General features: G+C 35.9%; 6 protein-coding genes and 3 pseudogenes across 12 annotated transcripts in view; 2 read left to right on the forward strand and 7 right to left on the reverse strand.

Moving 5' to 3' along the window:
* Positions 1–15,148, reverse strand: part of LOC142636155 (putative starch synthase 4, chloroplastic/amyloplastic) — a 25,244-nt gene extending 10,096 nt beyond the window's left edge. Inside the window, exons 1-12 of one of the 2 annotated variants that reach the window (XM_075810261.1) lie at positions 14,707–15,148; positions 11,753–12,167; positions 9,978–10,059; positions 8,775–9,867; positions 8,651–8,702; positions 7,059–7,181; positions 6,906–6,981; positions 6,615–6,799; positions 6,317–6,511; positions 6,123–6,194; positions 5,106–5,315; positions 3,079–3,204 (exon numbers count right to left, since the gene is read on the reverse strand). In XM_075810261.1, coding sequence (XP_075666376.1) covers positions 3,079–3,204; positions 5,106–5,315; positions 6,123–6,194; positions 6,317–6,511; positions 6,615–6,799; positions 6,906–6,981; positions 7,059–7,181; positions 8,651–8,702; positions 8,775–9,867; positions 9,978–10,059; positions 11,753–12,167; positions 14,707–14,852 — 2,775 coding nt within the window. In that variant the 5' untranslated portion in view covers positions 14,853–15,148. Of the gene's footprint in view, positions 1–3,078; positions 3,205–3,238; positions 3,457–5,105; positions 5,316–6,122; positions 6,195–6,316; positions 6,512–6,614; positions 6,800–6,905; positions 6,982–7,058; positions 7,182–8,650; positions 8,703–8,774; positions 9,868–9,977; positions 10,060–11,752; positions 12,168–14,706 lie in introns of those variants that run through there. The other variant, XM_075810262.1, reaches the window with a different exon arrangement.
* A 13,144-nt stretch (positions 15,149–28,292) lies between these two features.
* Positions 28,293–34,102, forward strand: LOC142635403 (uncharacterized). Its single transcript, XM_075809562.1, has 2 exons — positions 28,293–28,547; positions 33,232–34,102. Exons 1-2 carry the CDS (start codon positions 28,293–28,295, stop codon positions 33,865–33,867), a joined length of 891 nt encoding a protein of 296 aa, XP_075665677.1. The 3' UTR covers positions 33,868–34,102.
* Positions 34,103–35,143: 1,041 nt separating this feature from the next.
* On the reverse strand, positions 35,144–38,356 carry LOC142635404 (putative galactinol--sucrose galactosyltransferase 2; annotated as a pseudogene).
* A 15,751-nt stretch (positions 38,357–54,107) lies between these two features.
* LOC142635405 (uncharacterized) lies at positions 54,108–73,322 on the reverse strand (annotated as a pseudogene).
* A 1,920-nt stretch (positions 73,323–75,242) lies between these two features.
* LOC142636280 (uncharacterized) lies at positions 75,243–77,447 on the reverse strand. Its single transcript, XM_075810442.1, has 3 exons — positions 77,122–77,447; positions 76,920–76,987; positions 75,243–76,179 (listed from the first exon to the last, which is right to left on the reverse strand). The coding sequence occupies exons 1-3, from the start codon at positions 77,184–77,186 to the stop codon at positions 75,386–75,388; spliced, it is 927 nt and encodes a 308-aa protein (XP_075666557.1). The 5' UTR covers positions 77,187–77,447; the 3' UTR covers positions 75,243–75,385.
* A 3,336-nt stretch (positions 77,448–80,783) lies between these two features.
* Positions 80,784–93,586, reverse strand: LOC142634398 (uncharacterized; annotated as a pseudogene).
* Positions 93,587–95,312: 1,726 nt separating this feature from the next.
* On the forward strand, positions 95,313–105,485 carry LOC142636299 (mitochondrial ATP-independent inner membrane protease subunit 1a-like). 6 transcript variants are annotated; one of them, XM_075810475.1, is made up of 8 exons: positions 95,313–95,579; positions 95,671–95,885; positions 96,792–96,842; positions 99,164–99,477; positions 99,551–99,775; positions 99,889–99,999; positions 101,714–101,777; positions 105,123–105,485. In XM_075810475.1, exons 4-7 carry the CDS (start codon positions 99,340–99,342, stop codon positions 101,774–101,776), a joined length of 537 nt encoding a protein of 178 aa, XP_075666590.1. In that variant the 5' UTR covers positions 95,313–95,579; positions 95,671–95,885; positions 96,792–96,842; positions 99,164–99,339; the 3' UTR covers position 101,777; positions 105,123–105,485. The 6 variants fall into 6 exon arrangements, with proteins under 6 accessions (XP_075666590.1, XP_075666589.1, XP_075666585.1 ...); XM_075810474.1 differs by having other exon boundaries at positions 105,126–105,484; XM_075810470.1 differs by lacking the exon at positions 105,123–105,485 and adding an exon at positions 104,556–104,897.
* Positions 105,486–117,405: 11,920 nt separating this feature from the next.
* LOC142636266 (tobamovirus multiplication protein 1-like) lies at positions 117,406–132,921 on the reverse strand. Its single transcript, XM_075810416.1, has 13 exons — positions 132,619–132,921; positions 131,509–131,559; positions 130,448–130,481; positions 129,581–129,667; positions 129,442–129,493; positions 127,583–127,760; positions 127,338–127,433; positions 126,428–126,488; positions 122,901–122,965; positions 122,608–122,682; positions 122,432–122,507; positions 118,848–119,011; positions 117,406–117,738 (listed from the first exon to the last, which is right to left on the reverse strand). The coding sequence occupies exons 1-13, from the start codon at positions 132,730–132,732 to the stop codon at positions 117,715–117,717; spliced, it is 1,077 nt and encodes a 358-aa protein (XP_075666531.1). The 5' UTR covers positions 132,733–132,921; the 3' UTR covers positions 117,406–117,714.
* Positions 132,922–135,918: 2,997 nt separating this feature from the next.
* Positions 135,919–136,383, reverse strand: LOC142635406 (uncharacterized). The gene has a single exon (XM_075809563.1). The coding sequence runs from the start codon at positions 136,381–136,383 to the stop codon at positions 135,919–135,921; it is 465 nt and encodes a 154-aa protein (XP_075665678.1).
* Between the last annotated feature and the right edge of the window lie 7,796 nt (positions 136,384–144,179).

Raw genomic sequence — 144,179 nt, forward strand, 5'->3', positions numbered from 1 at the left:
TTAATCTTTGTATCGATACTTTCTCCTTTGTTAATATGTGGATTTATCTGGTCTTTGTTTGCTCAGGCAGGCTCTTTATGGGTTGCTTGGGTGAAAGCTATGCTTTTGGAGGGTAGGAGCTTTTGGATTGTCAAAATCCCTCAGGCTTGTACATGGAGCTAGAGGAAGATTCCAAAACTCTGAAATGAAGTTAGACCTCTTATTTGATTTGATGTTGGGCATGGATCTATTATCTATCTTTGGCATGGTGGTGGCATCATGATGGTGTCTTTTAAGAAAGATATGGTCATAAAACAGTCTACGACTTTGCTAGCTTGTTGACTGATTTGGTCTCTAGTGTTTTGCAGAATCAGAAGTGGCACTGGGCTCCACAAGATCTGATAATCTAGTGGCCATTCAGGAACTAAATTCTCATTGGTAAAATTTGTAGATGAGGATAGGCCTTTCTGGATTCCTTCTAAATCTGACTTTTATTCTTGTTCTAGTACCTGGTCCGGCATATTAGAAGGAAAAATCCAGAGGTCAAGTGGTATCAATTGATCTGGTTTTTAGGTTCAATTACTAAACACACTTTCATTGGTTGGCAAGTCAGAATAGGCTGTTGACAAAGGATAGGCTTCTACCATGGGGAGTAGTAACTGATGCTATTTGTGTTTTCTGCAAAAATAGAATTGAGAATAGGGAGCACCTCTTCTTTGAGTGCTCCATATCCAGAAGAGTGTGGAAAACCATTATGGGCTGGTGTTTTATTATAAATCTTAAATTCCATTGAAAGGACATCATGTTGTGGGGTGAAGACCAGTTGAGGGGATTGAGTGTTTGAAAGCTGTCCTTTGCAAAATAGCTCTATGGTCTGCTGCAAATCATCTGTGGAAGCTAAGAGATAGCACGACTTGTCAAGGCAGAATCAAGTCTGAAGAGACTATTATTAGAACTATCAAATAGGAAGTTAAAAATAGGGTAGAAAGCAAGGACTGTTTCTGCAATTTTGTTTTGAATAGAGTGCTGTGCTGCTCTCGGGGCATATCTTCTCCAAGCAGGGGCGGCTTAAGGTACCTTAAGGCCAGGCCCTGACCTGGCCAATTTTTTATTATTATTATTATTATTATTATTATTATTATTATTATTATTATTATGTAATTTCTAATAATTTTTTTTAAGCACCTAAAATAAAATATTGAACCCCCTAACCCTAAATTTTGTTTAAACCCAGCTGATATAAGTTTGAATATGATCATATTAACCCTACTTTCACAATATTCTTACTATAATTTAACAATAAAGGTTAAGTGGCAACTTGTAACTAGTTTTTATCGAGACCCACAACTAACATCACATTTTTCCCACCTTTAACAACTTGTCATCTAGGTTTTATTGTGACAGTGTTGTGTCAATAACACTACTCTTAAAATATTTAATTTTATAAGAAAGAAAAAAAAAATGTTTCAAATTTTTGCTCATTTGTTAAAAAAAAAAACCTTTTTTTTCTAGGACTTTGGCTTACTTTTCCATTGACAGCAAAATAAAGTTGTTTTTTCCTACACGTTTCTTTTTCATCAACAAAAAAGTACACCACTGTTACAACCAACAGATTTGTATCTATATCTATGATTATTTCCTCGTTCTCTCTATCTTTCTTTTTCCCTTTTATGTTTTCTTAGTTTTTATCTCTTTTTAATCAAGTAGTTTGATAAATGCTCTATAAATTTCCAAATCTAGGAAGTCTTTTAGTGCTTGCTTCAATTTCAAGAGACTAACCATGTGTATGGTTAGGAAATCATACACTCTAAAATTAAAAGCTTATATCATTTACTATATTTTTTTTCTTAGTTTCACATTTACTATTAGTTCAGCTTCAAGAGACTGACCACGTGTATGATTAGTTATTTAATTATATTTATTTATGCATTCAATGGTTGTTGTCTTACTGATATCTATACTAAATTATATTTAGAATACTATTTTAGATTATTGTATAATGTATATAATATGAAAGTTGTACATATAAAAAAAAAAAATTAATTTTTTTACTTGTGCCCATGACAAATTCCTAGCTTTACCACTGTTGACCCCCTAGGAAAAAAAAAAGTCCTGGAGCCACCATTGCCTCCAAGCCTTAGAAATTCTCCTTGCTGCTAGCACTTTGCTTAGGTTTTTATTTTTCCCCTGCTGTATTAATCTTTGTCTTTGTGCAGCTGGCTGTCCCAGCAAGATTTGTGAAGTTTTTCCTGTCCTAACTTGCTGTAATATTTTCTTTAAAATATAATTGCTCATTCATTAAGAAAAAAGGGGTAAGCCATATCGTGAGGGTTATATTATCATGTTAGAAAGAATATTTGGTGAAAGAACAAATGGTGACAAACGGCAGAGTATTCTGTATGTTTAACGTAGTGCACAGGGAGATATAGGTATGCACATCATTTCAAGGGAAGGAGTTTCTTCTTACAAAGTTGAAGTTCTCTCTCTCTCTCTCTCTTAGTTTCTTCTTCTTCTTTTTCTTCTTTTTTATTTATTTATTATTATTATTCTTTTTTCTATGAATGGATTTTGGCCTACTATTTCATTCTTTACTTCAACTTGCTGGAGTTCCTGGATAACTTGAATTTTAGATAATATTTTCTGTACTTGTTTACTTTCATTTCCTTTTGCCTCTTCCTTTGTCAATTCCCCATTTACTAGGGCTGTGCCCCTTTCTCACACTTTTTCTCGATATAGCTATTTCTTAAAAGAAGAAGAAGAGAAAGATCTTTAGAATTTTAAAAAAGAAGTTTCACATGCAAATTTGGGTCAGAAAGAAGTTTTCAAACTTTGTAGAATAACACTACTGAATTTTCCATTCTCAATTTTTTTTATGCTGCTGATATTGATTCTCCACATAGTAGTATTGATGTTAGAAGAATGAATAAGAAATTAATAGGATTAGACCTTCAAAATAAAAGTCAAACATTTGATTAAGGTGAGGTTATCCTTTTACTGCCTATCTTCTTTCTTTTTGTGAGTGTGTGTGTGTGTGTGTGTGTGTGGGGTGGGGGGGAGTCTACTTGTAAAGAATTTAATAAAGAAAAAGTAAAACATTACCTGAATATGTGGAACTGGACTTGAGCCAAGAAGTACAAACTGTCCTCCCAGCTCCAACGTTCGATATATCGCATGTCTAATAAGATGTACACCTTTCTGAGGCACCAATCTTGTTATGCAGCCTAACTATTGAATAAAAGATCAAACAAAATCAAGTAAGATTTCAAGCAGATTCACCAACTATAATCAGGATTAAAATATATATATATATAGAAAATGGCAATTATGTTCTTTTTCTTTTCCTTTTTATCAAGTGGAAATGTTAGGCTACACAGTCAGAGGTAGCCTTCTCCCTCCCACATCCTTCTCTCATGTGATGAACCCAAGAACTTTCTTACAAGGCCAGTGACAATGTCGTTTCTTCAAAACACAATGGTCCTACATGGGAGTATATCACCAAAAAAATTATGACATACAAACCAAACAATTAAAAGGTCCCTTTTAAGAACATTATTATGATATCTCAAATGCTCCCAACAATAAAAGAAGAATTTAAGTGCCCTAATATTTATCCAAAAAAGACTTCTCTATCTATTGAATCCTTAACATGGATTTTATAAAAACAACAAAAAGGATCCTAAAACACAGTAACTTAGCTGCAAAGATTCTGGCAGTGGAATCACATTTTGTTGCCAGGTATATTGTTAAAGGATGCATTAACATGAGCTCAGTACAAAAACTTGAAAAAAGGAGGGCAGGGAGGCTGTTTAGTGTTTATAAAGCAATTAAAGAGAACAAAAATAAAATGGGAGAAATTTTCGAATCTAAGTTCTCCCAATTGTATACATTCCTGTATTTTAGCTGTAAGTTCAAATGGAAGTTTCAGTCCTGATACCAGTATGAACTAAAAGCAGGGCATATATGAGACAGTTGCATGTCTTAAGCCTCCATGCTAACAATTTCTCATGTTTGTTTGCCTGCTCAGCCGATAGGAAAGCCTCCATCTTTGATTCCTTGGATTACAGGCTGGATGGGGGGAGGTTATGAGCTGGGATGTAAGTTTTCAAAGGGACTTCCATGATTGGGAGTTGGGGTCTGTTAATTTCTTTTCAAATCATATCTTATTCATAGGTGCCTAGGGGGGAGAGGGGTGATAAGATGAAATTGTGCTTGCGGGGAGATGCAAGTTTCATGTTTGTTCTTAATACAAAGCTATCTGTGGCACAAATGGCAATTTTTTCCCTTAGAAGAGTATATGGTGTGTCTAGGCCCCAAAGAGGGTTTTTTTATTTTTATGGCCAGAAGCTTGGGATAAAATTCTTACTATTGATAACCTTATTAAGAAGGATAGGATGGTGCTGCTTGTGTCAATATAGCAGGGAAATAGTGGACCATTTATTACTTCATTGTGACGTTACTCATATCATATGCTGTGGAGTAAAGTTCTTAGCATGTTTGGAATTTAGTGGGTGATGCCTTTGACAGTAAAGGCCCTATTGTTTGGGTGCAGGAATTGGTTTAGAAGCATTCTTCAGACATTTGGAATTTAGTGCCACCATGTTTGATGTGGTTAGTGGGAAGGAACGCAACTCTCATATGTTTAATGACATTGAGAGATCCCTCGATCAATAGAAATCCTTATTGATTCAGACCTTGTTTGATTGGTCTATAATTAGGGGTTTCACTCATTTTACTTCTATTTTTGAGTTTCTTAATTCTCTTAAGAGTTTCAGTTTGATTCTTTGTAATTTGTTAAGATACTTTGTGTTCATTATCGTGAACATGAAGTAATCCCCCATTTCAATAGAAATTCTTATTCACTTATAATAAAAATTAACAAAAAAAAAACTTTTTCCCATGTATGCATGATAATACAAAGCTTAAAGTACAGCTCCTAGGATCCCAAATGTAATTTCCATAGCTGGTGACAGTATATTGTAAAACCACAAATGTGGTGAGTCAAAATATAACTTTTTCAAAAGGGGTAGCATATTATACTACTATATCAGTGCTACATATTAAAATGTCAACAAATATGAAAACTTAATGTGATATGATGATGTCACCATTTGATAAACTAAAATTACCAGTGGCTTCCTGACATCTGCAGAAGAAAGCCCTAGATGCCTTCTCATAGCTTCCTTATTTTCTGCTTTCCCTTGAAGATCATTTGCAGTGTACTGGACTTCGAGAAATGTATCAGTGGCAGGATTCCATGCATCAGTATCAATTCCATTTAAAATCCCAATGAACTTTTTTGAGTGAAAATTAAGTGTTGAATGGAGACCTTTTCCTCCCTGTAAATCAAAAAATAACAACATATAAGGCCTTCATGAAAGCAATGAGACTGATATGAATACTCCCTTACACATCTGAGCTGATTTTTGTAAGACATGGTAGACACCCCACCCTAATCATCTTGGATCAATTTGAAGCCAGGAATAATGTTATTCCATCATGTCATGTAATGTCAGTACATAGAGGTTACATGATATTTAATTACCTGATGTGAATGAAAAAGAGGGACTTTTTCGAGGAAATTTGCCATTTAACATTATTTTTGGAACAATTTAGTTGTCAAGTTTGCAAAACTATTTTGCAAACTAGCACCTCAAGGCTTTGAAACTCGAGTCTCTAAGCCTCGAGTTTCAAGTGGTGGCTTCGTCTGGGTTCTTCTTCTTCTTCAAATCTGCCATGGGTTTTTCTTCTTCTTCTTCTTCTTCTGGGTTCTTCTTCTACAGATCTTCCGTGTGGGTTTTCTTCTTCTGGGTTGTTCTTCTTTTTCTTCTTCTTCTCATCTGCCATTGGTTCTTCAGATCTTCTTCTTTTTTCACTGTACTCGAGTCTCTAATACTTGAGTTTTTTTGCTGAGCTCGAGTCTCTAAAGCTTGAGATGCTAGTTTACTAATATGTTAAAAAAAAACATACCAACTAACAAAATAGTTGCTAAAATCATGTTAAAAGGAAAATTTCCCCAAAATTTTCCCCCTAATCTTCTCAACTGGAAGCCCAATTATAATAATGACTATAGAAGCAACCTCAAAGCATTCTTGTGAATTTTTAAGGTAAATGCAACAAAACCAATGTAAAGGCAAACCTCATACCTCAGCAGTCCGCACCTCTTGTGCATAAGTAGGCGAAACAGTAGTCACAATATTAGAAAATACAACTCCACCCTGAAAATAGGGAATCCATAAGACATAATGAAATATTTGCATGTCTTTATGATATCAGTAATAAATGTGATTCTCAACAAAAAAAAAATATATTAGTAAATATGTATCAATAATTACTATACCTTAACAGGATTGACCCTGTCATGTGCAGAGTTGTCCTGCATTCTATCTGGTCTGTTTAGCTGATGGACATCAAGACCACAAGATGCCAATTCTGCAGCAGGAGCAGTCCCTTGGTACTCAAAGTTGTGGCACGTGAAACATATTCTAGCTGAATTCAATCCTTTAGGGGCATATAAATCCCAGTAAAGTGGTGCCTAAGAAGGCAAAAAAATTTCATTTAAAAGAATAAATATATAAAAATAAATGCCAGACATCAAATATAGCACAAGTCAACAATGAAGATTATATGGTCCATACAACAAAAGCTGTCTGCCAATCATGGCAATGTATTATGTCTGGTTTCTTGCCAGCTTGAAGAAGCAACTCAAGTGCCGCACGGCTAAAAAATGAAAAACGTTTGAAATCATCATGCTCGCCATAAAATTCTCCTCTCCAGAAGAATTTGTTAGGATGATGAGGTTCAATAAAATAAACAGGAAGACCTGCATAATTAAATTTATAATCAGTATTTGACTCTAAAACATAGAATTTTTGTAAAGTCCAGGTTCTAAAGTATACAATGCAAGCAAAAACTATAAAATTCTTAACCTTCAACGGTGCCAACCCAGATTTTATTTTTGAATAGTTGACCATCAAAATATGACTCTACCACCACATCCAGGACCTGTATGAGTTAATCAGATCATTGAGATATTCTTGAAATTCAGGTACTTCAAAAAATTATCACCAATAATAACTCACCCTTAAGTCACGAATACGATCGTATTGCATGCAATCATATTTTGGAAGAACAATTTCCACAAGGTGTCCTCTTTTTTGCAAAGCTTTACCAAGACCAGCTACAACATCCCCCAAACCACCAACCTACAGAAGCAATGTAGAATCTTGAAGAAATCATAGAACTAACACTAAAAACTAAGCAAGAATAGAATAAATAAAATTTTAAATCATAGTTCATGATTCATGATTATAGCACATTAGCACCTATCCTTTCTCTTGTCCCAATAATGTTAAAAAATTTTAGCATCCGAGTAAATGGTTCAATGCTGAAAACTAGATAAAGGCCAAAAAAAAATCATACGCTACTTTCATTCATGCAAAATATAGCGTAGTAAACATGCTGAAGAAACATTTTAATAGCTGGGTAATTTGAGATATGTGTGGCAGATAAGATCCAACAAAGAGCATTTGTGGAGCATTTTGACTTGAGTGTTAAGCCATTATATAGTCTTCTGTATAATCTAAAAAAACTTGTGAAGGAAAACTTGAAATACCAAATTGAGCACAAGCCAAGATAAAGCCAGCTTCAAACTACCTAAAAAAAGCTTAACCAACTTTGGTGCACTGAAAAAGGAAAAATAAATGTGTTTAATAATCTAAGGCACAAAGATAAGGTACTATCAGTGGGAGACATACATTTCCATCTCAAAAATTTGGTGGAAGTTCAACTTTTGTCCTTTTAACAATTTTAAAGGTATCAATTTCATCCTTCTATCCATCTGCTATTAAATTTATGCCATGCTATACAACTTTTTAACATATGTGCCATGCTCAATCTACCATGTATGCAATTTCTTTAATGGCAAATGTTCAAAGGATAAAATTGATACATTTTAAATTTGATGGACAAAATCTAACTCCGACAAAATTTCAAGGACAATAAGGTATGTTAGTCATAATTTAATAATGATAATAATAATAACTTTAAGGTTATGGTTTGGTAACCTTTTATTTTGGAGTTGTTATGTTGTTATTGAAAAGGTAGTAAGGGGACTGGGGACCACTTCCTTGTTGGAGCCATATGCCATTTTCCATAAGAAAGGATATACCATACATAGTTCAACCAAAGAGTAGAAAATAACTGTTAGTGCTGCAGCAACTTGTCTACAGTACACAAGCACCATTACAAAATTCAGCAAGGAAAAAGAAATTGCATTCTGAACCCAGAAGCTATACTACAGCTGACATTATAAATTTATATGTGCAATCAAGCATCTTATCAAAGAGGCTTAAGTGAAATAACAGGTTCTGTATACACTAATATAATTTGACATAAGATATTTCCAACCAAGACACAAGTTCCTTGATTGGTCCTTCTCACTTATATTTCCATAAAATAAATGATACACTACAACGTAGGAGAGAATTTTCAATAACATCAACATGGACATTTTGAGTGTCACAGACTCCTCTAGCAATATTTGACCGTCTATTCAGCAGTATGTAATGTAATTCTAAATCAACATAAAAAGACCTTCAGGTCCTTCACTGAATTTTTCACAAAGATCGAGTAAAGAAAGAAAGGAAAGACCATAGTGCATAGTTGAGCACACCTTAGCAACTGGTGCCATCTCTGCTGCGATATGAATTACATATAATCCTGGACTGATCAACAAAGGGTACAAATTAATGAACAGCATATATATTCACCACAATTTACTATTAAATAATTAATACCGTGTTGGTGATGATGTCAGCCTGAGAAATGTAGTTACAGCCTCACTTTCATTCATTTCCTTGCATGCCATGTATGCATCACAAATTTGTTTATCTTTCTTCCAAACCATTTCTCTCAACAATTTTGCATCATGGGTTGATATTTTTTTCTCAAGCAACCAACCATCAATTATGAGCAATAAACGACTCCAAAATTCTGAAGGCATGTCATCCACAGGTTCATCTAGTGCCCTTTTCTTGCTTTCTTCTTTCAGATTATTAAGTGTTTCTTGAAATTCGTTCACTGATTCTTGATATAATTGAATGTAAGAATGTATCTCTTCATCAGACTTTTGAAGACGATCCTCCAAAAGCTTGATCTTTTGTTGCATTAATTCATTGTATTGTTGCAATTTTTCTGATGAGAGCTTATAGACATTAACTTCTTCAAGGGATTCTTCCAATTTATCAACCTTCTTTCGGAGCTCCTGATTTTGCTGCAACACTGTAATAGCTTGATCTGCTGGTTTGGTTGCCTTATCTAGCAATTCTTGTAAATTCTCCACCTTCTCCCATAAGTACTTGTATTCAACTTTCAGAGAAGAAAGTTTGGAAACATCTTCCTGCGAAGCAGAAAGTTTAGACTCCAAGTCTTTTAGGGAAGATTCTAACAATGAGCGTTGTCTTTCCAGCATAAGCACACGTTCATCAGTGTTCTTGACATAAATAAGCTCAGACTTAAGTGCTTGTATATCATTCTTCAGGAAGACATTTTCTTCCCTCAATGAGCTAAGCTCCTTGGTAAGAGGATGAAAACTATTATTATGTATTATAGAGTCTTCACTACTCAAAAGTTTTTCATAATTCTCATACATATCAAGCTCAATTCTTTCAGTACCACCCCTTTGAGCGAATTCATTTCGCAACTTCTCTAACTGGTCTTCAAGGAGTTCCACACGTATCTTTTTTTGGGCGGCAACTTGAATCCGGGCATCAGTTTCTGCAAGTCTCATCTCCAAAGCATTGATCTCTCCTTGCAGTGTCTCCTTCTCAGTGAGAATCTTTTCAACATCTTCAAGCGCACGAACCCGAGCTTGATTGAGAAGCAGGATATCTATAGCAAGAATGGAAACATAGGTATGTATTTCACTGTAAATTGATATAAATATGCTAAACCAAAGAGACAGATACCGATGGATTATAAAAGTACAGAAAATATCCTACTTTTCTCCGCATATCTTATCATGCCAACCAAATCCTCAGATTGTACACTTGATAGTTGCTCTGCCCCACCAACGTTTATAGCCTGTGAGACAAGCAATGAATATAATAATTTTATTTAAGTTTACAACGATTATCCTTAGCTTTTCTAGCCAATAAGAGGAAATGAAAACAGTTTTGTTGTAAAAATCAACCGAGGACTTTTTTTATGAGTTTATCAATTGATGATTTAATGCAAACTATAAGAAATGAGACTGCTAATTTATTATCCAAATACTATTAGGACACATCACAACCTTATCAGTTATCCCAACAATTTAGGGACATTTACAAGATCAATATTTTAGTTTATAGGCCATAACTTGCAGTGCATGTGCTTTTCCTAATTGGTTATCTCAATATACCAGCAGAATATTCTAGAGAGTAAATGCAAACAGGACAATCATATCTGCTCCTATATTACTTAATCACCTGTTTGACTATTGTGTTTCCTTTCCATTTGTTTCAGAAAATATATTTGATCACTCCAACTCTTTTTTTGGATTGCAATTATGGTAAGATAATTGGGGAACACTAGATATTAACGCTGAAAGAACATTTTAAAATTTACCCTTTTACATACAATCATATCATATAACTTCAGATATTGAACCCATAACAGTGCAACATAAATTTACTGTTTTAGAAATATAAAGTTGTGCACTGAAAATTAAACTTAGAGGTAGTACACATCAAAAGACTCAATCAGAAAAATGTGAAGAAAGACAAACATAGCTGGCCTTTCACTATATTGATAATTTGATATATCCAAAGTACCTGAATTTAAACTAAAGAACTGTCAAATTTTGAAATATTATGGAAACTAAAGAGTAGATGAGAAAGGAAAAATGGAAGGGATTAACAAGGTTTGGTCATTAAGACCTATGTCAATAACACCAAAAGCATAAGGGCTACATCTTTCAATTGCTTGACTGATTACACATTACAATAGAACCCATTTTTGTAATAGAATTTACAGAATTTGAAAATAGATCAACAATGAACTTATTACATGAATATTTTGAATTTGAATGCCATATCAATATAAGTGATTGCATCAATTTACTCAAAGTAATCAATCCCATCATGTTATCAATCCAAAAAAAAGTAATCAATCTCATGGTGAAGTCTTCAAGGTGTGGAAAGTAAAACATGCTTTCCTAGCATCCCCACTGAAGTTGTGTATAAAATCTTGATGAAATGCACAACTTATAGAAATTGAATCTGAAGCTTGAAACCATGCCTTCCAAAGTTTTGTACTTTATTTGGAGTACAAAAATATCAGCCAACAAAGGGGGAACTTGGTATCAACCAATTTAGGTGCTTCAATGGCGCATAAGCATAACAACACTATTAGAATGACGACTCCCCCTCAATGATAAAAAAAAAATCCACCCATGAAGATCTCAGTACAAAATTGACATGACGAAATGCTTTTCTGCTATGTACTAAAATAATTTTATTTTAATGGAATATAGGAGGAATCAAATCCCTTGTATGAGTAGAAAGAATTACAGTATCGAATGTTTTGCTTATATGAAACAAGTTACTAGGAGCAAAAATTATGTAAAATTACCAATATGAATAAAGAAGCAATAATATTTTTCTACAAAAATAGAAAGAGAAGAAAAATGAGATAGATAATAACATGAAATATAGATAGAAAGAAAAAAATAGAGTGGTATAGTGTAAACACAGATTATTGGTTTTGTTGTAGATGTCTTGGTGAAGGACCATACCAAAGTTTTTTCTTCATTAGTTATAGTTGGACTACTCAACTCCTTTGCACTGGTATGCTCCAGAGCTATGCTTGTGTCAACATCATCATTAGATATGAGTTCCTGACTCAAAATTGGGACATTAATAATTGAAGCATTTTCAGATTCTGACCCCTCATCGCCATTTGGCTGGAAATCTTCATTTCTGGGAGGCTGTTCATGAGAGGCTATCTTCAATTGTTTTGCACTGGTATGCTCCAGAGCTATGCTTGTGTCAACATCATCATTTGAAATGAGTTCCTGACTCAAAATTGGGACATTAATAATTGAAGCATTTTCGGATTCTAACTCCTCATCCCCATTTGGCTGGAAATCTGCATTTGTTGGAGGCTGTTCATGAGAGCCTTTCTTCAATTGTTGCTTTTTATGTTGGGAACTGTATGTAATTTTTGTATGATCAAGTTAGTGCATACTAATAATCTAATTTAAGGTACAGAATTTTTTAATCCGAGATAAGATAAATTATGTAAGTTACACAAATTAAAAAATAAAAAAACTCCATAAAAGAAATTTGGTCAAATTTCAAAAATTTGCTTCTAGAGCTGGTAACTTGGGTGAGAATTTATGATTGCTTAAGAAAATTACACGTCTATAATATAAGAAAATTTATTGAAGATAGCTTTTCAAGGAATTTGAATCTGGAAAGTAGGGCACATGGTACATGCTTAATCAGACCACTCTACCTAATTTTTGTTTTCACCTCAAACAAGCAGAGAAATGTTCATATTAGAAGACATGATTTTCAAGTGAATACTCACCATTGCCACCACAATTCACAGACAATGGACGCCAAAAGGCATTAAGTTCATTAAGTGCTATAATGTGCTCTAAAGTGTGCATTTAAATTTGTATGTAAGATCAGATGCGAAAAAGTTATAAATTTATAATTTTCTAGGAATTGGAATCCTAAAAAAAAAAAAGTCAGCAATGAGATTTTGTCCTATTTTACTTGGTAAAAAAGGGGTCAACCTAAGGGAAATAAGAGGGTGAAAATTGGGGAGTGGAACGAGTCTGTAGCTCAGGACCTAGTCCATCATACCTTAAGTGGTGTCTTTGTATAGAAAGAAATAACAAGGATTCTGAAATTCCAGCAAAGTCCTCAGGGGAAATAAAGTCAACCTTTCTAATATTTCTGTTCTACTAGGTATCAGTCAGTTTTTGATTCTTTTCTATGATCCTGTTTTTAGATTTTCTTGATGACCTTAGATTTTGGCAATGAGATTTTTATTTTTATTAAGTTAGGTGGTGTCTGTGTATAGAAAGAAATAGCAAGGATTCTGAAATTCCAGCAAAGTCGTTGGGGGAAATAAAGTCAACCTTTCGTATCTTTATGTTCCACTAGGTATCAGTCTGTTCTTGATTCTTTTCTATGATACAGTTTTTAGATTTTCCTGATGACCTTATCTTTTGGCAGTGAGATTTTTTTTTTTTTTTGGGTGATTATATTTTTACACTACCCATGTGCTTCAGCTATTGCCCCTCCCCCCCCCCCCTTTCTTTTTTCCCTTTCTTTTTATTTTTATTTTTATAGGTAATAAAAGTTTTATTGATAACAGAAATGCAATGTGTTTACGATTGTAAACACATGGCAAAGAAAGAATACAAACAAATCAAACAGTAGATCCCAAAGAAATAAGGAAATCAGACAAAGAAATACAATGCATGAGGCCCCAAATACGAGACCACTCAAACAAAGTCCTAGCTAGTGATGTCTTCAACAATTCAATAGGTCTCTCAATGTCCTCAAAAGTTCGGGCATTACGTTCCTTCTGTTAGTATTTTGGATCTTGAAGTATATGAGCTAACAAGTCTTTTTTCCCTTTCTAATACTAACTTATTACAAAAAATAAAAAAATAAGGGTCAACCTAAGGGCAATTAAGCCTCTATAAGCTCAAGATATAAAATACATCAATGTGCACAATAATATAGAGAAAAATTAAATCTTTAAGAAACAAAAATTCAGCATTAATTTGTGTAAATATTGTAACAAGGAAAACAATTTCAATTCAATGAATCAAATTGGTCCAATGCTAAAGACAATAGAGTGATAGACCAGCTGTGACCAAGTACTGTGAAATTAACATTTCAAGGAAGCCACAAGTAACTCAAATTAATTTTTTTGATAAGTAAATCAAATTAACTTATCTAAGCAATATCCTTAAGTTTTGGATCAGCTGTTCCTCCTGGCAGCATATGTGATATGTCTATCTCAGTCAGCATTCTCTCTTCTCATTCCCATTCCAAGCAACCTCTAACATCTTTCAGTTCTATTTCTTCCTAGCCTTGCCACTCATTTACCTCAACCTGTTGAACTAACGACACTCATTTTAACTTAGGTTCCACAAGCTTAGAGGCACAATATTTATATTTTTTTTAAAAGGACAGACACATGGCTTTCTAGATTAGATCTTTTTGGATTATATATAATCAAATATGTTGCCAATGAGCTCTAGCTAAAACCAAACCTCCTCCCCACATAAGAAAGGGTGGAGGGTAAGGCCGTGGGTTTGAAACTCCCTAGGCAATAGCTCTATCTATCAGTGGCACATCAGCTCCAAGAAGGTTGTGGACTAGTGGTGATGGTAAATGATAATAATTCGATTGCATTAATCGATTCAAATATAATCCGAACCAATTCACAATACAATCAAGAAGGCCAATTTAAAAGGGTATTGTATGAATTTTCAAACTCCCACCACCCAAAAAAGAAAATTTATCAATCATCATCCTACAAGTCAATCAACATCAAGAAAAAGCACCCAGTTTCCAAACCCATGAAATAAATCAATTTATAGAACGATACCCATAAAACAAAATCTCAATCAAATGATCAAAACTGTGATGACAAAGAACTAAAAACTCAAAATACAGCTCCAATTAATAAAAGAATGAGATTGAGCAAGAAGAGAGGAACCTGAGATTACGGTGACGCATTTTACAGGAAGCAGGAAGTAAGCGATAGGAAGGTGAGAAAAAACGAACAGTTGAGTGGTTGCTGCTGGAGTTCAGTCCACTCATCATCCCTTGGCTCAAAAACCATGTAGATAGCTTCACAGCCATTTTCGATCAAATCCAATAACACTCTCTCTCTTTCTCAATCTATATCAGCATGTAATAAAAGAGAGAAACACTAAGCAATCAAGTAAAAGATAAATAGATAGATAGATAGATGGAACAACCGGTTTCTTGGCCACAACGATTATATATTTATACGAGAATCTAGAGAAAAGTTGACATATTAACAGTACTGTACACACAACACAGTAGTACAGTACTATTAATATACGTTTCTGACTCAACACTCTTTCTCTTTGTCTGGATTTTGAGTCTTGGTGTTGGTGTGGCATCTTTGATTCGAGAAATGAATGTGTGATGGTACGTGCGGGTTTTACATGTGACAAAGACAACGTTACTACCTTATCTGAAACGAATGAACCAACGGTTGATTCCACATGGGTCCGAGTCCGACGTAATGAATGGTGATGGGTTTGTGTTAAGGAAAAGGGCTTAGGTGAGGTCGACTGCAGCTTGTTTTTACTTGCTCCGGGGCTTGACTTGCCATGTTTACTTTGAACTTGAAGCGACCTCTTAAAATAATTGTCCTTTTGACTTGAGATTTGTGATGAGTGATGCAATTTACCGTATATTTAAATGGAGTAAATTTTATTATTTATTTATTAGAATTATGAGCGGAGAACTTAAGGTATTATATTTAAGAATAAAACTGAGGTCTGTTTCTTAAGTTCTCTTCTTAAAATTTTACTGTATGAATTTTTTCTTATAAAATAGAAATATATGTTTTAGTTAAATAGCTACATGGTTGAATTTTATGAGAGAAACTCAAAGAACAGCACATACAGTACTATATCTAAATTTTGTCATATATTTAAGAAAATATATATATATATTTATGTTCTTATATTTAGGCCTAACAAAATGATATTGATTTAACTATCCAACTTGATAGGATTCCTAAGTCTAACAGCTAGTTCAGGGAAATGAATGAAATAAAAATGAATTAAAACAAGATTTAGAATATTCTTTCTTTCTTTTATTTGGGAGTTTTAATAAAGAGAATGAAAAAAAATTTCATTTGTTTGTAAGTTTAAGTGAAAGTGAATGGAATAAGCAAGATGGAACACTCATTACTCTCTATCTCCTCAAATTTCAAATTTTCATTCCTTCTAAAATTGAGAGAAGTTGGAAAATTTTCAATTAAATTTAATGATTTTTTTTTTCTAAAACTCTCAAAATACCCCTACATATTCAATCATTTATTTTAATGAACTTTTTTTTATGAGATTTATTTTAATGAACTTTTTTTATGAGATTTATTTTAATGAACTTGATTTCTCCTTCTCTGAGTTTTGGGTTCAGGTTTAATTATGGCTTTGCCTCTCAATAGACAATTTGGGAGTCATCTTAAGATTGAAGTAGAATTTGATGTTACGTGTCCCTAGTCACTGGATTTCCTCTTGAACAAGATAATTTAACATACTTTTGGGTTCCTTTTAAATATGAAAAAAAAAAAAAAAAATTTGGGAAACTTTTGCCGTGCATGTGATATGAGTGGCCATATATGAACAGAAAGTATTGCAGTGAGACAGGTGTTCAACTTATGATGAAGAAAGATGTAACATGTGGGATATATACTAAATGACCAAAAGTTGATAAATGAGAAACTCAAATCGGCAGTGACTGGAGAAATTTGGGGAATTTACATAGATTAGATTTGGTTGCAACTTACCAAATAACCAGAATTATGTCAATCTAATTTAGTACCCAGACAAGAGTTGAACCCACCTATCCCCATAAAGCAGGCCCATTTAACCAACAACCCAACCCACCAAACACTAACCATTCAAATGGCTTTAGCTGAGCCCAATAACTCAAATACAATCTCAACAACTAAGAATTACTTGGAAGAAGAGAGAGATGGGAGGGGCTGGTGGCTGAATAAAATGAAATGGGGAACCCAATGTGCAATTTGTATCACTATCTTCCTTTGATGTGGTATAGTCCTGCATGAAAAATGTCATAATCTTAGAAAAGCAATAAACAAAAGCATACAATAAAATTTAACTTAAAAAAAAAATTGTGATTTCATTGTATCATTAAGATGCTTTCCTAAATCATATTCTTATAGAGCTAAGCATAGGATAAACGCAAAACATCTTAAGTGGAAAAATCGATGCTTCAACATCTCCTAAGAAAGGGGGAATGGAAGCAAAGAGTTAAACTCAACAAGTAAAACTAAGAAAAAAAATTATTGAAATAATGGAATTGAATTTAGCCATAACCACCCAGACTCAACTAGGCTTCAAGCCATTACCAAAATATTATAATTTCCGCAATAACTCAATTAGTAACAGTATATTTACAAAATTTCCTAAAAAAATATAATATATAAAAGCAATGGACACAATAAACAAAAAATCACAAAAATTTGAGCTAAGGTAACAAAAATATAAAGATAAATTGAAAGGGAAAATTTTTACCTGCCATTGGAATCCCAAAGTGAAAGAGAAGGGGATAGGCGATTGAAGTTTTCATGGGTAAAATGGTATATTCAAAATATGAGATGTCTCCCATTTTAATTGGTTGGTCTCATCAAATGTGGTGTTGATGTGGAGAGTGTCTCATAAGATACTTTCTTTCTTTTTAAAGATTCCCCCCACAACACTTGATTGAAGAGGCATCGAGGTATGGGAATGTGATTTGGGGTTAATTGGCAAAATCACTTAAAAACTAGAGAATTCATTTGGGTTTGGGTGTGGTGGAATAACTTTAGTTTTCACATCTACCCTCCACTAGAGGAGATGGTAGACTTGTCATCTGGAAAGCATGGACATAGCATTTTGCTTGCCATTTTTGTGTCAAAGACGTTCAAGACACGAAGTACGCATGGGACATGGCTGCACATGTATCCCATCTGTTTTTTTATTTCAAACTAGTAAGTTTCCCGTGCGATGCACATATACTGTTATAATGTTTTATGTAAATTTATTTTTGGAAAATATTATACATATATTATAGCATAATTATTATAAAACTTTGTTAGTAATGAGTTCATCATAAAAAGTAACAATTATAAATTGCACACATATATCTATTACAATTATTTTGTTCAAGTAATGAGCAATAATTAAAAAAACTTGGAATAATATTGTATAATAAAAGTTGATAAAAGCATATTAATTCATTCTATATTATTAATTTTTATTATATGATGTAATAAAAAGCTTCATTGTGATTTTTTTTTTTTTTGTTTCTTCAATCTTTGTTATTGCGGTATGGTGATACTTGTTATCATCATCAGTTTCTCCATCTTCAACGTTTGAAGTTTAGTTCATCCATATTTGTTCAATTTTTGAGCTTTCATCATTTTTCCCTTTTGTTGCATCATTTGTGTTAATCACTAATGAATTGACATCGAGAGACTCTTGATTGGATCTTACAAAGTTTGGACTTTGTCGCTAAGATTTTTCATATTATTTACTTTTATATAAAATTTCAATGATGTTACGTTTTTTTGTAAAAATATATATATATATATATATATATATATTGTTAATTTTGGAATAGTGTAGCAAAAAGAATTAATATAGCATATTAAATTGTGTATTTTTTTTTCTACCATACCTTTTTATCATTTGAAAGTACATAAAAAATCTTAGCAACTATATAATTTTCAAAATTATCCTTTAGATTGAATTCATTCAAATGAAGTAGAGAAATCCATTTTTTTTCCTAATTTTTTTTTCAAATCATGTGGGATTCGTTCTTCAATATCAATATTTTTACAATAATTTAAATAAGTAGTACCTCAGTGTATTTTTCAACAAGATCTCTTGTAGATTCATTTAGGATTTTCTCGACATCTCGATCAAATATCACAAAATTTGTTTTGTTAGTTGCATCAAAAACTTCAATTTGAATCATGTATCTGAAGTAGTTTGCAATTGTATATATATAATAGTTATAGTGAGATAAATATATTATAAATATCTGGAGAGTATGTAGTTAATGTGAGTGCCTCTAACTTTGGGATAGAAAGATTTATTTTTGTTTCACATTTTGCACACCAAAATGATTTTGCTTGTGATTTGACAGTCCTTTCATAAAGTACGCACATAATGTAATACCAACCTATTGTTGTATTAATGTTACTTATTATTGCAATACCTTAGCAGTTCACATCTTGCAAAAAACTTTGAAATTAATATGCATTATTTTTTTTTAATGTAAATAATATGATGTATTATTATTTTTTTACGTAAATGATGAGTATAATTTGAAATGATTAACAAACCTGTTTCTTAGGATCTCATTCAATATATTTTATCTTTATTGTTGTCTTCATATTATTTAAGAATCAATCCTCCTATGAAAATTGTTTTGCATGTATTTTTGGTTTTTCTTGTATAGAATCATGTTTTTTACCAGTCCTATCATTAAATTTTTTTTAAAGAAAATATTAAGTTAATGGCATTTTGTGAGATAGTAGATGATATTTATTAGACTTTTTTGTTATTATAAATTTTAGAAATATGCACTTGTCAATTATTTCAGCAACCTCAGGAATCTTAAGATTTTTTTTTTTTTTTTTTTTTGCACTGGTCAATGACAAATGACAGAAATTTGTCTGCATAAATTGCATAGAACATTATTAATAGACAAAAGCATATTGAATTGAAATTGGGAAAAAATGAAGACATGATTTCATGAGAATGAGATTTTCTAGAAGTATCATCTATATGTGGGAGAGGAAGAAGAGAGTTTGTTTTTGCTTTGATTTACATGTGGTAAGGGTCAAACTTGGGTCATAATATGTAAGGTAAGAACTGTGCTTGAGTTTTTCATAAAGTTTGATCTACTTTTAAAAGCTAGTCCATTTTATAGTGAACAAATTTTGGTCTAATGGGTCTAATTGTCAAGAACAGCTTATATTTTATATAATAGTAAAAAGAAGTTATTATGATCTATTGGGTAACAGTAAAAAAAACTTAATAGAAAGAGGTAAAAAATGATAATTTTATATAATAGTAAAAATAAGTTACTATGATCTATTGGGTAATGGTTAAAAAAACTTAATGAAAAATGGTAAAAAAAATGTTAAATGCAATTTTAGAGTGCCACGTGGCAGAACCTCATGCACTCTCACATGAGATCTCTGTTTTTATATATATATTGATTGATTGATTATCAAACAAGGCTGGAACATGACAAAGACATAGCCAGGACATAGGGTATGTCGAAAAAATAAAGAAAAAAATGGAAAAAAATTGTAAGTATTAGTGTCCTTTCTTTTTATTATTATTATTATTATTATTATTATTATTATTATTGAATTCAATGAAAAGAAGCAACGGTAAAATTCTGAGAGGGTGTTAGTACATGCACTTAAAAACTGAAAACATGTGTTTGAAAACATATGTGGAAATATGTGTGGATGAAAAAGTGTGTGGAAATACATGTAATGTTTAAAAACTGAAAACATGTGTTTGAAAACATATGTGGAAATATGTGTGGATGAAAAAGTGTGTGGAAATACATGTAATGTTTAAAAACTGAAAACATGTGTTTGAGTGAGTGTACCAAACAGAGCCTGAGTCCCTCTAATTAAAGATGAAAGCCAAATCAACCTACTCCAGCAGTTAGTAAACCAAGATTTATTAGTGTTGAAAGGACAAAGAAAATTTATCTTTCTTTGTTTTTTCCAGATCCAACTTTTTTTGAGATAAGATTGAATTTTTTTTTCTACCAAAAAAAAAAATCTTCCTTCAAAGTTTAAAATTTTATTTTCTCCTTGTGTGTTTATGGTATAAAGATAGGAATTTTTCTTATTCCAAATCATTATATTGACTTAGAATGGTATTCTAACTATCTTGATTTACATATTGTAGCCATGGCTGACTCAATATAATCTGGGGATTAAAAATTCAAAACAATAGATATAAGTAAAATTTTTAATATTGATTACATATTTTTTATTTAGCTTTTTTAGACAAATTCTTGACTCTGCCCTTGATTCTTAGACACCATCTGCGCCAATAATAAAATTTGACATATTTTATTAGAGAAATGATAGTTGAATAATATATTTCTTTTTTGTTTTTTTATATCATTTGACATCATAAGTTTTTCACATGATAAAATCTACAAGAACATATTATTATATCTTATATGATTATGCGATTCATACGAAATGACTAGAGACAGAGAAATAGTGATCAAAAGATACTGATTTTATACATGTTCACAACTCACAAGATCTTAAACCATGTTCAAATAGATGATTCAAACTTGTTTTACTTATTTTCTTCTTGTGAACATTATCAAAATAAACGTAATTCATCATTTGTCTCTAAATTAATATTTGTTTACTTAATTTTATACTTCAAGCAAATAGGTTTCTATTTGTCTCTTAAATTTCATGACAACATCAATTATAATTAACTAGTTTGTAACTCTATACATATGCATGGATACATTTAAAATAAGATGTATGATATGATTCCTATATATATAATTTAAATACTATTAATAGTCATTTTTATATTTTGTTAACTCTTTAAATTTTTTTGTAAAGATAGTATTAAGTATAAAATGTAAATTGTCCATTTTTATTTATTTATTGTGAAGCACTTTTTTTTTTTTTTTACGATTTACTTATTCTAGACTCTTTTGGTTTTTGTACTTAATAACTTACTTGGATAAATATTTATAATGTGGTCCAACATTTGATTCTAAAATTAAGAAATAAAACTCTTTAAGAATAAATAATTTAGGACACATTGCGCAAAATTGGAACTCTAATTTGGAATTTTAATTTGAGTTTCTCTCAACTTCACCTATTATTATTATATATAAATTATTACAACTACATCAACCAAACAAAAATAATGCCAATGAACTTTTGGGTCAAGTGGCACCTTCACACTCATAAGCATGAGATGATAAATGCATTCCAAATTTCAAATCCCCTTGCCGTGCATGAGGGTAACCTACCCAAAAAAACAAGTAGAAAACCAAAATAATAATAATAATAATAATAATAATAATTAAAAAAAAAACCACTATCTAAGGAACGTTGTCAAATTGTCAATACTCCACACATATCAACTAAAAATTAGAAGAGAAATATGTGACAATTAGAAGAAAAAAAAATTAAAAGCAGTTTATAAAATGTTAACCCAAAAGGCAGACAAAAAAAAAAAAGAAAAAAAGCACCCCTTATGTACAATTATTTTTTGGGACTTACAATATAAAAAGTGGGCAGTTTTAGAATCTTCAGATGGCTAAACAAGAAGTGATTCAGCATTGAAAAAAAGAAGAAGATAAATTAGAACTTATCCACGCGTGGTTAGACTAAAATTTAAGTTGCTTACTCATAGTTTGAAATTTGACATTTTATCCATCTGAGGTTTGACTGAAATTTAAGTTACCTACCAGTGGTTTGAAATCCTATGATGCAAGTGTCCTGCTGGATTACTTTTGATATTGTATTTTTATGTTTTTGGAAGAGAGAGACATAAAAATTAAGCAAAAATACATATTTAGTCCTGCTTTTAATAAGGTGGGTTACATAATTCTAATCGAACTAACCTCAGGTGGGTAAAGTATCAAATTTCAAATCACAAGTATGCAACTTTTAAATTTTGGTCAAACCTCATATGCGTAAGTTGTAATTTTCCTAAAAAAAGAAGTAATTCAACAAGTTTTTATTTGAATAATATTGCGTCTACAACATTTTCACAATAAAATCTGTGGGTACCCAAATGGGTTTTAACCAAGATGGGCCAATATTTAGGCTCACAACTTATTTCTATGGTAGGCTCAAGAGTTTCCTACCATGGGTGGTTCTTTGCCGGGCGACCCAATAGTACCCTTTAGTTTTAGTGAACTCTTCTCTCTCTTCAGGTTACTCTCATTCCCACTGATACTATCGCTCTTTCCCTTTCTTCTCTTTCTCTCCACTTGCAAACCCCCACTTCTCCTTTTGTTCTTCTATTTATAGCACCAAGTGGGTGGAAGGGCTATGATTGCTTCTAGACCTCACTTGTGTGGGTGGGGTTTGGTATCATCGTTTTTGCTAAGAAAACACTTTGTTGGGAATAGTGGTAGTGGCATTGGAACTGGTTCCAGCCTCCAAAATACTGCTCAGCAGCAATATTCCCCAAGGCAATACCAAGCAACCAAGAACATAGGATGTTCTCAGCATGCGCATTTCCTGTTGAACGCACAGATGATCGGCGCGAGCTCTATACGGAGGTTCAAGAAGAGAGGGACCGATTTCAATACTTGGGCCCTTATTGGGCCTAAAAGGGTAATCAGATTGAGACCAAAGGCCCAACGGGCTAGTTATCGTGCATCGCGTCTTAAGATCTGGGCTCAGTGTTCAATGGGCCTAAGCGCATACTCCGTACAATAGCCTCTCCTGAATTCTTGTTCGGCTACTAGGAACGAATCAAGGACAATGTGGCTGGCGCTGGGGAATTCTCGGGAAGCCTAACTGCCAGCTTCTAAGCGAATAAGATGGCCATTAATGCTTCCTCAAAAGAAGCATTACACCAGGCTGTCGTGTCTAACCGTAATTAATCTTGACAGTTCGTGAACCGAGGCCACACGTGTGGGGGTTAAAAAAAGAATTCAGAAAGGTTTTCCCGCCTTTCTTTTCATTAAATGTCTTAGCTCTATAAATAGTTTTTCCTAAGTACTCACTCCACTTTTTGCTTCCTTTCTCGTCCAACTTACTCTCTGCCGAGCATCATTTTCCCGTGCATACATTTTTCAGTCAAGATCACCTATTCCTAGAGCCCACGGTAAGTTTCCTTACTCCTTTCAATTTTTCCTTTACTTTAGAGTTTAAGAATGGGGTATTCTCATCTTCTGTCTTCTAAGACGTCTTTGGCTAACTTTAGAGCGGTTTTTGACATACCTGGAGATGTGGATGTAGCTTACCATCACGAGGGCGACATCGCTCTCCACCATCGTTCTGGGTCCAACACCGTGTTTTTTCCATTGATGTCTATTTTAAAAGGGGGGGGGGGGGGGGATTAGGTTTCCCATAGACCTTCTCATACTTGGTACCCTTAGATTTTATGGTTTATACCCCGACCAACTTCCTCCCAATTTTTACCGAGTCATAAGTTGGTTAGTAGATTAAATCGTATATACAGGTTGCAATTAAACCACCATGACATAAACTTTATGTTTAGTTTGTGTGGCAATATTAGGTCTAATTATTATTTAAAGGCTAAGGATTTACGGGTACGGCTTATATCTTACCTTCTCGATTCTAATAGAAATTCAGCGAAGGAATATGTTCGAGTGAGCAGCAACTGGCTTGCCGATGAGCTCCCCTGCCCACTTTTGCCTCGTGAAGTTGGTCGGTACCGAGCACCTTTAACTCTTTGATCATATTTCTCCCGTGATTGTTTTGCTTAAATGGGTACTAACCAATTTTGTGTTATTTTGATGCAGACGGTAAAAGGTTTAAGCCGGACCTTAGAGTAGTGCACGTGAGGGACCTAAATTCCATGCTTCGGTCTGAAATATTTATGAACTCCGATGGGCAACTCCGGGCATCACACCTTATACTCAGTTGCACTCCTGTTTACACGACTTGGCAGCCTTTCGAGCCAGCCCTTTTGGTGGACAGCCCTTTGCTGTCATATATAGACGTTCAACATTCCAGCCTCCTTCCTCCCCAGTTAACCGTCAGTGAAGCTCGGGACCTCAGCCCTTGGTATACAATTGCGGACTCTCTTGCTCCTGTAAGGGACGCCTCGACGAACCTAGTATCTCAAAGTCGTAAAGTCCATGTACTTGTTGAAGAGCCCGAGGCTCCAGTTCGGGTAGCCGAGCCAACAGCGGCCGAATCAGTAAATTCCTCAGTAGCAGGATCCAATCTTGGTGACGACGAAATGGTGACAAGACGAGGGATGACCATTGACCGTTTTCTGCCCGACGCTCGTCCACCAGCGCATCAACAGGAATAAGGAAGAAGCCCAACTCCCCCCTTTCTGCTTCTAGCCGTTCTCGGAAGAGGCAACGCACCGATGAGCAAACTCCTGCGGGCCAGGGGGATGCGCCTTCAAAAAATCCCCCCTCGAGCATCTGGGGGAACCGTCATCCGAGAGCCCACTGGCGATGTTCGGCCCACTGCCTAGGTGGGGTCTCACGCCGCATCTTCTTCTTGACAAGAGGTGGGCTAGCAAACCATGTTCAGGCTCTACAATGACCCCCTTTCTTGTGACAGCCAGCGTCAGAACTTGGGCACAGGGTGAGGGCAGAAGAGTTGCTAGAAGTTTGGTGCAGGGCCTTCTTTTGCCTAAGAATGTGCATTACTTTTCAGGCGACACTAATGAGTTACTAGCTGCTCGACTACAATGGCACACTATCGCAGTAACACACTTTATCCCCATCTACAAGTGTTAATGTGCACATACTTCTTTTTATATATGTCACTGTTATACCACAGACCATTCAACTAGCCTTTGTGATGAATGACCGGCTAAAGGAAGCTGTCAAAGATGCTGACCGGGAGAAAGCCCTTAAAGACGTCAATGTGGCCATTGCGAAAGAGAAGGACAAAGTTGTGGAGGCTGCAGAAAAGAAGGCTCAGGCATTCGAGAAGGCTAGAATGCCAACAGAGCAGAAGTTGACGGAGATGGAGGTGAAGTTGGGTAGAACCGAGCTAAAACTGGCGGAGGTTGAAAGCTTGAACCTCGCATAAGCCGATGAAATTGCCGATTTTGAAGGTGGCTCTAGAAGCGTGTGAAGAGAAATTATATAATGAAGGCTTCGCGGACGCCGAAAACTTCGTGGAGCCCATCATTTACCAAGCACGGAAGCATGGGTTTGGGGAAGGGTGGATGGCCACCCTGCAGGCTATGGGGGTTCCTGATGACTCTCCTTTAAGGAATCCTGACCAGGTTCCTTTCCCGAACTTCCCTCCTCCCGTCCATAATCCTTCTGGTGCTGCCAATGAGGAGGAGACTCCCAGCATGAGGGAGTTGGTACGGGCAATTGACTCCCGTGTGGAGTTGGTTGACCTAGAAGTCACTAGCAACCTTCCTACTGGCGCCTAGTCTACCGGGGACATTAAAACTCGACAACATCCAACTGCCCAACTAGTCGGGGATGCCTTAAAAAAGCTTGAGGAGAGCGCAGCCCAACTTCCGCCTACTGACCTTGCAGTTTGATATTTAATGTTCTGACTTATCTTAGTCATTTACTTTTCTTCAATTTGCTTTTTACTCTTATATGCTTGGTTTGCCTATGATCACCAGGTTGTGGTGACAGAACAATGGTTTGAATTTTAATTTTGTTGGATTGGTCATCCCAAGATGGTGACTGGACATTTATTTCATCCATATGATAGCTAAATTTGAGAATGATTGTTGTTGCTAAATTACTCATCATACCTTACTTTCTCATTTATAATGGTCGGGTATTTAAATTGAAAACTTGCCTTAGGTCGATAAAAAGAAATTGCTCATATTTGAAAAGGATAGATTACGTTAATACCCGTTCAGGGGCTGGAAACGAACCAAAGATGTGTTTCTATGCTTAGGAATAAATGTTAGGTTCGCGCCTCCTCGGTAACTGGGATTAAACCGAGCGATCGGTTGTGTTCTAGTTGGAAAACAAATTGTTCTTGACAAAAACAAATGCCCGAATATAAGGTGATTAGGATCGAACCGGTAACATGCTTCTGTTTTTAAAATAATTTGATATAAGGTTTCTACCTGCTCGGTGATTAGGATCGAACTGGGAACATGTTTCTGTCCTTAGAATAATTTGATATAAGGGTTCCACCTGTTCAGTGATTAAGATCGAACCGGGAACAGGTTTCTGTCCTTAAAATAATTTGATATAAGATTTTCACATATTCGGTGATTAGGATCGAACCGCGAACAAGTTTCTGTCCTTAGAATAATTTGAAATAAGGTTTTCACCTGTTCAGTGATTAGGATCGAACCAGGAACAAGTTTCTGTTCTTAGAATAATTAGACTTCGTTTTCTTCACGTTTGCTAACCAGAAGATATAAATTAACAATGACAGAACCACAACTATAAATACACTAGCATGGATAAACCTTCCTTTCATATTACTTAATATTATATACACATAATGTCATGCTCACCCATATTTTTGTGCACTGACATTCAATGGTAAAACTTCTTCAAATTGTGGGCATTCCATGGCCGGGGGATGGGTCTTTCATCTAAGTCTTCCAAATAGTATGCTCCCGCGCCGGGGATGGCAGTAACTCTATAAGGACCCTCCCAGGTCAGCGCTAACTTTCCTGCATTGAGGTCCTGTGTGTTCCCTTCTACCTTGTGAAGTACCAAATTGCCGGCACTAAACTCCCTTCTACTCACATCCCTATTGTATCTCCGGGCAAGATTTTGTTGATATTCTGCCAGCCGTATGGTCACTAACTCCTATAGTTCCTCCAACAAGTTCAACTATTTCATCATTAATTCTGAATTCTCAGCAAGGGTGAACCCTAAAACCCGGGCACTACACAAATTTATCTCAGCTGGTATGACTGCTTCTGCTCCGTACGTTAGAGAAAATAGAGTCTCTCCCGTGGACCTCCTCGTCTGGTATGCCCACAGAACATTAGGCAACTCTTTGTCTCATCTACCCTTAGCACCCTTTAATTTTTTCTTCAACCCGTTCACAATGGCTTTATTGGTGGCCTCAGCTTGGCCATTACTTTACAAATATGCTAGGGTAGAGTATCGGTTCTTGATGCCAAGGCCGCTACAAAACTCACGAAAAGCTTCGCTATCAAACTGCAACCCATTATCTGACACTAGAAAACTTTGGTACCCCGAACCTTGTCACTATGTTTCTCCATACAAACTTCTTAACATCCACATCCCGGATGTTGGCCAATGCCTCTGCATCTGCCCATTTGGTAAAATAGTCCACGGCTACCAAACAAACCTTCGGTTTCCTGTAGCCCGAGGGAATGACCCAACAATATCTAGCCCTAATTACAATTCCAGCCCCAGCTCCTCACGCATTGGACACGTCGTCCACAAATACCTTCCACGAGATGATTTCTACATGGCAGACCATCTCTATCTCCCCTTTCGGGGGAAACTCTGCGACGAAGTCAGCGAGAACCTGACCCTTCACCGAGCTTCTAGGTCTATACCTAATGTCAAAAGAGCCTAGCTGAGTTCCCCACTTGCCGATCCTACCTGTGAAATCAGATATCTTCAACAACGATTGCAGAGGATACTCGATTAGTACATAGACGGTATGAGCTTGAAAATAATGGGGTAGCTTCCTGGTAGCATGAAGTAGGGCTAATACCAGCTTCTCTAAAGGCAAATACCTCGTCTCATCATCGACGAAGGTCTTGCTAACATAGTATATTGGCTATTGTACGCCTTGATCCCTCAGTAGCACGGCACTCACAACATGTTTAGACACCGAGAGATACATGAATAAGTCTTCACCAGATTCTGATGATGGATGTCATGTCTCAAACCCCAAAGGGTCCAAAGCATGAGAAAATTGAACAAAGACATGCATTTAGAGATCAATCTATAGAAAATGCCTCCAAAATAAATGAAAGTGAGGAAGAAACACAAGGAAAAGGAAATGAAGAGAAAGAGGATGAGGCCAAGAAGGGAGAAGACTACAATAAAAAGAGAGGAGATGAAGAAAGGGGGAGAGATGTAGAAACTATTCCAACCACTACACCAGCCACCGGCCTTGTATCTGTAAGAAACCCTTCTCTTTTCTCTTTCTTTCCTTTTAACTTATCTTTTTTATTTTCACTAACCCCGCTTTTTTAAAACTTAGGAGTGTTGAGGATCCTCTGCCATAATCTAAGGCTTACCATATGTGCAACCATTGACCATCAATTATAGGAGCTTGTTTAGCCAATTATTTCCATTTATTTTGTCATCAATATTTATGTGTAATTATGCTATACAATCTGTAAATGACTATATATATGTACAGCTCTCACCACTCTTGAGTGTGTGGTGATTTTCTTAAATATTCTCATGGTATTAGAGCCTTACCTGGATTAGCATCCCACGATCCACAATGGCCTCTGATTCTTCTTTCGATTCTTCTTCCACCCTTCTTCCCTTCAACACCATGATTCACATGGTTACCATCAAGCTTTCCTCCTCCAACTATCTTCTATGGAATAGTCAACTTCTTCCCCTCCTTGAGAGTCAAGGTTTGCTGGGTCATGTGGATGGAACCCTTGTGCCGCCACCCCTATTCGACCCCCCACCTCTCAGACACCAAACAACAAACACCTGGCGTGGAAAGCAGCTGACCAACGCCTCCTTAGTCTTCTCCTCTCCTCCCTCACAGAAGAAGCCATGGCTGAAGCCGTTGTCCTCTCCACATCTCGTGAGGTATGGACCGCCCTCGAAAACACCTTCGGCCACCGCTCCAAGGCCCGCGAAAATCCGTCTCAAAGATGACCTCCAATTGATGAAACGTGGCACCCGGCTCGGGCCACCGCCTATGCCCGTGACTTCAAGGCGTCTTATGTGATCAGCTTCACGCCATTGGTCGCCCCGTTGATGGAACCGACAAAGTCCACCGGGTTTCTCCGTGGTCTTGGGCCCGATTTCTCCAGCTTTTCTACCGCCAAATGGCTCAAACCCCTCTCTCCCCGCTTCTCGACCTTGTGTCTAAAGCCGAGAGTTTTGAACTCTTTCAAAAATCTCTAGAGCCTCCGCGCACGAGCTCGTGCCGTTCACCGCCGGCCGGACCTCTTCTCATCGTGGAGGTGGCTTCTCCGCCTCAAACGTGGCCGCGGAAATGGTTTCAGCAGTGACTCTTCCAGTCATGGACAGGGCCGTGCCAACACCAACCCAAGTCGCCGTCCACCTCGCTGTCAGATCTGCCGCTTGGAAGGACATTACGCAGATCGGTGTAGGCAACGCTATGACAGGCATGAACCCACAGCGCACCTTGCAAAAGCCTTCACCTCTTCGTGCTCTCTGTCTGGGAATGATGCCTCTGATTGGTTTTTGGACACAGGGGCTTCGGCCCACATGACTCCAGCCCACTCAAATTTGGATCACTCCACCACCTACACGGGTAAGGATTGTGTAGTTGTAGGGAATGGTGCATCTCTACCCATAACCCACACTGGTAAACATTCCCCTTCCCCAAATCTTCAATTGCTAGATGTTTTGGTTGTTCCCCACCTCACTAAAAATCTTTTGTCCATTAGCAAATTACCAAATGATTTTCCTTTATCCGTTACCTTTACTAATAATTTTTTCACTATTCAGAATCTTCAAACGGGAAAGGTGGTGGCAACCGGTCAACGTGATGGAGGCTTATATGTGCTAGAGCGCGGAAATTCCGCCTTTATTTCTGTCCTTAAAAATAAATCTCTTCATGCTTCGTATGATTTATGGCATGCTCGCCTTGGCCATGTAAATCATTCTGTTATTTCTTTATTAAATAAAAAAGGACAGCTTTTTCTTACCTCCTTATTTCCATCTCCTACATTATGTGATACATGTCAACTTGCGAAAAGTCATCGTTTGCCCTATTCTCGCACTGAACATAGGTCATCCAATGTGTTAGATCTTATTCATTGCGATATATGGGGTCCCTCACCTGTAAAATCAAATTTGGGTTTTGTCTACTATGTTTTGTTTATTGATGATTATTCTCGCTTTACTTGGCTTTATCCCTTAAAATTGAAATCTGACTTCTATGATATCTTTATTCAATTTCAAAAATTTGTAGAAAATCAATTTTCTTCTCATATCAAAATTTTTCAAAGTGACGGTGGTGCAGAATTTACTAGCAATAGCTTTAAAACTCATCTTCTTACCTCTGGCATTCATCATCAATTGTCTTGTCCATATACTCCTGCCCAAAATGGTCATGCTGAAAGAAAACACCGTCATGTGACTGAGACTGGTTTGGCCTTGCTTTTCCATTCACACACTTCTCCTCGCTTTTGGGTTGACGCCTTTAGCACTGCAGCTTACATCATCAACCGCTTGCCCACACCACTTCTCGGAGGTAAGTCCCCTTTTGAGCTTCTCTATGGTTCTCCGCCAAATTATGAAAATTTTCATCCTTTTGGTTGTCGGGTTTATCCTTGTTTACGTGATTATATGCCTAATAAATTTTCCCCCCGTAGTATTCCTTGCATTTTTATGGGATACAGCCCCTCTTATAAGGGGTTCCGTTGTCTTGACCCCACTACCTCTAGGCTATATATCACCCGACACGCTCAATTTGATGAAAATTGTTTTCCCTCCCTCAATACCTCACACGCTCAACCCATATCCTCCCTCCAATTTTCAAATTTTTTGGAACCCAGTCTTCCCCATTCAGACATGCCCCCATCCTCCCCTGTGCCCTATTCCCCGCACATTACTCAATCCGAATCTAGCCCATGTGTTCTTTGTACTGATCCCGTGGATGAGTCTTTGCAGGTCGATGATTCTCTTGCAGGTCCCTCTTTGTCACACTCGGACCCTAGCCTAGCTTCTCTTGTACCCACTGAGCTGCCCCCTGCTGCTCCTGTTGCTGCCCCTCCAGTGAGTTCTCACCCTATGCTCACACGAGCCAAAGCTGGTATTTTCAAAACTCGACATCCGGCAAATCTTGCTTTTTTGGGATCCTCTGGTCTTCTCTCTGCTCTCCTGGCTTCCAATGAGCCCAAAGGGTTTAAAAATGCTGCTAAGAATCCTGCTTGGCTTGCCGCCATGGATGAAGAGGTTCAAGCCTTGCAAAATAATCATACCTGGATTTTGGTTCCTCGACCTGCCAACACCAACATTGTGGGTTCCAAATGGGTGTTTCGGACCAAGTATTTGCCCGATGGATCTATCGAGCGTCTCAAAGCCCGCCTTATTGCCAAAGGCTATACACAGGTACCTGGTCTTGACTACACTGACACTTTCAGCTCTGTCATCAAGGCTACCATTGTCTGTGTTGTCCTTTCACTTGCTGTGACCAACCACTGGCCTCTCCGCCAACTTGATGTCAAAAATGCATTCCTCAATGGTCATCTTACTAAACAAGTCTATATGGAACAGCCTCCTGGGTATATTGATCCTCGCTTTCCTAATCATGTTTGTCTGTTGAAGAAAGCTCTTTATGGCCTCAAACAAGCACCTCGTGCCTGGTTTCAGCGATTCAGCTCTTTCCTCATTCACCTTAGTTTTTATTGCAGTCGTGTAGATACATCACTCTTTGTCTTTCACAGGCAGTCTGACATTATTTATTTGCTTCTTTATGTTGATGACATCATTCTTACAGGAAACAACTCCTCTCTTCTTGACCACTTCACTTGTAAGCTTCATTCTGAGTTTGCTACTAAGGATTTGGGTTCTCTCAGTTACTTCCTTGGTCTTGAGTCTACACCAACCACTGATGGTCTTTTTCTCAGTCGGCTGAAATATGCGCGTGACATTCTCACTCGCGCTCAGTTACTTGATAGCAAGCGTTCACACCCCTGCATATGGTTGTTTCTAACACACGTCTTCGATGGTCCTTTGTTTCGGATCCCACTCTTTACAGATCTCTTGTAGGTGCCCTTCGCATTTGACTATCACGCGTCCCGATATTACTCATGCAGATCCAACTCGTCGCCGGCCTCTCCACTCTCCGACTGAAGACCACTTTCTTGCTGTAAAGCGCATTCTTCGCTATGTCAAAGGTACACTACATTTTGGCCTCAATTTTCGTTCATCCACTGCTCCTAGTGCTTTAGTTGCTTACTCTGATGCCGACTGGGCCGGATGTCCAGACACTCGTCGCTCTACCTCTGGTTATTCCATTTACCTTGGCAACAATTTGGTTTCCTGGAGTGCCAAGAAGCAACCTACAGTTTCTCGTTCAAGCTGTGAGTCTGAGTATCGTGCCCTTGCTCTCACTGCTGCTGAACTTCTTTGGCTCATGCATCTCCTTCGTGACCTCAAAGTTTCTCTTTCACAGCAGCCTCTTCTATTATGCGACAACAAAAGTGCCATTTTTTTGAGCTCCAACCCTGTTTCTCACAAGCGGGCCAAGCATGTTGAGTTAGACTACCACTTTCTTCGCGAACTTGTTGTCGCTGGCAAACTTCGCACCCAATATGTGCCCTCTCACTTACAGGTTGCCGATCTTTTCACTAAAAGTTTGCCTCGGCCTCTCTTTCAATTTTTTCGCTCCAAGCTTCACGTTTGTCCTAATCCAACGCCTAGCTTGCGGGGGGTGTTGAGGATCCTCTGCCATAATCTAAGGCTTACCATATGTGCAACCATTGACCCTCAATTATAGGAGCTTGTTTAGCCAATTATTTCCATTTATTTTGTCATCAATATTTATGTGTAATTATGCTATACAATCTGTAAATGACTATATATATGTACAGCTCTCACCACTCTTGAGTGTGTGGTGATTTTCTTAAATATTCTCAAGGAGATCCCTATTCTCCAACTTTTTGAGAATGTGGATAAAATGATCAAAAACTGGGACAACATTGTTGAGAGATCTGCTTCTGTGAGATCTGCTTGTGCTTCTGCTTCGACCAGTGCTATATCTTCGGACCAATTGATGCGGTCTTTTAGGAGTTTACAGGAAATATTATCTCTTCCGTTTACTCAAGTGATCAACAATTCAAGCACCAAAGAGGATTTTGTAAGTTTATGTAATTTGCTTCTTCCTTGCATGGTTCAGAAGGATAGAAACAAATGGGAAACGCTCCAGCTATTTTCCAAAGGCTTTGACACCACAGCTTCTAAGTTCTCTACAGCAGAGGCAACCTTGGAGCAAGTAAAGCAGTTACTTAAAGATCATAAAGTGAAGTTTCCAAGTTCTGATAAGTTCAATTATCAACTTAAAGCTGCCAAGTTAAAGCAAGCTGACGACTCTCAAGTTGAAAACCAAACAGCGCAAAAAATCAGAGATCTTAAAAATCAACTTGACAGTGCGACAAAAAAGGTAGTTGATGCTCGTGAATATGTAGAAGAACTCTTGTCCCAAGAAAAAAGTATTAATGAAGCTTTTGAGACATGGTCCAAATCTCAAGCGAAAAGAAGCTACTTCTATCACTGAAAAGCAGAGATTTGGACTCTCCGAAAAGAAGCTACTTCTATCACTGAAAGCACCAATTTAGAGTGGGAAGAGTTCAACAAAGTTTTTCAAGATATAGACTTTGATCAGTAGAAGTTTTTCTTTACTATTTGTTTGTCTAGTATTTTCAGGCTTATGATGCAAGCCTTTTTCATATGCTTTATAAACTATTAAGCTTATGGAATAATTTGCTGGAATAAAGCAGTAATTTGTCTTCTCGAAGTGGTATTTATTTCTTCATATCGAAGTGGAGTTTCTTATTTAGTTTTTAGAGAATCTCTTCTCACTTGGCCTTAAATGGCTAAAATAGCCACCACTATGATTGAAATTTTGTCATAGGTTTGATCTCCGTGAATTTGGTCTACTGCCCCTCCTGAGTTACACAAGTGGAAAGGATATCGTTTCCAAAGAGATAAGGCCAAAATATAATGGCTAAACAGATGTTAGCCAAAGGCCTTAACATATGGTTTAAAACATGTGATGGTGTTGACACATGGCTTTAGGCTAAGCCACATGCTAAAGATCCTTTCCTATGACAGAGCATGAAGCCCATGTAGTAGGTTCATTTATTTCTCTGTTAAGACCAATATGCGCATGCAGTGTAAAATTTCACGGTGAAGTGAATTAGTCATGAATTCGAGACAAGAAAACCTGTTACAATCCAAAATTAAATATTAATAAATGGAAAGCCTATTGTTGTCAGGCAAAATTTTTATCTATAATGGTAACCTAGTATCATGGAATAAAATTCCCTAGTAACTAAGGTGCAAATTTATTTGGACGGCAATTTTGATGGTATCATCCCAATGTTAGTTACTGGCCAGCGTTTAAAGTAGCAGTAATTTAACCTCTTTTCCTTTAGACACCAAATTGACCAATTGCGGCATGTATTATTATTATTATTTTTTTTTTTTTCTAAAATCGTTCAATTACACAAAAGAATATTTACCATTGCTTACTTATAATGATATTTCCCATATGCTCAGCAATAAAGAAGAAATGTTTTACTATGATGCTTGATATGTCAGAGATTGAAACATTATTCCCACAAGTTATAAAAACAGACTGAGATCTATTCCTGTTTTGGGGAAAAACAAATCACGTAACATCAATATTGCATATTTATATTCAAGTAAATAAGTTGTTTACGTTATACATTTTATCTAAATCTGTTTAGAACAGATACCCACATTATGTTCTTCACATTCAACCCTTCAAAGCCCGTCATCTATTGCATAATTCCTTGGATATAGACACCTCAATAGACAAGCTCAATGTCTCTTAATTTGTATTAACCTTGAATTTTAACTGTCAATAATTCATCTTCAGTATTGTATGTGAATTCCTCTTCTTTCATATTTACCATACAACATTTTGGTTTGGTGCTCAAATAGGCTCCAAACAGGCCACAGCCTCGCCCTTTGATTTTTATTGTGCAACTTGAAAGATCCTTGGTGCAGTTCAGAGCTTCTACAGCCCCTTCTGAGTTGTGCATTTCAAGAAATCCCAATGGTGCGAAGAGAAGATCATTACCAAAAACCTCTTCACAACATAAGGACATGATTTACATTGACCTAAATAGTAAGAAAATTCATAGGAAAGAAATGTCAGTTAAACCACTTACCTTGATTGGAGAGATGGTATATAGCTCACATGTAAGAGTTTTCAAGGACACTTCGAGTAAACCTTTCCTTGGCAATTTAGTAACAGATTCTGAAATATAATAGACCTGATGTAATTCTAGAGAAGTTGATTTTAGATGCAATTTCTTTGGTAAAATTAACATGGACTAGAAAGTTAACCTTAATTAAAGGCATATATTGCACAATCTCCATTCCAACTTTCATTAGCTACCTCTTCAAGAAATTAAACATCATGGGGACTCACATGACATGCAATGGATGAAGAAGTAGATGTGGGCGTTACAAATATCTTGAGCTACTTCGTTATGTGGCCAACTTCCTGCTCCTTGGCAATTGAAAACACCTATGACCCCGGATAACTTATTCAAATTCCATATTTTCAACATGCTGCTAATAATCAATGCACATGGTAATTAGGGACATTGATTTTAAATTGAAAAAATAATTCAATCTCAGATTGAGAAAATAAGAACTTAAGAAATTACTTTACCTTTTCCTATCCAAAACTGGGTCCAAAAATAAACAATCTCGAGCAGGTCAGCCTACATATCTAGATCTTAAGATTGACCCATCAGGAAATACTAGCTTTCAGAGAATTTTGAAATCTTGTTTGCCAGGCTTGTAACTATATTAAAATTGAATAACCCATAAGAATTTTCTTCCTCGCCATTGCAGAGTTAAAGCTAAGCATAAAATATCATTCTCATTCAAAGAGATATAAATTTAATCAGAATCTATGCTTTTGTATCTCACCTTACATATGCTGCACACCCACCTATTGCTCTTGCTGCAGCATGAAATTCAGCTGTATCATGTTTGCTCTGAATAAAGAAAGACAAACACTTTAGATTTCACAACTCACGTGGTTTTAAGCCTCCACTACATTGTAGAAATGCACTAGATGTTGGATAATTATGTGGGTCAGATATGTATCAGTATGTCAAGTCAATTTTGAAAATCTTATTATGAGTACTATAGATTAAATGATTTAGCAATTTTATCAATCAAAACTAGTTCTTGCAGTTATTTGGTTGCAGGGAATAATAATGTGTAGGAAATCTTACATGGAACATGTCACATGTCCCAATCTGGCACCACAATCTCCCCTAGAAGAAGACTATTAAAAGCCACAGAAGCAATATGTGAAGTCTGAAATGTTGGTTCTCTTGGCATGAAATCCTCTGATGCTCTTGCAACTACACTCTCCTTTAAACTGAAAACAACAAACTCAATGAGAAACTACATTCCAACTTGGTAACATAAGATTATGTATATGAAATCAAGAGAGCAGTCAAACTTATAGATTGAGTCAGAATTGTTACTCATGCAACAAATCAGGTTATTGTACTTGAAGTTCCTTGCAATAGATTGCTCAAGTGCTTCTTCATAGAATCTAGTCAATGAAACCCATCCACCGACCCCAGAACCTAAAGTTTCCATCAAATTCTGAATATCAAACGTGACTCCATCCACACTGCAGCTTGCAAGATAGCTGTGGAGGTCATTATAAAACTCAGATTTTTTGGGGGTTCTATAATCACAACACTATGTTTTTCCAAGCTGTCCATGGCAATGTCTCTAAGATTTCCTGAGTTACCAGGTGAGTGAATTGGATAGGCAATCTTTGGATTGTACTTGTTCATTGTTTCTGATGATGGAAGCACACCACCCCAATAACCAGCTAAAGCATGACACACTTAAACAAATCTGAATAGATCATTAGGTTTCCATGTTCAAAATTACTGAGTTTTAACTAGATCTTAAACAAAAATAGAATTCCACTTCCAGATTGGAAAACTTTATTCCATATTTGTCTTTGATTGAATCAATAAAATCATGGAGATCAATGCATGTATTATCTGAACCCAAACTCTTGAACTTATTGTTTTCTTTGATGTCCACCAATCTGATTGCAAACCTATGGATCAACCAAAGATATAAGGTGGATGATAACAAACTGATACAGATTGCTTCTAGTTTATAGAAGGTAAATGAACTTGTAAAAGAATGAAGACTTACTGTGTCCCTTCAATAAATGGTTCACCTTCTTTGCTGAATTCATTTACTGTCTCTTGCCATCCATCATCAATGATCAGATCAGAAATTTAGATAAACAGCCTCCTTCCAAGAAACTGAAGATTTCAGAATACAAAAGAGAACAACAATTAAATTATGGATTAAAATTCGGACTAATTGGTGAACCTTTTACTCAAGTAACTGACTCAAACACGTGACTTTTTTTATTGTACCTTTGAAGACCCTCTTTGATTCTTTGTGGACTGACTTCAGTGTAGAAAGCATCCCAAGAGCACCATCCAAACCAGTCCAAGTGGAATGGAATCTACTTATTCAATCACACAATAGGTTAATTAATTGGAATACAATAAACACATGCTCTCAAACTGGTCAAGTATTTTCGGATTTTTATTACCTTCTTGTTTTGGATATGGCTAAAAGTACCTTTGTGCTTCTCTAGTATCCTACATCATTATACATGTGGAACTGTTAGATTATGTAGATGACTACTTTATATTGACACACAATATAAGAAAGGCCAATTAAGTGAACATACTTGATAGAATCCTTAAGGAGCTCAAATGGATTGTCCCCAGAATTAATGTATACTGCTTCCAGTGATTGGGAGGTTTCAACATTGACATCTCTTAAAGCAATTATGGAAAGCAAAATAGCAAACCAGAACAAAATAAAACTGAGTTCAGCATATGAAAACTAAAGAAAAAGGAAGCTAATAGATAAGTCAACAGACCACTTTCAACACAAAAATGAAGCTCATTTGCAGGGGTCCCTTGCAAACTTGACATCGGCATCCTACCTATGGCAACTCTCTTTCAACACTTGGGGCATCCTTCTCCAGATTGGCATTGTCGCCTTTGAAGCCACCAAACATTGTTGCTCTCTCACACTTGCAGGCAATCCACGGCATGAATAATAGACCAAAATATTTGACAGATGCAAAAGTTATTCAAGTTACATTTTACTACATTTTGGATAATTCCATCACTATTTAATATAAAATGCAGATCAATCCTTTATCATTTAAATAAAAATAGTAAGCAATAACAGTCAACAGTATCAAAAAAATCCAGGCATGCATAATAGATGACCATGTGAACTGGTTCTATATGGGTAGCAGGCCATTTTGAATGGTTGTGGTGAAACCTATAAGATGGTAGCATTTCATTTTTGTAGGACCCTAGTAAATCAAAAAATAATTTAGGCCACTTACACTAGACACAAAACGATCAGACCCAGAAGGCAACTAATCGGACAACCAAAAGCCAAAGCGAAGATTCAATACACTTTTAGGCAAGCCACAGCCATACAGATACTCTAACCAAGCTACTTATTGAATTAGTACAATCATGTACAATTATTAAATTAATACCTATAAGCTCAGTCATAGGCAGGGGCTCATCCAAGGCACTGAAATTTGTAGGCAGAACTTCTTGCACAGTAGTTGTAGTAGCAACATCACCATTATACTATGGCAAAGTCGATTCACCATGCTCATGCGTTTATTAGTCAAAGGCATATCAAGTATCCTTTTATGTTTTACATATACAGTTGTACACATATATTACGTATAATTAGTTCAGTTGGCTAAAACATTGTGGTATAGAAGTTATGATAGTATTATTTGTTATCTTAGCTATTCATTTCAGAGATGTGTAATGATTTTTCTGTTCTATAGCTAGTAGCTGCCTGGTGAAATGTAAACCGATGTCTGTTTGCCTATGGAATGTATTGTCCTTTTTCACTGCCTATTACAGTCAAAATGGTGAGTATCCAACACCAAGAAGTCTATGATCACCCTCCTACTTCAAATCCACTTAGATGGACACCTATAATTGTAGTTATAGCTGAATATTTTAGCATGATTGCATAAACTATTGGTCCTAGCTTAGTTTATGTGCCAGTGTGAACTGGTCCTCGTATTAATTCTCATTGACTGTCTGTTGTTATTCCTACAATGATTTATATGATGTCCTCTTTTTTTGGTATATATCTAATAACATTAAACTTCTCTTCTTCTCTCCCCCCCCCCCCCCCCTTATTTTCGAAACCACAACTGGCAATAAAGGAAAGAGTCAGCACAACAGGTGCAGGTCATTCACCTATAGCGGCATGTCTTGGTGAATCATTGATGATGCTGAATGTTCATATTAAGTTGTGGGAGAGGAGTGTACTAAATTGTGGACAACGGTAGGGTATATATATACATATATATTAGAAACTACTCCTGCACTTGGAAAAACATTTATAGCACAACTTATGATATGCAATCATTGTCAAAGGAAAAAGGTGGAAAAAAACAACAAACTCCATTGCACGAAATTAGTACTTCCTTGAAGAAGTTAGTTGTGCTTCTGTTCTATACAGTTCTGATAGTAGTTAACTGCTAGTATGACAGCAGATGGTGTGCAAAATGACCAAAGCGCAGTGATTCAAGAAAAATTATGAGAGTTTTGTTCTTATGTATGGTCATTTGCCTCAGTATAATTATGTAAACCGAAAAGTTGAGTTATGGAAAACAAAGATGAAGGTGTAGTTTAGTGGAGATTGGACTAGTTTTTTTCAAAGAGGGTGATGCTAAGTTCTTCTCATATTGTGCATTTTAATATTTGGTTGTTGATTCTTAATGCACTGAATTGCTAAAGAAAAAAAAAGTAATTATAAACTGCCTTTGACAACCTTACAGAACAAGAAGTGAGCAGATGTTAAATTTATAATTAAAGTTACTTTCTATTTTTTCTTTTCTATTTTTAAAAACCCAAAGTAGGGTAAAATCGGATCTGGGTATCCATCGGTAAAATCCGGGTAACAACCTAGTATGGGTGCTAATCAGGTAAGGAATTGGATATGCATGAGTAAAATAATCAGGTCGGGTATGGCTATACCTGACCCATACCCAATCCATGGTCATGTTCACATTAACGATTTTGGCTTTGCATGTCACTAATATGTCCTGCAATAAAATAGGTTTTTTTTAAAAATAGAATATAAAATATTATTATCCTATTATAAAGTAGTAAAGATTCTAATAACATGGTAAATTTAAAGGTATATCATTAAAACTGATACCTTTGATTCTGAATTCCATTCCATGTCCTTTATTTCAGCTACTTTGTTTCTATTATGTGTGAGAAGTTCTCTATCTAGTGCATTAGATGGTCCTTTTAACATAATTTCCCTAACTTGTGTGATCATTGTAGTGCTCAATTTATTCATAAATATTGTACATTTTTTTTATTAGTTTGCAGAATTATTTATAAAAAAATAAAAAATAAAAAATAAAAATAGTATGATAGTGTTCTTACTGTCTCAAACTTTTGTGACTTCTGGAATGTCAAGCTTTATGTAGAGCTTTGTTGCACCTGTGGATGATAGTTGATACTCACCTACAAAAACATTAAAATTGTGGCAAAGGTTTTTTTTAATATTGAATAATTACATATTTGTAAATTGGTAAGTTAAGTGTTACCTTTTGAAAGTTTTCACAATAGTTGAAGCGACTATTAAAATGAACTAGTTGCAAACACACGCGTTACGCGTAATAATTATTTTTATGGTGGTTTTATTAATTTTTTTTTTTTTACAATTTAAACTAATCTAATAATGAGTAATGTATTTCGTAATAATATTTTTATTTATTATAGGAAAAATCATAAATGTAATATAAGAACAATCCAAGACACCAAAAAAGCGTAAACTAAAAAAAATTAATAAAACTTAACAATGATTAATTGAACCAATATTATGATAAAATTTTGTCTTTGACAATCTATTAAGGTTATTTTCTTTGTAGAAATTATAATTTCGGCCACCCAAAACATATTATCAAATAAATAATTATTAGCAAAATCTAAGAATTAAATTCCTATACATGCATTGTTATAAAATAATAATAATTGAAATAAAATTGCAAAAGTTAAAATATCCAATTATTTTCGTTTGGCTAACCTTTGCTTTTATTAAATGAATGGCATTATAAAGTACTTCTAATACAACTATTAAGAGTACTTTGTCCACCACAAATGATTAGAAAATAAACAAAAATTAGTAAAGTCTCATAGTTTAACATCTAAATTGAGCACTATAAAAAATCATGCTATGTAATAGAATAAATACCAAATTATCCAAATCATGCTATGTAATAGAATAATACTATATTTTTATACGCTATATTTAACTCTTTAGAACGCAATAGGATAACATTTAACAATCAAATAGAATTAAAAAAAAAAATAAAAAACAAAACTAAATTGCTTTAACCCAAAATAGAGTTTTAAAGAATATAAAAAATTATCAACCTAAATTAGAGATGCAAGAAAAATAAAATAAAAATCCACCAAAAAAATTTTAGATAGAGAGAGAGAGAACCATTTTTTTTTTTTTTTTTGAGGGAAAACTATGTATAAAATAGAAGAGATAGTGACAAATTTACAATAAGATGGTGTGAATAAAAAGAGACAAAAATAAAGGAAGATGAAAGGAAAGAGGAAGAATGATATTAATGTAGAGGATAGTGGAGAGATGAAAAAGTAAGGGAGGGAGAAAGATTGAAGAAGTAGTGGGGAGATGAAATGGTAAGGAAGAGAGAAAGGTAGGAGAAGTATAAATATTGAAAAAATAAATGTTAAAAACAATTATTGAAAAATTGGAAAGAAAAAAAAAACCCCTAAAGCTTGAAAGGCTTCAACGCTGTTGTTGTTGTTGTTGTTGTTTTTTTTTTTTTTTTTTTTTTAAAGCTGAAAAGGTTCACACAAAACCCTAAAGCTGAACTAAAAAGGTTTTGGGTTGGGCTTGATAGTGGAACTAAATAAATAAGAGGTGAGCTGGATTAATTATACAGATTTATTATAGGGTGATAGTGGAAGTAAATAAATAAGTAGTGAGCGGGATTTATTATAGGATGATAGTGGAAGTAAATAAATAAGTAGTAGGCTGCATTTATAGGGCTAAAAATTGTAAAAACCATTTTAAAATTGTAGGACATTTTTTTTTTAAATGACGTGGCAGCTAATGTGATGCAACGTGAAAGTAACAGCATTAAACGCTACGTTTTAGATTTTAATAATATATAGATGGCCCTTCGTTATGTTTATAGAAATCAGCATCAATTTGTAGTGCAGTAGAGATAGTGACAAATTTACAATAAGATGGTGTGAATAAGAAGAGATAAAAATAAAGGAAGATGAAAGGAAAGAGGAAGAATGATATTAATGTAGAGGATAGTGGAGAGATGAAAAAGTAAGGGAGGGAGAAAGATTGAAGAAGTAGTGGGGAGATGAAATGGTAAGGAAGAGAGAAAGGTAGGAGAAGTATAAATATTGAAAAAATAAATGTTAAAAACAATTATTGAAAAATTGGAAAGAAAAAAAAAACCCCTAAAGCTTGAAAGGCTTCAACGCTGTTGTTGTTGTTGTTTTTTTTTTTTTTTCTTTTTTTAAAGCTGAAAAGGTTCACACAAAACCCTAAAGCTGAACTAAAAAGGTTTTGGGTTGGGCTTGATAGTGGAACTAAATAAATAAGAGGTGAGCTGGATTAATTATACAGATTTATTATAGGGTGATAGTGGAAGTAAATAAATAAGTAGTGAGCGGGATTTATTATAGGATGATAGTGGAAGTAAATAATTAAGTAGTAGGCTGCATTTATAGGGCTAAAAATTGTAAAAACCATTTTAAAATTGTAGGACAAATTTTTTTTTTTTTTAAAATGACGTAGCAGCTAATGTGATGCAACGTGAGAGCAACAGCATTAAACGTTACGTTTTAGTTTTTAATAATATATAGATGGCCCTTCGATATGTTTATAGAAATCAGCATCAATTTGTAGTGCAGTATTCTCCCCCCCCCCCCCCCCCCCACAAAGTTGTCTGTACTGACTTGTTTCTGAAATTCTGCCTAAGTTCAAGCTGGAAATAACCTTTAAAACATGAGGTGAAAATAAAAGTTTAGCCTACTCTTCTAACAACAGTTGTATTTTTCTGATTTGCGTTGTAAGGCCTTTCGAATTGATTTACTCAATGACTCCGATAGATTCCAATACACCAACCACATCTGGTAACCCCATGATATTTAATAAATAGATTTAGAATCAAATTATCATTTTTATTATTTTCTTTATTTTTTAAAAATTAATTGCATATTCATAAAAGTCAAGTGTAACTTCAGAGAAAATCTATATACATATTTCAAGCCAAAACTGAGAAAAAATCCAATTAGATTCTATATTAGATTTCAATTGTTGCTTCTAATTTTGCGCCACGTATCATCTCTAAGTTTTTTTTTTTTTTTTTTTGCTCTAGGTAAGTTATGTTGTTAAAAAAAAAAAAAAAAAAAACAAAGAGGCCAATATAAATAAACCAGCAAAAACCCAATAAACAAAAAGAAAAATAAAAAGAAAGAGTAAACTCATGTATATTAAAAAAAAGGAGTAAAACTTATGTATTTTTTCCCTTTCTGTGTTTTCTTCTGAGATGATCTTACCCCAACTTAAAAACTTCCCTTTAATCTTTTTGGCTTCATGTCCCTAAGATAGCTTTATGACTTCTCTGCCTCCTCGCCCTACCTCACTACCACTACCACCACCACCACCACCACCACATACACAACCCCCTCCATCACAACTTGTCCAACTCCACCCTCCATATACACAACCACTACCACCACTGCTACCAACTTTCCATCCTTACCATCCATATCATCCTCCTCTACAGTGGCGGCTTCAGAAATTTTGTTTAAGAGAGTCATTAAGAAATTTAAATTAATAAAAAAAGAATTTGAATATATCAAGTTATCGACAAAAAATAATAATAAAATATGAAGTTTTACAATTTCTTTTTGCAAGTTTTCAAATTCTGAATTGTTACGTGATAGTTCATTATGAGTGTCTATTATCAATGTGGGCAGCTATAAGTCTGTGACCATTTTATTTTATTATCTATTTGTCTTTGTTTTTATAAAAATATTATAAACTAAATGACTAATCTCAATTCTCAATTCATTGGTTCCGTATTAATTATTGACACACACAATTATACTTATTCATATTACATAATATTATAAACTCAAATGCTTAAACAATTACTAACTTTACAATTTTTTTCTTGAATTTTACTAACTTTATAAAAAAAAGTTATTATAATATGATATTAATACACAAACAAACATGTAAAAAAAAAAAAAACTCTCTCTATTTCCTAATCATTAAATTCTATAAAGTTATATCATATATTTATACTATACACGCAAACATCTACACACATCATAATTCACACAAATAGCATTATAATAAAAAGTAATGTATTTGACACACACAAACAAACATGTAAAAAAAACAAAAAAACTCTCTATTTCCTAATCATTAAATTCTATAAAGTTATATCATATATTTATACTATACACGCAAACATCTACACACATCATAATTCACACAAATAGCATTATAATAAAAAGTAATGTAGTTGACACGCACACATATAATATAAATTAATAATAAAGAGTGACACTTACAATTCACAAACACTTAATCTTTACTTTTAGAGTCTAAATTACGTGTAATAAAGGTGTACAAGATTTAAGTCAAGGTGTGAAAAAATATTTTTAAGCCTGAATGACCTGTAGCGCCGCCCATGCTCCTCTACCTTTTGGCTCCTTAAAACCTTTTACACCATCACAATTCTTTTGGCCGATATTTGGTCAGGTACCTCAACCACCACTCCCTGCCACCACTCCCTGCAACACCTGTACCTAAAACTTCCTATCCTCAACACCTTTCACACCCCTCAACCCTTCAGCCTAAACCTACCCCACATGTTAATCCCACACAGCCACCTAAACCTCTATCCTCACAACCCAAGCCTAAATCACAATCAGGGGAGTTAGAGAGGTCTTCAGCATTCTTTCGAATTGATTCAAAGGCTTTCTCTTTAGCTTTTGATGGTGGTAGAATAGATTCTTATGCTATTCATGAACGCCAGGGTCAGTTCCATGGCTCAATTAGGGTGGGCCGTTTGGGTTTGGATTGGATTATTGCTTGTTTTGCAGATCTTTATCATTGGAATTTTCAAAAACAACACTTTTTCAAAAGTTTACGTGAAAATTCTAAACTTTTGGAGATTACCAGTAGATCTAACAAAGGTGGCATATTTGTGGAAATCTTTGAGAACCACCATGGTGCAAGATGGGGTTGCCCACGGGTTCCAGAGGGGACCAAGATAGGCGGTTGGGCTTTGTTTGGAATGAGATTACGTGACCATTTTTTGGGAAAGACCACCTATGGGTTGGAGAAAAAGGTGGTGGATGGAGGTGGTGAGTTCGAAAAAACAGTTGACATGCAAAAGTCTCAAGTTTGGAAAAAATTAAAGGTGCACGAAATTAAAGGGAGTGATTTACGTTTTGTGAAGCAGTTTCCAAATATAACTGATCAGATTCATAAGTCCGAGTCTTTGGGGGGATTTGATTTTACCAAAAAGTCAAGTAAAGCTAGTGTGTCAACAACTGGCAAATCTGTATGTTTAAGTCACCTGAAATGGACCCAGGCCCATTTAAATTTAAAAATCTCGGTTGATTTGGTGGGTGAGGGTAAGCGAGCTGTTTCTTGGGGTAAAACACAACCCAATGTAAGTGGGACTTCTCAAGCTCAAGCCCAACACACAACCACTCGTGAGAAAGGGTCTAGCCAGCCCATGATTATCCCTCCAAGACAGATTCGAGTCAGTGACGGAGAAGATAACATACGATCTTTTGTGTGGGAGACTAGGGAAGGGTCAAGGACACACAAGGAAGAGGAAGGAAAGATCTCGAGCTTCGGTGAGGGACCAAGCTGCCCTCTCGCCGTCGCCATGAAGCCCGATGACCATGTTTCAATAGCCAATTCCCTTGATGCAGAATCGGGTGCTCCTGGTACAATTGTGGAGGTGGGATTGAGCACCGATGGTGAACCGGTCCACTCCCCTATTACCGGCGAGCAAACCGCTGACCAAGGGGTTGGGTTTTTGAACGCCGATCCACCTGTTGGTATCCATTCAACAAACGTTGCAGATTTTGGGTGTCCAGATTTGGTTCAGAGTCAATTTTTGGTGGGTTTAAACTTGTCCTTTCTTGTAACTGAGGTGGGTTGTGATTTGATTGAGTCTAAAATTCCTAGATTGGTTTGGGATGACTCTGTCTTTGGATAAGGGTGAGGCAGATTTAGTGGACATTACACCTTTGGCACTATGGGATCCAAATAGCGTTCGTGATCTTGTCACTTTGGAAGATGATTCAGATGGGTCTTCTATGGAGGAGGAATTGGAGCCTTCAGAATGGGTGAGAACAATGATTAAAGGGTTTGGTACTTTTGTGGGATTCCCCATTGCTTGTTGCGAGAGATAGTGTATTGATTTTGTTGGTGTAACCACAATGATAATGGAAATGACACAATGAGAAATTGAATAATACTTCTGAATATTATTAATTTAAACAAGAAAAATTACACAACACTATTTGGATTGAGGCGCGGCACTCGCTCTCTTTAAGGAGATTCAAGCCTTCGGTTGGCTAAACTTTGTAACCGGTGCAGACCGTCTCTGACTTGTCTCTCCCAGGATACAACAGCCCAACAAGTGTTGTATGGCTAGAACAACATCTGCACAAAGTGTTGAAGCCCAAAACTCCACCAGAAAGAACACCCTTCCTTGCCAATAATCTCTCTATTTTTTTTTTTAGTGTCTTCACCTTTCCCTTACGCACATATCTGGCCCAATATTTGAGACAATTCATGTTAGCCCATTAATCACCACAATTAAAATAAACAAAGTAGTCTCTCTTCTTTTCAATGTGGGATTAGACATTTTTACTAACTCTTCATCTACCACATTCACTCCTACATCTTTACATTTATGTTATAACATTTATTCATTTTAATTATTTAATATTAAAATGCTCCAACAATCCCCCACTCATTTTAATATTAAATTTTTTAGTTAAAGAGAGATTACCAGGCAAAGATAGGTCACTATGCATCATGAAGGTGTGCTCTACATTGAACCTTCACTTAGTAAAATAGCAATCTCAACTCCAGAGTCGTAGTGGTCTCCGACTTGAACTATGACTGCTTTAGGGAAATTAAGCGTCACTGCTTACACATAACAACCCAGGTGTTGACATGAGCTTTTATAGCTAGCACTTTACGGCTGTGTGCTGATCCCGGTTTCATGAGTGTATTTGAGATTAAGTCCAAATTTCATAGGGAGCGGCCCCACCCCCACACTCACATAGGTGAAATTTTGTCAAGGGTGCTCCTGTAATTCTAACACCCCACTCATACGAGCTACAAATTTCATTAAGAGTTTTTTACTCAACCTCTCCACATTACAAGATAAATGCACTTACATCATAGGGATGAACAATGGAAGCACTTATAGGTGGAATTAATATAGGTGTGTGACTTTTTATGTGGCACCCTATTCAAAACATGATATGCAGTTAAAATAGCTTCATCCCAAAAATGTAAAGGTACACCAGATTCAATTAACATGGCATTTGTTAACTCAATTAAAGTTCTATTTTTTTCTTTCAGCCACACCATTAGAAGCAAGTGAATATGGTGCATTAGTTTCATGGATAATTCTCAAAGACTGAACAAATGAGTTGAATGCACTTGATTCGTACTCACGGCCTCTATCACTTCTTATTCTTTTTATTTATCTACCGAATTGATTTTCAACTTCTTTTAAAAAATCTTGAAATTTTTCAAAAGCATCACTTTTATTTTTCAACAAATAAATAGTTGTATATTTTGAGAAATGATCAATAAAAGTGATAATATATCTATTTCCTCCACGAGTTAAAATTCCCTCAAATTCACATAAATCGGAGTGGATTAACTCAAGCAATTCGGTATTTCTTACAACGCTTTTATGAGGCCTTTTTGTAATCTTAGCTTGACTACAAGTTTCACATTTTTCAAAATCTTTTGACAGTCTTGGAATTAATCCTAAACTACTCAAGATTCCCACATATCTACTATTTATATGACACAAACAAGCATGCCAAAAATTAACAGAAGAAAGCATATAAACTGAACTAGTAGATGCTTTATTATTCTCAACATTCAATTTAAACATTCAATCACAAGCATTACCCTTGCCCACAAATAATCCCTTTTTAGTGATTACATAATTATCAGATTCCATAATTTGCTTGAAGCCAGCATTGTTAAGCAAAAAACTTGATATTAAATTCTTCCTAGTGGACGGAGTGTAAAATACATCTTTCAATGTTAGCACACGTCCAGAAGTGAATTTCAATTCAACCTCACCACTCCCAAGAACCTTGGTTTTGCTAGAGTCACCAAACATAACAGTTTTTTCTTCTTCAAAAGGAGTGTACAATTTGAATCAATTTTTGTCATAGCAGATGTGCCTATTAGCACCAGAATCTGCCCACCACCCTTCAACATATTGCACCATATTGATGTCTATAATCATAGCCACTAAAGGCTCTTTGGTTACGTTAGCCTGCGGGACAGATTCACGTTTCCGAAATTTGCAAAATTAAGTAATATATCCACTCTTGCCACAGACAAAACAGGATCTATTAAATTGATTTTGTAAAGGTGGTCCTTGGTTCTTATTGTAATTTTTATTTGAGTTTCCCCTTCCTTGAGGTCTATTATTATTTTTAAAGGCTCTCTTTTTAGGCTTCAATTGACCATTTCTAGGAAAATGATTTTTGGGCATAGTATTATTGGATGAAATAAGGTTTACCTTTGTGGTGGAATTACCATTGCTCTCTTGTGTCATGAGTGCATCTTGTCCTTTAACCTCCTCCTCCACACGGATGTGTGTGATCAAAGTCTCCAAAGATGTCTCTTTTTGTTTGTGCCGCAAAGTCTTTTGGAACTCCCTCCAAGATTGTGGTAGTTTATCAATTATGCCAACTACCACCAAATTGTCTCCAATCTTTATGCCTTCGGATCTCAATTCTGCTACAATCATTTGGAAGTCTTGTGCTTGATCCACCACCGATTTTCCATCCACCATTTGGTAACGGAAAAATCTACTAGCAGCATACTTCTTTACACCTGCCTCCTCGGTATCATACTTGCTTTGTAACGCTTTCCAAATTTTTTTAGCAGACTTGTAAGTTGTATCATAATAATCATAGAAATGATCGGCAAGACAATTCAATAGATAAGAGCGACAATTATATTCATCTTTTGTATACTTATCTATTTTTTCTTGATGGAGAATATATTCTTTGTCACTCATCTCATCGGTAGGAACCTTTGATGAATTTTTCTCAGTGAGGATGTAGGCAACTCTGAGAAGGCTCAAGTAGAAGAGGGTCTTTCCTTTCTACCTCTTGAAGTGGGCTCCCTTAAAGCGAAAGGGCTTGTTGAGATCTCCAACAGGCTCATTTGGTTTCTCTTGTGTAGGCTCCATGTATTGAATCTCCTTAAAATTGTTGGTGCAATCACAATGATAATGGAAATAACACAATGAGAAACTGAATAATACTTCTGAATATTATTAATTTAAAGAAAAAAAATTACACAACACTATTTGGACTGAGACGCGGCACTTGCTCTCTTTAAGGAGATTCAAGCCCTTGGTTGGCTAAATTTTGTAACCAGTGCAGACCGTCTCTGACTTTTCTCCCCCAAAATACAACAATCCAACAAGTCTTGTATGGCTAGAACAACCTCTGCACAAAGTATTGAAGCCCAAAGCTCCACCAGAAAGAACACCCTTCCTTGCCAATAATCTCTCTATTTTTTTTTTTTAGTGTCTTCACCTCCCCTTGCGCACGTATCTGGCCCAATATTTGAGACAATTCATGTTAGCCCATTAATCACCATAATTAAAAAGAACAAAGTAGTCTCTCTCCTTTTCAATGTGAGATTAAACATTTTCACTAACTTCTTATCTACCACATTCACTCCCACATCTTTACATTTATGTTATAACATTTATTTATTTTAATTATTTAATATTAAAATGCTCCAACAAATTTTTTCTAGAAGAGGGTTTAGGAGCAGCAAGCAACTGTTGTTACTACTCATCAAACAAGCAACTCTACCCAAAAAGGTATGAGGGAATTAAGGACTTTGTTTTCTTTTATTAATTACGATGGGCATTCTGGTAAAAGTACAAGGGGCAGTTTGACATCCTCTGGTTTGGGTTCGTCCGTTAGTCAATGAATTTGAAACTTCTATCTTGGAATGTGAGGGTATTGAATAATCCTTATAAGAGAGATATTGTGAAGAATCTCTTGAGGAGTGGAAGTGTGCTATTGTATGTCTTCAAGAATCTAAATTGGACAGCACCAGCTCTATCTTAGTAAGACCTCTGGGGTAACCCTTTTGTAGACTAAGGGGCCTTAGATGCCTTGCATACGGCTGGGGATGTAATTTTGATGTGGGATAGAAGGATTTTTGAGAAAACTGATTTGCTGGTTGGAAGTTTTTCAGTTTCAGTTTTATCAAAGGTGTCAGATGGCTTTGAATGGATCTGTTCAGGGGTGTACGGACCGACTGACGAAAGCCTTAGGGATGCAACGTGGGCAGAACTAGACTCTATGAGGTCACAATGGGCTAGGGCTTGGTATTTATTTGGTGATTTCAATGTTATCAGATACCCAGCTGAGAGACTTGGCTGTAATTCTTTTATTCTAGCTATGTTTAAATTTTCAGATTCTTTTGCAAAACATTTGCTAGTGGATTTGCCTTTGGTGGGAGGTGAATATACTTGGTTTCGAGATTCTGATACTCCTTCAATGTCTAGAATTGATAGATTTTTTATGTCAACTGATTGGGAGGAGCATTTCTTAGATGTGACCTAAGGGATTCTCCCTAGGGTGGTGTCGGATCATTGTCCTTTACTAGTGGAGGTGGGTGGCATGTCAAGGGGGAAAAGTCCTTTTAGGTTTGAAAATATGTGGCTAAAGGTGGAGGGTTTTGTGGATAATGTTCGGCTTTGGTGGAATGGTTATCACTTCGTGGGGCCTCCTAGTTATGTTCTAGCTTGTAAGTTAAAGGCCCCGAAAAGGGATCTGAAGCATTGGAACAAGCATGTTTTTGGAGATGTAGCTTTCAAAAAAAAAGAGTTTGCTAACTGAGCTTTTAGACATTGACATGAGAGAAGAGATGCAAGTGTTGACTCAAAAGGATAGGTCTAGAAGGTTGGTGGTTAAATCTGAAATGGATTATTTGGCTTCTTTGGAAGAGATTTCTTGGAGGCAGAAGTCCAAGGCCCTTTTTATTAAAGAAGGCGATAAGAACGCGCAGTTCTTTCATAGAATTGCCAATTCCCATAGGCGAACCAATCAAATCGGGGAAATGGAGGTGGATGACGTTTGTTACGAGGATGAATAAGATGTTACAGATCAGGTGGTGGATTTTTATAACAAATTATATCGGGAAATGAAAACTTGGAGGCCTACTATTGACGGGTTAGAGTTTGCCTGTTTAGACGAAACTAAGAGGTCTATGTTGGAGAGTGAATTTGCAAAGGAAGAGATTATTAAGGCTCTCTTGGAGGCGGAAGGTGATAAGGCCCTTGGGCCAAATGGGTTTTCTATGGCTTTCTTTCAGAAGTGCTAGAGTGTTTTAGAAGGGGATGTCATGGAATTTTTCAAGGATTTTCATAGCCAGTGTGTTTTTGAGAAATCTCTTAATGCCACTTTTCGGTGTTTGATCCTCAAGAAGACTAATGCAGTCAATATTAAAGATTTTCGCCTTGTTAGGCTTGTGGGCAGCCTTTACAAGCTTTTGGCTAAGGTGTTAGCTTATAGACTCCAAGGGGTTTTTGATAAACTGATATCCGATTCTCAGAATTCTTTTGTGGGAAGAAGACAGATTCTTGATTCGGTTTTAATTGCTAATGAATGTTTAGATAGTAGGTTGAAGAGTGGCAATTTGGGTGTTATAGTTAAATTGGACATTGAGAAGGCTTATGATCATGTGAACTGTAATGCCTTATTTTACCTTATGGAAAGGATGGGATTTGGGGCAAGGTGGAGTGGATGGATTAAGGCGTGTATTTCTACAGTTAAATTCTCAGTTTTGGTCAATGGGTCTCCTGCTAGTTTTTTTGGTAGTTCTCATGGCCTTCGCTAAGGGGATCTTTTGTCTCCTCTATTATTCCTTTTAGTTATAGAAGTGCTGAGTAGACTACTAAAGAGAATGGAAAATGGTGGTTTTCTTTGTGGTTTTCAAGTGGGTTCCCATAGACAAGGGAGTGTGCATATCTCTCATCTTCTTTTTGTTGACGATACTGTTTTGTTTTGTGATGCTTCTAGGGAACAGTTATTATACATTCAGATGGTGCTGATCTTTCTTGAAGCTATTACAGGCCTGAAAGTTAATGTTGGTAAGAGTGAGATTGTTCCTATTAGGGATGTTGGGAATTTGAATGCTTTGGCCCATACCCTATGTTGCAAGGCGGGCACATTGCCTATGAGATATCAGTGGTGGTAAGGATTTTAAGTGGTGGTGGCTAGTTGGTTGGTGGTGATAGTTTTTTTTGTTTGGGTAATTTTGGTGGTGCCAAAATTGATGTTTGTGGCTGAGTTTTGGTGGAAGGTGTTGAGTAGGTTTGCTGGAGAAAGAGTCAAAAAGGTAGAAAGAGAGATGGAAGTGAAGAGAGAGAAACTGAATTTTTTATATTATTTGTTGATATAATTTATATTATTTTAATAAGTTATATGTAAAAAATAGAATCTGAGATGTTGAGTGAGTTGTAAAATGAGATAGAAAAATAGATAAAGTAGATTTTTATGGTGTAAAATAGAACTTTTTTGTCTTCCCGAATGATAGTGCACTTAGAAAAATTGATTGGTTTAATTCTAGTAATGTGACAGACTGTAATTAGATTTATGCTTTTGGAAAGGAATGCTTGTGGTACGATTTATTAATAAATTGTGTTTGGGGTCTAGTTTTGTTTCTCTACATAAAATTTAGACAAACAGATTAATTTTACTTCATTGTTTTACCATAAAGTATTTGGAAATTTTGTAAACTGTGTTTGTGGTCTATTGTATTTGTATTAGTCATGAATCCTGAGCCTGTTGCATTCGCTTGCTTCTTGGGAGACTCCACTTATAACGTTTAAAAAATCAATAAAATCAAATCGGCCCAATAGGTTCTGATTTTTTAACTTGGGTTGGGTCCATCGACATGGCAGTAGTATACCGAATAGCCCGCCATGTCGTTTCCCCTTAAACTTTAATACCAACGTATATATAAACAAAAGCTATGTAGCCTAAACATTTGAGCGAGCAAAATATGTTCAGTTTGAAGAGAAAAATAAAGGACTTTAATGATAACTTGAATTTTGCTTATGGAGAACTACCAATTGCAAAGCCATAGAGCAAAGTAAAGATTTGAGAGTTGCATGAAAAATGGGCTTTACAAACCTAATCTTGAATAAGAATCTGACAGTTCTATCAATACTAAATTTGAAGATTCTGAATTCAACTTGACAACATTATTGGATAACCATGGTGTGAACTAATTGAACTTTGCAAAGAGCATGCACATAAGTTAGCTTTAACAACAAGAGCCATGGAATAAAATGTAAGGCATTTTGAATCCATCTGTGGAAAAAATTAGCACCTCAAAATTTTTGGAACTAGTGCATACACAAAAAAATCCCTCACTTAGCATACTTTCAATATATACATGCCAAGAATGTCAAAACCATGGGCAACGGCAACCTTACGGCTGTCTGACTGCCAGTCAAGGATGTAACTCAGCCACTTCTGTTGATATCTCTCAAGGTAACAACCAAGCCATTCTCAATCAATTATAAATTCCAAACCTTCTTCCCTAATTTGGCAGAAAGAGAGCACCCATTTGCATCCAAAAAGGCAATTATATTGGACTCGCTCTTGATATTTGCAGAGATAAAGCTTAAGTCACTAATGGCATCATGTCCATCTCACCTCATATGAAAGAAAAAACAAAACAAATCTTGTTTGTTTGGTATGCAATGCATCTAAATGACCACCCTAAAACAATAAAGACAATTTCAGCATAACAGTAAGTCATCTTATGGGAGAAAGATCCCAGATAGGCTTCAAATCATGGGAGAGATGAAGAACTATACTGATAATGATAGCATAAAGATACTAAAGAAATATAAATATACTATCAAAAAATTTTGGCACAATGATATTAACCCACAAATCCCTAATTATTACGGTTTATCAATAAAAACTAATAGGGGTTGAACCAAGGTTGTTAAAAACAAAATTCAACAAGCATAAGAACTAAATCAGCAGGATAATTAGTATCATGAGTGTGTTTTTTCCATCATGAACTTATGTCATCAAAAATCAAGTCTCGATTTCTCCTCCCCAAACAAGTTCATTGCTTTAGTACAAATACAGCTTCACCAGAAAACCTTGGCATCAATTCAAACAGATTGTATATAATTTTTGTTTCTTTCCACAATAATTTTAACTGAAGTTTACAGCACTCCTAGTATTTTTATTGGTTTTAAAATCTCCTTTTATCAACTTAATCTACCAAGTCATAATAAATTCTCCCATCAATAAACATCAGAAAAAAACTAGATCCAAGATATTCTCATCACTTAATTCTTGTCCCCCTTTTTGTTAGAATTATTTAAGTAAGAAACATACAACAGTTTCCTCCAATATATATATATATATATATATATATATATATATATATATATATATATATATATATATATATATATATTCCTCGCATTCATTATTGAAAGCCAATCACATGTACACTGGTTCCTTTTCTTTTTTCCACATTATATAACTCACATTCTTATGCACCCACTTTATCGTAAAGCTTGCTTTATCCCTTCTTCTTTTAACTTAAATTCTCCCCCAAATCATGATCAAGGATACGACAATGAATTGGCTACACTGTCAACACAACTATTAATGTTGATGAACCTGGCAACAACACATCATATTGTAAGTTAGCTGCTCACTACTTCTGAACAATGACAGTATTGATTCAACACTTAATATAGAAGAATGAGTGCATGCAATGTTTTTCACTCATCATAAGCCTATGTTGCTTCCCACTGTAGTCACATATATTATCAATCAATATGTAAAGCAACATGCTTTCTACTTATTTTAAGGTAAGTGGTGTGAAAGCAATAACTAACATGGAAAACAATTACAGTAAAAAATACTCAAACCCTGGGAATCACTCTCTCCAAAAATTGGATACAGCTGCCTACCAACCACCTCTCTCTTAACTCACAGAAGCAGGAGACTTGAGCACTAACTATGACTTTTTAAAAACACACAATTCAAGCTTCACAAACAGAATAATAGAGGATCCTTATTTTTTAAGCAAAATTATATTTCACCTTATATTGTAGTGGCGGAAACCCTCATGTTTCAAAAGTTGCATTTAAAAGGGGAGTAATGGGCTTTGACTCACAAACTGACTTACTCAAACTTCATCACCCATTAAAAAAACCCCCTAAATGCATTAGAGCTCATCCCTCCATCCAAAAATGTATTCCCTCTCTCTTAAGGTTTATAGGCTCAATTGCATCACTTCAAGTGCATCATCAACTGCAACACCTTCTATTCCTCCACCTTGAAAATGCCAACAAGCTTAAGATACACAAGCAAAGGGAGAGCTTTGGTGTGGGTGCACCAATTGATAAATGATTTTTTTTTGGGTGTTCGTTGAGTTTCCTGAACGTGGCTTTGCTTTTGTTGTTGGTGTGAGTATGGGGCCTTTGATGGGGTTTTTGTGCTTTATGAAAAGGTAATGTGTTGGTTTGATGAGGTTTAAATTGGTTGTTGATGGTGGCTTCAGTCTTTCAGATTGTTGGGGATAATACTGCTTGATGGGGGGGCTGTTGCTGGGCGGCTGGAGTCAATAGGATTTTGGACGTGGGGCTATAGAGGCTGTTGAAGAAATATGTGATAGTGGGATTGTCATTAAGTTGCCCAAATATTTTTTGGGGGGATGCCATGAGCATCTAAACAAAATTTTTTATTTGTTCCAAAATATTGCTTTTTGTTTTCTACATTCCAAATGAACTATACATTTCAACTCAACAGAAGATTTTTTTGGTTTTCATCTCTAAAACCAAGTTTTTTGAAACAGAAAAATGAACCATTCCCAAACATGCCCGTAAAATTTCGCATTCTTTCTACAAGTGGCCCCAATTTATAAACCCTGATCCATCTCCTACAGTTTGGTGCCTCATGAACTGTATCTCCAGCCAAATTTAAACTTTCCTGACTTAAAATGAAAGAAAAACTAATCACTTCTCCAAATCAAGAACTTACTCTCTCCAGGATAGCTTTCCCTCATTCATGCCTACAAACTACTCTTTTCAAAATTTAAAATTTTGTCTTGATAGATTAAAGTCACCCTTTCTTAAATCTCAAAACAGAAAAACAAACCAAGAACACCTTCACCTTCTCAGAATGCTAGATTGTTTTAAAATTCAGAATAATCAGGCAATGGATTGATATTGGTCTCAGAATGTAACATTATCCAAATGGATATCAGATGCCAGCTACCAAAACTAAGTGTAAATCCAGTTTGATATCACATATTTTCCTGATTGCATAACGCACAGTGGTCAAATTCCATTTATGTAAAAGATGGGCATAAGCAGATTCAGGATGTTATCTTGATTCTATAAAATATCATTGGGGAAGAACAATATTCTTTATGCAGGTCCAAGGCATGGTTATTAAGTCAAAAAAATTTCTGAGCGGTCAATGGTTGAAACTGAGAACCTAGGACAACTATATTTTTTCTTAGCTACTTGTTGCTTTGATCTTCATATAATAATATCAAGTACAACCAAATATGATAATGGGTTCAATTCTTGATTCTCCAGAGTCTAGAGACCGATGTCACCTTATACACATATATCATCCATCAGCAGATATATGAACACCTATGCAATTAGTTTCATCAGCCAATAAATTAAGTCTCAAAACCCATTCCATGGCCATATGAAGAATCAAATATTTAAAAATGGACAATGGGTAGAATTTCACACAGGACGGTGCAAAATCATTCAGGATAGTTGCAGAAAGAAAACAAGAAGGAAACCTTGCTAAGAAAAGCAATAAAGGAAGAACCAAGATAAGATGTTAAGAGATGGGAGGACTAATATGTGAAAGAAGAAAAAATGGACGTGAATGAAGCAAACATAGAAAATGTACCCTCATCATTTTCACCAGCCTGAGACCCTGACACAGAAATAGAACCACATACCTTTAAAATAATACAAAATGAGCAAGAGAGACGTATAAACAACTTTTATGGGATGTTGCGGCCAGTGATATAGCATCTGCAACCATCATGACATGATGAAGTTAGAGAAAGCTATAAAGCTGAATTCAATTTTTTTTGTACAAAATAATTTTGATGACCAACAGAGAAGTTTCTACCGGAATATCAGTTAAAAGAGCTACAAAAGAACTTGAAGTGAAACAGAGCACAGAAACAACAGCTAAACCTGAAACCTGCACAGAACAGAATACTTGCCAACAATATACATGGAACTGCAAACCCACTGATGGACATTAATAAGCAAGATAAATGCTACAACTACATACACATGGAGAAAAAAAGGATTTTAGTAGTATTATAAATTTATAATGGAGCCACCAAATGCATTATATCAACGCTGGCTGTGACACCCCGAAAATCAAAGAGAAAAACAAGACAATAAAAGATTTAGATACCTTTCACATTTCGGATGAAGCTCGCTCAGATCTAACTTTGCTCATTTTCAAGCATAATAGAAGTCCTGAATGGAACTCATAGCAACAAAGACAAAAAAAATTATATCCCAAGAAAATTAAAACAATGGAGGAAAAGAAAAGAACAAAAGGAGAGAGAGAGAGAGAGAGAGAGAGATAACAATAATTGCATTTTCGTTTTGACTAAACAGGTAGTCAATAACCAAGGTACCTTACTACTCCAAAGAAATGTAGAAAAGTCAGTTAAAATAAGTAATGGAAAACTTAGACTGCTAAAATTCTCCATCCCACAAACTGGTTCTTTCATGTACATTGAATTGGAAAATTATGACTTTTTATTTTATATTATATGATTCTTTTAAAAGTAATTTGAAATTTTTATTAGAAAGAGGAGAAACCTTGGTATGAGATCGTATGAGATGGAAAATGACAAAGAACGGGGATTTTACTATCCGCTCATATTATCACAAGTTACATGGATTTCCCTCCATTGTATTTCCATGGAAAGGTATTTGGAAGGTTAAGGCACCCCGATGGGTCTCTTTCTTTGTTTGGACAGCGGCATGGGATAGGATTCTCACAAGAGATAATTTGAGGCTTAAGGGATTTGACTTCGTTGATTAGTGTATTATGTGTCGTTGTTGTGGATAAACAGTGGATCATTTGTTGTTGCGTTGTGGAAAGGCCTATCGGCTATGGTGCTTTGCCTATAGAACCTTTGGGATTTCATGGGTCCCCTCAAGTACGGTATCGGATTTTCTTTTTGGCTAGTGGAATTGGTTGGGGAAACATTCATCTCACATTTGAAATTTAGTTCCTTTGTGTTTGATGTGGTGTATTTGGAGGAAACGCAATCGGCAGACATTTGAGGATTTGGATAGATCTGATGACCAACTGCTTGCACTTTTTTCTGGTTCCCTTTTTTATTGGGTTAGGGCTTGGGAACTCACATCTAGTGATTCTCTTCCGTTATTCCTTAGCTCTCTTCTTCTTTGTAGTTAGTGTCTTTTTGTTTTTGATTCTCTGTCTTTGCTTTTACTTTTGATATTTTAGTGCTATTTTGCATTTAGCTTTTTTAATATACTTGCCTTTTACCTATCAAAAAAAAAAAAGTTTTATAAAGAGTCTCCTAAAATATTACAAACAAATATTGTCAAGGAAATCCACAAAAGAAAGAGAAGTGATGTTGCTGGTCGCATTAGGTCAATCACAACAGATTATGCAGAACTACACATTTTTACTTGAGAGTAGGTAACTCAATGCTGTTGAATGTAAGGCTTTCTCTATCAGCATAAGGCAAAGCAGGGCACCACTCCAAATTTGCACTGATTCTATGTTTTCCAAACATTCATTGCCAACAAAAAAAACACAAGCAGTATCACACATATAACTGAAAACATCTCCAAAAAAGGAAAAAAAAAAAAGAGATCAAGTCCTTGGCAAGTGCACAATGAAGTAGCATGTGATCAGTAGCCTCCCCCAGCTCCTTATGCACATACAAAAGTGATCCACTAGAATGATATTTTGTTTAATCAAGTTATGCACAGTTAGATTTTTTTTTTTTTTTTTTGAAGATGTGGAACCTCACCAAGGTAGAGCCCTTTGGACCCAACCCTAGGGAGTAAACCATGGATACATAACCCCACCCTCCAATTAGAAAATTTTCCCAAGGCTGATGTCCAAAAGAAAAAGGGTATCCTTTCTAGAAACTCTAAAACCCCCAAATACTCCACAGTAATTTCATGCCAGTAGATCCTCTTAATGCCTCATTATGCAAAGTACACTGGATAGACCACCAAGCCTTATCTTTCAATGTAACCTATCAGCCACTTCAGTTTTGGCATATTAGAATATAGTAGATTGAAAAGAAGGGAAAATGCAAAAGCACCCCTGAACTTAGGATCAAACTCAAACTGAATCCGTGGTCTTTTAATTCAAAATTATAAACCACTGAAGTTTGGGAAATTTTCAGATTGATCATTCAGTCTCACTTTCATAAGCTGAACCGACGTGTTTATGTTAATAAAAAATTATTTTAAAGCAAAATTTAATTCTAAAATCATTTTAAAATTAATTTGAATTTTCCCCCTTTTTTCTTCTTCCTCGCAGCCCTCTACTGCCACACAAACCCCCGCCCCCACAACCACCAACAACTCTGGTAACCAAGAACCACCACCAAATCCAGCCATTCCACGAAACTAGCAACCTCATTCTCCCAATAACCAACCAAAATAAACTTTGGATCTATCTCATCCCAATTCATGTTATTTAAACAAGTCATTTGACTATTAAGTAGGTCATGTGATTAAAAGTACACGTGGATGCTTCTTTGACTTGGGGCAAAGTGGGTTGGAGGAACTTTTCTCCAAACCAGGTTCAAGGAAAATTCTGTCCATTTAGCAAAGTAACACCTCAAACCATGTTACCCTAACAAAACAAATCATACCCCAAATTTATTCTGCTTCACAAGTTCAGATTTTGAATGTTTGGCAGTCTTATTAGTAAAGCAGAATTGCATATGGCAGGTATTGCACAATGTACAGATTGTAGATGGCGGCAGTAAAGCGGAAGGTAGAAGATTTGAGTGAAAAGCAACAACAACAACCAAACCTTAGTTCCAAACTTTTGGGGGTTGGTTATGGTTCCTCAACATATTAATCAAGATCGACGACATGTATTCTCTACCACTATTCTATCCGAAGTCATACTCTCTATTATTTCCTTAATTGACATGTCATTTTCTACTATTTTTACTAATATTATTCCTCTTCCTCTACGTTTTTTCATTCCATCAATTTGTTACAACTCTCTTTTTCACCCGTTCATTATTGCTCTCTTTCGAATATAACTAAACCATCTAAAACAACTCTCCCTCTTCTTTTCATTAAAGGTGGCCCCTTATCTTTAAGCAAATATTCACATTTCAAATTCTATCTTTTGGTTCATTTACAATTTCCATTAATCCATCTTAACATCCTCAGCTATACTCATTTTATGAATATTTTGCTTCTTAATAGCTCAGCATTTAGTATCATAGAGATGTTAGAAGTATGCGGATAAATTCACCATATCCTAATAGCTTAAGCTCTTATCTTATGATTCACATCCTCTTTGATCTCTCCGTCTTCATGAATTATTGATCCAAAATATCGAAAGTTCTTGCTCTTTAGTATCTCTTAACCATAAATTCTTACCACCTTTTCATCTTTGTCTCCACTTTTACTAAAATTACATTCTATGTACCCTATTTTAATCCTACTTAATCAAATATACTTTAAAATAAATCAAATGCACCACAAGTGATAGCCTTTTCCATCCACGAGGGTTATAATTTCAAATTAGAAGATCTTGGGCTAGTTTGATTTTGACTTTTTTTTTTTGATAAATAACGTAAGAGTATTATTAATAATAATAAAGGAATTGTCAAACCGAGTACATAGGGGATGTACTAATGATGCAGAAATCATGAAACAAGAGAACAACGGTCAAGAAAAATAGAGAAGGAAGAAAAGGAAAAATGAGAAAAAACCACACTCCATTCGAAGAGAGTGTGTAAGAAATAAGACTTAATCTCCAACAAAGAGCGTTCGCAACCCTCAAAACTTCTAGCATTCCTCTCTCGCCAAATGCACCAAATCAAGCAGTGAGGTACCAACTTCCAAATATCAATGTGACGATGTCTCGCAAACTTTCCTTGCCAAGCCTCAAACACCTCAAGAACAAACACGAGGCATAACCCACTGAATACCAAACAAGCAGAAAACCAGAGACCACAGCTCCCAAGCTATGGTGCAATGAAGTAGAAGATGATCCACCGACTCCCCACACCTCTTACACATAAAGCACCAGTCAAGCACAATCACTCGTCTTTTACGAAGATTGTCTGTTGTTAAGATCTTACCTAAGGAAGCAGACCAAGAAAAGAAGGCTACCCTTGGAGGAGCCTTCGATTGCCATATCATTTTCCATGGAAAGGAGACAGGAATATGAGGATAGAAGGAGCTGTAATAATCTCTAACCTCAAATCCTGTATTCCTTGGTACTTCCAACAAACCTTATCCGGTCCAAACCCTCTCACCGACGAGGAGTAGAGTAGCCCCATAAACCGATCAAAGGCTTCTTCTTCCCAATCTTGTGGAGGACGACGAAATAGCACATTCCAGTTGAAACCTCCCAGCGACCACCCCATAACTTCACCACCGAGGAGTCCTTGGACCTACTAATACAATAAAGCTCCGAAAGGCCTCTGGAGAGTACAATCCCCACACCACACATGCTTCCAAAATTTCACTCTAGTACCTTCCCCCACATCATAAACCAGGAGTTTAGAGAAGTTCAACCAGCCACTTCTAATATATCTCCACAAGCTTACCCCATAGGGACTTGTCACTTTCTTCGAACACCAACCACCCCAAATATTCCCATATTTTGCCTCTATAACCCTCCTCCAAAACGCATCAGTCTCGGTTCCATACCTCCACAACCATTTACCTAGTAAGGCAGAATTAAAATTACCCAACTGTCTTATACCCAACCCCCCATCCTGCAAAGGCCTACAAACCTTGGCCCAATTAACTAAATGCATTTTAGGTTCACCACCAATCCCATCCCACAAAAAGTCTCTCTGTAATTTCTCCATACGCTTGGCCACCTTCCCCGGTAAAGGAAGTAAGGAAAGAAAGTATGTAGGTAAAGACGATAATGAGCTTTTAATGAGTGTCACCTTACCCCCTTTAGATAAATACATTCTCTTCCAACCTGCTAATCTCCTCTCCATTCTCTCAAGAATCGGGTTCCAAACAGATAAATCCTTAAATTTTGCACCTAAAGGAAGGCCCAAATATTTCAAGGGCAGAGAAGACTGCCCACACCCCAACAAACCAACCAAATCCTCCAAATTGGATACGCCACCAACAGGTACCAGCTCAGATTTCCCTAAGTTAATACGAAGCCCAGACACCTCCTCAAATCTAGCAAGAATCGCCCTCAAATTAGCAATCTGAGAAGGTTCAGCATCACAAAAAATCAAAGTGTCATCTGCAAATAGAAGGTGAGACACCATCACCGACGGAATGCCGTATTGCCCACGTAAAAGCCCGAGAATTGCCCATGGAGGCAGCCACATCCAACAGACGACTTAATGCCTCCATCACAATATCAAACAACAATGGGGATAAAGGATCCCCTTGCCGAAGCCCCCTAGAACTTCCAAAGAAATCAGTTGGGCTACCATTGATTAAAATGGAAAACTTTACAGTTGAAATGCAATACCTTATCCAATTTCTCCATTTTTCGAGAAACCACACCGCCTAGCATATACAATAAAAAATCCCAACTCACATGATCATATGCCTTCTCCACATCCAACTTACAAAGCACACCTAACTCCCGACTTCAATCTACTATCAATACATTCTCCGAAGCAATCAAGACGGAATCCAAAATTTGTCTCGCCCTTCACAAAAGCATTTTGTGAACCTCGAGATAATTCCATGCGCCACCCTACGAAGCCTATTAGCCAAAACCTTAGAAATAATCTTATACACCCCACCAACTAAGCCCATAGGCCGATAATCCTTTACCTCCACAAGATTCACTTTCTTAGGAATAAGGGCTAAGAATGAAGCATTAAGACTCTTCTCAAACACCGCGAGTATGGAAATTGTGGAATACAGCCATAATTTCGCTTTCAAGACACCCCAACAAGATTGAAAGAATGTCATGGAAAAGCCATCCGGGCCAGGTGCCTTATCACCATTAAAGTCATGGATCACCTCGAACACCTCATCTTCCTCAAAAGGCCTATCTAGCCAACTCGCATCTTCCACCGAGATGCTAGAAAAGTCCACATCATCTAAGACCGGTCTGTGAGCCACATCCTCAAAGTAAAGCTGCCTATAGAATTGAGAGATACAATTTGCTATAGCAGCAGGGTCCGAAGACAACACCCCATCCACCATAAGCCTATCAATAGAATTAACCCTCCTGTGAGAATTAGCTATACGATGGAAGAACTTAGTATTCCTGTCTCCTTCCCTAACACAAAGAACTCTAGATTTCTGCCTCCAACAAATTTCTTCCAACAGGGTAGCTTTCTCTAAGTCTTCACGAATTCTTCCCATATCCACTCTTTCCTCCGCTGATAATCCCTGATTCTCCTCCCTACTCTCTAGAACACTAAGTTCCTTCCACAAGTTTCTAATCCGAACATCCACATGACCAAACCCCTCCACATTCCATCTTTTCAAGTCATTTTTAAGGAGCTTTAATTTATTAGCCAAAATAAAACTCGGCGCACCATGAACCTGATAGGAATCCCACCATGACCGTACCCTATCCACAAAACCTTCATCCTTTAGCCACATATTCTCAAATCTAAATGGCATACTCCCTCTCTGAAAAGATCCACCCTCAAGGACAATTGGAAAATGATCTGAGCACAATTTAGACAAACTCGCCTTTGAGAAACCGTTGGAAATTTATCCTCCCAATCTGCGTAAAACAAAAATCTGTCCAAAGCCTCTAGCCTTCGCGCTTCCCTAGAATTAGACCAAGTGAAGGTACCTCCTTGCAGTGGCAAATCAATAAGACCTCGTTCCGAGATGAAGTTAGAAAAATCCCTCATAGCAAGGAGTGAAAGAAGGGAATCTAACCACATTAAAGTCACCACCCACACACCATGGGACGCTCCACCAGCTATTCAAGCCACAAAGTTCCTCCCATAATAATCTCCTATCTCGGTATAAATTAGGCCTATAAACACCCGTAAACGCCCATACAAGCTGATCTGACACACTTGTAAACTTACAAGAAACCGAAAATCTCCCCACTGCTTCCTCCATTTTATTCACTACCCGAGTGTCCCACATCACTAACACACCACCAGAAGCACCACATGAACCTAAATAAGACCAATCAACATGATGTCCACCCCACAAGCTACGAATCACGGCTCTATTAATTAGCCCCATTTTGGTCTCTTGAAGACAAACCACATCTGGCCCCCATTTCCTAATCAAGTTTCTAACCCTGAGCCTTTTATCCTGCTCATTCAACCCTCTAACGTTCCAAGAAATAATCTTCACCTTCATTGATAAGACACAACTGCCCGCTCAGAACTTGCACCCCTAACTTTATTTGTATCAGACTCAACATTTAAAGATGACAACAAATTCTTCAACTCCCTCTCGACCTTCTCGTCCGACTTAACCAACATCTTCTCGACCACCCACCACAAGTTTCCGCCTTTCTTTTTCCCCCGGCCTCTATGGCTAATAACACCCTGATCGCTCCTCAAAACCTTCCGTGAAGTTCCCACGATTTCTTGAAAGCCTTTATCCTATTGGTTACCCATTGCGATAGATGGCAATTATCCACACACTCCTTACACCCAATCTCCTTCAATGGACTAGACTCCAACTCCAACGGCCCTTCGCAGCCAAAGGAACCACAACTAAAGGCTCATCACCTCCCTCACAAGACCTCAACCTTACATCGACTCCCACAGCCTCACTCATCGTCCCAGAACCACAGTCAAGGAATCCACTAACCCCTCACTCTCATCCGCCCAATTAACCCTCTTCCCTTCATTTGTACAAGAAACATTACTTGGTACACCCTCTCCCTCTAAACTTGAGCAAACTGACATACACTCGGAGAACGGTATAGTGACGTGGGAGCACTAATTGCCGACCATCACGCATTTGTAATATCCAATCTTTGGAATTACCCCAAGACTTATCCAAGTCTCCAATCAAGTCCGAAATAGATGGGCCAGTAATGGAACTCCCACAAGGTCGAAAGAACCGAACCTTCAAAACGCATGAAATCCTCATCCCCTTCCTCTCGATGCCACCGAAGAAGACAAAGACACCCGCCTCCGACACTATCGGATCTTCCGTATTCATTACCCGTTCCGATATCATGACCGATGACACCTCCGCACCAATCTCGACTCACACCGCGTACTGGTCATCGACACCCTGTTCGCGGGAGACTCGGGCCACCGCCGCCGGACCCGTTCGCCTCGGGGGAGGCGGCGCTAGTCGCTTCGAACTAGGCCGAGCAACGGCATGTTCAAACTCCGTCACCGCTACATCAAACGGTACCGTCGACAACATCTTAGGTTGCTCCGAGGTGGTGGTTGGGAGCCATCGAGCCTTCGGCGTCATCGCAACTTGCTCCGATATCTCGGGTGTGAGCACCGAGACCTTCGACGACGTTGCGGGAAGCTCCGATGCGATGGGTTTGGCCGTTGAGCACCTAACCTCCTTCGGACGCTGATCTCGTTACTACCCGAGCTTGTTGTAAACCCATTCCGATCGAGAGGACTCCAGAGCCCGTGGGCCACTATGAGAACTTTCTCCAATCTCAAAGACAGCGGTACCGGACCCGTGCCCAAACTAATGTCTTTATTACCCAACAAGGCCGAGGCATTCCTCTTGGATGGGCTCAAACCCACTACGTTATTAGTATCACCTTTCCTTGGTACCCATCCGCGCCTTGTCGACCACCCTTACCGCATCCCAAGATACCCGCCTCTTCCCATATTCATTCACACTCACTGTCAGCCCTCTCCCCAGCCAACATCCCTTCCTAAAATCACGCAACTTTCCAAACTCAACCATTTTTGAATTCAAACTAATCTTCAAAGGATTCTTGCAATTAATTCCTTCCGGGATTTTCTCCTCACTATTATTCTTGCCATTAATATCACCTACTCCACCCTCACCACCACCCACGGCGTCGATGAAAACTACCAGCATGAGTTTCAGAAACTACAACCTGAGTGTGAGATTTGTCACCTGGAAACTCCTCATTATTCATCACGAAGCCAGCCTTAATCTTATCTTTGTTAAGGGGCTGCTGATCATATTTCAACCTTGCCTGCGCTGGATCTCTAACAACATCCACAAATGACCTGGTAGGATGATGTATTAGGCTCTGCTTAAATCTATACGGTACAAACTTCAACCCACCCAACGCATATCGAGCAGGTTCCAACATCCTCCGTAATTCAATCCCAAAAGTTCTCCATCCTGTTGTAATTTACCGGCTGGAATAATGATATTTCGCCGCTGCCCACCAACCTTAAGCTCGTCATCGATACAACCGCCCAAAAGAATTGGACCCCCGTTGCAAAGTGTACGCAGTAGCACCTTCCCTAAGAGTGAAGAATTGCTTAGAGCTAGCCCCAATCACAATGTGTTCCAGATTCCGCAAAGTCCAAAGCGCTGCACCCTTGCCCATAAACACCGATTGCATATGGTATTTGCCCCGTTCAAAGATCTTAAGGGAGAAAACATTACCTCCTTCCTCAACCACGAACTGAAACAACTTAGATTCAATAAAGAAACTACGGAATCCCCCCATACTAATCCTAATACATAAAAAACTAAAACAGTATTTCTGGCTAATTCGAGGTAGCCGGGCCTCAAGAAAACTAAGAGCTAGATGGAAGGTACATAATCAATGACCCTTTCTAGTCGGGACTTTTATTATGATTCATGATTAATCGAAATTTTGACAGCCGGTTTTGAGTCTCCTTAAACAATAATGTGATGTTGTGATGCTTTTACATTCAAGATCATGAAACAAACACATGCACAATCCTCTCTCACAGTTGACAAAAAAAAAAAATTTAAGAAAATATTTTTGAAGGAACCCTTAAGAAGTGATTGTACATTATTTCGTTAGGAACAAAACTCTTATTGTTCATTGGCACTAAAAGGCTAGGAGAAGTCCAAGTCAAATGCCCACTATCTCAATTATCGAATGATCAAAACTAAAGGACCAAGAGAGAGACCGTTGTGACTTTTTACATTAAAATCTTCAAAGATCCATGAGAGAGTCAGTTTAAATTGAGAAGAAGAAGAAACACATTGATTTTGACTTTTAAGTTTTAAGGCTTTTGCATGTTTCCCAAAAAATAACCCACCAACTCAAGTTCCCAATCATGAAAGGCACAACTAAATCTAAGATTCTTAGAATGGATCCCTCCTTTTTTTTCCCTTGTTGAACTTTAAACAAGAATGTACAGAGGTAACTTTATCCACAAAAATCACAAATAAGTCAGGGAGTAATTCTTTAATAATGGTGCGTCCCCACACCACACATCATTCCAATTAGGTTTGATATTTGTTTTATTTGGTGACTAATAACAACACATTAATGATAGGGAATTAACGTAGTTGAACCTAAAATTTGCCATAGTAACATGAATATATTAGGAGACATCCTCATAGACAATAATATGATGCAGGAAGAAATGAGTGGCAAAGAATAATAAAATTTCTTAAGGGAAATCAAGATAGAAATACAAAAGTAAGAAGGTGGGAAAGACTCAAGACATCACTTACTTGAGGAGAGCGACTCAATCAACCCCTCTAATGGTCTACTTAGGGACTAACTCACCAACTAGAGAACCATTCTTTCAAGAGAAGCTCATAAGGCTTGCACCCAAAAATGATTCAAATCCACTCTCTCTACCATTCTCCTCACATTTACAAGGCTTTATATAGTATCCCACTAGTGATCAACTTAACATTTTTCAGCTTCAAACATAATCATCTAAATAATCTAATTTTGAAATTGAAATAACTCAGTAGCACTGAGAGAAATCTTCAATTCTGATGCCATAATACACAAAAGGCTAGCAGCACTAAGTCACAATACCAAAGAAAGAAATAGGTAATATACAGATACAGAAATTTAAAAAAGAAAATGACCATTAAAATGTTGTTGCTCACCATAACATGCTAATGCTCCTCCTAATAAAAGTATTGCTATGGAAAAAAAGTCTACATACACCTGCATGATGAGTAAAATCATTGCCACATGGCTTCACTACATGTTAGTTATAAACAAAAACCAGAAATCCTCTATATCATGTAGAACACTAAACCTACTTTACCATGAGAAAAGACTTTCATTGAAATTTTAAAGCAAATTACTAGAAGAATATTCTATAATTACGTTAAAAGTCAAGCCACTAAGGCTAGTTTCTATACAAGCATGAGATGTAACAGGCAGCGGAACCATTTCTTACTAGCACCCAAATCTAGTAATAGGGCAATCGATTGTTCTATCACTAAAATAGTGTTGGTCTAGTATCCAAAATTAACAACAACAAAAAAATTGTCGAGCAAAAGATGAGAACGAATAATTAATACAAGTTACCCATTTCAAGTCAAAAGATAATTTTACTTATCCAAAAAAAAAGTCAAAACATAATTTATAAATACTTGCATAACCTCTCTCTAAAGCCACTATTCTAACCACTAGATCTACAAAAATCTCCTTAACTGCTAATAAAAGAGTTTTTTCTTCTACCAGCCCAACTTCTATATCTCTACTTTCACAAACTGCAACTGGAATCCTGACTAATTTACTGTATAAATTTACAGCTGTTATTTGCCCCAACTAGGTTACTAGAGATCTCATTTATAACAGATATTTTCCATCAATAGCTCATTATATATCTTTCCGGAGGTCTAGAACACAATAGTTACATCGGTGCAGCACGACTGATCAAAATTAAATAGACAAACATTAAGATGCTTTAATTTATGTTGCAGTAATGATGACTACATACAGTTTAACGTCAAACAAGTAATCTGTTGAAGAACTTTAACTAGTATTATATGACAATATCAACAGGGAAAAGTAGAACAAAAATTACTGTGTCCATACCCGAGTCACAACTGCAGAATCAACAGAATTCTTTCCCATCCCAATCCAGATTATTACAGCACATGCCAACATTACAACAAAAACTAGCACAGTAACCTGGTAAATAAGCAGTGTAAACAATAGATTTGGATAGGTTAAATTTTCCAATGATTATGTGACAATAAAATGAGGAATAATACAGAAATAACCAATCTTAAGAAGCAAGGGTAGATACTCAACAAGAAGCTTTTCATTGTAGCCATACCAACATTACAATCCTTTGGCGGCTTCCAACATGGTGAAAGCGGAGGGGAAAACACTTTCTATGAGTATCTGTTTTAGATGAACTTGACTTATTTGAGGTCTTATTCAATAAAGCTTCCTGAGAACTGCTGCCCTCATCTTCAACGTCCTCATCATTTGCCCGATGGCAAACGCCAACCCTATAAAAAAAACCCACCGGAGAAGCATAGAATATTGCTCACAGGAAACACTAGTCTGAAAGAAAAATTGTATGGCTATCAACTTGAAAATGAAAATATTCAGATATAACTAATTGAATGTAATCTTTTGATTATGAAACCATTGCACTTGCGGATATCTTTTTATGATGACTAATGGAAAACAAGTCCATAGAAATCAGTTATTGACATCAGTCCCAAACTTGTTGTGGAGCAGATTTATGCAACCCTCATCCCACCCCACCACAAACACCCCCCCCCCAAAAAAAAAAAAAGAAGAAGAAGAAGAAAAGGCACTATTTTAGATGTAATCAAATTTCGAGAAGCAAATAGAAGCGCTGATAAGCTTGCTAGACTGGGAGCTGTCCAGGACAGTTGTTTTGAGATTTTTACCCGTCCGCCTGTGGACGTGGTTAGAACACTTAAGGCTGAGTTAGATGGTTTGTACTTAAACAGGTGTGCCCTGAGACTTTGTATTCGGTTTAGTTGTTGCAATAAATCTCATGTTTACCACAAAAAAAAATATATATATATCCAACGTTACTGATGAAACTTCAGAATGGAAATTAATAAAGACATCTTAATGATTTTTTTAATTGATAAGTTACACATGTACCAAATGGGTCTTGAACCCATGACCTCACCTTCCATCCCCTTATTATTATGGGAGAAGGAAATGCTAAATTGAGCTATAGGTCATTGGCTTCTTTGTTAAGGCTATTTTATTGATAATGACAATTTTTTATGAAATTCTGTTTGCACTGAAGCTGTATTCATCTATTATGAAATGAATAAAAAAACACATGCACTGTTGAAATACACGCACGCACACAACAGATTCATCATCCACATGCTACCAATATTATACTTGAGTTCATGGAGGTTAACAGTTACAAGATGAATCCAACAGCATGTGACAGTTGTAGACAATAGATTGAACTTCACTAGAAAAGCATGGGATAGGAAAGAAGCAGATAAACTCATGTAGCTTTATAAACTGCTGTTGCATATTAAGAGAACTTCAGGAGTTGCAGAGAAAAGCAAAATAATGAATTCAAAACATAAAAAGATCATTGATGTTGAGAGCTCCAAACACACAACTTCAAACTCAAGTTGAAGGAATCAAGAAAGGTTGACCAACCCCTAAAAAGCTTTCCGTTCCAGTATTCATCAAAGTTCAATGCATCAGAACCAATCTCCTCAAACCACAAGGATGAATTTTGAATGGTCCTATTTCAAACTCTTAAAGTATGAATAGATAAATAATAGAAGAAGAAAGAAGTCTCTACTCCCCTATGTTTTAAGCATCTTTAGACAAGCTGAGCAATCTCACTAACAGTGTTTTCTACTCCTTTGTTTTGTTCTTTAATTGGTTTGGTAAAGATTGTTGGGGGGGGGGGGGGGGGGGGTTGGGAAGAGGATGGATAGTAGATCATAGTTGCCATCCAAAACTTTAACAACAAATTGCTATTGATATTGCCCGTCATTCCACTTCCTTTTAAGAACCCTTTTAATTGAAAGATGCATCTGTATAATAATTTTAAAAATTGGCTATAGCATCCATGATTCAAAGGAAAATTCATGAACTCAAGAATTCATTCACATTCAAATAAAACTATCCCGGGTAAATTTAGAATATTGCAATAAAAAATAATAATAACATACCAGAATGATAAAAGTATAAGAAATGCTGCAAAAAACAGAATTTTGGGGAAAGCTGCAAAGCAAAAATTTGCACAATTCAAATATTTTAACCAAGCTCTTAAAATGGGCATCTATTCAGTAATTGAGTCTGACGACATACCCATGAGGATAAAACCACAAGAGTTTGACCAGCACGGCCAACCCTTGCATGTAGCAAAAAGAGTTAATACAAAATAAATTAAGTAACCTGCAATGGAAGAACATCAATTAAAGCTTCAGTTTGAATCGAGGAGTGGTAAGAGTCAGAGTAGAAAAGGAACAAAGAGCAATCAAATATGGAATGAACAGAAAACAATAATAATAATAATAATAATAATAATAATAATAATAATAATCTGCAGGCTGAAGCACTCTGATAAGTAAGAGATTAGAAATAAATCATCTAACGAGAAGCTGCCTCATGAAAGCCATGATGTGACAAATTTCAAGTTGTAGACACCAAAGATATTACAATGCATCAGTTAAATGGTACAAGTAACTAAATATAGTTTCCCCAAAACCTGAAGAAATAAAGAAAGCCCAAAGCATGTCTAATATCCAAAGTTCATGAAATAAAAGAGACATTCAAAGTTTTTAGCAAATAAAAAGACCAGCATTTATGGATTAAATCTTCCATTTAACCAATCAATTTTAACATCCTGAACTAGAGACAAGAAAATAGCTATCTTGATAAAGTGTATGCCTCTTAGCATGGAAAAATAATTTTCCTTACCGTTACATTCATACAAGACTCAGCATAAAGTGTATGCCTTAATAAGATTCTTCATTTTTTTTTTTCCTTTTTATCAATCATTCAATGTTTTCGCGCATAAGCGCAAATTATAATATAGTATATATTTAAAGCTAAAATCATGGATTTGATGGGTATAGACTTGAATAAATAAATATATATATATATATATATATATTCCTTTTAGAAGAAATTATCAACCAAAAAGAATATTAAAAAAAAAATCGGAAGTAAAAATGTATGTGTTTCAACAAATGGTAGTAGCATCTAGCATGAATAACAAATGGGGTGCTTATGTCATTTCACACTTACACATCTATTCCCCCTTGTTTTCTCTCAGACTTGGAACTCCCAACTTATTTGATTTACCTGAACTTAGATTGGGAAGAATTATACTACTGTAGAGAAAGCAGAAAATAGGAAGCAAAAGGTTCCAGGCATCTCCATTTTGAAGAACCACTGTTGACAATGTCATCAAATGAATTCTTAAAGATTGAGGCCCCTACTTCAAGCCATTTTCTATCATCTTTCTCCAAAGCAATTATGCATTTTCATCTACTTCTTTTTGGCCTTTACTTCTTTTACTCGGTCTCACTAAACTTTTGCTTTCTTTTTATGTTACATTTGATTCATTCCTTTTGTTGGCAGACATATGTTCTCAAAATGCAACTGTCAAGGGTGCACGCAGAAAGTAATAAAACTCCTCCGAAAAGTTGAAGGTGCTAACATTAATATATTCAAATTTCTGAACTGTATTTTTTGAAAAGGAGAAACTTCATTTTATATTACTCCTATCAGTTATGTAATTATTGTGATCATTACTAATCAAGCAATTGTTAAAATTAGTGACTCAGCATAATTATTAACATTCAAAGAAAATGTAAATTGGACAAAAACTCAAACAAGCATTATACATATACATATATATCAAGGTAGTCAAAGGCGAAAGGCAACCTTGAGGCGCCAAGGCCTTGTATCGCCCGAGGCCTGAGATGACAAAAAGGCACTAGCCCGAGTAAAGCGAGGCGCCAAATTCTTAATATATTTATTTTACATATAGAACTTCAATCATATATACCTAGTGTATTATAATACTATAATGAAGTGTTTTTCAATGTGTAGCATGAAGAAATTAGGTCTATCAAATTATTTCAAAATAGGATTAACATGGTTTAGGCTCTATTAGTTAGTTCTAACAATACATTTTACAATAAGCTTTTATATAACAATAAGTTTTACAAAATAAATTTGTAAATTAATTTAACTAACAATAGGTTTTATAACATGCCTTTTGAAATTAATAGTCTAAAAATAAGTTTCACAACAAACTTCTATAAAATAATTATAAAAAAAAAAAAAAAAAAAAATTGAGGCTCTCGCCTTAGCGCCTTTTTCATGGCTTAAGGCGGTTGCCTTTCTCGCCTGGCTCTAAAGGCGCCTCGCCTTAGAGCCTTAGTGGCGCCTCGCCTCGCCCGGGCGCCTAGGCGAGCGCCCGGCTCGCCTTTGACTACCCTGATGTGTATATATATATATATTCTGTAAGATCAAAATCCAAATATAATGTTCACTCAATCTTGTGAGTAGAGGCCTCCACTGGCACATCAATGGCTACTCTTAATATTATTTCTTTTATTACTATTATTTCAGTGATGATGTGATATTCTATTTTCAACATTGTCATTTGGAGGGTCAAGAATTTTGGATTTGGACTCTAGTCGTATTTGCAAGTGAGCATTGAGCAGGTGGTGACCAAACTTGGTTGCACATTCCTCTTAATTCTTTAGGACAGTTTCATATTCCAGATTTGTTACTTGAAAAATTAGTCATCATTATCAGATTCTAGCCAATAATGCAGCAAATGCAATTAGCATTGAATGCTTTGTCACCCTTCAGAAACTTTAAAAAAAAAAACCAAAAGAATTAATGTGTTCATCGATTTTTACATAAAACATTTTGGATTTTGTGTTTTTTTTTTTTTGGGTGAAAAAAAAAGTAATTTTACTTTGGTATTAGATTCAGGTGTTTATAAAGTAAGCACTAGCAGAGATGCAGACAAGCAGAAGGCCACTGTCACAGGTAGTGTGGGTTCTGCTGTTTTGAGAAATGATGAGCATCTACGTGAGAAAGAACACCACAAACAACTTTCAATCAATAATAGCTAGCGAAAGATAGTTCCAGGGGTCAACTTGGCAGATATGGAAATCTTAGGGAGTTAAAAGAAGGATTGAAACTCCAGAAGGTGTTTTGGCTACTGACACAAACCCCAGGGTGTGTTTTTACATTTAAGCCAATAATAAAAGAGCATACATAAAAAAAGAGTAAGCAATGTTGTTTAGGCATTGAAGAAACTCAGGTGCATGGATTATATGAATAATTATAATATTGGAGGATAATCTTACGAACTAAGTAAAACTATAATTACTAATTAAAAAAAAATAAAGTACCTATGATTACAGATTTGAACATTTGAAAAGCACAAGTTGCAGGGATATATGATACATTTAACTCACCTTAGTGCCGAAAGAAAACAATTACAACTTAACGCTTTTGCGCTTTCCTCCTTCTAGACTCTGCTTTCTGCCACTTCTTTCTTGAAACTAATTTGCTCTTCGGCTTCAGCTTTAACTCAGGTGAGAACTTGTAATTTTGATCTCTCATACGTGCTTGTATATCCTTAAAGAACTGCATATTTAATTTCTTAGGCCCTCCCTGTCTAAGCTCCGCGTACTCTGGTCCAGAAACAACCCTTTCAAATGCTCCAATTAGAATATCTATATCACTCATGACCTCCCACACATTGGAGTAACGCCCATCTGGACCTTTCTTCAATTTTTTCAAGGCATTTTCAACTGCAATTTTCCTAGCTTGCTTTCCTGGGGACAATTCTTCTGGTTCATTTTCAGCTTTCAATAATTCAGAGATTGTTCGATATTTAGGCATTTCCTCAAACTCAAACAATTTGTCTATGTACTTATCACTACTTTCATTTGGGTAGGCTTCTGTAGGAATATCGTCGTCGTCATCACCCTCACTACCAGTCCACAACGTCTTCTCCTCATCACTTCCAGACCATATACTTCTTAATTCATCACTGTCATCGGCATCAATTTGGTCAGAATGTTCCTTTGCCTGCTGTCTCACTCTCCGAATTTCTTCTTCAAGACAACTTTTAGGATCTTTTTCATCATCTCTTTCATCTTCACTCCCTGTCCACAGAGAAGTATCTTCATCCATCTCTTTCTTCCATGTTTTTCTGAAATCTTCATCACCCAGCTTCCCATTGCCAAAAAGATCGTAATGTTTGCGCCCACCTCGAGCATAAGCTCGCGATGCTGCAAAATATACAATATATTGTGGATGAATTTAGCATACCAGAGGAAAACAACAGCAGACAATGTGAAAACTAAATCCTTGTTGCAACCATGAGTTAGAACAAGAAAACTACAAGAACTCCTTCATATAAGTTGTCGGTCAAAAAAATATATGGCATCCATCTTATAACGAATCAGTTATTAGTAGAGAAGAATCATAAATTTGATCTAGTTGTTGATGACAATGACCTAAAGTCTGATCTTAACTGGTGGGGCATTAAGTTCCTAAATTCTTAAGAAATCAAAATTAAATGGCATATTAGCTTCTAAAGACATATCTTAATTATTGGTACTTACTTAAAAAGCAAAACAAAACTCTACACTTAAGAGTCTACTTATATTCTATAATGCTAACAAACCAAAACCCGATTACTCCAAGAGATATATCTATTTGAAGACCACCTCAGCAATTTAATCAGCCATTATAATTTTGTTTGCTCTGTAGAACCTCACAAAACCCCCCAAATAGAAGTCTTGAAATGGGTAACTTTCAAATAATCAAACCAATGTTCTTCTATAAGGACTTAGCACAAATACATAGACTACATGTCATAACATCACAAGCTTTCAGCCATGATTTTCACCAACAATCATAAACCTCTTAATGGGTTTTTCACACACAATGAAAATCATTCAAAAACAGCGACAATGGAAAACCCAGAAGCCGTGAAAAATAGAACTTTTAAAAGAGGAATAGTAACCTTGAAATGCCGGGAAAAACCCCAAATTAAAGGGATATCTTGAGGCACTTCCAGAAAGGATATATAATCTGAAAGAAAGAGACAAGTTGGGTTTCTCAGATTTTGTAAACAAAGATTATATATATATATATATATATGTGTGTGTGTGTGTGTGTGTGTGTGTGTACATACACATATATCTATGTAATTATCAGAATGAGACCTTGGAGAAACAGACGTATGCTGCAAATGGAAATGGAAAAGACGGGAACAGAGTCTGCGGGCCATCACTCACTTGCAGTGGCAAAGCTCAAGCCAGCCACCAGCCACCACCACCCACACAAAATATGATTTAAAAAAAAGTTAATTGGGTCCGGGCTTGGGTTTGAGAGTGAAGGAAGAGAAGAGGAGATGAGGAAGAAGAGAGAAAAGAGAGGAAGCAAGGGACAACTCACCGGGGCGGCGTGATCTGGGTTTGGTAAACGTTAAGGGTGGGTTGCAGTATGAACTCCGTACTCTTAAAGAGCAAACGCTTTTTGTACTTGCAACTGAGTTTTGAAATGTCAAATTTTCTTCTTAAGTTAATATCCGGTTGTGTTTTGTACTCCGTACTCACAAATTTACAGAAAATTAGTTTTGAAGCACGTGCAAGGCCGTGTAAATTACTGTTAGAGAATATTAATAACAAATAATATTATGATTCTTTCATATCATTTTTTAATTAAAAATTATTTTTTCTATATCATTTAGAATGAACACTAATAATTTAAATATTACAGTAGCTTGGTGTGCATGAGTGATTAATATTACAATTCCTACAACATCTAATAGTGAGTAAATAGAAGACCTCTAAGCTGAATTTAATCTAAAGATGCTATCATTGCCCTACTCAAACAATAAAATTCTAGAAAAGCCTCTTTGAGGGTACAATCCACACACCACACATGCTTCCAAAACTTCACTCTAATACCATTATCCACTTCATATTGTAGTAGTTCAGAAAAGTTCAACCAACCACTTTTAATAAATCTCCAATGGCTAACGCCATGCTCTCACATTTTTCGTGCACCAACCACCACAAACATTCCCATATGTTGCCTCAATAACCCTCCTCCATAATGTATCTATCTCTAAACCATACCTCCATAACCACTTGCCCAATAAGGCAAAGTTAAAACTCATCAATCGTCTAATACCTAGTCCCTTAACCTACATTGGCTTACAAACTTTAGCACATTTCACTAGGTGTAACTTAGAATCACCACTAATACTGCTCCAAAGAAAATCTCTCTATAATTTCTCCATACGATTGATAACCTTCCCAGGTATCGGAAGAATAGAAAGGAAATAAGTAGGTAAAGAGGAGAGAGTACTTTTAATAAAAGTAACCTTACCCCCCTTAGATAAATAAAGCATCTTCCAACCTGCTAGTCTTCATTCCATCTTCTCTAATATAGGATTCTAGATTGACACCTCATTGAATTTAGCGCTCAAAGGAAGTCCTAAATATTTCATAGGAAGGGAAGATTGCCTACAACCCAATAGCTCCACCAACACATCCAAATTATGTACTTCTCCAACTGGTACCAACTCTAATTTCCCTAAATTAATCCTTATACCTAAAACCTTCTCAAATCTAGTTAGAATCTTCCTCAAAGTAATTACCTAATTAGGGTTAGCATCACAAAAAATAGGAGTGTCATCCGCAAATAAAAGATGAGACACAATCATCAAAGTACTAGATGTAGAACCTACAAAGAAGCTCGAAAATTGTCCAGCAGCTATAGCCACATCCAACGTACGGCTTAAAGCCCCTATAACCACATCAAAGAGCAACAGAGATAGAGGATCCCCTTGCCTAATCCCCCTAGAGCTTCCAAAAAAATCTGAAGGACTCCCATTAATCAAAATGGAAAATTTAATAGTAAAAATGCAGCACATAATCCATTTTCTCCATTTTTCTAAAAACTCACAACGGGGCAACATATACATTAGAAAACCCCAATTCACATGATCATACACCTCCACATTCAACTTACATAACACCCCTGTAATCTCTGTCTTCAATCTACTATCAATACATTCAGAAGCAATTAACACGGAATCTAAAATTTGTCTACCTTTCACAAATGCATTATGTGAATTTAAAATAAGCCTATGTGTCTCCCTTCAGAATCGATTATTTGCCAGCACAAAACTCGGAGCACTTTGAAAATGATAAGGTTCTCACCAAGATCTCACCCTTTCCACAAAACCCTCATTCTTAAGCCTCATGTTTTCAAATCTAAACGGCCTCTTGCCCTTATGATGAAAGGATCCACCCTTTAATACAATCAGAAAGTGATTTGATAAAAGCCTAGACATTCTTCTCTAACAAATAATAGGAAACCTAGTCTCCCAATCTACAGAGAACAATAATCTGTCTAGCCTTGCGTTTGACTCAACTTCTCGAAAATTAGATTAGGTAAAACTTCCTCCTTCCAATGGGAAATCAATCAGACCTTGCTCATAAATGAAATCAGAGAACTCACGCATACCAATTATAGAAATAGTAGAACCAGCATGTTCAAAAGGAAATCTTACCACATTAAAGTCACCTCCCACACACTATGGAACATTCCACCAACTGCTCAAACCAAACAATTCATTCCATAAAAACCTTCTTTCACTCATTGAGTTAGGACCATATACTCCAGTAAATGCCCAAATGAATTGGTCAACCACATTTTTAAATTTACAAGACACCAAAAAGCATCCCATTGTTTCCTCTACTTTATCCACAACCCACGTGTCCCACATCAACAACATCCCTCCAGAAGTACCACAAGAACCTAAATATGACCAATCAACATATTGGCCACCCCATTAACTACGAATCACAACTCTGGTTATCAACTCCATTTTAGTTTCTTGAAGACAAACATTATCTGGCCTCTAATTCCTAATCAGATTTCGAATCCGAAGCCTTTTATCTTACTCATTTAACCCTATAACGTTCCAATAAATAATCTTCAAATTTATTGATGCACCACAATAGCCCGCTTAAATTTATTGATGCACCACAATTGCCCGCCCAAAAGTGAAATATCACAAAAGTGTTTATGACAATCGTGAGTATACTATATATATATATATATATATATATATATATATATATATATATATATATATATATATATATATATATCATCATCATATAATTTTATATCATATCGAACTGTCAAATCAAAACCAATTATTCACATGTTTTTTAACATCACCATTACATGAAAAGATAATTTAAAATATTTCGTTACATAACAAGTTAACAAGGAGTCCATTACTTTAGGATGAATCAATTGTTGAGTCTAATAGGACTAAATTTCAAATATCAAATCAAGAAAAATTAAGAAGAATCAAATTAATTTCTCAAAATTTTCATGACAATATATAATATCAAATCAAATTTCAAATTTCAAATTTAATAATTTAATAAAAAGTACGCACAAAATGTAAATATTTTGTTCACATATTGGCCCATATCAGCATTTATCGAAAATTGAGTGAAATGGACCTAAAACGAGTAGAATAGACTAGAATGGGGTAGGAATTTAGGTTGAGATGGAATTTGGTTGATTCTTACCGATTGATTAATTGGCACATAATTTTTTCACCAGAGTGGAATGAAATTGATAACTTTAATTTTATTTCATGTTCTCCACATGAAAAAAACTAAACAATACCATTAAATTACACGACTCTTGGTTAAGTTATATCTTTTACAATATTCCAATTTAGTAGCATGCATGCATACTTGTGTTACCCTAATATTATATTGTAAGATATTATACAAAATCAACTAATAAGCATTTAATATATTTTGTGTATATATAAAAAATCAACTAATAAGCATCATAAGATATCATGTTTTTATTCAATTTGAAATCTTAGCAAAAGATTTGACATACTTTCGGTCTATCTTCTAAAGTTGATGACAGCCTTATGATCCATACAAGCATGAACTTTTTATACAATCATTAATTTCTGTCACATATTTTAAGCCCTAAATGTTACATTTTTTGTAGCTGCTTCTACAAAATATGTATCTCATATGCTTGAATAAACCCTTCTAAGGTTCTCCTTTTGGTTTCTAGCAATTTCTTGAGACCATAATTTGTGCCAGCTTGAAACCTTTTCCCTGAATTCATAAAATCCGGTGCAGATACCTTCGATTGCAAATGTGATGAGTATGACAAGTGACAGCCTCAGATTCCTAGGCTATGATAATTCACGAATCCCCTTGTGTTTCAATTTCACCGCCAACTTGGCATCTTCGGTCTGCATTGCAATCAAGTACAAGTCACAATCACAATGAGGTAATATAAAGGCCTAGACGAATTTGGGCACGTTAGTGAACGTTTGGATAGCGTTTGTGTGTCCAGCGTTTTGCGCGTGGGTCCCGTGTACTGGTCACAGGACCCACAACCCTCTTTTTTCAGCAAAACATTCATTAAAAATGGGTCACACGGCACTATTCACACATTTAAGAATTATTTTGCTACAATGTTTCCAGTTTTCAGTAATAAGCGGTATTCAAACAGACCATTAATCCAAGGTAAATCTTACTCATGATCAATTGTTCATAAAATGCTCAAATTTAAACAAGTATATACTTCATGTTTAAGAATTAGTAGGGAAATAGTAATTCAAGAGTAATATAGAGCATATCGTACCTTGGTTCTCTTCTTGCAGGGGTCAGATGTGCAGATTCTGATAATGCAATCTGGAAATGTTGATCAAATTGTTATATGATGACACAATTCATGATTTTCTATTCCAATTAATAAAAGAGAATAAAATAAGATAGAATGGATAAGGAAGAAAATTATGTCCTACTATTCTGCAGTAATTTCCAAACCCTTAGCAGAAAGAATAGAAATATGACCTTAGGAACTGGTTTTGGATTTGGAGCCTTGTGAATGGTGAACAAGGTAGATGATGAATATTTTGGATCTTTTCCAAGCCCAGCATTACTTTTCTCGTCTCCCTGCACACATACAAAATGCAAGCATGATCTGTGCATCCAACACTGAAAATTCCTCTATATATAACAAACAGAAGAATGCTCATTACCAGAATGCATGCCTCTTCAAACTAAACATAACAAAAACATAGTTTCATAAATCAGTCATGTCTTAGGCATTAAGCTTATAGATTTACAATTAAACTCAAGTATTATTAAACAATATGATCGAACCTCGTCAATCATAAAATACATTTCATCATCCAAGCCATAAATCTCTTCAAGTAACAAGCCTAAAATTCTAGCAAGAACCAGCACAACTTTTCATTGTCATTGTATTGATGTCTTGGTAGGCCATATTTGTGATCCAGGTGATGGAGGTGTAACATACTGTCAGTAATACCAAATCTCTAACTAAATCAGTAAAGATGGATAAGAAATTAACTTACCCATCTTCTCCAAATTGGAGATCCTATAATAGGTAGTAGCCTAGAAATGATTAGAGATGTCATGAATCTATAATTAAAATGATGCTTCATGAATTAATTTTGTAAATGCAATCCTTACAACCAAAGTTCTCTATGATCCTAAGATTTCTATTGTATGCAAGATCTTTTGACCATTTCAATGTGTTCAAGCTAACGGAAGCTGAGATTAGGATAATTCTAAGTCATATAGTCCAAGCTTCCTAGAGGAACCTAGGTCAAACAATCACGTCTTTAAAATGCAGAAACCGACACACACAAATGTACACATGCTTAACTAAATCATATCCAGTAGGAATTACCTTTTTCTGCAGTCCTTTGACATTACTATTTCTCTCAGCTTCAACTCCATAATTTTGATTTACATTATTTTGAGCACGAAGGTGGTGCGGACACGAGATATAGGCCCCCAATTATACACACATATGGGAGGAAGAACAAAAAGAAGACGGCCCAACCTGTGGCCTTATGGATGGAGCCTATTAGTTATTGGGCTTAAGATTAAGCAAGCCCGAACATTTAATAATTAGGGTTTTGTGTTGTTAGGGTTTTATGTTGTAACTATTTAAACACTTTTTTGATTATTGTAACACAGCTTTTGGAGAAATATAAAAAAAAAACATTTGCTTTCTTTTTACACTGGTGCCGACTCCAGTCCCTTAGGTGCTGACTCCTAGGGTTTGTCCTATCATTTTTTTCTGCCCTATTATTATATTGTGGTTGTCCTACGTCAGTTTGGTATCAGAGCAGATTTCCGATCCATTCAACACCACCGTAGCCAACCACATCAAAGCAAAGCCATCAAAAACAAAAAAGAATGACAGTACCTTTCAAGTTTTTGCCCCATGAGATTTTAAACAAGCCCAAGCCAGTCCCTGCAATCCGTGTATTCCCCCAAGCCCCACATGAGTTTCTCACCCCCAAACCAACAGAGAAGCCAGCGGCGCCTCCCCAGCCGGTGACCACCATCTCGTGCCCGCACCAACTCTAATCTCAGAACCCACAGCCCACAAAAAAAAAAAAAAAAGGAACCCACGAAAGACCCAGCCACCAACACCCACAAAATCAAAAAAAAAAAAAAGGAAAGGAGAAGCTGAGACCCACGGACCCAGCACTACACCCATTGCCGCGAAGCCCAACCACCATCACCGCCCAAAACCAAACAGCCACCCGCCGCCGAACCCATTATCACCCTCAACCACCGCCACTAAAGGCGTCGACCACCGCCGCTGAGGACGCCGACACACTCCGATGCCAAGACCCGAGACAGCAGCCGCCACTCCACGATTCGAGCTGCCGCTGTCTTCCTCGTCTTTGCGCCGCCACAGTCGCCGGTCCCTAGCGCCGCGAGCCCACTGCAGAGCAATATTTTCTTCTGGAGATTCTGCTCTCTTTTAGTTTCTGTGGTTTTTCTTCTTTTCTTTTCAGTATGTGGCTTGAGTTCTTTAGAGTCTGTCGTTTTGAGTTATTTTAAAGACTGTAGTGTTCCAAGTTCATAGCACAGTGTAATTTTATTTTGAAAAAAAAAAAAAAAAGGTACTGTTTCTGTGACCAAAAAAAAAAAACTGTTGCTTATTTTATTGTATTTCAAAAAAAAAAAAAAAGTAGAAGAAGAAGAAGAAAGACTATTGCTGTGACAGCCCATTGCTTGTATTGGGCTTTAATTGTTCTCACAGGTTCCTCAGTCCAAGTCAACTCGCTACTTGAAGAGCAGGCCATGGCTGCCTAATGCAATACGTGGAGCCACTGACTAGGGTACAACTCTGACTCTATATTTTTGGTGGATTCAATTTTATCTCATTAAAAAATATTATCTTTATATTTTTTATGTGCATATCCCACCATACTCCATTATCCTATCCAATTTGTGCTCAGATTAATCATTTTACTGTTTGTGCCCTCTTTTAGTACCCACTCTAAAGTTCCAAAAAAAAAAAAAAAAAACCAATTTCTGTGAAATCCCTGATTCTTATTATTAATTGTGGAGCCTCTTGGAATTTGACGTTTATTTGGGCTATCTTTTAATATTGTGAACACTGTCACTATTTGTCTGCAATTCCTTCATTTGATTCATCGATCTAATCTCTACATGCACTCTTGTTTGACCTTTAATTTTACATTGAGAATTGATTACTTGAATTTTTGGGAATCTCAACTGCATTCATAATTATTGTGTTGCATGCATCTACGTAGTGGTCGCGTCATGTCAAACCCTGAACATTAATCCACTTCTGAATCTAGGCCCTCTTTAGAGCAAACCATAGGAGATCTAGCTAAGAGTGTCCGTGATTTGCTGGATAGGGTAGAGCGAATTGAAACATCTCAAAGAGAGACCACTAACCATGAAGGAAATAACATGCATGGGCAAAATAATAATGGTCACTTTAATAGGGCTCCGCACTTTGAACATGATCACTATAATCACTATGGTCCTAGGGATTATGATGATAGGATGTCTAAGGAAAGGATAGAAGCACCCACCTTTGATGGCTGCCTAGACCCATGGGTTTTTACTGATTGGTTATGTCAAATGGAGAAATTCTTTGACTATTACCATTGGGCTGAGAATAGGAAGGTGAGGTATGCTAGGATGAAGTTAATTGGGAGAGCTGATCTTTTCTGGGAGGACCTTGAGGAAAACCTTAGGCGACGACGTGAGCCCCCCATTATTGATTGGATGGAGATGAAGGACGCCCTCTCGAGGAATTATCTTCCTCCAACTTATAGGAGCTCCCTCCTTGAGGAATGGGATCGCCTAAGACAAGGCACTGCTCCTGTGACCGAATACATAAAGAAATTCAAGGAATTCCAGAGGCGAATTCGAATCGTTGAGGAAGAGGTTGTCACACTCAATAGGTTCAAGAAAGGTTTAAATGCTAACCTACTAGGCGAGATTATCACCCGAGGAGTCACCACCTTAAGAGAAGCCTATGACCTTGCTATGAATTGTGAGTTAGCATCCAAATCTATCTTTTGGCGACGTTCTGAGCCTCGAAGCATTCCTCCCAACCCTCAACTTTTTGGTAGCAAACCTAAACTTACCTTACCCCCTAAGGTCAACCCCAATAGCACCCCGATACAAAAAGAGGACAAGGGAAAAGGTGTGATCAATGAGCCCTCAAGATTAGGCTCTCGCCTCCAATGCTTCAGATGCAATGGGATTGGGCATGTTGCAGCTAGATGTCCCTCTAGAACCCTTGTCATTCAAGAGGATGATGAAAAGGTAGAAGATGTTGAAGAGCTAGTGTATGACCCAAATGCTGAAGAAGGCCAAGATGTTGAGGCCGAATGGGAAGATGATCCCAGTTACCTCACGTGCATTAGAGCCATCTCTCCTCAGGTTGACGATTCCAAGGCTATTTTTGGTGTCCCTAGAGTGAATGTGGTAAGGTGTGCTTTGACAGAACAAAGGGAAACTGATGATTGGCGAAGAAGTGCCATCTTCCAGACTTACACTAAGTGTGGAGATAAAACGTGCAAGGTTATTATAGATAGTGGGAGTTGCATTAATGCGGTGTCCTCTAACGTTGTTTCCCGCCTAGGCTTGAAATTGATCCCACACCCTAACCCATATAAAGTTTCTTGGGTGGATACTTCCTCTATAGCCATAAAAGAAAGATGTGTTGTCCCACTTCAATTCCTCACCTACGAGGCAGAAATATGGTGTGACGTAATTCCCATGGATGTAGGGCACATTATCTTAGGTAGACCTTGGCTTTATGATTTGGATGTCACCCTTCATGGGCGATCCAATTCTTGCTCATTTATGTTTGGAGGCAAGAAGATTGTGCTTAATCCTTTGAAACCCAAGCCAATCGACATGAGCAAGAAGCCAGAAGTACCGAAGGCGAAAGGTCTGAACATCATAAGCCCAAAGGCGTTTGAGAGGGTAGCAGTTCAGGAATCCATTGTGTTTGTCTTGGTTGCTAGGGAACTTCATGGAGAGACCTGTGAGGAGCAACCTAGAGAAGTGAGGTCCGTGCTCCAGGAATTTAAGGATGTTTTCCCTGAGGAACTCCCCGATCAATTACCGCCTATGCGTGATATCCAAAACGCCATAGATTTTGTGCCCGGAGCGACCCTGCCTAACTTGCCCCATTATAGGATGAGCCCTGTTGAACATGCCGAGTTGCAAAGACAAGTAGAAGAACTACTTAGGAAGGGTTTTGTTCGTGAGAGCATGAGCCCTTGTGCAGTCCCTGCACTCTTAACTCCAAAGAAAGATGGGACTTGGAGGATGTGTGTTGATAGTCGTGCCATCAACAAGATCACTGTGAAGTATCGTTTTCCTATCCCTCGGTTGGATGACATGTTGGATATGATGGCTGGAGCAACGATTTTCTCCAAGATAGACTTGAAAAGTGGCTATCATCAAATTAGGGTTCGTCCTGGCGATGAGTGGAAAACTGCCTTCAAGACAAAAGATGGTTTATATGAGTGGATGGTTATGCCTTTTGGATTGTCCAATGCTCCTAGTACCTTTATGAGAGTGATGACTCAAGTGCTCAAGCCTTTTATGGGAAAATTCCTGGTTGTGTACTTTGATGATATCCTCATTTATAGTAAGTCTAGGGAGCAACACTTAGACCACCTAACTCAAGTTTGCACAACCCTTAGGAAGGAGAGTTTATATGGTAACCTCAAGAAGTGCTCTTTCTTTACAGATAAAGTTGTCTTCCTAGGTTTCATAGTGTCATCTGAAGGAGTTTCTGCCGACCCCCAGAAAGTTCAAGCAATTATGGATTGACCCGAGCCCAAAACTATACATGAGGTTCGAAGCTTTCATGGGCTCGCTTCCTTTTATCGCCGATTCATCAAAGGATTTAGTACCATTATGTCTCCCATCACTGACTGCTTAAAACATGGGGAGTTTACTTGGACAAAGGCTGCTACTAAGGCCTTCAAGGAGGTGAAACAGAAGATGACTGAGGCACCTGTCATGCGTCTCCCTGATTTCACCAAACCTTTTGAAGTGGAATGTGATGCCTCAGGTATTGGCATAGGGGGAGTCCTTAGTCAAGAGCGTCACCCAATTGCCTATTTCAGTGAAAAGTTGAATGATGCTAAGCAGAAGTACTCCACGTATGACAAAGAATTTTATGCCATTGTACGAGCCCTTTGGCATTGGTGTCATTACTTGTTGTCTCGAGAGTTTATTATCTACTCTGATCATGAAGCTTTGCGTTATCTCAATTCCCAAAAGAAGCTAAATTTTAGGCACGGTAGTTGGGTTGAATTTCTGCAACGCTACTACTTTGTGGTGAAACATAGAGCGGGAGTTGAGAATAAGGCTGCTGATGCACTGAGTCGAAGAGTATCTTTGCTATCAGTCATGAGTGTTAAGGTCACTGGGTTTGAACGACTTAAGGATGACTATCAATCATGCCAAGATTTTGGGGAGCTCTACACTAGCCTAAGTAATGCTTCACATCCCGTCTTGGATGATTATACCCTTCAAGATGGTTACTTGTTCAAAGCCAACAAGTTGTGTATCCCTCGGTCGTCAGTGAGAGATTTTCTAGTTTGGGAGATACATGCAGGAGGCCTTGCATGTCATTTTGGCCGAGATAAGACAATTGAGGAAGTGGAACGTCAATTCTATTGGCCTGGTCTTAAGAGGGGCATTGCTAAGATAGTTGGTCAGTGTCGTACATGTCAACTAGCCAAACATCGCAAGCAAAACACTGGTCTGTACACGCCTTTACTCGTGCGTATCGCCCGTGGCAGACGTGAGTATGGACTTTGTGCTAGGTTTGCCCCGCACCTTTAGGAAGCATGATTCTATCCTAGTAGTTGTTGATCGCTTCTCTAAGATGGCTCATTTCCTACCATGTTCTAAGACTTCTGACGCTTCTAAAATTGCAAAGCTTTACTTTGATGAGATTGTCAAGCTTTATGGTCTCCCCAAAACCATAGTGTCAGATAGGGATGTTCGATTCATGAGTTATTTTTGGAAGACCTTGTGGCATTTAGTAGGCACCAAATTGAAATTTTCCACGGCATTTCATCCTCAAACTGATGGTCAAACTGAGGTGGTTAATCGTAGCCTAGGAAACCTCCTTTGGTGTCTAGTGGGTGAAGCCAATCGGAATTGGGATTCAATTCTTCCTATAACCCAACTTGCATATAATAGCTCTGTCAATAGGTCTATAGGCATTAGTCCTTTTGAGGTTGTGCATGGATATACACCTAGGAAGCCCTTAGATCTTTTGCCCATGTCCCCACATGTTAGGATTTCTGAATCTGCTGAGGCATTCGCACGACATGTTCATGATTTGCATACTGAGATTCACAAAAAAATTCAGGTAAGTAATTCTCAATATAAAATTCATGCTGATACTCATCGGCGTCATGCAGAGTTTCAGGTAGGAGATTATGTCATGATTCGGATTCGACCAGAACGGTTTCCCTCTGGGACCGTTAAGAAATTGCAGGCTCGTAGTGCCGGTCCGTTCAAGGTATTGAAACGAATGGGCCCAAATGCATATGTCATTGCCCTCCCTCATGATTACGGTATTAGCTCCTCCTTTAATATTGAGGATCTAGTTGCTTATAAAAGCCCTACAGCTATTCCTGATACTCCTTTTGATGAGCCTTTACTTAATCCTATTGATGCCCCTATGCCTACCCCTTTACCCTTAAATTTGCCCTATGCACATAAAGAATCTATTGATGCTATTTTAGATGAGCAAATTGTTTCTACCAGGGATGGAGGAGTTCACCGTTTCCTAGTTCGGTGGCGCGGGCGACCAGATTCCGATTGCACATGGATTACTAGAGATGAGCTACAGCGACTGGATCCTGACTTACTGGAGTACTATCAGAGCTCTTCATCTTTCCACTCGACGGGGTCGAGTTCCTCTCACCCGGGGGGAGTTGGTGCGGACACGAGATATAGGCCCCCAATTATACACACATATGGGAGGAAGAACAAAAAGAAGACGGCCCATCCTGTAGCCTTATGGATGGAGCCTATTAGTTATTGGGCTTAAGATTAAGCAAGCCCGAACATTTAATAATTAGGGTTTTGTGTTGTTAGGGTTTTATGTTGTAGCTATTTAAACACTTTTTTGATTATTGTAACACAGCTTTTGGAGAAATATAAAAAAAACGTTTGCTTTCTTTTTACACTGGTGCCGACTCCAGTCCCTTAGGTGCTGACTCCTAGGGTTTGTCCTATCATTTTTTTCTGCCCTATTATTATATTGTGGTTGTCCTACGTCAGAAGGTTCATAGAACTTTTGTATTTCCAAACCATTAGAATATCACACAAGCAAAGAAAAATCAGAAAAAAGAAAGAAAAAAAAAATTGGTGGTGACAGTATCTGAGGAAAACACATGTAAATGGATATAGCACATTACATTATTTTCGGTCTCTGGTTCTCAGATACTCTGCCATTGGCTCTAATTTGGCAGCCACTAGGCTCTAAAGGCTTTCTACCAACTCCATCACAGCTCCTAAAAATGAACAAACAATTCAGATTAGCGAGGGAGTGAGGGGAGAGAGAGGGGTTTTGGGGGAAGGGGGTTGTTGAGAGAGAGAGAGAGAGAGAAGTATTCTGATTGGTGAAACCAGACCTCCTGTTATCCAGAGCTTTCTTTCTCAAACCACCAGTAACAGAAGCCTCCGTTGTAGTGCTCTGCATATATAGTTACACGTAACCAGAAAGAAAAGCCATCAGCAGAGGAACTAAAATTCAATATGAATACAACCTTGATAGTCTACCTGGGTGGATTGTTCATGGAGTGGCAACTTCGTTGGTAACTTGTCTACCGACCTTTTGGAAGTTGAAATTGCCTTGACCTGACTAACTATACTAATGGGTGAAGATGTCACTGGGCTAGCCCTCACCAATGAAGTGCACAGAACAGTGGCATTGGGGTGTATTTCCGTATTTTGTCTATTTGAGTAAACATTGTTGGAACTAATGTCTTTTGCAATCTTAGGTGTACTTTTGCTTGAAACAAGACCGTTATCTTTCTTGCCAGCAATTTTATCATTAATAGACACTTTCGGCTTCTCAGATAGCTTAATGGCACCTTTGGTAATTCTGTAGTCCAAATGTGTTCTGTTTTCAGCAGAAGCAACTGTCACCTGGTAGAACAACTTAAAACTGAGTAACAGAAAATCACCTATCTATTGCGCATTAGCAAACTTTAGCAACTAACCACAAGTGCAGTCAAAATATAAATGGGACCATAACTTGATACAGCAAGAGAGTTCCAATTAACAAGACAATGCATACAGCAGTATAACAGCTATTTAGTAATCAGGTCTAAACACACTTTTTGGCAGAGTTTCACCTTGACTACGAGGCTGTCAAAATCTTCTTCTTACAGTATTTTAATATTTTTTCTTACTTTTCAATCTCCTATATAAAAATGGAACCGAAAAATAGGAGACCCTCATTTTATGGATCAGCAAACATGAGAACCACTTTGTAATACATAAAAAAAATTTGTTGGCCTCTAAAGTCAGTGTTAATAAGTTATGCCACCCTGAGCTCTATAGATTAATTCAGCAAACTATCCACTTGAAAGGATTATTAGCAAATAGTCCTCAAGCAAAGTGAGAATCTTTTCACAGATTTTTATAACATCGGTTAAGGGGAAATGAGACACAAGTTAGAAATCCAACATTTTACCTTAGCATTTAGACTGAATGATTGTTTCTTTTGCTTGTTGGCATCATGCTTGGCTCTGTCAGAGACAGAGCAGTCATGCTGGGCAGTTTCTGAGCTCTTACTGACTGATGAAGTGGAGGAAGCCTCTTTTACAAAATGTTGGAGTTCAATGGCAGATAAGGACACACTGGTTTCATCTGTCAGGCTAGTTTTGTCATTGTCATTACCACAGCAACCTAATTCTTCTTTGGTAGCATCTTTTGAACTATCCAGAATGCCTCTAGTTGCATCATTCTCTAAGACCTGTCTTTCACTGACATTGATAGGCTTTTTTTCCTCTTTCATGAAGTCAGCATTGACAGCATTTTCCACTTGTGTAATGGTGCTCATTGCCTCCAGGCAAGAGTCAGGCTGTGTTGTCTGTTGCTGTTCTGCTTGTAATGCCTTCATAGCTCTAACTTTTTTGTAATATTCTTCAAAGTATGCCTTCTTTTTAGCAACAAATCCAGGGGCCTTAAACTTCTCCAGCTCCTCCTGACGTCTGTTGTGGGAGAACACTGACCGCTTTTCCCATGCAAGTGAATCGACAGCAAATCTTCCAAAAGATATTGAACCATGATCCAGAATGTCCGAGATGGAAACAACCTGCTTCCCAAGTAAAATTTAGATATAATAACAAAGCCATACAGCAGAAATGTTAACAAAGAACCCAGTAAAGCATAAGAAAACCATCTTAGCACATTTAATTTCAAGATTTAGGACCATCCAAAATTCCCCACTCGAGCCTTTGGACTCAAAAAGGCTGGAGAAAAAGAAAAGTGGGAAAAAGAAGAAGAATCTGTGTAAATGTCAAATACAAAAGTCAATTGAACTATATCTAGATCACAACAATTATAACGCTCCAATTGTTTTGATTTTCATTTTCCTCAGATAATTTGGAAACCAAGTAGACTCTTGAAGAGTAGAAAATTGCTATAGTTCTTACAAATTTTGCTTACCAATAAGTCAAAGCCCACAACCAATTTCACAACTGCTAAGGTCGCAGTTCATGAATGGTATGCAGTAAAAGTGATGTTAGTGGGGGTCCTGTGCGAAAATGACATATTCCAAATCACAATCTACCACCTCAACAAGAAAGTGAAATTTGTTATGCCTGCAGCATTGTTATATTCTTACAGGCTACATCTGAGTTACTAACTGACATGGCTGCTACGTTGTCATGCCCTGTGCATCACACGATCCTACATTCCACAAATTAATTTGTACCACCATACAAAAGCCACTGCAGTCTGCAACAAAATTGTAATAAACTTTGTTTCACCCTTACTGTTACTCTAAAGTATATTTAGATGTCCATGTAAAATAATATCAATCTATTTTCACAAAACATTTAGAAAAACTCATTTCTCAAGCTTTAAAATTTCTACAAAAACAGAATAGCCTCACATCAGAACAATATACTCGCTAATAACATTTCGAAATATTAGAAAACTTAACCAAGTCAACCAATTCTTCAAAAAAAATTTGTGAAAGTTTTGATTTTTGTTCTTCAAATATTAAAAAGGTAATAATTTCATCCTTCCTTCTATTTTTTGTTAAAGCTATTCCAAGTCACATTTGCTTTTTAGGAAAAGGATCCTTTCCATTAGAAAAAAATGTAGTTCATGTTTCAATTATACATCACAAATCTAAAGGTGTACAACTTCATTTGAAATCAGAACCTTGAAATGGTCTCCATTTCTAGAAACAGAGAAGAGATCATGTTCTAGCTTTTTAATGTACAATGTCAACCATTTATGCGTATTACACCTCCTTCTCACATGTGATATCCACCATTTATCTGAGAGGAAGGTGCAGAACACTATGTTCATTGCTTCTCAGTCAAATCAAATTGCAGCTGTTTAACTTTAAAGTATGAAATCCAAATTTGACCAAATTTTAAGCCTTTCCAAAACTACTTCAAATAGTATAAACAGCTTAATCGAATACTTCACCAATCATTCATATATTTATTTCAACATCACAAAAAAAGCAACTCTACCTTTGACCTTAATCACTTTACCTTTTATTCAATCAATAATTCACCAACAACCAAAAAACAAAAGACAGCTATTGAAAGAGTGATTTTAGAGTGTACCTAAGCTTGTTGGCCCTCTGATGGTACCTCAGTTTGTGACCATTCATTGCCACAACAGCTATGATGATAATGATGATCCATTTCAGTTGCCATTTCCCAATTACTCTCTACACTCAAACTACTCTAACAAAACCCCCTGTCCAATAATAACCACCAAAACGAAAATTTAGACTAAAAAAAAAAAACATGCGTCCAAAATATTTTCTAGATTGTATCTTACTACAATAAACTTCAACTGTTTCATGAATTTGCAAAGAGTACTCACAGTCACAGATAGAGATTCCAAGGTCTTTTAACAGTTGAAAAGTTAGTTACTTCAAACTCATAGTCTTTTAAGGATGTGTTTGGCCGTTTATTTTGGGGTTTTGGTTTTGGGGGTTACAGTTACCAGATTGTGGTGTTTTGGTTTGTGAGAACCGAGAAGTGAGCAAAATGGAGACAAAGAAAGAGTGTGCAACCAAACTTTTTCTTAAGGTAGTGAAGTGACGTGGCTATGGTGCGGTTACTCACAACCGCTATTTTTTGCATCTGGGTCCTACTGCCGCCACGTTGCACAGTTGATTTTGTGAAAGATTTAGGTCCAGTGGTTGTTTGTAATATCTGGGATTTTAATGAATGAGTGACATGTGTGTGGTTACTATTGGTTGGTGGGTCCCGGCTGCAATATGAGTATATGGGTGTGGTTCTGCTGAATAAGAAAGTTTTGTTTATTTGGTTGCCTTATTTTTTCTCTCTTTAGATGAGAATCTTTATTTGTTTATTAATTTATCGTTTTTGTGTCCAATGGTGGGTGCATACCCACGTGGATGGACTATGTTGACAAGATGGGTCTTGCATAAGGCTTACATGTGATGGAATCATTATGGTAGCCGCTTGGCAACAATATCGCGAGCACATACATTTTTTTCTAATTAATTCTCTAGTATTTTAATTTGTGTGATTGTAAGTGATCAATCAAAAGATATGGACCCATATAAATAAGAATTGGAAAAGAGTGTCACTACTCGTAGTCGTACACAGTTTAAAAAATGATCCAACCACAAGCACCTCCACCCCTCAAAAGGCTATTTACATCATAAATCATAAATTCCATAGCTGACACAGGTATCCACCTATCCATAGCATGTCAACTGCACCAAATGCACCACCTAGTCAAACACATTGTAGAGCTTCATTCTTGCAGCCAGAATCCCGGTCCTGCAAAACCCACAGAACCATCACCCCCTCTTTGCATTTTCACATTTTTCCCAACCTTAAAATTGACTTTGTAGGATACTTAATTGATGGCACCATGATAGGATGTACGTGGAGTTAGATAATTCTAATCTACTATATTATTGGTTATGTTGGGGTTTGAGTATTTCATTCTCCAAGATCTAGGGTTGTAAACAACTTTTTTTTTTTTTTTGTGGAGAAATAGGGTTGTAAACAAATTTGATCTTTTGAGATGAAGTATTTGTGTGATGACAAATACCTTTCAATAAATGCATTAGGTCGTAGGCTTGAGTCCAAGGATTAGCCTTGCCAAAAAATTTGGAGATGGGGTTATCTACTGCAATATTTCTAAGACCCTACAAAAAGTAGGAGTTTTGTACCCTACGTATGACCAATTCTGAAGTTGAATTAGGAAGATAAATACTTAAATCACATAACCAAAGTAATCATCTATGTATACAAGTACTAGTCTTGTCATGATTCTAATGTTAACAAAACTTGAGATACTAATTTTAAATGTAGATTTCAAAATAATTTTTAAAATCCCAATTAATAAAACAACAACTTCATTACTTTAATTTCTTTAAAAAAGTTTGTTGTCAACCATAATGTTTCAGCTATCAAATTTCTTATATAACATTCATAATAATAATTAACATTTTTTGCTTGAATAATAAATAATAATTTAGAATTTATAAAATTCAAATGATTATTAATAAGATTCTTCATTTTTTTTCCTTTCTATCTATACCATTCAATGTTTTCGCACATAAGCGCAAATTATAATATAGTATATATTTAAAGCTAAAATCATGGATTTGATGGGTGTAGACTTGAATATATATATATATATATATATATATATATATATAAATATATATAATATAAATATATAAAAAAAAATCAGAAGTAACAATGTATGTGTTTCAGCAAATGGTAGTAGCATCTAGCATGAATAACAAATGGAGTACTTATGTCATTTCACACTTACACATCTATTCTCCCTTGTTTTCTCTCAGACTTGGAACTCCCAACTTATTTGATTTACCTGAACTTCCTACAGCATGATGGTTCTTAGATTGGGAAGAAATATACTACTGTAGAGAAAGCAGAAAATAGGAAGCAAAAGGTTCTAGGCATCTCCATTTTGAAGAACCACTGTTGAAAGTGTCATCAAATGAATTCTTAAAGATTGACTGATGAAGGGTGCACGGTGGTGTAAGATTTTATTTTCAAAGCTAACCATTTTGACCATTTTTTTTCAGATTCATTTAAGTGAAACTTATTTAGTTTTTTTTTTTTTTTTAAGGTTGAGTTTAAAAAATTGCATAGAAGGTAAAAGTACTTGTAATCCAATCCCAAGCGGTTGCTCTTCTCTCCTCACGCTGCCCCCTCAGACCTCGCCCCTTTGCTCATGGCTTAAACGCTGTCCACTATCTCATCTCAGCCAAACCCTTCACCTCTTCTCTCTTTCTCTGTCTGTTCATAGTCTCTGCCACCTCAAGTCTTGGCCTCTAAAGCCTGGTACGTTTTTAATGTGTGTTTTTTTGTAAATAGCTGCTGATAATGAATGTTTGCATTAATGGAACCGAGCAAATTTAGGTGGTTAGAAAAATCTGCAATCAACATTCGACAAAATGGTATATACCTTTTGGGGTTTAAGAATGTTTTTGGCATTGGGTTTTCTCCAACATGCATGTTTGATTAGTGATACTATGAACTATAGTTTTGGTTTGCAGCTGCGGATTACTATGTTATTTTTTCTCTCAAAACTTAAAAAAAGGAAATGTCAATTCTTGGGGGTGTGCCTCTCTTTTGTTTTTCATGAGTATGATACTATGATCTCCCTCGTTGTTGTGCCATTAGTTGAGGTCATTTCTTTTCTTGGTATTATTTATCTCTTCTTTTAAAGTGAACTCCACATGCTTGACGAAATGTCTGAGTTGAATTTTATGGATAAAAATTTATATTGGTTGGATAAAGATCTTGCATTGGGTTCAGGTTCTGTCTGCAGATAGCCATTTGAATGATGGGAATATGAGGTGTTTCTCCTCTTGAAAGCCTGTTTAGTACGTGAGGAGGAAGTTTGCCTAGGATTGACTCTTGTAACAGTAGATGATTAACAGGTTGTGGCATGTAATGATAGTGTTGGGCTATTGGGGAAACACCTCTTTTGGAACTTAAAAAGCTTTAAGCAATGGGTTTTATTTATGTTATTTTTAGCCCTAGCAAGTAGTGGTTTTTATATCATCTTCCCTATAAATAGGATTAGGCTTCAACTTGGGTTTGTGGTTTATATGATATTGTAGACATAATGGCACGTTCCTCTTCCATTTATCTCATGTTCACTTTGTTTTTGCCTTTACCATTTTTAAACTTAAAATTTTCTATCTTAAATGGGGTACACGTTTTCTTCTCTGTGTTGGGTAGGAAATGAAAATTTTGAGAATCGGGTCCAACAGATGCAAGACCCAAAATAAGGTTTGCTCTAAACTTTCTTATGCAATTTTTAAATTAGATATGACCTCTTATTTGAAGTTATGAGAGTTGAAACTTTTTTCCTATAAACTATATTCCTGAGTGCCACCACATTCATTTGTCATTCATCAATTATCATAATCTTAGTTTGCATATTGCAGTAAGAGGACATAATGTCTTATAAAGTTACTTTGCTGGGCCTATATTCATTAACTAATTTGAAGAAGTATTTCGTCCATATCTGTATCATTACCACTTTATCTTTGTACATAATGATGATGATTTGAATCTTTTTCACTAATCTCATATAAAAAGAATTGTTCAAAGTGCCTACATGTAAGAACCTTTGGAGTCACTCATCAAAAAAAAAGTAAGAACTTTTGGAGTCACAATTGGTTAGGTAGATGTCATAGGCTTAATTTTAAGAAGTCACTATATTAAGAGTCAGTGGCGGCTCTAGGAATTTTTTTCAGGGTGTTGCTTAAGAATGATAAATTATACTATCTAATAAAAAAGAAATTCATATATTGACGTCAACAACAAAAAAAAAACAGGCAAATTCATATCTGAATGAAAATTTTCTAAGTTAAAATTAACACAAATCTGCTTAGAAGATGAAGATAAATCTTACACAAAAAATGAATCTTAGGTACGTAGTTTCTTTATCAAATATTTGTCAATAATATCTAGCAAAAGAATAAATAATAAATTATAAGTTTATTTGAAATATTAATAAAATTATTAATTATTTTTATTTAATTATTTTTCCTCATTAACCATTAGCCATCTAACACACACTTCACTGTTTAGTTGGCTCTGCACAATGTAAAGTGTACAAATACACTACATCATCCCCTGACTCAACCCACTGCCGTCTACCTAACAGTTTATTTTTTTATTATTGTCTTTTAATAATGTGTTGTTCTGGGTGTTGCTTTTGAATGGACCAGGACCATTACCTCAATCCAATTCCACGGCCGCACCCCCATCCCCCACTCAAGAAACAATAGCCAATCAACAGTCAACACAAATTTACATATATACACTCACACTAAAAGCCAATTTAGCCAAAAGAAAACTAGAGGAAAGCCTAAGTCTAATAAGCCAGAGCAAAGAAAAAGAGAGATTTCAAAAAAATAGTCACAAGCCAGAGTGCCAGACTATGAGATGAAAGAGAGAGAGAGAGAACGCCGCTCTCAGTTAGAGGCTCAGAGCAGAGATGAGGTAAAGAAAAAGAGAGAGAACTAAAATACTTTGATGTTGCCTGAGGTTCTTTATTCTTGTCATCTTATGCCGATCTCGCCGTCGCCAATCTTCGATCTGGGCAAGAGAATCTCCGATCTCGCCGTCGACTGCTCTGGGTGTGGCTGTTGCAGCGTTGCTAAGTCGCGTTTGCAGAGGACCTGAGGTTGTTATATGAGAGAAACCAATGCCCGTTGCCGTTGAAGTGCTCTGTTCTGGTTTTGGTTTTTTTTTGATAAATGGTTTTGCTTTACTTGATGAATCTGTTGGTCATGCTCTGGTTTCTTTAGGTTAAGTTGTAATCACGTATATTGGGTTTTGGTTTTTTATTTTTTATTTTATTTTATTTTTGAGAATCCGTGGGTTTGCTACATGTTGGGTTTGCTCTACCTTATATTTTTCTGTAGATTGGGTTTCTAATCTGTTGTTTAGGATTGATGTTGGGCTTTTTTTTCCGGTGGGCTTGGTCTGTTACAATTTTTTATTTTTCAGATTTTAGTTCAAAATTTTTATTTGGGCTTGGAAGTAGAACATTTTTTTTTTCTTTTTGAGGGTGTTCCTCGTTTTGGCTGAGGATGTTCCTTTTTTTTTTTTTTTAAGGGTAAACAAATAAATTTTTTTAAAAATTATTATATATAATTTTTTTTTTCAGGTCAGTGTGTTCCTGGGAACACCCTGGCCTAAGCGTGGCGCCGCCAATAAGAGTAGTTATATGTTTATACTATGTAGTAAATCTTTTGTCTTCTAAAATTGTTAGTACTTATCAAAGCAAGTGTAAGAGCACTTTTAGAGGAATAGATTTAACTATATATGAATTGCATTCATGTAGCCCAATTTTTTTGTGATCATTTTCAAGTTCATGGTACCTTCGAGTAAACTAATTAGTTTTAATATTTATTTAACTGTGTATATATATAGACCTGAAATTTATCGCCAATTTATTCCTATCTGTGATGTTGATTTTTTGGTTTTTGGGCTCATAAAATGTAATGGACCATAATAAGCAAGTGGGTTTAATTTTCATATCAAACTTGAGTTGGACTTGGGTATGTGAACACGAAGTTCTTCTGTCCATACTACAGGTATTCTGAAGAGAGAGAGAGAGGCCATTAGGAGCAGAGGCTGAGAGGTAGTGTTTGTAGCTGGAGACCGGAGTAATTAGACTCATCCATAGCTGTTGGCGTAATCACATTTTCAAATTGGAACTCAGGATTTTGAAGTAGAGAATAGCTTAGCTTGAGACACAGAGATCTCAGACATGGTGGGGCTTATTGGGAGACTTTGGAATTTACAATATAACAGTATAGTGAAAGAAGCATCAGGAAAAACCCTTGCAGTGGCAAAGTTCTTCTGCTTCCTTCACGTCACCAACACTTACCTCTGCACCTTTGCCCTCGTAAAACATTTTCCCTTAAACTTTACAAAACGACATGTTTTAGAAAGAAATGATAATAATTGAGTGGTTGCAGGCCTATGGTCCCAGCATGATCCCGACCTTCAATCTAACTGGCGATATGTTCCTGGCGGAGCGGCTCTCCATCAAATTTGGCAAAGTGAGCCCTGGGGATATTGTCCTCTTACGCTCTCCTGAATCTCCTCGAAAAGTTATGGTGAAGCGCTTGTTGGGATTGGAGTCTCATTCTGTCACCTTTGTTGTTGACCCCATGAACAGTGATAGATGTGACACTATTGTGGTATCTATTATCATTCATCAATTTAACTTTGTTTTTTTGGAATTGGCTTTTTGGTGCTAAGGCCTATAGTTATAGATTGTGCTTTGTAATAGTTATTATTAGTGCTGTCATAGGTTCCAAAGGGACATGTTTGGGTAGAGGGAGACAACATCTATAATTCCAGAGATTCAAGACAATTTGGTCCTGTTCCTTATAGCCTCCTTGAAGGCAAAGTATTCTGTAAGGTGAGTACATTTCTTTCTTTAGCCCATTTAATGTTGAATTTTGATGCTTTTAATTGTACTATCCTTGTCCCAGCCAAAATACATAAGGAGGGTATAATTTAAGTTATTTTTATGTTAAGAAATTCAGTTCTTTTGGCAATGGAATGTATGGTAACTGCCTTTATTTTTCTTTCAATTTAAATTTTGGGGCATATTGAAATTGATGCTCAATTAAGTTCCTGTGAGTGCATTTGGTTTTGTTGTCAAAGATAATGTGATTGGATGTATATTTTTTTGCATTGGTTTTTGATGAATTTGCTAGGCTTTAATCATATGAGAGACCTAAGATTATATTTCATTCTGAAATTCTAGTTGATAGAACTAGCATATACGTTAATTAAATGGAAACTATGAAGCTATACTTAGCATTGAAGAATGTTTGGATAGGTGGGCTTAAAGACAGAAAATAGAAGTCAAAGTAGAAGTGAAGAACTTCTAAAAATTACTAACCAGTTAACGCCTGTATTGTGTGTTTGGTTAGGGGATTTGGAAAGGGAATTTGAGGGAGAGCCGGAATTTGGGGAATGGAATTTTATAATTCCTTTGTTTTGCTTGATGAATGAGTAAGGTGCAAATTAACCCAGGGGGGAATAAACATAGGGTTTGTGAGTGACAAATTCTGGGTTTAAATCCAATCAAAATAGGCGTAATTTGATAGATTCACTGGATGTGGGATTTTCTTTTGAGCGTTCCTAGTCCAGATTGCCTTCAAGCATAACCAACCCAACCATCTCATCTGTGGTGATCCTAACCATCTTATCTCGGTTTATTACTTGTTCTGAATGGGTAAAATTTGTATATAGATTGTTGTATGGTTCTTTGTTCTTGATATTCATTTTGTCATTTTCAATCGATAGCAATCCTTGTACAATTTTAATTTTCAATTGTAATAGATGGATTGCTAAGCTATCAAGAAAAGTTCAGAGTAGCTAGATAAAGACTAAAGATGGATGAGAGGCAATGCAAGACATATGTAGGAAAAACATACATGCAGTCTTGTCATGAATTCCACGTAGCTTTAGAAGTTCACCAACTCAAGACAAGATGGAGGAAAGGCTTCTAGGATGAGGAAGAATCAACTGAAAGAAAGATTTATGTAGTCAATTCAACATAGTTGAGATTCCACATAAAATGCACTTGTCCACACTCTACACAGTAACCATATGAAGTGCATGGTAAATCATTGCATTCGGTACAAGAGAATTTGATATGATCTATGTGTGAATAACACAGATAAGATCTTATAGCTCTTTTTATGCTTATGGTTTAGCAATTATAATGCTAATGTTCTAATTGGCTGGTTCACCTTAATGAAAATCAGGGATATTGTCAAAGTCTTGGTTTCTAAAGTCCTAAGCCTAGGAGGATGATTGCATAAAGTTGACAGCCAGTTGCAAAAGCCATTGGTTATAACCTTTAATGGAAGTCCTTAAAGTCTGGACAGCTAATAAAACATTTGTTATTATTATTCTTATTATCACCAACATTTGAGTGGGTGATAGAAATTGTCATGAAGATGTATCAAGATCAGGTTCATGTCATGACCTCTAGGACTTTAATGTCACTGGTTGGTGTTTGATATTTGACCCTGCATAATTATCATCCTGAAAATATCACTTTCATCTGTTAAATTTTATCATTGCTAAGTTATAGATATGTGCTCATTTGTATGTAGATATGGCCTCCTAAAGAATTTGGATCACTGATGAAGAGCGGAATGAAGGATCCAGATTTATAAGGTACTTTTCTTGAGAATTTATACTCTTAACGTTCCATTTGGGTGTACATTTCCCTAACCTTGATTTGTCATTGCTCATGTGCTAATTTATGAGACCTTTTTGTAATGAAAAAGGGCAAACCCATTTTATATGCTTTATCATAGTACACTTATTCCCTCTTTTTATAAGTGTTTGAGTGGTCTTGCGCCCTTGGCACAAGTAATATAAATTCTATTTTAGATTTATTCATTTTCTCTCTCTTCATTTGTAAGGTTCATGTAATTCTCTAGGGGAACTTTGTGTACACACTCATGCATGATGTTTGCTTGCTAATATAATGGAATATTATTACTTATAAAAAGAAAATCTCTTAATTGCTATATGTCCTAATTCAAATGGTACTGAATTTGCCTTTGCCATATAATCATTGACTCCATGTTTCACAAAGTGGCCAAATTTTCTTTTTGTGAATAGCACATTGTGTCGGTTTGGGTTTTAATATATTCATGGTTAGAGTAGAGTGAAGTGTGTGAGACAGAGAAAAGAGATTAGGATATCTTAATGCAAATCTACGATATTGGCCCCTGAAGTTTACCCTATGTGCACAATTGGTCCCTCAAGTTTATAAAATGAGCAATATAAGTTTTTTTACTAACTGCCATTAACGGTGTTACTTATGTGGCTAACAGACAATGACTTGGCATTTTATTTTAATGATGTGACATATTTTAATTAAAAAATTACAAATTAAAAGTACACATGAGAAACTTTTCCTTTACAACGGCACCAAATTAAAAACTCTTTTTTTTTTTTTTTCTACCAATTGTAAATATATCAAAATTCGTGGGACCCACTGATGTGAACACAGACTACTTCTTCTCTTCTAAATGACTTTTTTTTTTCTTTTTTCTTTTTTTGGGTCTTGCATGAAACCCCCTGATTGTCTTCTTCTTTCTTCTTTTTCTTTTTATTTCCTATCTCTCTTGCACAGACCCACACACTAGTGGTCTAAGGTCTTCTTCATTTTTTATTTGGTGTTTACTGATTTGCTGTTTTGGTGGTCTTCTTGTTTCAAATAAAATAAAACCCAGTTGAATTTAACCCCACCAACAACACAAAATTCATAAAAATGGAATCTCAAACCCAGAAAACAAAACCCATTTGAGTTTAACCCTCACCCACAAAACACAAACCAAATCAAACATTTAAAGAAAATAAAAGAAAGAAACAGCAAAAGAGAGGCAAAGATGTTGCGAAGTGCTATATGATACATGCCCTGCTTTTTTGCTGCTATGCCTCTACTGGGATTCCATGGGTTTTGTTTCATCCCGTGGAGTGTGCAAATGTTTAGCTATTTTAATTTACTCTGTTTCTGTATTTTGTTGCAGTTCTGCGTAGTTGTTGTGTTAATATGTCTTGTTAGTGTGTGTATCTTTATCAGCCCGGTTGGGCTGTGAAGTTTGTGGTGTTGTAAGACTTTTTAAAGTGTGTTTCTGTTTATATTTTAAAAAATCCCAGTTTACGCAAAAAAAAAAAAAGATGCTGGGACCTATTTCTGTAATTTTAATTTTTAATTTTTTAATTAAAATATGCCACATAAGTAACACCGTTAATGGCAGTAAGTAAAAGGACTTATATTGCTCATTTTGAAAACCTGAGGGACCAATTGCGCACATAGGGTAAACTTCAGGTACCAATATCGTAGTTTTGTCTATCTTAATTATGTTACCTTATTAATTATATGAATTATGTGAAGCATAGCTAAATAAAGTTGGATGTCTGGAATTATTAGATATATAAACTTCCGATAGAAAACACATATTAAAACTTACTGAGGACTGTAAATAGACTCTGACATTCTGACTTTCTAGGACAATGATTCTCATCACAATGTCTAAAGATAATGGCTGCATCATCTTCCCAGTGGTCATACTGATAAGCCTTGCCCCTCTTAAACTTTTTATTGCTCATGTCATTAGGAAATATAAAAAAGTGAAAACGGAAATGTAATTATTAGTTGGCTCTGGGCTTTCGGTCAAAACTCCCTGCTTTGTAAATTCAAAGAAGAGCTTATGTGGTTTCTCACTCTTATTTGTTGGTCTTTCATTGCTCTTATCTTGTTCAGAGAAGAGCAATGAAAGAGCAAGTTACCTTTGGTGTCTTTTCCTGGACTTATGTCCTAATTTGCTAACACTAACAAAGTAAGAACTTCTACAGTTCAATCAACTGTCTCTCTGTGTGATAGAGCTTTTTTTCCTCCTATGATATTCAATATCTTTCAGGCTTAAATATTTTATTCAAACCTCAATTTTGCAATATTTTGTATACATTACCTAATGATTCATTTGCTGTTTTTTTTCTTTTCTTATTTTAATTCCAATTAATCCTATGAATTGCAACCTTGTGAATTATTTATTTATTTTTTGGGTGGGGCTCTTTTGGTGGCTAAGATGTGTGGGTGGAAACTGAAAAGTGATTGAAAAAAGAAGAAGAGGTTTTGGGGAGGTCTATCTAGAAATGGTGAGAAGTAATTTCATTATGGCTTAGTTTGTGTCAAAATTTCATGTCAAGGAAATCTTTACACAGAGTGAGAGAGAGAGAGAGAGAGAGAGAGAGAGAGAGAGATGTACAATTAACCATTATATAAACATTGTGATCTTCTTGAAGTCTAGGAGGTTTCGAAGTTAGTTTTCCTAACAATATTTTTAATTGTTTGGAATAAGGTTTAATTGATTGTGGTCATAATTGATTAAAATTTAATACACTGACTATATCCTTTGAGAACCTTTTCATTTGCAGGTGTCATATCTCTAAAGTTCATAATGGCTTACAAGTTCAGACAGGAGCATTATTAGCTGTGGGTTTGGATTTTCTACATTGTTTAATTTGTCTAGCTAAGAGCTTTGTAACTTAGTGAGCGACATTACCTTGTCTCCTTTACGAGGAGAATCAATGACTGAATCCCTCTATCTCACTTGTTAACAAATGAATTATAAAAAAAAAAAAAACATTGTTTACATTGTCTCTGTTTGCTGGAATGCTAGTGCTAAAACCTATGAAGTAAATTAGATTTGTTATTATTGAACTCAATTGAAAGATTATTGCTTCCTATGAATTGAACTAATTCACGGCTTTGATCCCCTTTTTGTTGTCCCCATGTTGCCAAACGGAAGGGATATGGGAATGTGGGAATGTAAAAAAGGTAAAATATTTGCATTTGTCTTTATGAAAATGGCATGCATTTGTTAATTTAAGACTTGGGATAAATTTTCTAGTTATTCACATATTGTCATTAAAAGGCTACAATGAGAGTACTCGTTATATCTGTGGACTGTTTCAACTTATGTACACCAAATACTTATGTAGCAGGAATATGGCGACAATTGATTCTTATAGTTTTGCCATGCCAATCATTGATGATTACAAGCAGTTGATTTCCCGGATTCCCCAAGTCCGGATAGGACACTGCTACCGTGAAGCAAACTCTTGTGCGGATTTTCTTGCCAAGATGGTCTCTTCTCAGACTAGGGAGTTTATTTCGTACATCGACCCACCCATGGATCTTGAAGAGCTTATAAGCTTGGATTCTAATGGAATGTATCATAACAGACTGCTCTTTGAGCTCTCCCTTCCCCCATAGTTCTCTATTTTAATGAAGTTTCCTTTTCACCAAAAAAAGAAAAAGAAAAAAGAATCAAGATACACTATTATTTAAAAAAGTTAATCAATGATATGCAACTTTGCATACAAATAATCAAATAATTATTCCCCTAATTATAGGATTTAAGAAAGCCAGCAAAATGTGGATGGAATCAAATCACCAGGCCCTTTTGTAAATCAATCAGTTCTCCATCAAACCTGCCTAAGGAGGAGTAAAACTGGCCTAAGGAGTAAAGCTGAAACTAATTCTATTTCAACTTAGTATTCCCAGTTCAAAATTAGTGGTAGAAATTTGGACAATGTTTTCAAACATCACTATTAGCTGGCAACTTGCAATCACGAAAGCTATGTAAATTGTCTATGATGTAAAAATTCATTAATGCAATGGCTTTTCAAGATTGTCTATAATGTAGAAATTCATTAATGCAATGGCAAGAAAGCTTTTTTCTTATAACAAAAGGCAAGAAAGCTTTTTTCTTATAATAGAAAGCTTGTTCATTAATTCATGCAATGCGGAAAAGGAAAGATTGGGTTTGGTGGCAACCTTATTACAGGGGACCATAAGCATTTTACTGGATTTGGGAACTGAGTCATCGACTCTAATTAGGGTTGTAAATGAGCAGAGCTTTGTCGAGTAGTGCATGTTTAAGCTTGGCTTGTTAGGAAAAATCAAAAGCTCGAGCTTGGCTTGAGATTGTGACAAGCTTAAAAATAATGTTTAAGCTTGAGCTTGGCTTGACGATTAATTAGTCAAGCTAAGCCAAGCTTAATATCAAGCTTAAACTTGAGCTCAGGTCAAGTTTTTGAGCTTGAAATCTAAAAAAATTACATTATTAAATACTTAAATCTCTAAAATTTAGAAAAAAAGAAAAAAAAATAGTATACTCATTTTATCATGTATCAAATCTTACTTATGATTAGCTATTATTCAAATTAATAATTTACATAATTAAATTTATTTATTCATCATTTTTTGTCTACAGCTTCGGCAATTTTTCAAAATATAAATTTTACATTCACGTTACACCATGGTGTAGAGAGTTAAACTTTGCAACAGCAATTCTATTCCTACAGGGTAGAATACAAATTACAATTGCAAAAAAGAAAGTTTCAATGACATCATATGTTCTCCTAGTATGGGGTACTGTTATTGTTCCCGTCTTTTGCATTTTTTCTTTAGTACACATCTCGTCACTCATTGTCATGCAGTGCTATCCCTTTCCTCTTCAATCCCAATTGCAGACCCAATAGGAAAGTCATATAGTGGCGCACAGCTTATGAACTTTTTGCCACTTCACTTTCCCAATAGTGATACCAGCAGTCCTTTTGTCTCACAAAGAGATTGATACAATTAATTGTTGCTTCACTATCTACTACCCAGTGGTTTTTGTACTTCCTGATCCCACTGATTGTATATTTGTATGTGAAGGGGATAAAAAATAGAAGAGGAATATTCCCATAAAACTTGAAGGGGCGGAGATCATGAAGACGGTTAAAACTTGAAGAGACGCGACTATGACGGTTAACTTTTGCTGAGTATCCGTCATGTGTGAATTAATTGTAGATTCCAGGTGGCATGCAATTTGATATGTTTTAGATGAACTTTTGCTTTATCTTCACGCAAACGTGCACGCTTGGACTTCTTGCGATTCACGTTTGAGAAGACTCCTATATGAAAAGGAGCTTGAGAAGGAAGTTGTATCCTAAAAGAATGGTAATTCCACCCAATATAAATACCCTAGAAACCCTAAATATGAAGGTACGCATAATATTCTTAACTCTGACACTCTAGGGTTAAAGGAACAAAATTACCTTCGGAGGGTTTTCGGTTGGCACCACATCGGTGCTCTCTCTAGGTTCATTATTTTCTTTTTGCAGGTGTTGCTTCGACTAGAGGGGTGCTTGCAACTCACTGGTGATTTTTTCGGCATCATCAGTATGGATGCATGTATGTTATTCCTTTTGTTTTGTCTCTTATTAATTTACATCTTTCATTGTATATCAGTAGGTCCAACTAGGAGTGACCTATTTAATCAGTGTAAAAAGGTCTCATGAGAGGTATTGATGATATAAGTAACAGCAGAGATTAGATGAGCCGTAAATAGTCTTCTGTTGTGTTTTGCTCGATCACTTCGTAAGCTCAATTCTACGCAAGCACTGAGTATGAATTGAAAAGGTTTGCGATTTTTGAAATAGTCAAAAACTCTGATCCAGATGATGTCTGCCTGCAAGGAAGTCCTGTATATCATTTTGCAGATAAAAAATGAAAAAGATGTAAGTTTCCTTAGGAATGTAAATTCTCTTGCTCATAACTTTGCCCACCGGGCTTCTTTTTGTAAGTGGGATGCTCCCTCACCAACTCCACTCTTCCCTCTTGGGTTTGTTTTTGTTCAAGAATATAGAGATGGGTCGGTGCCCTGCTCCTCCTTTATTTGTTTTATGTGAATCCCGGAATACGAAATTAAATAAGTAAGTTGACACCGGTCACCTCATCTGGGATTGCACCGTAGCACAAGAGACTTGGAAGGCCTCAGATATACCTTTCGATGGACATGGCGTCCAGTACAGAGACTTCATGGATTTTCTCTGGCATTTGATCTTCAAGCGACACATAGGGACAGAGCTACTCGAACTCACTATTTATGACTGCATGTGGTCTATGGTTTAGTTGAAACAAGACAAGAATAGGAGCCACACGCCAAACTCCTCATGATATAATGACAGAAGCCCCGTTCATGCTCATGGAGCACCAAGAAGCCCATTTTCGGCCCACACAGCCCAAGGATGCCACAGACAAACGCTGGGTCCCACCTGCTTTTCCACGGTATAAAGTGAATGTGTACGCTGCTGTCTTTTCTCACCTAGACATGATTGGCGTTGGTGTCGTCATTCATGATCATGAGGGTACGGTAATTAACTGCTGCCTTAAGTAAACGCCTCCCTCTCCCATTAGGCCCGTTGGAAGCTGAAGCCAAGGCACTGGATGAAGCATCTATCTTTGCATAGGATGTAGGGGTCAGAGACGTCATCTTTGAAACGGACTCAAGCCTGGTCTCGCATGCTCTTGCCAACCCCACGAATGCTCAGACCTCTATCTGGACAAGCCTAGACTCCAGGATTTTCGTTTTTTGAATGCTTACATGTAGGCATGCCAATAAACCAACGCATACTTTAGCTGCCTATGCTAAGGATATTGATTTTTTTGTAGCATGGATGGAGGAATGTCCTCCTTTCATTGAATCGCTTGTAGTTCATGACGCTTTGTCATTCTCTTCTTTTGAATAAAATTCTCGTATGTCTCAAAAAAAAGAAAAGTAAACTGACTTTTGGAGGTCTTTTCTAGACCCGGGTATATGTAATGCTTTGATATCATATATTTTAAAGCCCTATGCATAGTCCACGAACAATCATGATGTTAATCACATCGTCAACCAACATCCAGTACCTTACTTTTTAAAAATGCTCAATAGATTCAATTTTATAATCATCAAAGGGGAGGGTTACAGGATCATCCCAGCTAACTCACAACCCTTTTGGACTTGTGAAGCATTGTTGAAGAGGAACAATCGATTGCATGTCGTATGCATAATGTACTTGTTGAACTTTACACACTCTTTTTTTGTCACTAATTGGAATGATTAACGAAACAAAAGAAATACACTAAGTGATCTCAGAAGTAAAAGAAAAATTTTCAACATATCTTGCTTCATCACCTCACAAAAAATAAATATAATGGTCTCATTCAATTTGCATGGAATGCAGATGAGAATTAGGAGAGACAGATGGATAAAGTAACTTCAAGTATGTTACCAATTTCATATGAGAGACAGATGGATGTCAGTCATCTGCATTCACACACACACACATATTTTGTTACTAGTACCAAATTTATCAAGAAATTCTTCTTGAGATTTAGATTTTTTTAAAAGTTTTTATATTTAAATTCATATATTTCTATTAAACATTTATAATTAGAAATACTTATGAATAAAAGAAACAATATCTACAGTATAAAAATTAAATATGACTGGGATAAAATAAAATTTAATGTAAAAAACAATAGAACTTGATTTATCAAACACACTATTGAAAGTTTGCAACTTCACTTAATAGTGAAATAACTTAATAACTTCAACTTTCACAGGCAAAGACAATTTTAACCCTCTTTATTTATTTATTTATTTATTTTATACATAAATAGTTGGGGATGATAAGGACTTGAATTTTGGATATTGCCTATTACTATCTTTGCAAAACTTCATTTAATAGCGAAATAACTTAATAACTTCAACTTTCACAAGCAAAGGCAATTTTAACCCTCTATTTTGTTTTATACATAAATAGTTGGGGAAGGCAATTTTAACCCTCAATTTTGATTTTATACATAAATAGTTGGGATGATAAGTACTTGAATTTTGAATATTGCCTATTACTATCCTATTACTATTTTGGACATTGACATCCCCACCAACAAGTGAGAGGTCTGTACAACCAGCACCTGATGTCTGCTATTGCCTATTACTATCTTTGCCCATCATCTTTCTTTTATGATTGGAGAAAATTTGTCACCAACCGGTGGAGTAGGTCGGGAATGGTTTCCTAGTATTGCACAGAAGAGGGATCTGGTTTGTTTGAGTTCAACCACTTTGGGTCCACTAGGAAAGCATACTTGTACGCGTATTCCTCTCTTGCTTTTGATTCATTGATACTTGTGAATTCTACTTGAAATTCTTCCTGGTTTGAAGGGAAATAGGATGACTCGTAGCAATTGAAACAATCTTGCTTTTATTGCAATGCGATTCGCACCCAAAAACCACAGGACCAAGTCCGGTTATTGTTGCAAAGTTGTCGCAGCCAACTGAAATGAATGTGTTTTGATAGAAGGAGAAAATCCAGATATTTCTATTTTGTGTGAATTGTGAACTCTTCCGTCACTCTCACTCACAAAGGAGGTGTTTTACTCACAAACACGCACACATTTCACAGAAGAACAACTTAAAGAACCCGGGCATACTCATAATATATATATATATATATATATATATATATATATATATATATGTTGTTGAAATAGTTCTATTGCAGAAATATTTACGTTGCAATAAATTATTGCAACGATTTATTTTTGTTTCAATAACCTAATTTAAAATTTTTTAAAAATCATTTATTGCAACAAAATGTTATTGCAACGAAATTTTTGTCGTGATAATTTATTGCTACAGACTTTATTGCAATAGTGCACATTCCCACGAATGCCAATTAATGTTCTATCCTGTTTCTTTTTCTTGATAGGGCTTTTATGAACTAATCACATTAAGTGCGAACAATGTGATAATAAAAGACATTTACTAGTGTAACAATTCCAGGCCATTATATTAATTTCACCAATCAGCTGATTGGTGTTTGTTTGTAGGAACTTGTTGAGTACATTTTCTTACGAGTGTGAAAAGTAAACCACGTGAATCTGTTTGTTTTAATTCTGCTTTGAGTAGTGTTATCTTGGCTATTCTTTGTGTATTGAGCCCACTTTGTTCTGGTGGCAAGAATCGGGGTGGTGGAAATGGAGGTAGGACTGGCGTCTCAGGGGCAGGCCTTGTCGTTGTTGGTGGTGGAGGAGGAGGCCGCTGAGGCTTTCACGTAATGCGTACGTTTACTCATTGTAATCGAAGTGACAGATATAATAAAATTATTATTATAGTTTTATCAGCAATGTTGTGCTTTCACCTAATGCGTACGCTTACTCAGTGTTATCAAAGTGACTGTTATAATAAAATTATTATTATAGTTTTATCAGTAATGTTGTGTAGAAAAATAGTAAAGAAAAATCTGATTGTGGTTCTTCATTCATTTTTTTCCCCAACGAGCTTGGGTTTAGTTAGTTGAATTGTTCTTTATGTTAATATATATATATATATATATATATATATATATATATATATATATATATATATATATATATATATATATGTTGTTGAAATAGTTCTATTGCAAAAATATTTACGTTGCAATAAATTATTGCAATTATTTATTTTTGTTTCAATAACCTAATTTAAAAATTTTTAAAAATCATTTATTGCAACAAAATGCTATTGCAACGAAATTTTTGTCGTGACAATTTATTGCTATAGACTTTATTGCAATAGTGCACATTCCCATGAATGCCAATTAATGTTCTATCCTGTTTCTTTTTCTTGATAGGGCTTTTATGAACTAATCACATTAAGTGCGAACAATGTGATAGTAAGAGACATTTACTAGTGTAACAGTTCCATGCCATTAGATTAATTTCACTAATCAGCTGATTGGTATTTGTTTGTAGGAAGTTGTTGAGTACATTTTCTTACGAGTGTGAAAAAATGAACCACGTGAATCTGTTTGTTTTATATCTGCTTTGAGTAGTGTTATCTTGGCTATTCTTTGTGTATTGAGCCCACTTTGTTGTGGTGGCAAGAATCGGGGTGGTGGAAACGGAGGTAGGACTGGCGTCTCAGGGGTAGGCCTTGTCGTTGCTGGTGGAGGAGGTGGCGCTGGATGTGGTGGTGGTGGTGGTGGTGGTGGTGGTGGAGGAGGAGGTCGCTGAGGCTTTCACGTAATGCGTACGTTTACTCATTGTAATCGAAGTGACAGTTATAATAAAATTATTATTATAGTTTTATCAGCAATATTGTGCTTTCACCTAATGCGTACGCTTACTCAGTGTAATCAAAGTGACAGTTATAATAAAATTATTATAGTTTTATCAGTAATGTTGTGTAGAAAAATAGCAAAGAAAAATCTGATTGTGGTTCTCCATTCATTTTTTTCCCCAACGAGCTTGGGTTTACTTAGTTGAATCGTTCTTTATGTTAATATATATATATATATATATATATATATATATATATATATATATATGTTGTTGAAATAGTTCTATTGCAAAAATATTTACATTGCAATAAATTATTGCAGCAATTTATTTTTGTTTCAATAACCTAATTTAAAAATGTTTAAAAATCATTTATTGCAACAAAATGCTATTGCAACGAAATTTTTGTCGTGATAATTTATTGCTACAGACTTTATTGCAATAGTGCACATTCCCACGAATGCCAATTAATGTTCTATCCTGTTTCTTTTTTTTGATAGGGCTTTTATGAACTAATCACATTAAGTGCGAACAATGTGATAGTAAGAGACATTTACTAGTGTAACAGTTTCAGGCCATTATATTAATTTCACCAATCAGCTAATTGGTGTTTGTTTGTAGGAAGTTGTTGAGTACATTTTCTTACGAGTGTGAAAAATGAACCACGTGAATTTGTTTGTTTTAATTCTGCTTTGAGTAGTGTTATCTTGGCTATTCTTTGTGTATTGAGCCCACTTTGTTGTGGTGGCAAGAATCGGGGTGGTGGAAATGGAGGTAGGACTGGCGTCTCAGGGGCAGACCTTGTCGTTGCTGGTGGAGGAGGTGGCGCTGGATGTGGTGGTGGTGGTGGAGGAGGAGGCCACTGAGGCTTTCACGTAATGCGTACGTTTACTCATTGTAATCGAAGTGACAGTTATAATAAAATTATTATTATAGTTTTATCAGTAATGTTGTGTAGAAAAATGGCAAAGAAAAATCTGATTGTGGTTCTTCATTCATTTTTTTCCCCAACGAGCTTGGGTTTACTTAGTTGAATCGTTCTTTATGTTAATAAATAAATAAATAAATAAATAAATAAATATATATATGTTGTTGAAATAGTTCTATTGCAAAAATATTTACGTTGCAATGAATTATTGCAATGATTTATTTTTGTTTCAATAACCTAATTTAAAAAATTTTAAAAATCATTTATTGCAACAAAATGCTATTGCAACGAAATTTTTGTCGTGATAATTTATTGCTATAGACTTTATTGCAATAATGCACATTCCCACGAATGCCAATTAATGTTCTATCCTGTTTCTTTTTCGGGATAGGGCTTTTATGAACTAATCACATTAAGTGCGAACAATGTGATAGTAAGAGACATTTACTAGTGTAATAGTTCCATGCCATTAGATTAATTTCACTAATCAGCTGATTGGTATTTGTTTGTAGGAAGTTGTTGAGTACATTTTCTTACGAGTGTGAAAAATGAACCACGTGAATCTGTTTGTTTTAATTTTGCTTTGCGTAGTGTTATCTTGGCTATTCTTTGTGTATTGAGCCCACTTTGTTGGGTGGCAAGAATCAGGGTGGTAGAAATGGAGGTAGGACTGGCGTCTCAGGAGTAGGCCTTGTCGTTGCTGGTGGAGGAGGTGGCGCTGGATGTGGTGGTGGTGGTGGTGGAGGAGGAGGCCGCTGAGGCTTTCACGTAATGCATACGTTTACTCATTGTAATCGAAGTGACAGTTATAATAAAATTATTATTATAGTTTTATCAGCAATGTTGTGCTTTCACCTAATGCGTACGCTTACTCAGTGTTATCAAAGTGACTGTTATAATAAAATTATTATTATAGTTTTATCAGTAATGTTGTGTAGAAAAATAGCAAAGAAAAATCTGATTGTGGTTCTTCATTCATTTTTTTCCCCAACGAGCTGGGGTTTAGTTAGTTGAATTGTTCTTTATGTTAATATATATATATATATATATATATATATATATATATATATATATATATATATATATGTTGTTGAAATAGTTCTATTGCAAAAATATTTACATTGCAATAAATTATTGCACCGATTTATTTTTGTTTCAATAACCTAATTTAAAAATGTTTAAAAATCATTTATTGCAACAAAATGCTATTGCAACGAAATTTTTGTCGTGATAATTTATTGCTATAGACTTTATTGCAATAGTGCACATTCCCACGAATGCCAATTAATGTTCTATCCTGTGTCTTTTTCTTGATAGGGCTTTTATAAACTAATCACATTAAGTTAGAACAATGTGATAGTAAGAGACATTTACTAGTGTAACAGTTCCGTGCCATTAGATTAATTTCACTAATCAGCTGATTGGTATTTGTTTGTAGGAAGTTGTTGAGTACATTTTCTTACGAGTGTGAAAAATGAACCACGTGAATCTGTTTGTTTTAATTCTGCTTTGAGTAGTGTTATCTTGGCTATTCTTTGTGTATTGAGCCCACTTTGTTGTGGTGGCAAGAATCGGGGTGGTGGAAATGGAGGTAGGACTGGCGTCTCAGGGGTAGGCCTTGTCGTTTCTGGTGGAGGAGGTGGCGTTGGATGTGGTGGTGGTGGTGGTGGTGGAGGAGGAGGAGGTCGCTGAGGCTTTCACGTAATACGTACGTTTACTCATTGTAATCGAAGTGACAGTTATCATAAAATTATTATTATAGTTTTATCAATAATGTTGTGCTTTCACCTAATGCGTACGCTTACTCAGTGTAATCAAAGTGACAGTTATAATAAAATTATTATTATAGTTTTATCAGCAATGTTGTGTAGAAAAATAGTAGAGAAAAATCTGATTGTGGTTCTTCATTCATTTTTTTCCCCAATGAGCTTGGGTTTAGTTAGTTGAATCGTTCTTTATGCTAATAAATAAATAAATAAATAAATATATATATATATATATATATATATATATATATATATATATATATATATGTTGTTGAAATAGTTCTATTGCAAAAATATTTACGTTGCAATAAATTATTGCAATGATTTATTTTTGTTTCAATAACCTAATTTAAAATTTTTTAAAAATCATTTATTGCAACAAAATGCTATTGCAATGAAATTTTTGTCGTGATAATTTATTGCTATAGACTTTATTGCAATAGTGCACATTCCCACGAATGCCAATTAATGTTCTATCCTGTTTCTTTTTCTTGATAGGGCTTTTATGAACTAATCACATTAAGTGTGAACAATGTGATAGTAAGAGACATTTACTAGTGTAATAGTTCCATGCCATTAGATTAATTTCACTAATCAGCTGATTGGTATTTGTTTGTTGGAAGTTGTTGAGTACATTTTCTTATGAGTGTGAAAAATGAACCACGTGAATCTGTTTGTTTTAATTTTGCTTTGCGTAGTGTTATCTTGGCTATTCTTTGTGTATTGAGCCCACTTTGTTGTGGTGGCAAGAATCAGGGTGGTGGAAATGGAGGTAGGACTGGCGTCTTAGGGGTAGGCCTTGTCGTTGCTGGTGGAGGAGGTGGCGCTGGATGTGGTGGTGGTGGTGGTGGTGGAGGAGGAGGTCGCTGAAGCTTTCACATAATGCGTACGTTTACTCATTGTAATCGAAGTGACAGTTATCATAAAATTATTATTATAGTTTTATCAGTAATGTTGTGCTTTCACCTAATGCGTACGCTTACTCAGTGTAATCAAAGTGACAGTTATAATAAAATTATTATTATAGTTTTATCAGTAATGTTGTGTAGAAAAATAGCAAAGAAAAATCTGATTGTGGTTCTTCATTCATTTTTTTCCCAAACGAGCTTGGGTTTAGTTAGTTGAATCGTTCTTTATGTTAATAGTTAATACTTACATACCATATCATTTACTTAGTTGAATCGTTTCTTATCGCTGGAATTTGGGTTTTTGCCGGATTATGGGTTTTCGCCCGTCGGTTCGAGGTTTTGGGAGAGAGACACCGAAACCGACCCGCTGGAGTCGGATTCTAGTGGAGAAAATCCGTCACCGACCTGCGGAGATGGTCGGGAACGGTTTCCCAATATTGCACAGAAGAGTGATCTGGTTTGTTTGAGTTCAACCACTTTGGGTCCACTAGGAAAGCATACTTGCACGCGTATTCCTTTCTTGCTTTTGATTCATTGATACTTGTGAATTCTACTTGAAATTCTTGCTGGTTTGAAGGGAAACTGAAACTGACCCACCGAAGTCAGATTTTGGTGGAGAAAATTCGTCACCGACCAGCGGAGTAGGTCGGGAACGGTTTCCCAGTATTGCGCAGAAGAGAGATCTGGTTTGTTTGAGTTCAATCACTTTGGGTCCACTAGGAAAGCATACTTGCACACGTATTCCTCTCTTGCTTTTGATTCATTGATACTTGTGAATTCTACTTGAAATTCTTGCTGGTTTAAAGGGAAATAGGATGACTCGCAGCAGTTGAAACCGGAGCATTTAGTTCCTTCGACAATCTTGCTTTTATTGCAATGCGATTTGCACCCAAAAACCACAGGACCAAGTTCGGTTATTGTTGCAAAGTTGTCGTAGCCAACAAAAATGAATGTGTTTTGATAGATGGAGAAAATCCAGATATTTCTATTTTGTGTGAATTGTGAGCTCTTCTGTCATTCTCACTCGCAAAGGAGGTGTTATCCTCACAAACACGCACACATTTCTCTATTATTAGACCTAGTTTGTCACCTAAGTTCAACAATAATCTCCTTACTTTTCTTCTTTGATTCTCTTAATTCCTGGTATCTTTGTTGGTGATTTCTTTGATCTGCTCTAAGTCTAAGGTTAGTCGTCTTATCCATATTCTCTCATTCATGATTAGATTTATGCTTTTGGAATGGAATGGAGTGCTTAATATTTATATGCCTTATGATTGGGAGAATGATTAACTTGCATGCGTTCAATTCGACCGGATTAACAATCTTCTTTGTTAAATCTAATTTTAAGCAGTAAAATTTATTAATAAATTGTGTTTGGGGTTTAGTTTTGTATTTCTACATAAATTTAGACAAACAGATTCAAGCTAGGTTCTTTTATATATATATATTAGTCATTTGAACGAGCAAAATATGTTCAGTTTGAAGAGAAAAAAATTATAGACTTTAATGATAACTTGAATTTTTCTTATGTTTCAACTTCCAATTGCAAAGCCATAGCAAAGTAAAGATTTGAAAGTTGCATGGAAAATGGGCTTTACAAAGCTAATCTTGAATAAGAATCTCAGACAGTTCTATCAATACTGAATTTGAAGATTTTGAATTCAACTTGACAACATTATTGGATAACCATAATGTAAATAAATTGAACTTTGCAAAGAGCATGCACATAAATTAGCTTAAACAACAAGAACAAGAAGAGCCGTGGAATAAAATGTAAGGCATTTTGAATTCACCAGGGGAAAAAATTTGCACCTCAAAATTTTTGGTACTGGTGCATACACAAAAAAATCCCTCACTTAGCATACTTTCAATATATACATGCCAACAATGTCAAAACCATAGGCAACAGCAACCTTACGGCTGTCTGACTGCCAGTCAAGGATGTAACTCAGCCGCTTGTGTTGATACCTCTCAAGGTAACAACCAAGCCATTCTCAAATCAATTATAAATTCCAAGCCTTCTTCTCTAATTTGGCAGAAAGAGAGCACCCATTTGCATCCAGAAAGGCAATTATATTGGACTCGCTCTTGATATCTGCAGAGACAAAGCATAAGCCACTAATGCTATCGTGTCCATCTCACCTCATAGGAAAGAAAAAACAAAACAAATCTTGTTTGTTTGGTATGCAATGCATCTAAATGACCACCCTAAAACAATAAAGACAATTTCAGCATAACAGTAAGTCATCTTATGGGAGGAAGATCCCAGATAGGCTTCAAATCATGGGAGAGATGAAGAACTATACTGATAATGATAGCATAAAGATACTGAAGAAATATAAATATACTATCAGAAAATTTTGGCACAATGATATTAACCAACAAATCCCTAAATATTATGGGTTTATCAATAAAAACTATTAGGGGTTAAACCAAGGTTGTGAAAAACAAAATTCAACAAGCATAAGAACTGAATCAGCAGGATAATTAGTATCATGAGTGTATGTTTTTTCCATCATGAACTTATGTTATCAAAAATAAAGTCTAGATTTCTCTTCTAACTAAACAAGTTCATTGCTTTAGTACAAATACAGCTTCACCAGAAAACCTTGGCATCAATTCAAACAGATTGTATATAATTTTTGTTTCTTTCCACAATAATTTTAACTAAAGTTTACAGCACTCCTAGTATTTTTATTGCTTTTAAAATCTCCTTTTAGCAACTTAATCTACCAAGTCATACTAAATTCTCCCATCAATAAACATCAGAGAAACACTAGATCCAAGATATTCTCATCACTTAATTCTTGTCCCTGCCTTTTTGTAAGAGAATTATTTAAGTAAGAAACATACAACAGTTTCCTCCAATATATATATATATTCCTCACATTCATTATTGAAAGCCAATCACATGTTTCTGGTTCCTTTTCTTTTTTCCACATTATATACCTCACATTCTTATGCACCCACTTTATTGTAAAGCTTGCTTTATCCCTTCTTCTTTTAACTTAAATTCCCCAAATCATGATAAAGGATACAACAATGAATTGGCTACACTGTCAACACAACTATTAATGTTCAATTTTGGTATGGATATTGTTTACTTCAGTTTTTCCTTCAACCCAGAAGTTATTTATTACTCATTTAGAAAAAGGCAACCTGCATCTGCATTCATGAATAGACCATTAGAAAGGAAGTGCAAACCTGATTCTGCAAGCTCGTTGAAGTTGTCCAGCGCTGAGGATGTTGTATTACTTCTGAACTATCAGTGATGAAAGTTATTGTACTTGCTTCTTGTATGTTTGCTGCTTTTAATGGTGGTAATTCTCTCATGATCCATAATATAAAAGCTGAGGGTGTTGATGAACCTGGCAACAACACATCGTATTGTAAGTTAGCTGCTCACTACTTCTGAACAAAGACAGTATTGATTTGACACGTAATATAGAAGAATGAGTGCATGCAATGTTTTTCACCCATCATAAGCCTATGTTGCTTCCCACTGTAGTCACATATGTTGTCAATCAATATGTAAAGCAACACGCTTTCTACTTATTTTAAAATAAATGGTGTGAAAGCAATAACTAATATGGAAAAAAATTACAGTAAAAAATACTCAAACCCCGGGAATCATTCTCTCCAAAAATTGAATACAGCTGTCTACCAACCACCTCTCCCATAACCCACAGAAGCAGGAGACTTGAGCACTAGCTATGACTTTCTAAAAACACACAATTCAAGCTTCATAACCAGAATAATAGAGGATCCTTATTTTTTAAACAAAATTATATTTCACCATATATTGTAGGGGTGGAAACCCTCATATTTCAAAAGTTGCATTTTAAAAGAGGAGTTATGGGCCTTGACTCACAAACTGACTTGCTATCTTTTACTGACTTGCTCAAACCTCATCACCCATTGAAAAACTCCCCTAAACATCAGGTTTCAATTTAAAACTATCCCCATACTATACGGTTGAAAATGTAATTTTCCGTCCTTTTTATCCTTAAGAAATTAAGAAACAAAAAGTGTACTTTCAATACATCTAAATTTTTAGATTTATTTTTAAGGTGCACAAATCATGCCAACAATGCATGTTATCATAAAAGGTGAGAGAAGTGGAGTTGGGATATTTAATTAACCCAAATCTTTTCTAAAACCGTCAGTCACACACTGTGGCTGGTGCTCAGGTTTCCCTATATTTGCACATTGCACCTGTGGCCAAATATTTGATATTTGATATTTGATTTCCATTCTTTTTTAGTTTCTGCGTATGATGTGTGTATGCCGAAGTTCATTCTGAAGCACATTTCCAGCATCTAAACAATTTACTCTTCCAAAGGATGCCGAGAGTCATCCTATCTTACTAAGCAACGAATGAAATTGTAATCATCTACAAATGAGCTGAAGTTCTCAATATTCATACAACTCTAGTACAAGTTTACAAAAGCATCATTGATGCTCCTTTAATCTTTGAGTGAATCCACATTGACTGCAAATCTTGCTAAGTAATCGTTCTCAATCTTAAAATTAAACTTTTAGGCAACCAAGTAGGGCATCTCTTCTGGTTTTAAAACCAGTTTTCTGTTTTCTAAGATAGATAAAGATGTTGGAATTCATCTCCAAATCAAGAGAAAACTGGGGTTTTATGCAGTGTATTTCCATTTTTTTATTTCCTTCAATCTGTTAATTCTTCTCTTTGATTTGTTTGTAATTGTTTCAAGTATAATTTGTTCACCATCATGAACATGATGTACTTCTGTTCAATAAAACTTTTATTACCTATTAAAACATAGAGAAATTGAGAGACATCTTTTTGATGCTTTCGGTTTCCTGGTTTTTGAAAACAAATCTTTTCTTTTCTTTATTCCTCTCTCTCTCTCTCTCTCTCTCTCTCTCATGACAGTTTGGATGAAGAATCATCAGATCATATGAGGTCCAGTTGATATCTTCGACGGCGTAGGTTTGGATCACCTACCTAGAGGACCACCCATAATCAAGGCTAGCAACAGAGCTCATCCCTCCATCCAAAAATGTATTCTCTCTCTCTTGAGGTTTATTGGCTCAATTGCATCACTTCAAGCGCATCATCAACTGCAACACCTTCTACTCCACCTTGAAAATGCCAGCAAGCTTAAGATATACAAGCAAAGGGAGAGTTTTGGTGTGGGTGCACCAATTGATGAATGATTTTTTTTTTGGGCGTTCGGTTGAGCTGCCTGAACGTGGCTTTGCTTTAGTTGTTGGTGTGAGTTTGGGGCCTTTGATGGGGTTTTCGTGTTTTATGAAAAGGTGATGTGTTGGTTTGATGAGGTTTAAATTGGTTGTTGATGGTGGCTGCAGTCTCTCAGATTGTTGGGGACAATACTGCTTGATGGGGAGGCTTTTGCTGGACAGCTGGAGTCAATAGGATTTTGGACGTGGGGCTATACAGGCTGTTGAAGAAATATGTGATAGTGGGATTGTCATTAAGTTGCTCAAATATTTTTTGGGGGGATCCCATGAGCATCCAAACAAATTTTTTTATTTGTTCCAAAATATTGCCTTTTGTTTTCCACATTCCAATGGAATTTTACATTTCAACTCAACAGAAGATTTTTTTTGGTTTTCGTCTCTAAAAACAAGTTTTTTGAAACAGAAAAATGAACCATTCCCAAACATGCCTGTAAAATTTCGCATTCTTTCTACAAGTGGCCCCAATTTATAAACCCTGATCCATCTCCTACAGTTTGGTGCCTCATGAACTGTATCTCCAGCCAAATTTAAACTTTCCTGACTTAAAATGAAAGAAAAACTAATCACTTCTCCAAATCAAGAACTTACTCTCTCCAGGATAGCTTTCCCTCATTCATGCCTACAAACTACTCTTTTCAAAATTTAAAATTTTGTCTTGATAGATTAAAGTTACCCTTTCTTAAATCTCAAAACAGAAAAACAAACCAAGAACACCTTCACCTTCTCAGAAATGCTAGATTGTTTTAAAATTCAGAATAATCAGACAATGGATTGATATTGGTCTCAGAATGTAACATTATCCAAATGGATATCAGATGCCAGCTACCAAAACTAAGTGTAAATCCAGTTTGATATCACATATTTTCCTGATTGTATAACCATGCACGGTGGTCAAATTCCATTTATGTATAAGATGGGCATAAGCAGATTCAGGATGTTATCTTGAATCTATAAAACATCATTGGGAAAGAACAATATTCTTTATGCAGGTCCAAGGCATGGTTATTAAGTCAAAACAATTTCTGAGTGGTCAATGGTTGAAATTGAGAACCTAGGACAACCATATTTTTTTTCTTAGCTACTTATTGCTTTGATCTTCATATAATAATATCAAGTACAACCAGATATGATAATGGGGTCAATTCTTGATTATCCAGAGTCTAGAGACTGATGTCACCTTATACACATATATCATCCATCAGCAGATATATGAACACCTATGCAATTAGTTTCATCAACCAATAGATTAAGTCTCAAAACCTGTTCCATGGCCATATGAAGAATCAAATGGTTAAAAATGGACAAAGGGTAGAATTTCACACAGAAGGACAATGCAAAATCATTCAGGATATTTGCAGAAAGAAAACAAGAAGGAAACCTTGCTAAGAAAAGTAAAAAAGGAAGAACCAAGATAAGATGTTAAGAGATGGGAGGACTAACATGTGAAAAGAAGAAAAAATGGATGTGAATGAAGCAAACATAAAAAATGTACCCTCGTCATTTTCACCAAACTGAGAGTCTGAGACCTTGACACAGAAATTAGAACCACATACCTATAAAATAATACAAAATGAGCAAGAGAGACGTATAAACAACTTTTATGGGATGTTGCGGCCAGTGATATAGCATCTGCAACCATCATGACATGATGAAGTTAGAGAAAGCTATAAAGATGAATTCAATTTCTTTTGTACAATATAAATTTGATGACCAACAGAGAAGTGTCTACCGGAATATCAGTTAAAAGAGCTACAAAAGAACTTGAAGTGAAACAGAGCACAGAAACAACAGCTAAACCTGAAACCTGCACAGAATACGTGCCAACATTATAAATGGAACTGCAAAACCACTGATGGACATAAATAAGCAAGATAAATGCTACAACTACATACACACAGGGAAAATAAAAGGATTTTAGTAATATTATAAATTTATAATGGAGCCACCAAACGCATTATATCAACGCTGGCTGTGACACCCAGAAAACCAAAGAGAAAAACAAGACAGTAAAAGATTTAATACCTTCCACATTTCGGATGAAGCTCGCTCAGATCTAACTTTGCTCATTTTCAAGCATAATAGAAGTCCTGAATGGAACTCATAGCAACAAAGATAAAAAAATTATATCTCAAGAAAATTAAAACAATGGAGGAAAAGAAAGGAATAAAAGGAGAGAGAGAGAGAGAGAGAGAGAGAGAGAGAGAGAGAGAGAGATAACAATAATTGCATTTTCATTTTGACTAAATAGCTAGTTAATAACCAAGGTACCTTACTACTCCAAAGACATGTAGACAAGTCAGTTTAAATAAGTAATGGAAAACTTAGAATGCTAAAATTCTCCATCCCACAAACTGGTTCTCTCATGTACATTAAATTGGCAAAATACGATTTTTTATTTTATATTATGTGATTCTTTTAAAAGTAATTTGAAATTTATATTAGAAAGATGAGAAACCTTGGTATACAAGTTTTATAAAGAGTCTCCTAAAGAATTACAAACAAAAATCGTCAAGGAAATCCACAAAAGAAAGAGAAGAGATGTTGCCCATCACATTAGGTCAATCACAACAGATTATGCAGAAGTACACATTTTTACTTGAGAGTAGGTAACTCAATGCTGTTGAATGTAAGGTTTTCTTAATCTGCTTAAGGCAAAGCAGGGCACCACTCCAAATTTGCACTGATTCTATGTTTTCCAAACATTCCTTGCCAACAAAAAAACACAAGCACTATAACACATTTAACTGAAAATATCTCCAAAAAAAAAAAAAAAAACAAGAGATCAAGTCCTTGGCAACTGCACAATGAAGTAGCAAGCGATCAGTAGCCTCCCCCAGCTCCTTATGCACATACAAAAGTGATCCAATAGAATGATATTTTGTTTAATCAAGTTATGCACAGTTGGATTATTTTTTTAAAGATGAGGAACCTCACCAAAGCAGGGCCCTTTGGACCCACCCCTGGGGAGTAAACCATGGATACATAACCCCACCCTCCAATTAGAAAATTTTCCCAAGGCCGATGTCCAAAAGAAAACGGTATCCTTTCTAGAAACTCTAAAACCCCCAAATACTCCACAGTAATTTCATGCCAATAGATCCTCTTAATGCAAAGTACACTGAATAGACCACCAAGCCTTATCCTTCAATGTAACCTATAGCCACTTCAGTCTTTGGCATATTAGAATATAGTAGATTGAAAAAGAAGGGAAAATGCAAAAGCACCCCTGAGCTTAGGATCAAACTCAAACTGAACCCGTGGCCTTTTAATTCAAAATTATAAATCCCTGAAGTTTGGGAAATTTTCAAATTGATCATTCAGTCTCACTTTCGTAAGCTGAACCGACATGTGTTTATGTTAATAAAAAATTATTTTAAAGCAAAATTAATTCTAAAATCCTTTTAAAATTAATTTGATTTTTTCCCCTTTTTTCTTCTTCCTCTCCCCTCTACTGCCACACAACAACCCCCCCCCCCCCCCCCCAAAACAACCACCAACAACTCTGGTAACCAAGAACCACCACCAAATCCAGCCATTCCACCAAACCAGCAACCTCATTCTCCCAATAACCAAACAAAATGGAATAAGAAGTAAAAACCTCGGATCTATCTCATCCCAATTGTATGTTATTTAAACAAGTTGTTCGACTATTAAGTAGGCCATGTGACTGAAAGTACACGTGGATGCTTATTTGACTTGGTGCAAAGCGGGTATGAGGAAATTTTCTCCAAACCAGGTTCAAGGAAAATTCTGTCCATTTAGCAAAGTAACACCTCAAACCATGTTACCCTAAACAAAACAAATCATACCCCAAATTTATTGTGCTGCACAAGTTCAGATTTTTGAATGTTTGGCAGTCTGATTAGTAAAGCAGATTTGCATATGGCAGTGGTATTGCACAATGTACAGATTGTAGATGGCGGCAGTAAAGCGGAAGGTAGAAGATTAGAGTGAAAAGCAACAACAAAAACGAAGCCTTAGTTCCAAACTTTTGGGGGTTGGTTATGGTTCCTCAACATATTAATCAAGATCGACCACATGCATTCTCTACCACTATTCTATCTGAAGTCATTCTCCCTGTTATATCCTTAATTGACATGTCATTTTCTATTTTTACTAATATTATTTCTCTTCCTCTATGTTTTTTCGTTCCATCGATTTGAATCAACTCTCTTTTTCACCCGTTCATTATCGCTCTTTTCTAAATATAACTAAACCATCAAAAATGACTCTCCCTCTTCTTTTCATCAAAGGTGGCCCCCTATCTTTAAGCAAATTTCCACATTTCAAATTCTATCTTTCAGTATTTAGTATCATAGAGATGTTGGAAGTATGTAGATAAATTTACCATATCCTAGTAGCTTAAGCTCTTTTCTTATGATTCACATCCTCTTTGATCTCTCCATCTTCGTGAATTATTGATCCAAAATATTGAAAGTTCTTACTCTTTAGTATCTCTTAACCATAAAGTCTTACCAACTTTTCATCTTTGTCTCTACTTTTACTAAAATTACATTCTATGTACTCTTTTTTAGTCCTACTTAATCAAATATATTTTAAAATAAAGAATTTTTTTAATTGAAATAATCAAATGCACCACAAGTGATAGCCTTTTCCATCCACAAGGGTTATAATTTCAAATTAGAAGATCTCGGGCTAGTTTGATTATAACTATTAGAAGATCTTGGGCTAGTTTGATTTTGACTTTTAAGTTTTAAGGCTTTTGCATTTTTCCCAAAAAATAACCCACCAACTGAAGTTCCCAATCATGAAAGGCACAACTAAATCTAAGATTCTTAGAATGGATCCCTCTTGTTGAACTTTAAACAAGAATGTACAGAGGCAAATTTATCCACAAAATCACAAATAAGTCAGGGGGTAATTCTTTAATGATGCTGTGCCCCCACACCACACATCATTCAAATTATGTTTGATATTTGTTTTATTTGGTGACTAATAACAACACATTAATGATAGGGAATTAATGTAGTTGAACCTGAAATTTGCCACAGTAACATGAATATATTAGGAGACATCCTCATAGACAATAATATGATGCAGGAAGAAATGAGTGGCAAAGAATATATAAAATTTCTTAAGGGAAATCAAGATAGAAATACAAAAGTAAGAAGATGGGAAAGACTGAAGATATCACTTACTTGAGGAGAGAGACTCAATCAACCCTTCTAATGGTCTACTTAGGGACTAACTCACCAACTAGAGAACCATTCTTTCAAGAGAAGCTCATAAGGCTTGCACCCAAAAATGATTCAAATCCACTCTCTCTACCATTCTCCTCACATTTACAAGGCTTTATATAGTATCCCACTAGTGATCAACTTAACATTTTTCAGCTTCAAACATAATCATCTAAATAATCGAATTTTGAAATTGAAATAACTCAGTAGCACTGAGAGAAATCTTCAATTCTGATGCCATAATACACAAAAGGCTAGGAGCACTAAGTCATTATACCAAAGAAAGAAATAGGTAATATGCAGATACAGAAATTTAAAAAAGAAAATGACCATTAAAATGTTGTTGCTCACCATAACATGCTAATGCTCCTCCTAATAAAAGTATTGCTATGGAAAAAAAGTCTACATACACCTGCATGATGAGTAAAATCATTGCCACATGGCTTCACTACACGTTAGTTATAAACAAAAACCAGAAATCTTCTATATCATGTAGAACACTAAACCTACTTTACCATGAGAAAAGACTTTCATTGAAATTTTAAAGCAAATTACTAGAATAATATTCTATAATTACGTTAAAAGTCAAGCCACTAAGGCTAGTTTTTATACAAGCATGAGATGTAAACAGGCAGCAGAACCATTTCTTACTAGCACCCAAATCTAGTAATGGGGCAATCGATTGTTCTATCACTAAAATGGTGTTGGTCTAGTATCCAAAATTAACAAAAAAAAAATTGTGTTGAGCAAAAGGTGAGAACGAATAATTAATAAAAGTTACCCATTTCAAGTCAAAAGATAATTTATAAATACTTGGACAACCTCTCTCTAAAGCCAATATTCTAACCACTAGATCTACAAAAATCACCTTAACTGCTAATAAAAGAGTTTTTCCTTCTACCAGCCCAACTTCTATATCTCTACTATCACAAACTGCAACTGGAATCCTGACTAATTTACTGTATAAATTTACAGCTGTTATTTGCCCCAAATAAGTTACTAGAGATCTCATTTATAACAGATTTGTTCCATCAATAGCTCATTATATATCTTTCCGGAGGTCTAGAACACAATAGTTACATCGGTGCAGCACGATTGATTAAAATTAAATAGACAAACATTAAGATGCTTTAATTTATGTTGCAGTAATGATGACTACATACAGTTCAACGTCAAACAAGTACTCTGTTGAAGAACTTTAACTAGTATTATATGACAATATCAACAGGGAAAAGTAGAACAAAAATTACTGTGTCCATACCCGAGTCACGACTGCAGAATCAACAGAATTCGTTCCCATCCCAATCCAGATTATCACAGCACATGCCAACATTACAACAAATACTAGCACAGTAACCTGGTAAATAAGCACTGTGTTAACAATAGATTGGATAGCTTAAATTTTCCAATGATTATGTGACAATAAAATGAGGAATAATACAGAAATAACCAATCTTAAGAAGCAAGGGTAGATACTCAACAAGAAGCTTTTCATTGTAGCCATACCAACATTACAATCCTTTGGCGGCTTCCAACATGGTGAAAGCGGAGGGGAAAACACTTTCTATGAGTATCTGTTTTAGATGAACTTGACTTATTTGAGGTCTTATCCAATAAAGCTTCCTGAGAACTGCTGTCCTCATCTTCATCGTCCTCATCATTTGCCTGATGGCAAAGGTCAACCCTATAAAAAAAACCCACCGGAGAAGCATAGAATATTGCTCACAGGAAACACTAGTCTGAAAGAAAAATTGTATGGCTATCAACTTGAAAATGAAAATATTCAGATATAACTAATTGAATGTAATCTTTTGATTATGAAACCATTGCACTTCCGGATATCTTTTTATGATGACTAATGGAAAACAAGTCCATAGAAATTAGTTATTGACATCAGTCCCAAGCTTGTTGTGGAGCAGCTTTATGCAACCCTCATCCCACCCCACCACAAACCACCCCCCCCCCCCCCCGCCAAAAAAAAAAGAAGAAGAAGAAAAGGCACTATTTTAGATGTAATCAAATTTCGAGAAGCAAATAGAAGCACTGATAAGCTTGATAGAGTGGGAGCTGTCCAGGATAGTTGTTTTGAGATTTTTACCCGTCCGCCTGTGGACATGGTTATAACACTTAAGGCTGAGTTAGATGGTTTGTACTTAAACAGGGTGTTCCCTGAGACTTTGCATTCGGTTTAGTTGTTGCAAGGAATCTCATGTTTACCAAATATATATATATATATATATATCCAACGTCACTGATGAAACTTCAGAATGGAAATTAATAAAGACTTCTTTATGATTTTTTTAATTGATAAGTTACACATGTACCCAATGGGTCTTGAACCCATGACCTCACCTTCCATCCCCTTATTATTATGGGAGAAGGAAATGCTAATTGAGCTATAGGTCATTGGCTTCTTTGTTAAGGTTATTTTATTTATAATGACAATTTTTTATGAAATTCTGTTTGCACTGAAGCTGTATTCATCTATCATGAAATGAATAAAAAAACACATGCACTGTTGAAATACACGCGCACACAACAGATTCATCATCCACATGCTACCAATATTATACTTGAGTTCATGGAGGTTAACAGTTACAAGATGAATCCAACAGCATGTGATAGTTGTAGACAATAGATTGAACTTCACACTAGAAAAGCATGGGATAGGAAAGAAGCAGATAAACTCATGTAGCATTATAAACTGCTGTTGCATTTTAAGAGAACTCCAGGAGTTGCAGAGAAAAAGCAAAATAATGAATTCAAAACATAAAAAGAGCATTGATGTTGAGAGCTCCAAACACACAACTTCAAACTCAAGTTGAAGGAATCAAGAAAGGTTGACCAACCCCTAAAAAGCTTTCCGTTCCAGTATTCATCAAAGTTCAAGGCATCAGAACCAATCTCCTCAAACCACAAGGATGAATTTTGAATGGTCCTATTTCAAACTCTTAAAGTATGAATATATAAATAAAAGAAGAAGAAAGAAGTCTCTACTCCCCTATGTTTTAAGCATCTTTAGACAAGTTGAGCAATCTCACTAACAGTGTTTTCTACTCCTTTGTTTTGTTCTTTAATTGGGTTGGGAAAGATTGTTGGGGGGAGGAAGAGGATGGATAGTAGATCATAGTTGCCATCCAAAACTTTAACAACAAATTGCTATTGATATTGCCCGTCATTCCTCTTCCTTTTAAGAACCCTTTTAATTGAAAGATGCATCTGTATAATAATTTCAAAGGTTGGCTATAGCATCCATGATTCAAAGGAAAATTCATGAACTCAAGAATTCATTCACATTCAAATAAAACTATCCCGGGTAAATTTAGAATATTGCAATAAAAAACAAATAACTAATAATAACATACCAGAATGATAAAAGTAGAAGAAATGCTGCAAAAAACAGAATTTTGGGGAAAGCTGCAAAGCAAAAATTTGCACAATTCAAATATTTTAACCAAGCTCTTAAAATGGGCATCTATTCAGTAATTGAGTCTGACGACATACCCATGAGGATAAAACCACAAGAGTTTGACCAACACGGCCAACCCTTGCATGTAGCGAAAAGAGTTAATACAAAATAAATGAAGTAACCTGCAATGGAAGAACATCAATTAAAGCTTCAGTTTGAATCAAGGAGTGGTAAGAGTCAGAGTAGAAAAGGAACAAAGAGCAATCAAATATGGAATGAACAGAAAACAATAACAATAATCTGCAGGCTGAAGTACTCTGATAAGTAAGAGATTAGAAATAAATCATCTAACGAGAAGCTGCCTCATGAAAGCCATGATGTGACAAATTTCAAGTTGTAGACACCAAAGATATTACAATGCATCAGGTAAATGGTACAAGTAACTAAATATAGTTTCCCCAAAACCTGAAGAAATGAAGAAAGCCCAAAGCATGTCTAATATCCAAAGTTCATGAAATAAAAGAGACATTCAAAGTTTTTAGCAAATAAAAAGACCAGCATTTATGGATTAAATCTTCCATTTAACCAATCAATTTTAACATCCTGAACTAGAGACAAGAAAATAGCTATCTTGATAAAGTGTATGCCTCTTAGCATGGAAAAATAATTTTCCTTGCCGTTACATTCATACAAGACTCAGTATACAGGTGGTGACATATCTGGATTGTCATTAAGAAGTATTTGACTGAACCTGAACTTAGATTTAGCTGTTGTGAGAGCTAATACTATGCGAACTCCAAAAGCAGAAGTTAAAAAGAAGCAATTATACTAATTGGCAATGCAATTTATGGCTATTCTTACCAGCCCTAACTCATCAAGCATTATGTAGTACCCACCACAAAACAGTAATAAATTATTACACATTAAAAGGAGATAGTATGATGCAAAATACAATTGCTTACCCATATTAGAAGAGCCAATCATTAGGTGAAATACCTGCAGTTTGACATTTATAAGTATCAAGATAATGCCAATATGCTTAAATTGGAAGTATATACTAAATTGGCTACATCACAAGTGCATGTATAAAACAAATTCATGCATATATACATATGAATGTACAATTTATGTCAAAAAGTTAGTCATAACCATACACATGCATCATATATCAGTGAGTCCACTGAAACTAAAAGAGGTGCACTGAAAAACACCATACGTTCTTACCTTGCCTCCATTCATCTTCCTTGTCTATCCATCTCACCCACGAGAGATTTAAGCACAACCTAATTTGAGCTAGTGGTTGGTCACTAAAATTATTAACCTATGTCTTAAAATCATTATTTGTGTAATTGTGTAATTAATTAGATAATTATCTAGCTTCAACCTAGTCAGGTCAGATGAATCTCCCAAGATTCTTCCAATTTACACAAGTAATCAAAATACTGGACTAGAATGATCAAGGTTAGAGAGTCCCAACCACTAGTTCAACCAGTTACCGATTGTCTCAAAATCTTTAAACTATAATTCTAACACTCCCCCTTAATAAGTTGGGGCCAATAGGTGGGATTTTTAACATTTTAATTGGGAGGTAGAGTGGAAACAGAAATCGAGCTCAAGACCTCTACTCTGATACCATGTTGAATAACCAATTATCCCAAAAGGTCCTAAGTTCAATCCCAGTCTCCAATCTACCTCCCACTTAAAATGTTAAAAGTCCCACATGTTGGGGGAGTGATAGAATTATGGTTAATGTTAATCTTCACCGTTTTCTCACTCCAATAACACTTGGTTAACTATAGCGCTTGTACACCGGGTGTGCACATACTCAGATCTGGTGGGATTCATAAGGGTGGGGCCATGGTGATCCACCCGAATGTCAGTAAATGTGCCCGCAAGGGGTGCATCCCTGATGTGCCTCCAAGATTACTCTAGCTAAGCGTATAATTGTTTTATCATGTATATACATAAACAAATATAGACCCTTGGAGGTGTGTGATATGATCATATGTAATACATCACTTACTTTTTGGCGAGTCCAGCCAAGTTGTGAATTCCTTGAGTGAATCCTTATCAACTGGAACACAGAGGCAACAGATGAAATGATAGTCATAAAAGAAATTCACATAAATGTGAAGTCAAAGATACATCTTCCAAGTTTCACAAAATATCTTAAAAACAAATTAAGGGTAACTATGGCCATCAATTTGTAGACATTTTTTTTTGTGATAAGTGGCCATCACTTTGTAAGACATTGGCAGCGTGCAACAATATCTGATAGCACCTGAGCCTTCCACCTAAGCTATAAATTAAAAATGAGTGCAATATTATGTGAAGACAGTCCCTTTATATTTCTAACAATGCAGTGCATGTACTACTAACTACACTGACTTTTGGGCTATTAGAAGAACTTAAAACTTATCATTTTTCTTTTTTGATAAGCACAAGAATAAATAAACAAAAATGTAAGTATACAAAACGTAAAGTAGTCTTCGAGCATACAAAGTAATACTTAGAATCAATCAATTACTAAATATATATAGCAAGCGGAAAGTGGTGAACATATATTCTAATAGACCACCGAGACACATGGATTGGACATAAGCAACTAACAGTGCCACCACCTAGAGTTCACCAGAAAATGCAACAAATGCAGTGTAAAAAGTGGTCTATGTAAGCATATTGTGCAACATGTTACTTAGTAGAACATTCTTCTTAGTACCACCAGGCTTTACAATTCTGTCAACAGATAATAGTCATTACAATTCACTTTTTTCACTTGAATGGAAGTTGACTCTATTTCAAATGGAAATCAATTGGCTAATAAACATTACATAACATCCCTTACTTTCCCCCTATGGTCCCCAGCCATTAAAAAAGATTCACAATTTATCAAGTATACACAAAAAGCCCCAACTCAAACTCTAAAACCACATAAGAGAAACCAACCCCACTTATCAAATTCCAGTCTTATAACAATCTAAAGCATTCAAACTCCACAAGACCTACTCCATCAATGAAACTCCATAAAATTTTCCAATCCACAATTTTCACAAAAAGGATACAACAAAAGCATCCAAAATTGAAAATGCAAGAGCTAAAAACAAAAACCCAGATCAAAAACGAGAAGAAAAACCTGATAGAATGCAAGAAGAGCAATGATGGCAGCAACTAGAGCAAGACCCACATTTACACCCACCAAGAGCTGTGGAAAGCAAGAAGACCCTCCTCCTTCTCTCAATTCCAACATCTCTCTCTCTCTCTCACCCTCACTTTCTCTCAATGCTGCTTTTGGTTTCAAACAGTGGAAGTGGACAACAGTCAAGTGTATCTTTCATGGCAGATCTTTAAAGAGAGAGAGAGAGAGAGAGAGAGATTATTTGCTACTATATCTTTAGATTTCAAACACACACACACCTCTGAGAGAGAGAGAGAGAGAGAGAGATGAAAATCTTGGAACTTTTTGTTTATGGCTAATAACGGGGTGTTTATGGTAATTTAAGTTGAAGTTGGAGGCTAAAAGAGTAATTTCAATTGGAGAAGATTGTAAGGAAAAAAGATACGGTATTTTGTCAGATAGTGACACGCGGGTGGCTTTCAGGCGTTTAGAAATAAGAAGATTCCTCACTGATCCACTGCCCTTTTTTGACCCACTCTTTTGACCAATCAAAAATTCACATTCTAACTTTATTTTTATTGGGGTTTTAATTTTTTAATTTTTTAAACTTTTTAAAATAAATAAATAAATGAAATATAACATGTGACATATTAGATCTTAGTCTACATCCTCTGAATCTCTTATGACAGGTTAATAGAAAATTATCATTATTAAATTTTAGTGCTTCAATGTGGTAAAATTTATGGAAAAATAAAGGAAATTATTTATTGTGTCATTTTCAATATTTTTTGTCCTATTATGCATGTTTTGATTAGTTATTTCTTGTCCGAATGTGATATTGAATATGAATGGAACAATATTGAATTTTTTATACCATCTGAGCATGATTTGAACCTATAGGACAAATGTTAGCTCAGTTTTTTGAGACAAATAGCAAGTTGACGCATAATTCTAGGCTTAATTTGGAGGTTAGATATAACCATAGTTGCATAGATTATTATTATACAAAGGGGCATAGATATAACCACAGTTGCATAGATTATTTAGATTGGGCTATATGTCTAAAGGGTGAATCTACTATTTAAGTTGGACTATCAATCTGTGAGTAGTGTCTAAAAGTTGTAACGCTGTCAAAATTTAAGGACACTCCCAATGTCGGCCATGCTGGGTTAAGCTACGTAACAAGATCCACTATACCAAACCCAAAAAGGGCGCCTCACGTTGTTAGCACTCGACGTTGGACATGTGTGATATAAACCATTTGTTTTTTTTGGTAAGCATATAAACCATTTGTTGCTTACTTGGGCAATGTGCTTACATGTGTGCATATATTCTTTAGGTCAAACTCTTTAAGTTTAAGACCTTAGCAGTTAGTACCATGAGTCTAACTATTATAGTATGAATTTTTCTGATTAAATATTAACAAAAACAACAAAAATCTTAACATTTAGTTGATAGTTATCTAATTAACAAAAATCTTTAATTTTTATTCGTAAATGGAAATCCAATTTTGAAAAAATAAATCCCAATTCAACTTATTGATGGGAAAGAAAAGCCCTTAATAGATAAATGCAATATTCTATTTTTTGTGGGATTTCTTACTTTAAACTATTACTTAGCAGTTACCATTTCAAATAATTTTTATTTTTATTTTTATTTTTAAATCAGTTCCAACAATTATATATATAGATGTGCTTAAGGATGAGTTTGAATTGGGCTGAAACGCCCAGTGTTTGCGTTTCAGCCCCTCCTTTTTTTTTCTTGCTAGACGCGCACTTGTCACTGTTCGTTGGCCATGAATAGTGATTTTAAGCCAATGAACAGTGATTTTAGGCATGAACAGTGTTTTTTACACATTAAAAAATTATTTTGCTAAGTGCTTTTCAGTTTTCAGTTGTATCCAAACGGACCCTAAATGTGTGTATTATATATATTAATTTTTTCCCTCCCTCAAATCAAAACCTGACTCCGCCACTGATTATACGTATGACTTTTGAATCCAAATCAATTTCCTATCTATTGCTTAATTGAATGATATTGATGACATTGCAAAGCCTATCAATTTTACATTTTTTTGGGAAATTATTTACATTTTGTATTATGCTTGCTAGTTAGGAAATTAGTTACTCACTGAGTTTTTTAGATCACTCCGTTTCTTTCCCTTTTGGTTTTTTATTGTCAAGAATATCAAGTTTGGAGGCTTTCGCTTAATTAGGCCGTTCAAAGTTACCAAGATTGGTGAGAGGGTTTGAAAATCAAATTGTAGGATCAGCACGAGGATCATAAGATTGTACTTTAATTTATGATTAAAAAATATACTAAAAAAATACATATAATTATAATTCATAATATATATATATATATTAAAGAAGCATTGAACAAAAGTAATTTTTGACACAAATTAGAAATTACTAATAGAAGAAAAAGTATTAAATAACAAATACATAAATAAAATTCAAAGTGCAAAAGTTACAACTTACAAATATCAAGTTCTAAGACCACAAATATACATAATGTCTCACATAAACAACTCAAAACAAATAACAGTATCTAATGTCTCATATAAATAACACAGAAAATAATTAACAACTCCATTAAGACAATTGCTAAGATAGTAAGATTCATCAAATAATCTTTCTAATGTTAAGAAGTTATAATAAGTGAGTGTAAAAAAAAAAAAAAAAAAGTAACTAATTAACATCGGAATTACAAAAAAAAAAAAAATCATTGTTTGCATCGATGGTCTTTCTTACAGTGATGCAATCGTGCTTGCACTCGCTCTCTAGTCTCTAGTCTCTAGTCTCTTCTCTTATGTTTTCTTTGATTCCGTTGATCAGATTAAGCCATTAAGGTGATGCGAGACTTGGGGTTTTTCTTTTTCTTTTTTCAATTTGGACTGGGGTCACTATGCTAATCTATTTATTACTTTAAAAAAAAGAAGTCAGTTTGGGACCTTTGGGCTCCATTTGGTGTCCCAAAATAAGAAAAAAAAATTCCTTCATTACAAATGATCTTTAGTATTGCTATGGATCCTAAGATCCTAAAATCATTACAAACCGAGATCCTATAAGATCCTAAGATTTGAATCAAAATCTCACATAGATCTCACTTCTGTAAAGATCCTAGTGAGATCCTTGACATTTTAAGAATGTATGATTTTAGGATCTTAAAATCTGCGTTGGGATACTAATAACCATGTGATTGTGCGAATTAGGGGAATCTAAGGTTAAAGATTTGTTTTTTAATTGATGATATATATATATACATAAGATTAGTTATTGCTCTTTTTTTTTTTGAGAAAGAAACATATGTTGCTTATTATTTATGAAATTGAAAGTCAGACAAAACAAAAGATGCAACGTCCTGTGGAACAGACTCCATCCAGACAGTTAAAGGAAAAGAATGTCTTGCTCTCTGGGCTAAGGCATGTGTAACTGCATTACCTTGTCGTACAACATGAGAGAAGGAAATACTTTGAAAAGAGTTTACAAAGGCAAAAATATCCTTGATGAGGTGACCACCTTGAGCTTTTTCCCAACCACCTTGAGCTTTTTCCCATCCACCATACTTCAAGGACTTAATCAAGGATTCAGCATCCCCTTCAAAGACAAATTTTGTAAAACTAATTTCGAGAGAGAAGTACATAGCTCGCTTGGCAGCAAGCAGTTCCAAAATATCCATAGTAGGCGGCTTCTTAATCTTCTCAGACAGGGTAGCCATAACTTCCCCCTTGGAGTTTCGAATAACCACTTTGATACTCGCTTCATCAAACTCCCCAAACATTGCACCATCGAAGTTAATCTTCCAACAATCTGATGTAGGTGGACACCATTTCGATGAGACTTTTTGGCGTGAACATGGAGGAATATCGACGTGGTTTTTGAAATCTCAAATATAGTCTTAAGGAAAGCCTGAAATTTTTCCCAATGGCAAAGAAGTTTCATTAAGACGAGTTTTATTTCAATGATACAAAATCAACCATGCTATAGCTGCAAACAAAGCAATTGCATGTGGTCTGCCTTGAATCAACTTTCCATTTTAGCAAATTATCTTTTGTCGATAAAGATTTCAAGCAAGGTTTCCAAATGAAATGTTTGATCTTTCTTGGCACTTTAATCTTCCAAATACTCTTCCAGAATGTCTTCTCCAAATCAGAAACTTGGGCCGATTCAACTTATCATTCTACAGTTCAAACAAAAACTTATACCCAAACTTAACGAAGTAGTCGCTTGATTTCTCCTTTGGCTAGATTAGGATATTAGATTGAGGAATAGAGCACAAAGGGAGAAATTTAATTGTTTTGCTTCTGGCGGATAAAAGCAAAGGTCAATCAGGTGTGTGTTCCACCAGCCTGTGTCTTGATTTATTAGCAAATCAATCGATGCTTCCGAGGCTAGATAATTCTAAGGTGAAGTAATTATGCCATTTTCATCTGGTATCCAAGCATCATGAAAAATCCTTATAGATTTTCTATCACTGACCCTTCACCTTGCTCATTTCTCAATCAATTTCCTAGAACGTAGAATACTCTTCCAGGCAAAAGAACTTGAGGATGATTTTGCTTCAAGAATCGAGCAATTTGGGAAATATTTCGCCTTAAACACCCTATATAATAGGGATCATGTATCATGTACCAGCCATCACACTTGTTTAGCTAGCATGGCTTCATTGAACTTACATAAATCCTTAAAACCTAGTCCACCTTCCATTTTTGGTTTACATAATACCTCCTATTTATTCCAATGAATTTTTCTCCTGTCTCCCCTTTGGCCCTACAAAAACTTGTGAATGAGCATCTCAATATCTTGACAAAGGCTAACTGATAGTCTGAAACAACTCATGGCAAAAGTGGGAATTGTTTGAACCACAACTTTCAATAGCATTTCCTTCCCTACTTGAGACAACAAGTTCTCCTTCCACCCTTGTAATTAACCCCATACTCTATCTTTGATGTAATTTAGGCTTGCCTTCTTGTTTCGCCCAACCATTGTTGGTATACCTAAATACTTTCATACTCTCTTATTTCCAAAACCCCCAATGAATTTTGAATATGCTCCTTTCTAGATTCGGAGACATTTTTGCTAAAGAAAATTGTGGTTTTGGTTTTATTAGAATTTATTTTTTTTCCCTAAAGCTAACTCATACTTTCCTAAAACTTCCTGAATTTTTCTAACATCTTCTACTCTTGCTCAATAAAAGAGGAGGCTATCGTCTACAAAAAATAGGTGAGATATTTTTGGGCCATTTCTACAAAGAGAAAAGCCCTCAATATGCTTACCAACCACTGCCTTTTCAATTAGACCATTCAACCCTTTCGAGCACAAAAGAAAGAGATAACGGGAAAGGGGATCCCCTTGGCAAAACTATGTGCCCTTTTGGCTCTCCATTGATCAACATAGAATAGGTGGCCGACCAAATACACATCAAAATCTAGCTGACCCAATTAAGATGAAAACCCATTTTTTCCATAATCTGTTGAAGAAATGTCCACTCCAATCTATCGTAGGCCTCACTCATATCTAGTTTCAAAGCCATATGCCTTACTTTCCCTATTTTCTTCATCTTTATATGATGAAGTGTTTCAAAGAGCACAAGAATATTTTCTAAAATTCAGTAACATATTCTGGGCTTTTTACTTTGGGAATAAGTGAAATAAAAGTGTGATTCAAACGTGGCAGAATTTTCTTGGAATTTAAGCATGAAAGGACTACATTGACCACATTATCACCAATGTTGTTCCAAAGTTTCTAGAAAAAACAGGGGCCATTCCGTTAGGTTCAGGGGCTTTTAGATGGGTCATTTGCTTCAAAGCTACCTCCACTTCATCCCTAGAGAAAGTCCTAATTAGATTTTTGTTCATCTCCTCCGTCCTAACCTGTCTTGTATACTTCACCACTTCCTCAATATCAACCAGTTCTGAAGAGGTAAATAGCTTTGAGTAGTAGTCTACCACCATGGCCAAACCTCTGTCATCACTTGAAACTAGTGTCTTATCTGAATTCCGTAGTTTAGAAATCCTGTTCTGGCGAAATTGTTGAGAGGCACGATTATGAAGATTTTGAATTTCTATCACTTGAGACCATCCAATGAACATGACTCCTCTGCTGCTGCATCTTCTCCTCCAACTTGAGTAAATCATTGATCTCAGATTTTAGCTATAGAAAAATCTCCACATCCTTTCCTCTAATCGTAGCCACTTCAGCCTCCTTCAACTTTTTCTCAGATAACGCCCTAGAAACATTAAAAAAAAGAATGTTTACTCTATTGCGTTAAACTCCTTCTGCTCAAAACACCAAGGTTTTTGTGGCTTCACACCAAAGCCATCCGGCAAGATTATAATCAGATTGTGGTTTGAAATAACACACACTAAAGTCTGCACCTTTATTGCCAGGAATAACTCAAACCACTTCGCCATGCTCACAACCCTATCCAACCTTTTCCACACCATCCCTCCATTAGGAAAATTCTTTGACCAAGTAAACTTATTTCCCACAAAACCCAAATCTAGCAAACGACATTCATCCAGAGCCTTTCTAAATTTTTCCATTTGATAAGAAGCTTGTTGAAATCGCGTCTACACAGCCAAGGTAGTGCACACTGCCTATGTAAATCACTTAAAAAATCCCACGTTTTGGTTCTAAGATGAGTTTCAAGCACCCCATAAAACCCAGTGAAACACCAAGCAATGTCCCTACCTTTATAAATCACGACATCAATATGATTTTGAGAAGAAGATTCAACAACCAAATTAAAATCCTTTTTCTAAAAAGAACTAGACCACCACCATGGGTAAATTTTGAAAACCCATGATGATGACCAAATTGAAGAGAATCACGAATACTACTAAGTCTTGCTTCATCCAGCCATATTTTGGCTAAAAACACCATTGTAAGATTTTGTGATAGGACTAAATCTCCTAGCTCTTGGACTATCTGCTAGTTCCTAAACCCCCGACAATTCCAACATAATAGATTCATGGTCCCTGGCGAGACTGGGATCTTGCCTCCGCCAATAGCATATCACTTTCCTTGTCAACTTAAGAAACTAATTTAGTCTTCTTTGGTAACCCATGATGATCAAGAATCGGTTTAGAACCCCTTTTGTTCTTTGAATGGACATCCAAAATTTTAGAAATACCTGGGGCAGACTGAGCAATACGTGTCCACTTAGGTCTATTTGGATGAGTGACCTATATGGGAGATTCATGCTGATTCGAAATATCCTTCAGGGGAGACGCTGCTGACCTGGACTCTTTTATGGTGGGGAGAATCCTCGGTTTGCTAAACATATGGGATTTTGAGATAATGGAATATCTAAAACACAAGGACAGTTTGAAATGGTAGAGTCCTAGTATGGTAAGAATCCCAAATTAATATATATTTCTTCCATATCTTCAAACTTTGTCAACTCCTCATCAATCTCTTTTGATTGTCTTGTGAAATTTCCTTTTGTAGATTTCTAACCCTCAAAACCATAAGGAAAATCATCACAATCCCTGGAATTATTGACCAAAATGGAATTAATAATAATGGGAAACGAAGATTCAGGATTTACCTTTTGCATAAGGACCACTGGAGGTGATTGTTTTGCCGGTGGATTTTGTAGTTTGAATGTGAAGGTAGCACCACCAGGGGTTTGTGTGCGAGAAGTTTCCCTTCTTTGCTCATAGAATCCAAGAACAACAACTGTGGATTTTTTGGTTGGACTGAACAGAGGTGCATGCATCCATGCTCCATACTGATGAGCTTTAACAGGTAGAGTACCTTTGCTATTGGGCCATAAATCACAGTCTTTATCCCCGTGTGTAAAATAACCACACCAATAGCAAATAATAGGCAGCCTTTCAAATTTAAAAGGTACCCAGCCAACTGAGCCATCATCTAATGTGATTTTACAACCATGACTAAGAAATTTTGAAATATCAAGTACTACTCGAACCCTCAGATAATCACCTCTCTCCATATTCGAGAAATTCGAGGGACAAACCTCTCAAATACCTGAGCATATACCTTCCGCGACCACCTTATTCATAAACCGTAAAGGAATATCATACACTTGCACCCAACAAGGAACCTTGTCAAAAACTAAATCGCATGCATATGTGTTTTTCTCATACCATTGAATGACCACCAAAAATTTATCAAAACTCCTAGGTTGGTTTGCTAAATCCCTGTCAGTGTCAAGTTTATTATCAAAAATGAAAAGGACAACATGGTTCCCTAAATCTTTGATCTTAAAACCGTTACAAGAGTGCCAAAGGTATGAAAAATTCCTCACAATAGCATTAGTATTAAGAACTCACTTTGTAAAAAAATTTGCAGCCAAAATAAACTCCTCAAAACCCATCTCAGATCAAAGTTTGAAGCCATCACCCTCCGGACCTTGTAAGGATAATCTGCTACAGCCCTCTGTGATTTCTTCCATAAAAACGTGTAAAGAGAAGTATTTCCCAAACCCCACGAAGAAAAACCCCACAAGCCTTTAGCAAACATGAGTTCACTAAAGGGACAGACAAGCCTTCAAAGAGAAGAAACAAAAAATTTTACAGCTTAGGAGAAGTTAGAAACCCTAATTTTCGCTAGCGGCAGAGAAACCGACAATAGCAGTTGAATGAAAGGAAAAAAAAATCCAATTGTTTCATGGGTTATTGCTCTGAAGTAAGGCTTTACATTATTAGAATGTAAAAAGTGAGAATTCTATAAGCGTACATTTACTATCATATGCTTAGATCATTAGTTGGGTCAAATATTAGTTATAACGTATAAGAGGGTGGATTAAAGCGGGACATGACTTGATATAGATTGCATGATCAGCCTAAGGCCCTTACGATCATGATGGACCTTTAACTTATCCGATGAGTCTCTCACACAAACATGATCATGGCATCTCACTATGCTAATCATTTACAAAATAGGAAAGAAAAAAAATTACATTTTTGGTGGCTACGAAGGGCCATAAATGACTCGACTCAAATGAACGTGTTCAATTGTCACTGTCAAAAGAGGTACACCAAAAGTTTTGTAGTTCAATTGACATTTTTTTGTAGTACGTTAGGATATAATGAGTTCATCAAGCAATTCGAAGTTGAGAGGGAGAGAGAAAAGATGCTTCGAAAACTGATGATAGAGAGAGTAACCCAAGGTTGGTGGGAGGTTCCGGTTGGCAGTTGAGGAGCTTGGCTTGCGGGAGCCATGTACAACAAAGAAACAAATAACAAAAAGAGTTGAACAAGAATATTTGTAAAAATTATGGAGAAGACTTCGGGCCTCTTCTTATTCAATTTTTACACAAAATATTGGCCAAGGATTCAAAATTTTTTTTGCCGCTAATACAAGTGGGAATGAATCTACTAACTCTTCTCTTGACTATGATCTTGGAACCAAGTATTTCTAAGTACTTCTTTCTAGCCAAGAAATTTTTTTTTATTTTTTTATTTTTATATATATAAGATAGAATTTCTACTCTAGCCTAATAATATAAGCGTATATGTATGTAAACTTCCCTCTTAGAGACTTGAATTCTAACCCTTACCTCCCACACCCCATAAGCATTTATATATATATATATATATATATATATATATATATATATATATATATATATATATATACTTGTAGAGTAACTACCGCATCAAGAGGGAGCATTGGTAGCCAAGAATTATTTGAAGCATCATGTTTTAGTGTTTTTATTGTCATGACAAAGAAAAGGCTATCAAGAAAAACGTTTTCACCAAAAAGAAATAATTGTTGTAGCTTTATGCTTCATGCAAAAAATCATATTAAAAAATCATCATCAATTGAAAAAATAACTGCAAAAACTAAATCAATATACGGTTTAGAGAAAGCTTCACTCAATTGGTTTTACAAATGCTTTATTAGGTACAGGATTTTCTAAATCAAAGGTTGATAATTCTTTTTTTTGGTTGATAATATAGGATTTCATTGAACTAAGAACAAAAATATTATTTACAATTTCTTAGAATGGTCCTCTAAAATATGTAATTGGTATGGAGGAGACTCACTCCAAATAGGAGCTTTACATCCTCCATGATGCATACTTTTTGGGTGCCATTATATTGAACAATAGAACACTACCTGAGTGCACTAAATTTCCAATAGAACAACATATGAAACTTAATGCTGTAGATGGTGTGGTTTTTGAGGAATTTTCATTATATATATTGAACAGTATATAGTAGGACGACTAGTCTATCTTATTATTATCACTCGGCTTAACATTGTCGACAGTTTCAATATCCTTAATCCAAATATTCAGCAACCTCGAAAGCCCCAGTTGGACACTTCGCCTTTTACAATATTTGAAAGGAAGTCAAGGAATTGAACCCTTTTCCCCTGATATTAGTATTCATAATATCCCTATAATTATTGTGAATTTGTGATTCTGATTGTGCTAGTTGCCCAATCACAAGAAGATCCCAAAAAAAAAAAAAAAGGTATTGTATTCTCTGACTTCTTGGAAATACGTTAAAGAGCAACAAAAATTGATTCTAAGTCTTTTAGCTGAGATTGGATATCTTTCCATGGTCATTGTTTATATTGCCTTGCATTGGTTGAAGTGATCTCCTTCCTGATTCAGGCATCAGTGTCACTCTTCTCCAACAGCAGCGTATTGTAGATCAAAACTGAGCTACCTAGGGAATGATTTGCCGTACAGCTAGTGATATGCATGGATGCTGACTTTTTTGACATATTTTATGGCTTTAATCTTTTAGCTCGTTTTTGCTTACTTTTAGTTTGAGTACTGAAGCATTAGAATAACAGTCACATTTTATATGGCTTAAACTCCAAAGCAAACATCTTCAATCAAATGGGCACCAACCAAACTAGGATTATTTCAATAGAGCTACAATATAATCCTTCAGCTAGAGAGAACTAATTAAGAAAGAATTTAGAAAAACATGAAGGAGTAAAAGACAAGTACGTGCATGGAAGAGGAGTTGTAAATAGTGTGTGCCTTCACGTGGTCGTTAAATTAATGATTCGGACCTTCCAGTAGTTTTAGAGGCATCAGTACGTGGCTATATGGAATGGAGCCTCTATTGATCGATGATCTAGTGCATGAAAGGTCTGTTTGGATCATATTCTTACAATGGGAAAGAGAAAGGTGATTCTTTGACAGAGGCATTATATGTAGGGTTTCTTCACGGTGATATACATATAGAGGGCTTGCATTAATATTGCACGGTGATATTAATTTTCTTGGTGAAGCTTTGGAGCTGTCAGATTTTTGCTTCCTCGTCAGATTTTGTGCTTTGATACTATTATAGAAGATGAAAAAAAAAAAAATAGTGAGTATCTTTTCAGGCCCAACTACCGGCAGATTAAGATAAGCTCAATTCCCTATTTCAAGGAATAAATACTGAGTATCTTTTTTTTTTTTTATATATATATATATATATATATATATATATATATATATTTTAAGAAAGAAAATAGTGAGAATCTTTTTTCTAATATTTTGAGCCAATCTATAGTTATATCTATACAATGAAAATTTCCAAAAACATGGTAGCTACCAAGTTTTGCTCCTTTTTTATTTATTTTTGGTGTGGGGGGCAA

Source organism: Castanea sativa, chromosome 5 (genome assembly GCF_040712315.1).
Source record: "Castanea sativa cultivar Marrone di Chiusa Pesio chromosome 5, ASM4071231v1".
Taxonomy (NCBI): Eukaryota; Viridiplantae; Streptophyta; class Magnoliopsida; order Fagales; family Fagaceae; genus Castanea; species Castanea sativa.

Excerpts from the sequence above, each read along its gene's own strand:
- LOC142635403 (XM_075809562.1), top strand. The coding sequence starts at position 28,293 with ATGGATGTCATGTCTCAAACCCCAAAGGGTCCAAAGCATGAGAAAATT. Across the intron at positions 28,548-33,231 it reads CAGCCACCGGCCTTGTATCT|GAGATCCCTATTCTCCAACT; the intron begins GTAAGAAACCCT and ends AATATTCTCAAG.
- LOC142636266 (XM_075810416.1), bottom strand. The coding sequence starts at position 132,732 with ATGTTGGAATTGAGAGAAGGAGGAGGGTCTTCTTGCTTTCCACAGCTC. Across the intron at positions 127,761-129,441 it reads CTTCTACTTTTATCATTCTG|GGTTGACCTTTGCCATCAGG; the intron begins GTATGTTATTAT and ends TTTTTTTTATAG. Across the intron at positions 122,508-122,607 it reads CTCTTTTAACTGATATTCCG|ATGCTATATCACTGGCCGCA; the intron begins GTAGACACTTCT and ends TGATGGTTGCAG.
- LOC142636299 (XM_075810475.1), top strand. The coding sequence starts at position 99,340 with ATGGTGGGGCTTATTGGGAGACTTTGGAATTTACAATATAACAGTATA. Across the intron at positions 99,478-99,550 it reads ACCTCTGCACCTTTGCCCTC|GCCTATGGTCCCAGCATGAT; the intron begins GTAAAACATTTT and ends GAGTGGTTGCAG. Across the intron at positions 100,000-101,713 it reads AAGGCAAAGTATTCTGTAAG|ATATGGCCTCCTAAAGAATT; the intron begins GTGAGTACATTT and ends ATTTGTATGTAG.
- LOC142636280 (XM_075810442.1), bottom strand. The coding sequence starts at position 77,186 with ATGGCCCGCAGACTCTGTTCCCGTCTTTTCCATTTCCATTTGCAGCAT. Across the intron at positions 76,988-77,121 it reads CATACGTCTGTTTCTCCAAG|ATTATATATCCTTTCTGGAA; the intron begins GTCTCATTCTGA and ends TCTTTCTTTCAG. Across the intron at positions 76,180-76,919 it reads GTTTTTCCCGGCATTTCAAG|CATCGCGAGCTTATGCTCGA; the intron begins GTTACTATTCCT and ends TATATTTTGCAG.
- LOC142635406 (XM_075809563.1), bottom strand. The coding sequence starts at position 136,383 with ATGTTTGGGGAGTTTGATGAAGCGAGTATCAAAGTGGTTATTCGAAAC.